This window comes from Gossypium raimondii, chromosome 6, assembly GCF_025698545.1.
Source record: "Gossypium raimondii isolate GPD5lz chromosome 6, ASM2569854v1, whole genome shotgun sequence".
NCBI classification, from domain to species: Eukaryota; Viridiplantae; Streptophyta; class Magnoliopsida; order Malvales; family Malvaceae; genus Gossypium; species Gossypium raimondii.
The window spans coordinates 20,992,211-21,136,389 of NC_068570.1; the positions used below are offsets into that span (position 1 = coordinate 20,992,211).

The 144,179-nt window shown below is 33.7% G+C and overlaps 3 protein-coding genes, 1 long non-coding RNA gene and 1 pseudogene across 6 annotated transcripts; 2 read left to right on the plus strand and 3 right to left on the minus strand.

Moving 5' to 3' along the window:
* The first annotated feature begins 8,022 nt into the window (after window positions 1–8,022).
* On the plus strand, window positions 8,023–11,315 carry LOC105773240 (uncharacterized). 3 transcript variants are annotated; one of them, XR_008196608.1, is made up of 4 exons: window positions 8,023–8,543; window positions 9,018–9,103; window positions 9,573–9,722; window positions 10,853–11,315. XR_008196608.1 is itself a non-coding variant. In XM_012594966.2 (4 exons), exons 2-4 carry the CDS (start codon window positions 9,076–9,078, stop codon window positions 10,970–10,972), a joined length of 252 nt encoding a protein of 83 aa, XP_012450420.1. In that variant the 5' UTR covers window positions 8,036–8,543; window positions 9,018–9,075; the 3' UTR covers window positions 10,973–11,315. The 3 variants fall into 3 exon arrangements, 2 of the variants coding, with proteins under 2 accessions (XP_012450420.1, XP_012450419.1); XM_012594966.2 differs by having other exon boundaries at window positions 8,036–8,543; window positions 9,619–9,722; XM_012594965.2 differs by lacking the exon at window positions 9,573–9,722 and having other exon boundaries at window positions 8,048–8,543.
* A 39,610-nt stretch (window positions 11,316–50,925) lies between these two features.
* LOC105774611 (uncharacterized) lies at window positions 50,926–52,962 on the minus strand (annotated as a pseudogene).
* A 7,193-nt stretch (window positions 52,963–60,155) lies between these two features.
* Window positions 60,156–61,328, plus strand: LOC105774868 (uncharacterized). Its single transcript, XR_001127584.2, has 2 exons — window positions 60,156–60,846; window positions 60,916–61,328. It is a non-coding gene; the product is annotated as an uncharacterized LOC105774868 (long non-coding RNA).
* A 9,027-nt stretch (window positions 61,329–70,355) lies between these two features.
* Window positions 70,356–70,751, minus strand: LOC105771818 (uncharacterized). The gene has a single exon (XM_012593210.1). It carries the CDS (start codon window positions 70,749–70,751, stop codon window positions 70,356–70,358), a length of 396 nt encoding a protein of 131 aa, XP_012448664.1.
* Window positions 70,752–91,367: 20,616 nt separating this feature from the next.
* LOC105773701 (uncharacterized) lies at window positions 91,368–95,186 on the minus strand. Its single transcript, XM_012595785.2, has 5 exons — window positions 94,986–95,186; window positions 94,171–94,894; window positions 93,660–94,066; window positions 92,124–92,222; window positions 91,368–92,018 (listed from the first exon to the last, which is right to left on the minus strand). The coding sequence occupies exons 1-5, from the start codon at window positions 95,117–95,119 to the stop codon at window positions 91,805–91,807; spliced, it is 1,578 nt and encodes a 525-aa protein (XP_012451239.2). The 5' UTR covers window positions 95,120–95,186; the 3' UTR covers window positions 91,368–91,804.
* Between the last annotated feature and the right edge of the window lie 48,993 nt (window positions 95,187–144,179).

Consider the following 144,179-nt stretch of genomic DNA (forward strand, 5'->3'; position numbering starts at 1 on the left):
ATAGCTTTACACCTTTTACAATTTAATCTCTAATTCCACAATTCATCAAAAATCACTTAACAAAACTTGTTTATTTTTCAACAAGGAATTATAATATATCAACTAGCATCAAAACTTACTAAAAAGAAATTCATGGAAAGTCCCTCAACTTTTAACACTTTTGCAAATTAACCCTCAGGCTAGCTAGACTAAGCTAAAACGATCTCAAAAATATAAAAATCATTAAAAAACGAAACAATTATACATACCATGCACAAGGACAAGGCTAGTCAATTGCTCCAAGCTCCTTTAATGGTGTTTTTAAGTTTTTGAATGGAAGAATGAGAAAGATGATACTTGTTTCATCTTTTCTTTATTAAATTTTCATTTAATTATTAAATTACCATATTAACCTTTAAAAACTAACAAAATTTCATTAAAACCTTGCCCATGCACATCCACTAACACGTTAAATAGTATATTTACCACTCAAGTCCTTTAGATTAAGGTTTCATAGCCATTTAACCCATTTAGCTAATAGAACTCAACTTTTACACTTTTTACGATTTAGTCCTTTTTACTTGATTAATTAGACAAACATCAAAATTTCTTAATGAAATTTTAATACGACCCTAATATAATCCCGTAGACGCTAAATAAATAATGAAATAATAAATCACTTGTCAGAATTGTGGTCTCAAAACCACTGTTTCTGACACCACTAAAAAACAGACTACTACAATATACATATCATATACTAAAATTAACCTAACTCACCTAACAACTAATTACATGAAATTACATTCATATCAGATTTTTTTCTAAATATTTCTTTTACAAAGTTAAAAATCATATTAGCCCTTAAATGTCTCCAAATTTCGAATTCGCCCCCTCTTTTATTGCTTGTGCTCCAATTTAGTCCTTTTCTGCTTGTTTTTGAATTAAAGCATACGAATTTTGTTCCTGACAGAATTTAAATATGAAATCACCAATTTAGCAGGAATTAATTTAAGAATTAATTGATTTGAACACATCAAATATGCAAAATAAGCATGCTACCATGTACACTCCATGTTTTTATTCTTTTAATGAACTTTTCTTTTAAATTGACAGACACGTTCTTCTTTCTTCTTCTACCATCGTTGGTAAACCAAGATATTTCTCTAGATTATTAGAGATTCAAACTCCCAATTCACTTCCTATTCGCGCTTTGTCTTCCTCCATTGTATTTTTGCTAAAATAAATAAGAGATTTCTTGAAATTCACCATTTGTCCAGACATGTTTTCGTCGTCCTTAACCACTTCTTTCATTGCCAAAGCCCCTTCTATTGTTGCCTTCCCAAAAAGGATGCTTTCATCTACAAAAAATAATGGTGTTAGCGATAACCCTCCTCTCCCTACCTTTAGTCCTTCAATCTTTCTGTTGGAAAAACCGGTTTTGGAAAACGAATCAGAAAATAAATTTAGGGAAAACAGAGTTAAAATTTTTTTCAAAACAAGATCTTAGTTGTGATATCTAAAGTAATAAACACTTAATCAAAATTGTACCTTTTTGATTTGTCTAGGATAAACGCTTCGACCGAGTAGTCCTTTCCATTATCCTCAAGCTCACGTTTGTCAAGTGCGGGCTAGCTTCGAATAAGAAAATTTTTCACAAATATTACTAGTGGGGTAATTTGCAATTTCTCTAAACTTTTAAGTCAAATTGTAAATCAGAAAAATATCTCTTGGATTCAAGTGTGTATAAAATAATGACCCAAAGCTCTTTTTATATAAGGAGAGTTTAAAGAGTTCAACTATGATTAATATTAGATTAAATTTAATATTAAATCTTATTAAAATAATAGAATGTTTATCTTGTATACATTAATATTATTAAGATAAGTATTAAATTAAATTTATTATTAAACTATTAAAATAATATTATTTTTGGAATAGTTAATTTGAAATCAAATTCTCTGGTAGAGTCCCCGTAGGAGTGTAACTCTTCTACTGCACAACCACCGAAGACCAACCATTGCCGGCCACCGAAACATCGCCGTTGTAGTCACCGACATCGTTGTGTCTGGTGATGTAGGTGCGACACCTTTATGACACCTCGAGCCGGTTCAGTTACTACTAGTTCGGTCAAAGTCAGTGACGACCTAACCAATCCGGTCTTGCCACCGGTTAGACCATCGGCCCAGTTTCATGTATCGGTCCCAGTTCGACCAAATTTTGGGTCTTGGTCTCGATTTTGGGCTCCTGGGCCTAATTTTCAATCGCAAGTCCAATTTTCAAATTCAATTACCTATTGGGTCAATTGTTTGACTTGAAAATTAATTTCCAAAAATATGATATTAATTTTAATTAATTTGATTAATTTAATTTTACTTAATCAAAATTAATTTTTCCAAAAATCACTTAGATTTTCTAAATTAAATTTTCAAGAAAATTCTTTAACCAAATTATCTAATTGAACAATTCTCACGACCACCTAATTTAATTCCACATTGAAAAAATCGACTCAATTAAATTATTTCCAAAGTAATTGCAATTACTAGAGCCTAATTGTATATGTCTAGAAACAGCGTTCTGAAAAATCGCAATTACTTAATTATGAAGTCAGTCCACAAGAAGTACCATGATTAAAAACTCCTTACTGTATACTCTTTACGAAAGCAATTCATCCAATTACTTTGTTCAATGGCTCGTTATGTACGTGTTACCCTCATATGATATCTTTGATTCCTTTGAGTTAAATCCGTTCACTCAAAATAATCTTGTTTTATCTCATTGTCACCATTGTGTCTTCTTAATGATTAATATGATCCCTGTCAACAAATGATTATGATAAATCGCTTGTTCGAGAACAAGCAACCCGTGGGCACGTTTCGTATTTATCAATGCATACAATGCCAATGTGAGGATATCATTAACTCTTTAATTGAGCTATGAATAACTCTTTAATTGAGCTATGAATTCCACTATTTCTAGTAAAGCCATGCCATACACAAGTTATGTACCCAACATACCGACTATGGGCTTGATCATCTTTAGAGCATAAGCCTCCACTTATATCAAAGCGCATGAGTTGCAAACGTATGATTAGTGACTAACTCAGGATTTAGGTAAATCACACTATGAACGTTACAAGTGAATTAATTCACAAACGAATTCAAAATTAATTCATTTTGGGTCCAGTTTAATGTATCATTCTACCAATGAATATATCTATGTCTCTACCTGTGGAGTCAACTTCTTCGATAACTAAGGCTAGCCATCTCCCTAATTGGAATTGTAGACGACATAATAATTTTTTCTCAGTATTTGAATCAAATATTCACTTTGATTCTTTTACGGGATTATAGACCTATTTAGATTATCTACTGAAGTAAGTTGTCTTTCTCGCAATGTAAACGTACTTATAATGCCACATATCTTCAGTTTGAACTTAGACAATCAATGAGCTAATATTTGCTTGTCACAATTTAGCTATGCATGCAAAATATAAAAGAAAAAAAATACAAAAGACATAGTAGTGAAATGTGAAATTAACTTTATTAATTTATTTATCATTCAAATAAATAGAAAATAGTTACACGAATACTACAATATGGGCACATTTCCCAACAATCTCCCACTTGCCCTAGTGAAGTAAATGTTTCATGTTTTGTATTCCAATATCCTCGATGTGTTTGTCAAAACTCCTAGTTACAAGAGCCTTAGTAAATAGATCCGCAAGGTTATCTTCAGAAGCTACTTTCATCACATCTACAATTCCTTCAGCTACTGCTTCTTGTATCAAGTGATACTTCAGATCAATGTGTTTCGTCCTCTTGTGACTTCACATTTTCTTAGTATTAGCTATTGCAGCACTTTTATCACACTACAATGTTATAGCTTTTTCTATATCAGGAATGACTTCAAGATCGGTTAAGAACATTCGAAGCCATATTGCTTCTTTCGTTGCCTTATAAGCAGCCACATGCTCGACCTTCATAGTAGAGTCAACAGTTCAAATTTATTTTACACTTCTCCATACCATGGCTCCATAACCTAGAACAAATACATTTCCCGATGTTGATTTCCTTAGATCTTTACAAGTTTGGAAGTCTGAGTCTGTGTATCCAACAAGAGTAAGGTTCTCCCTAAAATACGCAAGTATATAATCCCTGGTTCTTTTAAGATACCTTAATATATGCTTTACAGCTTGCCAATGCCTGAGACCTGGATTCGCCTGATATCGACTAACCATTCCTACTGCAAAATAGATATCTGGACGTGTGCAAAGCATCGCATACATAAGGCTTCCAACTGTCGAAGCATATGGAACCTTACTCATATGCTCTTTTTCTTTCGCTATTTTAGGATAGTCATCTAAAGAATGATGAAAACCTGATGCAGTTGGTTAAACGACTGGCTTCATATCGGTCATTACAAAACGTTCTAGTACCTTATCGATGTACGAAGCTTGAGATAAAGATATCGTTTTATTCTTTTGATCCATAAAGATTCGAATTCCAAGAATATAATAGATTCACCCAAGTCCTTCATGCTAAACTATTAAGCTAACCACAGTTTAACCGATGACAATTCTCTTACATCGTTTACGATAAGTAGAATATCATCGACATAGAAAACAAGAAATACCACTTTTTATCCTTTATACGCTTATAAACACAAGGTTCATTAGTGTTTTGCTCAAATCTAAAAGTCCTGATCGTTTGATCAAATCTTATATTCCATGAGTGGGACGACTGCTTAAGTCCATAAATGGATTGTAACAGTTTGCAAACTTTCTGCTCATTTCCTTTGATAACATAGCCAGTGGGTTGAGCCATGTAAATCGTTTCATCAAGACAGTCATTCAAGAATTTTGTCTTGGCATCCATTTGCTAGTTCTCGTAATCGAGAGTAGCGACAATGGTTACAAGTATGCAGATAGACTTGAGCATGGCTACTGGAGAGAAGGTCTCATCGTAATCAATGCCTTCTTTCTGTTTATAGTCTTTCCCTACAAGTCTAGCTTTGTGTATTTCCACTTTCCCTTCCGCATTTCTCTTCTTGTAGTTCCACATGACAAAGTTTACCCTGAGGTGTAGCCAAGGTAGGAACTGGCTCAAAACTTTATCATGCTATCACTTAGAGACCATCAATAGAGGCCATAGATCTTGTTCAAAGACCTTTCCCCACTCAATATTTTAAAAACATGCGAGGGTTTTTTTATCCCAAATTTCAAGAATGATCATACAATATTTCTAGTGGCATCTTTACCTAATCTAAATGGCATGCTTCCAATATATGCATGGCATGCTATGACAATTTTATAATCTTCACATTCATTCATAAGAATTAACCAATCATAAAAATAAACAATTTTGATTCTACACGGTTTTTATTCGTAAGGGAAAAATTGAAGAAGTGAATGTGAAGCATGCACCAGGTTGGGTCCCAGGAAAGGTAGGTGAGTCAAATTTGACCACTTAAAAACCAAGCCTTTCCTAGCCAGAGCCAATCCTAGACATGCACCTTCTCATTAGCACACTTCTTATTTTTTAATCAATCAACTGTAGATCATCTCATATATATATCACAATTATAATATTACATAATATAAATATTATAAATAATTATAAAATAAATATAATGAGATAGGTAATTAAAATAAAATTGCCAGCCAAGGTTTTTATGGTTCTATTTCTAAAAAATAAAATTACATAATTTTTCACTACAAGGCATTCCTTGGGTCTTCAACCGCTATCGCATCTTTTTCTTGCCTTGGACTTCTTTTGGAAAAAATAGCCTTATGTGGATATGATAGTCCATGGTCTATTTCCTAAGAACCACAACCTTGACAATAAAAAACAAATATATAACAATTATATAATATCGCATCCATTCCCATATATAACTCAAAACATGCATAAAATCTAAAGAATACCACTTTCTATGTAATCAAATCATTTAAGAATAAGAGAAATTTATTTTGATTATCTGTTTATACTTATAGATAGAAAAAAACCTGTCTTATGATAGTAATTGTTGGAAAAAGCTGGTTTGGAAAACTTAGTAGAAAATAAATTTAGGGAAAATAATGTTTTAAAAGTATACATCAAATCATTTAAGAGCTTGGTTGTGATATCTAAAGTAATAAACACTTTATCAAAATTATACATTTTTTATTCATCTAGGATGAGTGCTTCGACCGAGCAGTCTTCTCCGCTATATTTAAGCTCACATCTACCAAGTGTGGACTGGCTTCAAATAAGAAAATTTTTCACAAAAATTGTCACTGGGGTAATTTTGCAATTTCTCTAAACTTTTAGGTCAAGTTGTAAATCAAAAAATATCTTTTAAATTTTTTTTGAAATAATCTCTTTAGAGAATTTTCTCTCTGCAACATTCTTTTGAATTCAAGTGTGTGTAAAATAATGAACCAAGGCTCTCTTTATATAGGGAGAGTTTAGAGAGTTGAACCATAATTAAACTTAATCACTTTAATATTAAATTAATATAATATTTATCAAGATAAATATTAGATTAAATTTAATATTAAATATTATTAAATAATACAATGTTTATCTACAAGATAACCATTAAATTAAATGAAATATTAAGATAATCACTTTAATATTAAATTAACAAAATACTATTAAGATAAGTGATAACTCTTGAAAAGAGTTATAATTCATGCCTTTAGACTGGGTCAATTGTCTATACTTAAGTAAATTTAGTTATTTTAGCATTTTTAGAACGTTGCATAAGGAGCTTGGACGGTGCTTAAATATTATTTTTTGTTACTTTTAATTGCATGTGGAAGAGTTATGTTTGGTGGTTTGGCAAGTGCAGGATGTAGAGAAAGAAATAAACAAGTGAAGGTTTACAGGGGCAAAAGGTTGGACAGTTTGCCAACTTGTATGCCGTGGCAATTCTAGGAAGATAACCGAGTCAACACTCAATGCATACCAGTTTCATCCCAACTCTGCTTGTACCAGAAAAATTAGCCTAAAAAAGAGGAAAAAATATCATGAGATCATGGGCTGATAACCACCTGCCCTAAAGGAAGGGATTTTAAACCAAAAAGAAAATCTAAAAAAGAGGAGAAGATATATTAGGTTGCTGGATTTACCTTAGTGAAAAAGCCTATAAAAAGCCAAATGAGGAAACCCAAAAAGACGGACAAATGTGGATATCCATAGGCGAACTAGAGGGTAGTGGCTGAGTAGAGAAGGAAAGAGGACGACGAGGCAGTCCATCTCAGCCATCACAGGATATTGTGCCGCTGGAGTGTGAATTGGACATTCAAAAGCTGTCTTCTCGAAATTCTTCTGTTATTTCTTATTCTATTCCTTTTTACTAAGAGAGCTTCACTTTTGCATCTTTTACGATTTAGTCCTTTTCACTTAATTAAGCATGCAAACATCAAAATTTCTTAACGAAATTTTTATACTACCTTACTACATTCCATAGACATTAAAATAATAATAAAATAATAATTTAATCGTTATATGGTCTCGAAACTACTATTTCGATTTCACTAAAAACGAAATGTTACAATCGATACTCATACCTGGTATCAATACCAATTTCAGCTTTGAAGTTCAAAAATATTTAGCAAAAATCAAAAGTATTGATACCTTCCTTATTTTATCAATTCCCCTGCTTAGTATCGATACTAATTTAAGCTTCGATGTTTAAGAAAATTACGCAAAAATAAAAACTATTGATACCCTAAAGAGAGTATCAATACCTTCCAAAATTTATCGATAGCCTGCCTGGTATCAATACTATTTTGAGGTTAAATATTTTTAAAATTTAAGAAAATTTTCCCGAGTATCGATATCCTCTCCAAGGTATCAATACCTCATAGAAAGTATCGATAAAATTAATTTTGTATCAATACTAAAGGCATTAACGATCACTAATTTGAGGCATTAAATGCCCAAAGTATTGATACCCCTCTAAAGGTATCGATACCTTTTGTTACAGAAGACATTAACAACATGTTTGGTTGGGGGGAATAGGAATGCATTCCCCCCCAAATCGATGGGCCCACCACCAAACATTAGTTTGGTTGGCTGTAATGGTAATACAGTTCGAATCCATTCAGGTTCTATTACGGGAAAACGCTGAATAGGCATTCCCTTCCTTCATCGCTGAATAGCCATTCCATTCCACGGGAGTATTTTTTTCCCTTTTCATTTTTTGCCCTCAGCTTCATCTTCTTCTTTCCTTTCCATCTCCGCGCTTCCCTTTTTTCCTTCTTATTTCCCTTTATCTTATTTCCCTTTTTTCCTTCATTACTGATGTTGAAATTCCGCTGAAAGAACCATAAAAAAGACATCAATATCAGCTTCAAGAATCAGAGGAGAGAAATTCAAGATTGCTCCTTTTTCTCTCTATAAATTAATTATTATTATCGAAAATGGCTATTTCCTCTGTTTATTTGTTAATCAACAATGAGCGATCAATCGGAGGAATTGCCTCTCATGGCTCCCCCACCGACACCAACCCCAACGAGATCGACCTCGAGGTCGGTCCAGCCGATCAAATTCAGTGTCGAATTTGCCTCGAAACCGACGGTATGTTCTACTTTTAAACCCTATTTCCTCAAATTTAACTTCCTTTTTTAAAGAAATTTTAAAAAATTGGTTTCATCGATTGTGCTATGAATCACGATCACTTTGCATATTTTAAGCCTTCCTCTCAAAAAAAATCTGGTCTGTTTTTTCCTTCAAAATCCAACTATGTACATCACTCTAGTATAACGGGTTCAATTTTTTCGTTTGGTGACTGAACTGATTGGATTATTAAACAAAATTAGAGAAGATAAAAATAGCAATTTAATTATTTTCAATTCCCCTTTTTTATTTTTAATAATTCCTTCGCAGTAAATTTTTTTGGTCATCCTACACAATAATGTTTAATAATTATGAGAAAAAGAAAACTTAATTTTTGTTGCTAAGGGTGTTGTTAAACTTAATTTTTGTTGCTAAGGGTGTTGTTTGAAGGAACTTGTGCTAATAACTAGTTCAATGTGCAATTGTTTTCCTCAGGTAGAGATTTTATTGCTCCTGGCAAGTGCAAAGGAACATCAAAATATGTACATCGGGAATGTTTAGATCATTGGCGAGCTGTAAAGGTATAAACATTGATACCCTTTTTCTTCATTTTTGAACAGTGAACTTGGAATTCTTTATACTTCACTTGTACTATGGTTTCACTGGCGTCTGTAGGAGTGTTTTTCTTTACAGCTGTTATTTCATTGCTTGAACTAAATTTCAATGGTAGTGTTGCTGTGTTACATTCTTGAAGGCTACCTATACTAAGTTTATAGGTAAATTGTTTGCACGTTTATACAACATTTACAACAATCAATAAAACTTAAACAAGAATTAACCTATGTTACCTTCTTGAAGGCTACCTTTACCTAACAGTAGATAGGACAAAGTTGATTAAGTGCTTTGGATATTTTTGGACAAGGTGCATTTGATTAGGCGCTTGCTTGGTGTACCTAGGCACACTTTTTGTTAAGGTGTTAGGCATTAAAAGAAGCAGTTTGGTTGAAGCTCTCTTTAATTTAATTTGTTTTGAACTTTTCTTTTCACTAGATGTGAGAAAGGGATAACATCTAACTTATTAGATGTACCTTATTAGATGTTGAGAATGCGCTTACGAAGTTCACATGGGCTAAAGAAGTTCATAAGAAGATGGTTAAGCTGAAAGAGGAAGGCAAACCGATGCCAAAGAACTTTGCTGAGGTAGGTTCACCATAGAGGTGCTCATGGGCCGGGCCCATAAAAAAATTTTGGCCCAGCCTGAAATATGGGCCTGAAATTTTGTCCAAGCCCGGCCCGGGAAAAAAATCATAAGCCCAGGCCCGGCCCGGCCCATTTTTTTAATAAATATCAAAAATTTATTTTAAAAATTAAAAAAAGTATTTTTAAAATATTTTAAAATTAAAAAAAAATAAAAAGTATTTTAAAAATATTTTAAAAATTAAAAAATTTAAAAAATAAATATATTTATTATATCGGGTCGGGCCCGGGCCAAAAAAGTGGTGCCCGAGGCCCGGCCCGTTTTCTAAACGGGCCTCATTTTTTTGCCCAAGCCCATATTTCGGGCCTATATTTTTACCCAAACCCTCCCATATTTCGGGCGGGCTGTCTGGCCGGGCTGGGTCACCCGGCCCATGAGCACCTCTAGTTCACCATTGGTTTTTTTCAGTTATGTTTTTGCTAATCATATGTTGAATGATTAAAATGTATGAGCTAGTGTATTTATGCTTATTGCTCAATTTGTCTGATCTTAAATTCTCTAAGTTAATGTATTTTTGTCTTTTGGCTGCTGCTCGGTGAATATGATGTTGAATGTAGGATGAGCTATTTGAAAGATAAGTAAGATATTTGTCTAAGAAGGTAGGGGAGTTAGTTATGCATATTATCTGAGTCAAAATGATGATTGTATATCTTGTTGTTCAGACTATAGTTTGAGTGTCTGATATATATGTTTGACACGGGTGTGTTATGTTCATTTTTTGTCCAATTTTTTTAATGTATTTGGAGGATTTTTAGAGGATTATCTCCCTATATTCGTTCTGGTCCCATGCTTGCATCAAACATGGATGCATAAAGGAAAAGAAAGAGTCGAACTAACATAGAGTTACAGATGTTTGGTCTGCTGATCTACGTTATGCTTTTTTGGTTCAATGCCAGATTGCTTAAAAGACTGAGATGTCTGCCTTCATTCATCTTCAGTTGCTGAAATTCGCATTTGAGTTCGGATGAATGTTTCTCCCACAGTTTAAAACATCAATGACAAGTATTAGTTTATGCATCTTTCTCTTTCTCCATTGGAAATGTCATTCGTTTTATTTTTTTATCTTTTACAGGTGCAAAAGCTAATGGGTTCAACACCATTGGATCTTGCCAAGTTTAATATGGTAAAGAGTGGAGAAATGAGTCGTAATGCTCCTTGTCCATGTGGTTCCAAGAAGAGATACAAAAGGTAATTTGGCACATTATTTCCCAGCGATCTGTGTTGCTGTAAGTAGCTCATAACCTGGACGCAGTGCTTAAGAGATTTTATGTCCTCAACCATAGAATGTTTTTCCAGTGCCAGTGTTGTTCCCTTCAAGTAGCACAATTTGTTTATCTTCTTTCATAAGAAGTTTCGCTTTGTGAGCTAGTTCCGTTTTGATACTTATATGTTGTTGGGGTCTACTTTAATATCTAACTTTACAAGTAGGTCTAGTTTGACTATGAATTTATATTCCGTCCAAATTTAATGATGTGAGACAATCTTAAAGTGTTATGTCAATAAAATTTTATATATTTCAAGTTCAAAGATTAAAATATATCTAATTGTCAAGTTCAGTTATTAAAGTGTTATGTCAATAAAATTTTATATATTTCAAGTTCAAAGATTAAAATATATCTAATTGTCAAGTTCAATTATTAAAGTGGACAAAAAGATACAAGTACTAAAATAAACTTAATTCTCAAGTTCAGGTCAAGAAGTACACTAAATCTTTGGGGTAAATTTTAAAATTATACATGAAATTTAATTTAGGGTATGTTTGTTAATATTTAAATATTATATTTATGCAAAATATAATTTTCAAGTTATTTATTACTTCTAATTTTTTTGTAGAATAATTAAATTATTTGATTCACTAATGATGTTTTAGCACATTAAATTTGTATTGCGGTTTAAAAATAATAAATGAGATTAAATATTTTTTAATATTATTATATATTATGATTTTAGTAAATTAATATAAGAATAATTATATTAAGAATTTTATTAAATTAGATATTTTTATTAAATTATATTTAATAATAATTATTTTAAATTATTATTAAATTATTTATTATTTATATTAATAATTTTATTAAAATTTAATAACAATAACAATAAATCATCTACCTAAAAAAATTATGTTAAGGGTATTCTAGTCATTTTAGTTTTTTTCCTTATGCTATTAAGCCTCTATTCCATTCAACCAAACACAGGAATACTATTACACCTCTATTCCATTACATTCAACCAAACAATTGAATTGCTATTACGCCTCTATTCCATTACGCCTCTATTCCATTACATCTCTATTCCATTACGCCTCTATTCTATTACAGCAAACCAAACGTGTCGTAATGCTTTGGTTTTTAGACTTCTAATGGTTCTATTCAATTCTTCAACAATCAGAACGGTTGAAAATCAATTAGGGGCTATAAATATCAGCTTCTAAAGCTTCTACAACAATAAGAGAGATTACAAAAGATCAAAAGTTATCAAAAAAGATCAACAACTCTTTTATCAACCTTTTGTGCTTCAATTCTCCATCTTTTTCTTGCAAACACTTGTGAGCATTCATTGTATTCCATTAGCTTAAGTGTTTTTATCGTATGTGCTTAATTGGTAAATATTCTAATCTTGTAAGGATTGTTTCTTTGTTTGCTCATTTGTTTACTCATTTGAGAGGCTTTAAGTCTTAAGATTTGGGTAGAAATCTTAAGGGAGTTATAAGGTTAAACATTGTCTTCAAAGTTTGATCAAATTAGTGAATTTGGGAAAATCTTTAGGGGTGGAAAGATATGGTAGTGGAGTAGGCAATTGGGGTTGAACCACTCTTTCTTTGTGTTTATTGTTTCATTTTCTTATCTTTTCTACCACAATTTTAAAGGCCAATTAACCCCCTATTTGCTATTACAGTTGATTGATTAAGCTAACAATTGGTATCAGAGTTAGTCTTTAAAGACGATTTAACAACCACAAGAAGAATCATGGAGAGATCAAGTTGACATCAATATATTCCTCAAAGAATGACATCCATTTCTAGGTTAGTTTTTTTTTTTTGGAGAATCTCAGTCTATCTCAAAGCTTTCATACTTCAACGGAACAAACTACTCTTATTGGAAGACAAGGATGATACTCTTTATTCAAGCCAATGATCTTGCGGCTTGAGATACCATCATGGATGGTCCCTCCATTCCTTAAAAGTAAGAAGGATAGTTATTGATTCCAAAGAGCAAGAAAGAGTGGAATGAAGAAGATAGAAGGAGTATTCAACTCAATGTCAATGCCATGTACACCCCTATTTTGTGCACTTGGTCTGGATGAGTAGAGTAAGGTGTCATCTTGTTCTAATTCCAAGAATACATAAGACAAGTTAGAGGTCACTCATGATAGATCAAGTCAAGTAAAAAAGTCCAAAGTTGGGAATTCTCACCCTCAACTATGAAACCTTTAAGATGAAGCCTAAGGAGTATATCAAAGTGATGTTTGATCAATTCAAAATTATCATAAATAGTCTCAAGTCATATGGGAAGACATATCCTAATGAAGAGGTTGTGATAAAGATGCTTAGAAGCTTGCCAAAGTCTTAGGAAGCTAAAGTGACCACTATTAAAGAAGCAAAGAATTTAGAGACACTTACGTTAGATGAACTTATTGGTTATTTGCTTACATATGAAATGAGGCTTAAAGAAGGGTTATAAGAAGAAAAAGTTTAAAAGAATAAGATTTATGTTGCTATCAAATCCACTACAAATGAAGAAAGCAAATCAAGTGACGAAGTGGATGAAGATAAAGAAATGACCATGTTTGCTCAGAGATTCATGAAGTTGAACAATGGAAGAAGATTTCAAAGAAAAGAATGATTGAAGCTTGAATCCAACAAGGAGAAAGATCCCATAATTTTTTATGAAAGAAAAAAGTCGGGACATATCAAGGTTGTCCCCAATGGAAGAAAAATGGGTAAAACAAACAAAAACATAATGCCAATGTTGCTACTTGGACCGATGAGGATTCTTCTAATGATGAAGAACAATAAGTAGCCAACATTTTCCTTATGACCATTGAAGACTCTAAGGTAACTTCTAACTCATCTAGTTTAATTCCTTATTCATTTGATGAGTTACAAGATGCCTATGATGAGATAGGTTTGGAATTCAAAGTCATGGTTTCAAAACACAAAAAAAATTCAAAATTGAAAGTTGAAAATGACTTACTTTCCAAAATCAATCATGAACTTGAGGAGAAAATAAACAGATTGCAAGCAATTATTGATGATTTTGAGAAAAAGAATTCCAACTTGCATAAATTACTTTTAAAATTTCATTAAGATCATCAAAAGCAACTTGATTTGCTTAAGAAAGAAAAAACTTTATCTAACAAAGTTTCTCCAAAAAGATTTGAAAAAGGAGGAAATTCAGAAACAAACTTTATTAAATCAAGCTTTAATCACTATAGACATAGAAGTCCCTCAGGAACTTATAAGGGAAAACTTGTTAAGAGTGCATGGGTCCATAAAGGACTTAGCACTACCCAAGACAAGGATATCCTTTCTAAGTGGATACCTAAAGGGACTAGAACTTAAAAACAAATGCTTATGGACCCAAAATAATTCGGGTACCAAAAAATCAAAACTTAAATCTATGTTTGTAAGGGAAAGATCATTGCTTCAACGTGACCAATTCAAGTAGAAACTCATGGTACCTTGATATTTGGTGCTCAATACATATGGTCAGTAACAAGAGTCATTTCATTGAACTAAAACCAAAAAGTGGAGGAGAAGATACATTTAGTGACAACTCCAAAGGACTCATTGAAGGAATTGACTATATTGGTAAAAATTCTCCAATTTTTATTGAGAATGTTTTATAAGGCAACGATCTTAAGCATAATCTTTTAAGTATAAGCCAAATGTGTGATAAAAGTATGAATGTCATATTTGATTGAAATAGATGTAAAGTTATTGACGTTATTTCTAATAAGATCGTGCTTGTTGGTCATAGAATAGGAAACATCTATATGGTACATTTAGATGATTTACATTATTCAAACATTTGTTTTATGGCTAAAAATAAAAATATTTCTTGGTTATGACATAAAAAACTAGGACATGCTAGTATGAGTATATGGCATAAATTGGCTAAAAATTATTTTTCGTGCACAGGTAACATTTAGGTCTCGAGAATTTGAGAAGTTCAGCAACATCTAAGACTCACTTCTCAACTCAACCAAGTTTGTCTAGTCTTTTGTATGTTTGGTTTAAGTTTCCATGTACCTAGTGTCAAAACTTAGCTTTAGAGTCCCTTTTGATGTTTTGGTATTTATAAGGTTATGAAGTTTAATCTAAGCATGATCATATAAGTATAAAGATCTGTAAGGACTTAGTTATATATATGATTGAATGCATGACCTGAATTGTATGTGTACATCATTAACCAAGTGTTGCTTACATGTCATGTTAGTCGACTGGATATTTGAAACCGATAATGTTGTGATCATGTTAATAGTTAAGTGTTTGGATGTGTTTAAATATGCTTGAATGATGTTTAGAACATGTTCTTAATGTCCCATGATGTTTAGAAATGGAAGGCTAATGTTTTGGGGTCACTTTGGGCAATTATAGTTTGAAATTTGATGTTGGACAATACACATGTTAGCAAAACAAAATAGGTAAATATAAATAAATAAATAAATATTTATATAAATAAAATTTAAATGGAACAATTTATAATTAAATTGTGAAATATGAAAATAAAACAAAACCATAATACAAAGTTGAAATAAAGAAGAAAGAATAGGGATTTTACGAAACGTTGAGGCCTATGAAACATAGTTTTCTTAAGACAGATTCGGCCGCTCCTATGGTACTTGAAGTAATGTTCGTTGAATGTCTCCCATGATACAACAACAACAGTGATCTAAGTAGAAACACCTCTACAATGATTAACAAACGAACAAAGCCTTCTTCTATCACCGGAATGTTTGAAAGTACGAAGAGGAAAGGAAGAGTTTTGAGAGCAACAAAGTTTCAGTAAGAGAAAAATATCAAAGAGTATTTTTGTGTGTATAACCCTCCATAAATCATGGCCTTTTATAGGCATGGAGAATGTTGAAATTTTGGAAAAAAATATGCACAAAATCTGCCATAAATTAATTTTATTAAAAAATTTAATCAAATTTATTGGAATAAAATCAATAAAATAAGTATCCTTCTATAAGTAGATTATGTCTGCTGAGGAAAATAAAGTCGTGTTGGGCTAAAATATCCACAGGCCCATTTGGGCCCAACGATCCAGACATTTCACGTCACCCACGTTGTGTAGGTGCGCCCTAACCCGATTGGGTTTGCACCTGCACCCCCTCTACGCGTGAGGCAGGGTTACAAGCTTAGTCATTCAATTACCCTTTAAGAGGGTTCACATATATAAACACATATCACACTTTGGTATTTAACCAATGTGGGATCTAAGCCTTTACTTTTCCTCGACAATATTTCCAAGTCTTACTTTGAGCATCAATTTCTCATTCATCACTCAACCATTTTGAGCATATGATATACCATTGTAAAGGTCAACTCTCCACCTTTACCTATTGAGAATTTGCCTCAAAGTTCTCATGAAAGTAATTTTCCAACATTTGACTCAATGGGGTCAATGTTGCAACAAGCACTTGTTATGGTCATGACACAGACCAACAATAAGGTCAATGTCACAACAAGCACTTATTGTGGTCGCAACACGGATCAACAGTAAGGTCAGTGTCGTGACATACACTTGTTGTGGTTGTGACATTGACCTTTATTTTTTTTGTTCCTTTTCAAATTACTTCAAATTTTTACTCGTTTGACTTCCTATATGCCACCAAGGGTCTTGGCAGCTTTCATAAGCACAATTAGAACTTGAATATGTTTTGTAAACGCCTTTAAAAAAATTCAAAACTCATTTTAATGTTGTTGAAATCTAAACCGCATTTTAACATCTTAATTGTATTGTATTGAATTGAATGATTGTAATTGATGTTGCTCAAGCAACGAATGTGGTGTCTTATGGTCAGACCTGACGACCAAGTTGGGTGTGGGTGTTGGATCCAGTCCCCTAAGTTTAGTATATTAGTTTTGGGTGTTTTACACTTGTATACTTTTATTTATTAATTTTTCGAACAAAAGTGTAGTAAATTAGAAATTTTGAAATTAATAAGACTAAAAGGTCAAAAAAGCCTTAGTAACAAGTTAAAAAATTAATTAAATTCTTTTAAAATTTAAAAATTATTAAAAAATTATATTAAAAATTGAGCAAATAGAGGGCATAGTTGGATAAAAGAAAAATATATATTTGATAAAAGAATAATATATGCAGATGGGTGCTCTCATACTGATATGCTATAAATTAAGGTTGGACAAGATCCAACCAGTAGCAATGCTTGAATGAAATTTGTAAAATCAAAATTGATGAGGGCTTTCAAAGAAACTGAAAAAAAGCTAAGATTTCTTATACTGAGAATCTTGATATTAGAAATTTATAACTTTTTACTCGTGTAGCAGCAATTAGGGTTTTCCTTTTAGTTGTCGTGTTCGTTTGTAAATTTTCGCATGTTGGCGGTGATTTCGCCATCTTCTTAAGCTTTTGAGTTTCTTAGCTTATTGGAAGGAAATAAAAGGCAACGGATACTTCACACACAAGACAAAATCTCTAACCTGATGGATATAGATTCAAACAACATTATATCGATGGCCGCTAATGAGCAGGCCAACCGATTACAATGAAAACTCTAAGTTGGAATGCCTATGGGCTGAGGCTATCACGGACGATAAGGCGTCTCAAAAATTGTTTCGCAAGACAGGGCATAGTTGGAAACAAAAGTCAGTTCAAGAAAAATAGAAAAGATAATAAGGTCATGTGGTTTTGCAAACAGGATAAAAATCAGTGTAGATGGTTCAAATGGGGGATCTATAGCTAGGATGGAAAGAAAACCTATCAATAAGTCTCATGAGTTTCTCAAGTTCTCATATAGACATCAAAATTCAAGAAGAAAATGGTGAAGCATGTTAGAGGTTCACCGAGTTTTATGGATCTACAGTTGAGCGTTTGAGGAAAGATTTATGAAATTTAATAAGGCAGTTACAGGCAGATAATCGTTTACCATGGCTTGTCATCGATGATTTTAATGAAGTGGTCTCTTTTGAAAAGAGAGGAGGGTGTTTAGGAGAAGAACGTCAAATGGCAGCCTTTAGAGATGTTTTAGAGGAATGCGACTTAAGTGATTTGGAGTTCCAAGGACAATGGTGTACTTGGGAAAGAGGGAGGCTAGCAGTCAACAATATAAGAGAAAGACTTGATAGAGGGGTGGGAAATTCAAAATGGTGGGTATGTTTCCAAAAATATGTAGTATCTCACTTAAATCATAGTATATCAGACCATTGCCCAATGTTAATGGACACTATAGGGAGAAGGAAGGGGAGTTCAACAAAGGGACGGTTTCCATTTTGATTTAAAGCTGATTGGATCCTTGATAAGGATTTTGAGGATAGGATAAAACAAGGATGGTCTTTGGATGAAAAAAGCTACCAGAAAAACTCAAGGACTTGAGAACGTTTTTAATAGAATGGGATAAAATTAATAAAGGAATACGTAAGCAAAAAAGGGAGGAGCTGAATTCAAGATAAAAAAATTACAGATGTTAAATTGATGCTAAATATGGAAGCTGACAAGGAAGAAATTTTTTGGGAGTAACAAGCAAGAGTAAATTGGCTTCTTATGGGGGTTGTAATACTTCTTTTTTCCAAAGTTTGTGTCATATCGCAAAAAAAGAAAAAAGAAAAAGAAATACAGTTAAAGGACTCAAAGACACGATTGGAAAATGGATTGAGGGAGACACGAAATTAATCAAGTTGGCTACAAACTATTTCAAAGATATTTTTTTGTCAAAACCCGTACATAGTTGTGAGATGCTTATGAACGACATTCAAGCTTGTGTAACCAACAATATCATCGATGAATTATTAAACAGTTTCAAAGAAGAACAAGTAACTAAAGCAATGAAATCAATGGCGCCACTAAAAGCCGTAGGTAAGGATGGATTTCCTGCTTTCTTTTATTAGAATTTTTTGCACATTGTAGGGAAAGACGTTATTAAATTTTGCTTAGAAGTGTTAAACAATCATAAAGAAATAAGAGAAACAAACAAAACCAACATTGTCTTGATCCCTAAAGTTCAACTACCAGAATAAATGGGGCAATTTAGACCAATCAATATGTGTAATGTAGTTTACAAGATTATTTCAAAGGCAATTTTCAACAAATTTAGAAAGGCTCTTAATGACTGTATCGAGGAGACACAAGGAGCATTCGTGCTGGGGAGACAAATTACTGACAACATCTTGGTGGCTTATGAGTTATTACATTTGTTCCAGAAGAGAAGACACGGGCAAACGAATTTTGCGTTGAAATTGAACATGAGTAAAGTCTATGATAGAGTAGAATGAGATTTATGGAGAAAATAATGAAAAGTCTTGGCTTTTTTGAAGGATGGGTATCATTGATAATGAGATATAAAAAGCATCTCCTACTCATTAGTGCTTAATGGGGGACAAGGGGTAAGTTTTAAACCCACAAGATGATTGAGGCAAGGAGACCCACTAAGTTCATACTTGTTCATTATCTGCGCAGATGGCTTCTCAAGATTACTAAACGCTATAAAAAGGGAAGGAAAATGTTGGGAAATGTGCCCATATCGTAGTAAAGATGTAACTGTTTTCTATTTATTTGAACGATGAATAAATAAATAATTTTAATTTCACATTTCACTATTATGTTTTTTTTGTATTTTTGTCTTTTATATTTTGCATGCATAGCAAAATTGTGATAAGAAAATATTAGCTCATTGGATGTTTAAGTTCAAACTAAAGATGAGTGGCATTGTAAGAAAGTTTACATTACGAGAAAGATAACTTACTTCAGTAGATAATCTAAATGAGTCCATGATCCTGTAAAAGAATCAAAGTGAACATTTGATTCAAATACTGAGAAAGATTATTATGTCGCCTACAATTCCAATTGAGGAGATGGCTAGTCTTGGCTATCGAAGTAGTTAATTCCACGAGTAGAGACATAGATGTATTCATTGGTAGAATGATACATTGGACTGGACCCAAGATGAATTAATTTTGAATCCGTTTGTGAATTAATTCACTTGTGACGTTCATGGTGTGATTTATCTAAATCCTGAGTTATTCACTGACCATGCGTATGCAACTTAAGTGCTTTGATATAAGTGGAGACTTCTATTATAAAGATGATCGAGCCCATAGCCAGTATGTTGGGTACATGACTTGTGTATGGCATGGCTTTACTAGCAATAGTGGAATTAATAGCTCAATTAAAGAGTTAATGATATCCTCTCATAGGCATTGTGTGGATTGATAAATATGAAATGTGGTAACGGGTTGCTTGTTCTCAAACAAGCAATTTATCACAATAATCTGTTGACAGCGATCATATTAATCATTAAGAAGACTCAATGGTGACAATGAGATAAATTAGGATTGTATTGAGTGAATGGATTTAAGTCAAAGGAATCAAGGATATCATATGACGGTATTACACACATGACAATGTCATTGGTCAAAGCACTTGGATGAATTATTTTCGTAAAGAGTATACAATAAGAAATCTTTTTTATCATGATACTTCTTGTGGACTGACTCCATGATTAAGTAATTGCGATTTATCAGAACGATGCTTCTAAACATAATTGCAATTACTAGAGCCAAATTGTATATGTCTGATTGGCCCCTCCGCTAGCTCAACAAAAGTTCAATCGGACTGTACTTGAATCAAAAGAAAATTCTACGACTTTGGAAATAATTTAATTGAGTTGATTTATTCAGTTTGGAATTAAATTAGGTGGTCGTGAGAATTGTTCAGCTAGAGAATTTGATTAAAAAATTTTCTTAAAAAATTAATTTGGAAAATCTAAGTGATTTTTGGGAAAATTAATTTTGATCAAGTAAAATTAATTAATCAAATTAATATGATATTTTTGGAAAGTAATTTTCAAGTTAGACAATTGACCCAATGGGTAATTGAATTTAAAAATTAGACTGAGAACGTAAATTGGGCTAAGGAACCCAAAACCGGGACTAAAACCCAAAAATTGGTCGAATCGAGTCCAACATGTGAAACTGGGCCGATTAATGAATAATGTGTTTTATTAAGTTTTGAAACTTAATTATTTGTATAACTTCTCTTTTCGATATTGAAATGAAATCATAGTTGCTTCAGTAACGAATGTGGCATCTCACATCTCAGATCCGACAATTGAGTCGACTATGGGGTGTTACATTTACATATTAATTAAACATGAAATGCAATTTATTCACTTTTAGTCCCTTAGAGCCCTAATGTCCTAAATGTTTGTATCTTTCGATATTCCCTATCGAATCAAAATCCGACTTTGTACTCATTCACTAGGGACCTCAAACTTCCAATCAATAGCATAAAATTTCAACAACTTTAATTCTATTCAAATTTGTCCCTAATATCATAAAGGTAATTATATAGCCTACTTAATTTCTAACTTAGTACAACACCTTCCACTATGTTCTAACATGGCCATAACATAATCTAAACATAGCTCTCATTATTCACGACATTTAAGCTTCAATCTCATTAAGAATTCAACCATGGCAACTTGAATTAAACTTATCAATTGAATAATCTAATATTTGGGTTACCTTAATCGAGTTTAAACGATCAAGAATCTATAAAAATTATGAAGAAAAAGTTCCCTTGATGAATTTAAGACCGAATGTGAAAGAAACTTAAAACCCTTTTCTCCTTTCTTTTTCTATGGCATGGATGGCATTAAAGGAAGAAGAAGTTTTTGTCTTTCACACTCACTGTAAAAAGGGTCCTTAATCAAGCTTAATGAAACTAAATCGATGGCCATGATCTTAATTTAACTGCATTAGTTGCAATGAATAGATGGGATCATTTCATCCCACTAACCATGAGATAATGATGGTTAAATAACCATTAGGTCTTTGGTACAATTGTCAAATGAGGCCTCCCACATTTCTTTAATCAAATCTCATTTGTAAAGACACTTTTGCAATTTAGTCGTTGTACTAATTAACAACATTCTTGATTCAAATATTCGATAATTCAATATTATAATCTCGCACTAGATACGTCAACTCTTTGGTTAACAATCTCACTAATTCAATTTATGAAATTTAACTTTGAAATCGCATTTTTCAACATTGACTAAAACCGGTCGTTACAATATCCTAATTGAAAATTAAAACATATAATGAATTTGATATCCAAATTCACATTCATTATTTTTAAAAAAAAGTAAAAACAAATTTAAATAAAATAATTATATCAACATTTGCTTTGAATCTATTACGGGTAAAAATAAAAATACTCAAACTCACAATATTTGTAGAGTTAATTTCACTAAACATCCTCACACTATGACCCTCATTTTAAATTGGTCCTCAAATTTTGAAAATTTTAATTACATCCTCAAACTATCAATATTATATCTATAAGTTCCTCTCATTACTAAAATTGATAATTTAACCGTTAAATGAGATGCCAAATATTATATAACATAATTTAAAATGAAAATTTTAAAGAAAATGAATATTGTAAAAATAGATGTAAAAATCTTAGTTTTGAAGTTTTTGAAGCTTTTACAAAACAATTGTTCACTCATTTTTTTAAAATTTATTTTTAACATTAAATTTTAAAAGTTATGTGACAACATTTTTTAATTTTCATTTTAAATTATGTCACATAAGATTTTATGTGTCATTTAATGATTAAATTAACAATTTCATAGTAAAAAACTGATTGATATAAAACATTAATAGTTTAGAGGTGTAATTACAATGTTTTGAAGTTTGAAGACCAATTAATAATGAAAGTCATAATTTGAGGGTGAAGAGAGTAATTAACTCATATTTGAATCCTAATAAAACTGAGTCCATACTATTCATTAACTTTAAGAGCTTGTTTGGTTTGGTGTATTGGCTATGCCAATACACCCCTAATCGGTGGGCCCCACCTAATACCTCTCTAATCCGCCGTTTGGTTCAGCGTATTGCTAATACGCGTGTATTCCGTTACTTTCCTAATCGGTGAAAAGCACCGATTTCTATTCCCCTTCTCGCTTGATTACGTGACGCTTGAAAAACCCTCCTCTTTACCCTTCCCGATCCCTTTGTTTCTCTTCATTTTACCACCTTCATCCGATTTGCTTCCTTGTTTCATTACTTTTCTTTTCTGCCGATTTGGTCCCAGTTTATTTTCTTGCCTTTTCTGCCGATTTGCTCCCCCGATTCTTTTCTTTTCTATTTCGGCCGATTTGCGTTATCGGTTAGTCTATGTTTCCCGATAGAATAATATCCTTTTCTATTGTAGATGAAAACAAAAACTTTCGAGGTCAACCTTTTCTATTGTTTTTATCTAATCGGTTTCCCCTTTTACTTTTTTCAGGTTCTTCTTCATTGTGCCCCGATTTGCTAATAGGTTAGTTTTCCATAGTTATTTTGTTTGTATTGCATGTGCGATTGAAATGTGTTTTCTGTTGTTGGTTAGGCTTAAGAAATGCATGCTATTGATTTGCTATTATTGTTATTATGGATATTGTAGGGAAAATTATACATGTATGTCTTTTCATCAGCATAGGACCGACAATCCTTTGAAAACAATAGTCGAATTAGGCTTAACAGATGATCCTTTGAAATTGTTCTCTCTTCTCTGCTAACCTTCGCTTTTGAATTTTTTTTTTTTGATGATGGATGGTTGTTTTATAGCCAAATTATGAAGTTTTTTTTATCGAATTTCGATAACTTTGAAGTGGTTCCCAGCGTTCGAAGTTGTTCTCTCTTCTCTGCTAATCTTCGATTTTTGTTTGTTCTGTTGTAATTTTCGAGTCCTTTTTTGATCTCCAAAACCGAATGAGATTTCTTCTTTTGTTTGTTTGTTTAAGTGCCTGAATTGAGTCGTTTTTTAATTTGGTCCTCTGAAAGTAGCAAAAATAGGTAAGATGAAAATGTTAGATGATAACGAATGTTCAAAAGAATTTATAATGTTAAGAATATTGAATTTCATGCTGAGTGCAGATCATAGAAACTAGAAGCTGTTAGATGCAATTTGTGTAGTCTGGCTTTGGATATATGTGTGAAGATACTGATACTGGTACTTCAATGTCTTTCATGTATTCCATTTTTTCTAAAATAATTATACATACACATGGTCAGTTACATAGATATCAAAGACCTTATGATTTCAATCTTGTAGGTAAGTTAAAGTACTTGTACATTACAAATTCATGTTTGAAGAGTTTATAGGCGATAAAGATTTTGTTGGTTTGTTCTGGACATTGTTTTGATAGTCTGCTGGAAAATGTTATTTTAGTTTGTTAGTGAGTAGAAGATGAAACTGTTGTGGCAGTTGTTTTGATTGTCTGCTGGAACTTGTTCTTGATTTGTTAGTCTGTAGAATATGAAACTGGAACTTTATTTGTTCTTGATTTGTTAGTCAATAGAATATGAAAATGGAAATCAAATGCTGTTTGGGAGTTACTTGCAGGACCACTCTTTATAATAATTTAATTTTATTAAATGTCAACCAAGTTGTGATTGAGTGATAATGTATAAAATGAGAAATTTAAAACCTTCTTTATAAATCATATAGATTGGGACGAGCATAGGATTTGAAGAGCATGTGTTTTGAACATAGGCCATGATAATACAAAGGAAAAAGTCAGCCATTAAAATAAGCAAGTAATTAATTTCAGGTTCAATTAGCATTCAAAATAAGCTTTCAAATAGGCTTTCAAAAAAATTGTAAAAGCATTGCTAAAACTTGTAAAAGCAAGTAATTAATTTCATTAAAATACCTTTCCTTTAATTAATTTTCATGCCCTTCATGATGTTTTAGGGTGAAAGTTTGTAATCTATTTACCAAAGCTAAATTATCATTATATTTTTCTTTATATGACATTTCACCGACCAAAGTAAGCTAATTGAATGTGATTAATTGCTCTCTTTTTATTATGGTTTACGTCACTATCTCTCAAACCATATTCATTTCTTTTACTTTTGTCTCTAATTTTTTTACATTGGTATTTAAATTATTTTTCGATTATTATTTTTAGTCAAAGAATTTAACGAGTTTAAAAATAAATACTCCATTCGATCGGTCGAGAATGCACCACGTGTCTATTCTTTTCTTCTTTCATGTCATCTATAAATCATATATAATAAAACTAAATTAAAATAAGACCTAAATGAATGAAAGTCAAAAATAATAATGTTGCTTAGAAAATATTTTCACATTTGAACCTACCATGTGAAGAAAATCTAATTAAACTTGGGTCTCCAAATTCATATTTATTGAACCCATTTTACTATTTCTAAGGAAAATTATATATAAATTTGTTTTCAAAGTGGTCAATAATGTGAAATCATAAAATATCAATTCCTTCAATAATTAAAACCTTAATTATTTTAATCAACTTAAAATAAGGACTTTAATATTTTATTATTAAATCAAATCCTCATTCTTTATTTTATTTGTTTTAAAATTATAAAACCTTAATTAAACTAATCATAAATAAATAAACTAATCAATGTTCAAACTTTGAACATGCTTTATTAAACTAATCAATGTGAGGACTTTGAACATGCTTTAATGAACTAATCAATATATTTATACGAAATTAAATGTTATTCAAGTTTTAAAACTTGAAGTACACATATACCAACAATTAATTTTAGGTCAATTATACATACACCAACAATTAATTTTAGGGTAAATAAAATAAACCAACAATTAATTTTAGGTCAATTATACATACACCAACAATTAATTTTAGGTCAATTATACATGCTTTATAATTTCTTTATTGTTTGGGTGATTCATAAAGAAATGAAATTAAAGTTGCAACGATATCATTTAGTAGATACTACTTTGCTTCGTGTGTTCTAAATTTGTATTGTTTATTTTTATTTGATAATGTGTAATTGCAACTTCAATTCATTGATAGTGTGTTCTAATTTTAATATGTTGCAGTAATGGCTCGTCTGCCTTTAATTGCACAAAATGTGAGGCGTAAAAGAATTGGTCTTGCATTGACAATATGGTTAGAAATCTGTAGAATTGCGATATGGTTCTTGTTTAGAATGGGTGCCAGCCTTAGCCTACAGACTTATAGACCAAGGATTAGGTCCTATACCTTAGATTTTTATGCAAAACGGGATTATGTGAAGAGGCTTGTATATGCTAGTGACGAGACTTGTATTGAATAAGTTAGGATGAATAGAACTGCCTTTTTTAAACTATGTGAGATGTTAGAATCGATAGGGGGATTGAAGTCGTCAAGGTTCATGCTTGTTGATGAGCAAGTAGCAATGTTTTTACATATCATCTCCCATCACCTGAAAAATCGAGTTATCAAGCATCACTTTAGAAGGTCCGGGGAAACTGTAAGCAGAGCATTTCATAGTGTTTTAAATGCTGTCATACGCTTATAAGATGTCTTATTTAAAAAGCCGGAGCCAATTACAGCCGATTCTTCTGACACAAGGTGGAAATGGTTTAAGGTATTAGATTGAGTTTTATATATAGCTTGTACAACATTTAGTTGACTTAGATTTAAATTAGTATTCTAACTCAAGGTTTTATATCATGTGATATAGAATTGCTTAGGTGCTCTTGATGGAACCCACATCAAGATTAGGGTGCCAACAGTTGATAAATCGAGATATCGAACCCGAAAAGGTGACATAGCAACAAATATGCTAGGTGTTTGTACACCCGATATGCAATTTGTTTATGTTCAAACTTTTTGATCGCTGTAAAACTATATAACATATGGATTATGATGTACAATTTCATTTTCATCTAACATTTTCTTAATATAAGTTAATTATGTTTATGCGAATATAATTCTCAAGTTATATATTGATTGTAGTAAATTGATATAAGAACATTTTATTAGTAAGAATTTTATGAAATTATATTTAATATTAATTATTTTAAATTGTATAAATTCATATAAGAAAATTTATTATCAAGAATTTTATGAAATTTAATATTAATTATTAAATTATATGTAATAATTATTATTTTAAATTATACAAATTCATAAAATATAATTTATTAGTTATAATTATTTTAAATTTTATTAAATCATATATTTTAATTAAAATATATTTAATATTAATTATTTCAAATTTTCATTTATAGTATCATATATTATGATTTGAGTAAATTCATATAAGAATATTAATTATTAAGAATTTTATTAAATTATATATTTTAATTATAATATATTTAATAATAATTATGTTAATTTATATTTTACAAGATCATATATTATGATTTGAGTAAATTCATATAAGAATATTAATTATTAAGAATTTTATTAAATTATATATTTTAATTATAATATATTTAACAATAATTATGTTTAAATATGATTAAATTATTTATTATTGATATTAATAATCTTATTAAAATTTAAATAACAATAACAATATTTAATATAAATTTCTGCTAATAACAATACTTATATATTAATTATTAACAATATTTATTATATATTAAATAATAATAACAATATTTAACAATAACAATATTTAATAATTTACCAAAATAAATTTCGCTAATTATTAAGAATTTTATTAAATTATATATTTTAATTAAAATATATTTAATAATAATTATGTTTAAATATGATCAAAATATTTATTATTGATAATAATAATTTTATTAAAATTTAAATAACAATAACAATAATCATTTACCAAAACAAATTTATGCTAAGGGTATTCTAGTCATTTTAGTTTTTTCCATTATGCTATTATACCTCTATTCCATTTAACCAAACACAAGATTACTATTACGCCTCTATTCCATTACATTCAACCAAACAGTTAATTTGCTATTACACCTCTAATTCAATACAGCGAACCAAACGCACTCTAATTGTTAATGGCATACGGAAGCAATGGTTATACTCCACCTCAAAGAGTAACACTATTTGGGTAAATCTCAGATGGGTTATGCGACAGATTTGGGCAGTCTTGTAAGGAAGGTATTAAGGGCCAGGATTTGGGTAATGGCCCGAAAACTTTAGGTAATGGCTTGGTAGAGAATAGTCTCACAGCTGGGCATCAAATTCTTTCGTCAGGAGTGGACGTTGGATTCTCCAACGTGGATTCTGGGCCCACCGCTTCCACTGTGTGTCCTGGAAATTTAATTTCTAATGTGGATGTTTCTAAGCCCAACAACCCAGTCCTAGATTCGACTTTAGTGCCCAATTATGCCCCTGTTTCGCCGAATATGGTTTTACCCAGCAAGACTTCTATCCCGTCAAAACAAGGAATTTCCAATGGCTTAGTTGAAGAACCAGTAGCAACGACCTTAAATCCGGACTGCCACTCGGTAATAAAATTCATTGAGAATAGGACCCACAATTCCAAGGGTAATCAAATTTCTAATATTTCTTCACAAACACAAAATGTAAGTGTTACATCTAAAATCTAGGTTAATAGAAATTGAGTTAATGAATTGAGAGTGGTCACGCCAAAAAATTTTTATATGATTTTTTACTCATTTTATAATAAATAAGTATCAAGTGTAGTAGTTGAGCAGTAGTGGTGTTGTCATTGATGATGTAAGTGTTACATCTAAAATCTAAGTTAATAAAAATTGGGTTAATGAATTGAGAGTGGTCACGCTCAAAATTTTTTAGATGATTTTTTACTCATTTTATAATAAATAAATATCAAGTGTAGTAGTTGAGCAGTAGTGGTGTTGTCATTGATGATCTGTGCTCAAATCTATTCCCTCACATTATTTTTTATTTGGTGCAATTTTGCTTAAAACCTTAACAAATGTCATGCCATGTTTTTAAAATAAATATTCTAAGAATTATAATAAGTTAGTGAATAGTTAAGTGGTTAAAGGTTTTATGTTCAATTCCCTACATTCTTATGTTTTTATTTAATTTTTGGTTCATAAAACTTTGGTCAAAGCTTCCATAGCAATCCACTCCTAGGTACCATGCAAAGATTCTTTCCTCCTTTACCTAGTCAACTTTCCCCAATAAACCCCCTCTTCATTCCACATTTTCCCCATTGATCAACTTTTCATGCCATTGTCCCCCAAAGCTTTCATTTTCTCACATTAACCAAGCTTGAACCATCCATCCCACCTAAGTTAGCCACCATTCACTTTTTTCTCTCATTTTGGTGTCTCCTTCTCTTCTCTTGACCGATTCCTCCATTGCATCTCTCATGCTCCTCTTTTTTCTGCCATTTTCTTCTTCTTTGAGCCACCATTGCACCTCTTTTTCTCCACTTCTATTCCACCTTCCACCATCATTAGTTAACCACACCATCGCCACAACACCACCTCACCACTGCCGCACCACCATTGAACCACCGCTGGACCACCGCCGTGACCATCATTTTTCTTATTTTTTCTTTTCTCTTCTTAAAAGCTCACCACTTCCACCTTAATATCTATCTTTTTATTTTTTTGATAAATCCTTACTGGGATTTTATTGCTTTTATCCTAAAAATTGTAATACCCCCTACCTGTATTCGTTGCCGAATTAGAGTATGAGGCATTACCAGATTTTACTGAATAATTTTTTTATTTTTTTATTTTTTAAAAAAAATTTAATATAACCCCTTTATAAATATCTAATCTTCCCTGCAAATTTTAAACCGAGACCAATCCGACACAACCAATCCATTTCAATATATTTTCAAGATAGATTTATCGTATTCATAAGATAATCTCATCACATACCAAAACCAAAATTTGTTAGCCATACCAATGGCTAACTATACATTCATTTCACATTAACATCTACTTTACTAGCTTATACATGCCATTGATTTCCAAAATAAAGTTTCTTTATATACCGAGATTTTCAGGTTGATAGTGTGATGCGTCTCCGACCAAATCTGACCTCTGAGCTCTTAACACTACAAAACAGGAGAAAAGGAACTCGGGTAAGCACTTTGTGCTTAGTAAGTTCATGTAACAAGAATTATACTTACCTAATATTTTCAATACAATGCAATAAACATTCATACATCCGTTCAATACATTATTCCCCTATCATGCACAGACTCAACATTCAAATTAGTCCAATAATTTTCATGTATCAATAATTTATACCATGATTGATGAGCTCATCAATTCCATGATTTCCATTTCCTTGTTATTTTTCCATATTTATCCCGTTGAACTACTTGGAATTTCGATGGATTTTCAGGGGTACACCTAAGTGTACAAATCCGGGCCCGTCAATTCATATTCATGTGCGCACATTTCCATTTCAGAGAGCACACTCCCGCGAACCTCATCCTTACAGCAGGATTACCAGTCCAGGCTAAATCCCCTGTAATATAAACTCATAGAGTATTGTCGGGATTACCAGTCCAGGCTAAATCCCCTGCAACGACAATTACTCTAATGAGCTTGGATCTAAATTACCAGTCCAGGCTAAATTCAGACCCTAATTCGGATTACCCGTCCGAGCTAAATCCATTTTCCACATATTCTTCGGGAGGGCTATATCAGAATAGGATCACCCATCCGGGATAGATCCTTTTTACCGTCAATTCCTTTTCAGAGATCCATCGAATTTTCCTTTTATTCAATCGGGATTTATTTTCTCTTTTCATCAAGAATATTAATACTTCATCAATTATCACACAATAAACATCCAACTCATATTCACATCAATAACAAACATTTTAAGCATTTAAGAATATAATTCAAGTTACACGAACTTACCTCGACACTTGTTCGTAACCAAAAATCTACTAATCCCGAACTTTTTCTTTTCCTCGATCTTGCTTCGTATTTGAATTTTCCGGATCTAAATAAATAAATTTAATCATTAATCTAATATTTTTCATGTTCATATGTAACATTCTCTATAATTCCATTATTATTTATAGTGCATTCAAAGTTGTCTCACTGAGTCACAGTCGCTAAATTATTTATATCTTGAGCTACAGAACTCCAAATTAAGATACGCTAATTTTCCCCGAAACTAGACTCACATATATTCTTACCATAAAATTTTCATAATTTTTGGTTTAGCCAATAAGTACAGTTTATTCTTTAAAGTTTCCCCTGTTTCACTGTTCGACAGTTCCGACCTCTCTTCACTAAAAATTAATTATCTCATTGTACATAATTCGGATGATGTTTCCATTTGTTTCTTCTGAAAATATACTCATTAAGGATTCTAACCATATAAATTATAACTCATAATCATTTTTTTACAATTTTTAATGATTTTCCAAAGTCAGAACAGGGGAACCCGAATTCATTCTGACCTTGTCTCACAAAATCTATTATATCTCATGATTTACAATTCCATTGCTTACACCGTTTCTTTTATAAGAAACTAGACTCAATAATATTTAATTTCATATTTTATTCATCCTCTAATTCGATATCTAAAATTTTTGGTGATTTTTCAAAGTTAGAGTACTGCTGCTGTCCAAAACTGTTTTAGTGTATGATGTTAATTACCATTTTTCCCTAAACTTTCAATAAATGATAATTTCATCCCTGCTCAATTAACCTCTCAATTGAGCTGATTTTTCTCAATTAACACTTTATCCCATCACTTTAAACTACTTTATAAGCTTTGGAAATCAGAATTTTAGCACTAGACTTTAATTCCAAACTTTTTCACAATTAAGTCCTACAAATCAATTTCTATTGAAATTACCTAATAAAATCATCTCATAAACAAATTAAAGCTTCAATTTCATCCTATTTCATCATAAAATTCCAGCACATATTCATAGCAACTTTCAAATTCATTCATAAAATCAAAAACTAATGAATTTAGTAATAGGACCTAGTTGTAAAAGTCTTAGAAACACAAAAAAATTACAAGAAAAAAGTAAGGATTAACTCACTTGGTGCAAAAATTATGAAAAACCAGCTTGAAGAAACCCTTAGGACGTTTTTGGCTGATGGGACTGCAGAAAAATAAAGAGGAATCTAGATAATTCCACTTTAGTCCTAACTTTTAAAGCAAATTTTGCAATATTCCAATTTTACCCTTAATTCTTCAATTCTCCTGATTTTTCTCAGCGTATGCCACCCAAAATATCTCCTTTTGGGGTTATTTTCAATTTATGTCCCTCTTCATTTAACAATTGAGCTATTTAACCCTTCTAGTAACTTTTACACCTTTTTCAATTTAGTTCTTTTCACTTAATTGACTACCCAAACATTAAAATTTTCTAACGAAATTTTAATACCATATTACTAACACTTCATAAATATTTATAAAAATATTTTTGACTCAGTTTTACGAGATTGAGGTCTCGATACCTTATTTTTACTCAATTTCTTCAATAATTTCTTTTTCTAACTAACCACTAAATCGGTAAAATTTTTCTATCGATATTTTCATACGATTTTCCTATCATATCAATATTCATGCAAAAATATTAAAATAAATTTCTCTTTAAGTCGAATTTGTGGTTACGAAACCACTATTCTGATAACCTTGAATTTGGGCCATTACAACTCTCCCCCCTAAAGGATTTTCGTCCTCGAAAATCTTACCAGTAAAGAGGTTCTGGTATTGTTTCCTCATTGCCTCCTCCGGTTCCCATGTCGCTTCCTCTATCCCATGCTTTTGCCATAATACTTTCACCAAATTTATCTTTTTATTTCTAAGCTCATTTGTTTCCCGTGCCAATATCTTGACCGGTTCTTCATTGTAAGTCATATCCGGCTGAATCTCCACTTCTGTCGGAGAAATAACATGTGAAGGATCTGATCGATACCGTCGTAGCATAGATACATGAAAAACATTATGAATTCTATAGAGTTCCGGTGGTAAAGCTAATCGATAAGCGACCGGTCCAATTCTTTCTACGATTTCATATGGCCCAATAAATCTTGGACTCAATTTGCCCTTTCGACCGATCGGAGAACTTTCTTCCAAGGAGACACTTTTAAGAATACCTTATCACCCACCTGAAATTCAATCTCTTTTCGTTTAAGATCAGCATATGACTTCTGACGATCGGAAGCTTGTTTTAGACTATCTCGAATCACTTTGACTTTTTCTTCCGTTTCTCAGATCAAATCAACCCCATGTATCTTCTTTTCACTAAGCTCTGTCCAATATAACGGTGTTCTACATTTTCTACCATATAAAGCTTCATACGGAGCCATTTTAATAGTGGACTGATAACTGTTATTATAAGCAAATTCAATCAAAGGTAGATACTTCTCCCAATTACCTTCAAACACTAATATACAACATCGGAACATATCTTCCAGTACCTGAATTACACGCTCAGATTGGCCATCTGTCTGAGGATGAAATGCAGTGCTGAAATGCAATTGAGTACCCAAGGCTTCTTGCAAGTTGTCCCAGAAACGAGATGTAAATCGGGGATCTCTATCTGATATAATGGAGATTGATACTCCATGTAGCCTGACAATGTCAGATATATACAGTTCAGCCAATTTATCTAGAGAATAATCCATACGTACCGGAATAAAATGTGCTGATTTTGTTAATTGATCAACGATCACCCAAATGACATCTTTCTTCTTCGGAGAATGGTAATCCCGACACAAAATCCATAGTAATTCTTTCCCATTTCCATTCCGGTATAGTAATTGGCTGGAGCACTCCCGAAGGTACCTGATGTTCAGCTTTGACCTGTTGACATATCAAACACCTTGATACAAACTCAAAAATATCACGTTTCATACCTGGCCACCAGTACATCTTCTTCAAATCATTATACATTTTATTACCTCCTAGATGTACGGACATAATACCACTGTATGCCTCGTGTAAAATCTTCTGTACAAGCTCTGAATTCTTTGGTACACATACTCTGTCTCTGAATAATAAACAATCATCAGTTCCAATCTGAAATTCTGAATCATTACCTGACTCACATTGTACCCGTTTAGCCTGCAGCTTCTCATCATTTTTCTGAGCTTCATATATTTGTTGTAGAAATGTCGGTTTAACTCTCAACTCAGCTACGACTGAACCATCATCAACCAAAGACAATTGGGCATTCATAGCTCGCAAAGCAAATAGATATTTTCGACTTAAAGCATCAGCAACAACATTAGCCTTACCCGGATGGTAATCAATAATCAAATCATAGTCTTTTATCAATTCAAGCCACCTACGCTGTCTCAAGTTTAGATCTTTCTGTGTCATCAGATATTTCAAACTTTTATGATCAATATAAATATGACATTTTTCACATACAAATAATGCTGCCATATTTTTAATGCAAATACAATAGCAGCTAATTCAAGATCATGCACCGGGTAATTTCTTTTATGTGGCTTAAGTTGTCTCGAAGCATAGGTTATAACTTTACCTTCTTGCATCAAAACACAACCTAAACCATTTAATGATGCATCACTATAAATAATAAATTCTTTACCCGATTCAGGTTGTACTAACATAGGTGCTTTCGTCAACAAATCTTTCCATTGGTCGAAACTCTGCTGGCGTTCATTAGTCCACTCGAATTTAACATCTTTCTGTAATAAACGGGTCATCAGAGAAGCTATCATAGAAAACCCCTGTACAAATCTTCGATAATAACCAGCTAAACCCATGAAACTTCTAACTTCAGATACATTTTTCGATGGACTCCAATTGACAATAGCTGAGATTTTACTAGGATCTACCTTGATGCCTTCTGCAGATACAATATGTCCGAGAAAACCCACTTCTCGAAGCCAAAATTCACATTTACTGAATTTAGCATATAGCTGCTTTTCTCACAGAATTTGCAACACAATTCTCAAATGTTCTGCATGCTCATTTTCGTTTCAGAAATAGACCAAGATATCATCAATAAAAACTACCACAAACCTATCTAAGTACGGTCTGAATATCCGATTCATCAGGTCCATATATACTGCAGGTGCATTAGTCAGCCCAAATGGCATAACCAAAAACTCGTAATGCCCATACCTGGTTCTGAAAGCTGTTTTCGGTACATCTGACTCCTTTACCTATAACTGATAGTAGCCCGATCGGAGATCAATCTTTGAAAATACAGTGGCACCCTTCATCTGGTCAAACAGATCGTCAATCTAGAATGTAAGCTAAAAAATGCATCGCAACCTTTCTTCTCTGGAACTCTAGAGTCAAAAATGTAAGCTAAAAAATGCATCGCAACCTTTCTGATTCTGTGCCTTCACTGTCGAGATCATACTCGAAATACCATCGATTTTATCAAATCTAATAGAAATTATCTCACCATCGGGACATCTCAAATCAACTTTTTTTCGTCAACAATTAATCACAGCATCATGTAGATTCAACCAATCCATTCCCAAAATGACGTCAAACTCATTGAAAGGTAATAGCATTAAATCGACAGGAAAGTTGTAACCTTCAATTTTCAATGGACATTGCTTGCATACTAAGTCAACTATAACACTATAACCTAAAGCATTTGTGACTTTGATGACACAATCAGTAGACTCGACAGGTAAATTCTTTTTTGTCACTAACGTTGTGCATATATATGAATGTGTTGAGCCCAATCAATTAATGTATACACACTAATATTAAAGAGAGAAAAGGTACCAGCAATGATGTCAGGAGCCGAAGCCTCCTCTTATCCACGAATAGCATAGTTCTGCCAGGAGCTCTAGCTTTAGGTCTAGTTGACATGTCTTTAACTCTGCTTCAGTTAACTTCTGCTAAAGTGTTATTTCCAGGACGTCGACCTCACGTAGGAGTAGCCGTAGATTTTTCATTTTCATTTTATTAAGCTCATTTCGATTTGCACAATCCTTTTTAAAGTGATCAAGGGATCCACATATAAAACATGTCCCGCATTAACCCTGCATGTTCCAAAATGATATTGACTGCATTGTTTGCACTCCACCCTATTAGTATTTCGCACATTGCTCGTACTATCTATTGAAGGAGTTGGGGCTTTCTTACCGTTCTGCCTCGAATGATCCTTACCCGAGAACTCTGATGGTGTGGAAAATTTACTATTGGATTCCCTCAACTTCTTTTTTGGAGAACCAGAGAAAGTTTTAGGCCCAATGCGTTTGCTGAAATCACGTGTTTTTGCCCCATTTCGTCTTTTGCTAAAATTTCTTCCATTTTTTGAGCCCGATCAAAAAAAATCACAAACTCACGAATCTCCATAGCTCCAACTAACATTTTGATTTCATCATTCAATCCATCTTCAAAATGCACACACATATCTTCCTTAGTAGGTACAATCTCACGAGCATATTTGCTAAGCTACACAAACTATCTATTCGTACTCAACCTCGGTTCTATTTCCCTACTTCAGCTCAAGAAATTCTTTCTTCTTTCGCTCCAGATGTCGCTTACTAATATACTTCTTACAAAACTCAGATTTAAAGAAATCCCAGGTGATTCTTTCTTTAGGTATCATTGACGTTAATGTGGACCACTACTGAAATGCCTCTCCTTTAGCAACGACCCTATACACCGCAAACAATCCTCTGGAGCACACAACATTTCGTCGAACACCCTCTGAGCATGTTCTAACCAATACTCGACCTTGGTTGGGTCATCAAGCACATTACCACAAAACTCAATGGCCCCACATTTTCTAAATTTATCGATAGTAATTCTCTGAACATGTTGAATCGAACTTTAAGGACGAAGGGAATGAGTTTGTTGAGCTATTGAATTTTCCTTTAAATATTTATCATACATGTCGTGCATCATACATAGAAAACCATTTGGTGCCATATCTTCGGCCCCTTGTAATCAAGGCTTATTCCGAGTACCTTCTACATTAGTCGTTGGAATAAAACTTTCTATCTCATTAGAATCTGCTCGATTGGATCCAGATGACATCTTTTATCTATATAAAAACATTTCAAAATGATCAAAAGCCATCACACTATCAAAGTTTATAAAGTGGCATGTATTTCTAAACTCGACACATACTATGTTTAGTCTGTGAATTGACTAAACCGTAGTTTTGATACCATTAAATGTAACACACCTAACCCATTTCTATCGTCGGATTTGGGTTACAGAGTATTACAATGAATTTTCAAACATTTATGCTTAATTACAAATCTATATTCCAATGTAAATATCAATAAACAAATCATATTCAATTTAAGCCAAACTTGCATCTACAGGCCTTAAACCGAACTTACAAGGCCCTAAAAATAATTTGGAAACATTTTAAGGTCAATTTGAAACAAACCAAAAAAGTTATGAAGAAATTGAAAATTTTGGAAACAAAGGTCACACGACTGTATGACCAAGCCGTGTGACTGTGACACAGGCCGTCCCGTGTGGCCAAAAATATGGTCGTTTGTCTAACACACACACCCATGTGGTTGATCCACATGCTTGTATTCTCAACTCGTGTAACTCACTGACTAGGGCCACATGGCCTGTCAAATCTCGTGTGTGTTTTTGAAATAGGCCTGCACCGCCGTGTTGAAGGTTGTGTCTCAAACTGTGTAACTCACTATTTTAGGACACACAGCTATGCTACAAGCCGTGTGCCAGACCGTGCGAAACCTGTACCTGAAACTTAAAAGATACACGGCTATGTGAACAAACTTTGTGTGACACACGACCGTGTGACAGCTCGTGTCCCAGGCCGTGTGTACCGAAATGTACCTTAAAATTCAAGTATGCCAAAAATGTTTTCTTGTGCCTCAAGCATACAATTAGCCAACCCTTAGACCTATTCCATACTTATTTAAACAAGACCTAACCATGCTAAAATAATACATACACAACCTATTTCCATCAACCAACCAATGTACCCTCATTGGTACCACATGTAATTATTCAATCAAACCCAAACACCAACAAATTCAATATATCAATTATTACTAATTATATATGTATAACACATCATATTTCCATATATGAACACCAAATTATCAAACACACCATACCAACATCAAAATGACCATTTCCAACTTACTAGTTCAACTACATATTATATCATAATACCACAAGACCTTTTAGTTACATGCCACTTTTAACCAACTCAAAATGCACAAAATAACTACCAAGGTATGGATGATAGTGAGTGAACTCTCAAATCGATCCAACCGATGACACGATTCCAAGAGACCTACAAAATGAAATCAACCAAGTAAGCTTAACATAAGTTACTAAGTTCAAGTAATTAATCTAATTACATCATAGCTGAATTCAAAATTTTATAAAAAGTTAGTAAACTAAACAACTTGATTCACCGGCACAAAGCATGCTAGGCGTTACGCCCGATAAGTTCACCGGCACAAAGCGTGCTAGGTAAAAAGCCCTATAATCACACTAGCATTTAGCCTACTAAGCACTAATTGATAAATTCACCAGCACAAAGCCCTGCTAGGCACAAAGCCCGATAACTACACCGGCACAAAGCCTGCTAAACACTAAGCTTGATAAATTCATCGGCACAAAGCCTGCTAGGCACAAAGCCTTATAACTACACCATCACAAAGCTTGCTAAACATTAAGCTTGATAAATTCACCAGCACGAAGCCTGGTGGGCACAGAGCTCGATAAATACAGCGACACAAAGCCTGTTAAGCACTAAGCTTGATAAATTCATCGGCACAAAACCTGTTAGGCACAAAGTCCGATAATTTCATAACATACCAAATACTCAATGAAATACCTCACAATCAATATACAATAGTACAACACCAAAATTAAAAGAATTAACCATAATTTACATAATAAGAACTTACCTCGATTCCTATGATTTCAAAAACAAAGTTGAAGATTAGTCCAAGATTTTAGCTTTTCCCCAATTTATGTCCAGTTGTTGTTTGTCTTGATCTAAATAATAAATTAACTTAATTAAATGTTTCCAACAACTTTAAATATTATATTCAAACCTATATTCCATATTTAATATAAATTTTCAACATTACCCCAAACATTTCAAACTTTTAAACAATTTAGTCTCAAATTTCAAAATTAACAAAATACCATTTTTACTCTCTGACATACTAACCGAACTTCCTAACCAGCCTATTTCAATAATCAATTCACAATGTTACCATGAAAATTTACTATTTCATAAATAAGTCCCTAAATCACATAATTACTAAAAATTACTTAACAAAACTTGTATATTTAACAACTCAACTTAATAATATATTATCTAAATTCAAAACACATTCAAACCCTAACATCGAAAGTCCCTAAAGTTTTAACATCTTAAGAAATTAATCTTTGGGCTATGTAAAGTAAGTTGAAATGAACTCAAAAGTGTAAAATTCATCCAAAATAAAGTTCAAACACATACCATGCACTTAATTTTTGCTTAATCGAAACTCCCCCTTCTTACAACAATGGCATTTCAGTTTGGCAAAGAAAAATAAGGAAGATGACACACTTTGTTTTTCTAATTGTTTTATTTAACTATTACTTTAATTATTAACTTACAAAAATAACATTTAAAAACAATTATAAATACATTAAAACCTATCCATAAACTTCCACTAGCACGTCACATAATATAATTACTACTAAAGTTCCTTACTTTACATTTTAAAAGTTATTTGGTCCATTTAACAAAGAGAAACCAACTTTTGCTCCTTTTTTCAATTTAATCCTTTTCAGTTAATTAACCATTTAAACTTCACAATTTCTAAATCAAAAGTTAATACGACTTTAATATAACCATATAGACATTAAATAAACATTAAAATATTGGCTCACTCATCGAAATCGTGGTCCTGAAACCCCTATTTTTGACACCACTGAGAGCAGGTTGTTACATTTGACATCAATGAAGGGTTAATAGAAATTGTCACATCCCAAAATCTGGGTTAGTAAAAATTGGGTTCATAAAAGTTAGGTTAATGAACCGAGAGTGGTCATGCCCGAAATTTTTTAAATGATCTTTTACTCATTTGATAATAAATAAGTATCAAGTGTACTGGTTGAGCAGTGGTGGAGCTGTCCTTGATGACCTGTGTTTGAATCCCTTCCCTCACATTATTTTCTATGTGGCACAATTTTGCGTCAAACCTTAGTAAATGTCACACCATGTTTTTAAAATAAATGTTGTAGGAATTATAACAAGCTAGTGAATAGTCAAGTAGTTAAATGCTTAGTTAATTTCCAAAAGGCGTATGTTCAATTCCGTACATTCTTATGTTTTTACTTAATTTTTGGTTCATAAAACTTTGTTCAAAGCTTCCATAGCAATCCACTCCTAGTTACCATGCAAAGAAAGATTCTTTCCTCCTTTACCTAGTCAACTTTCCCCAATAAACCCCCTATTCACTCCACATGTTCCCCATTGATCCACTTTTCATGCCATTGTCCCCCAAAGCTTTTATTTTCTCACATTTACCAAGTTTGAACCATCCATCCCACCTAAGTTAGCCGCCATTCACTTTTTTCTCTCATTTTGCTGCCTCCTCTTCTCTTGACCGATTCCTCCATTGCATCTCCCATGCTCCTCATTTTTCTGCCATTTTCTTCTTCTTTGAGCCACCATTGCACCACTTTTTCTCCACTTCTATTCCACCTTCCACCACCATTAGTTAACCACACCATCACCACAACACCACCTCACCACTGCCGTACCACCACTGAACCACTGTTGGACCACCACCGTGACCATCATTTTTCTTATTTTTGTTTTCTCTTCTTAAAAGCTCACCACTTCCACCTTAATATCTATCTTTTTATTTTTTTGATAAATCCTTACTGGAATTTTATTGCTTTTATCCTAAAAAGATCAATTGCTCTCAATTATTTCTTCAATTTTTCCTTTCTCTCCTCTTGATCGATTGATTCAACAAAGATTTGATTAATGAATAACGTAAGTATGTGATGATATTAGGTACTAAATCATCACTTCTTCCTCATCTTTTTATTAATATCCGAATGTAATATTAGTGTTAGACATTGTTTTTCTTCGATATTAACATCTCGTATATTGATCTTGTGTGAATGGTCGATTGCTAACAACTTGGAACACCTTTGACTTTTGGGAAGTGAATCACATCTCTGGTTCTAGTCGTATAAGCGCAAGTGTGGTATTGGAAATCAAGATTAAACCGTTTTTATTTAAAAGGATAATTTAAGTGACGAATTAATGATAGATTATTCATTTTATGTTTAGATCCAAGATAGATCTAATTAAATTTGGATGTAGGCATTAAAATGAGCTTTTTAACATCAAAGTTGCTTAGATCAGTTGTTGGTTAATTTATTAGAAATATATATAATATTTATTGATCGATAAAATATAATTATTTTATCATTGAAACCTTATTAAAAATCTTTATAACATGAAAATTTAAGAATACACTATGTATTCGAAAAGGGATGTTAAAACTCACAAAAAGGGTAATATTCAAGTAAGTACGTCGAACTATTTGTTTAATGATCTCATGTGTTATTTGATGTGATTTGATGAATGTTGTGACACTATGTACATATTCTCATTTCTCATGACCTGTGATATGATGAGATTATATGATAGGCATAATATTTAAATCATGTTGCTGATATTGAAATTAAGATTTAATTGCATGTTAAACATGGCCTTCATGATATTATCCAACTTGCATGTTCAACATGTCCATTGTGACTAATGAAATCTTGAAATGAGTAAAATTTTTATATATATTCATTATGACTATATCACATGCATGGGTGAGATTGTAAGGAGGAAAAATTGGTGGCTTCATCCACGACCTACGTGGTGGCTTCCTCCACAACCTACATGGCAGCTTATCTGTAAATATTGGTGGCTTCATCCACATTGGAGTATTTGGATGAACGAGTTGTGGGGAACTCTTTTTGGAGTGTAGCAGTGATGGGTAGAATGTTTTATAAAAACTTGCATAATTGTTTTACAAGAATTGCACTATAAAAATAAAAACTTTGTTCAAAGCTTGTATAACCGTCCACTCCTAGTTACCATGCAAATAAATATTCTTTCCTCCTTTAGCTAGTCAACTTTCCCCCCAAAACCCTCTTTTCACTCCACATGTTCCCCATTGATCCATTTTTCATGCCATTGTCCACCAAAGCTTCTATTTTCTCACATTTTTTAAGCTTGAACCGTCCATCCCACCTAATTAGCCAACATTCACTTTTTTTCTCTCATTTTGGTGTCTCCTCATCCTCTCTTAACCGATTCCTCCATTGCCTCTCCCATGCTCCTCCTTTTTCTGCCATTTTCTTCTTCTTTGAGCCACCATTGCACCTCTTTTTCTTCACTTCTATTCCACCTTCCACCACCATTATTTAACTATACCATCACCACATGACCACCTCACTACTGCCGCACCACCATCTTACCACCACTAGACCACCGTAGGACCACTACCGTGACCACCATTTTTTCTATTTTTTTATTTTCTCTTCTCAAAAACTCGCCACTACCACCTTAATATCTATCTTTTTATTTTTTGATAAATACTTACTGGAATTTTATTGCTTCTATCCTAAAAAGATGCTTTGTTATCAATTATTCCTTCGATTTATCCTTTCTCTCCTCTTGATCGATTGATTTCGGTTAATGAATAACATAAGTAAGGGATGATATTTGATACTAAATCATCACTTCTTCCTCATCTTTTTATTAATATACGAATGTATTATTAGTGTTAGACATTATTTTTCTTCGATATTAACATCTCGTATATTGATCTTATGTGAAGGATCGATTGCTAGCAACTTGGAACACCTTTGACTTTTGGGAAGTGAATCACATCTCTGATTCTAGTTGTATGAGCGTAAGTGCGGTATTGGAAATAAAGATTAAATCATTTTTATTTAAAAGCATAATTTAAATAATGAATTAATGATGGATTATTCGTTTTGTGTTTAGATCCGAGATAGATCTAATTAAATCTAGAAGTGAGCGTTAGAAAGAGTTTTTCGCATCAAAATTGCTTAAATCAGGTGTGGGTTAGTTTATTAGAAATATATATAATATTTGTTGACAGATAAAATGTAACTATTTTATCATTGAAACCTTGTTAAAATCTCTATAACATGAAAAGTTGAGATTACACTATATATTCGAAAAGGGATGTTAAAACTCATAAAAGGGTAATATTCAAGTAAGTACCTCGAACTATTTGTTTAATGATCTCATGTCTTATTTGATGTGATTTGATGAATGTTATGATACTATGTCCATATTCTCATTTCTCATGACATGTGATATGATGACATTATATAATAAACATAATATTTAAATCATGCCACCGATATTGAAATTGAGATTTAATTGCATGTTAAACATGGCCTACATGATATTATCTGATTTGCATGTTTAACATGCCCATTATGACAAATAAAATCTTGAAATGATTAAAATGTTTATATATATTCATAATGACCGTATCACATGCATGGGGTGGGATATTGTAAGGAAGAAGAATTGGTGGCTTTGTCCACAACCTACGTGGTGGCTTCCTCCACGACCTACATGGTGGCTTCGTTCACAACCTACATGGCAGCTTATTTGCAAATATTGGTGGCTTCATCCACATTGGAGTGTTTGGATGAACGAGTTGTGGGGAACTCTTTTTGGAGTGTAGCAGTGATGGGTAGAATGTTTTATAAAAACTTGCATAATTGTTTTACTAGAATTGCACTATCATGATCATGTGTATCAAATTCGAATATGTTATATGATGAATATGTGTTTACTTGTTATTTAACTTATTTTTATTTAACTTATTGTTATTTAACTTGTTATAAGACTCACACTGAACTTAAAAGCTCACCCCCTTTAGCTTTCTGATTTTACAAATAACCCTGAGGTTAGGATTCGATGACTGCATTTAGAGGAGTTTCTCATAATTCTTTTTAAATTAAAGTAATTAAACATTTATTTTGATATTTTGAGTTTGTAATAAGTTTGAGTATGGACTGTGGCATGAGACATTACTTTGGGGATTTTATTATGATTTACATGGCTTGATTGCATGACATTAAGTTTTAAAAAAGACATAAGTTAGTATGTGATGAGATTTCACATGAAACTTGATTTTAAAATAAAATCTATCAATAATACATTTGCCATTATATTTCGAAAATGAGTTTTCAATAAAATTAGACTTAATTTTCAAAATTATTAATATTTACAAATGAGTTTTCCAAAGATATTTGATTTATGAAGTTAATATGTTTTTATTTCAAATAATGACGAATAAACAAGTTCTCTAAATTTTAAATAAAAGACAAGTCATTTAGAAATATGATTGAAAACCCAAATAGTTTTGAATAAATGATTGAATATTTACAATTGAGATATTATCTATTTCGATTCTGAAATTTACACTGCTTTTACAAAATTAAAATAAACATTTTATTTCATTTGTTTTGAATTGATAAGCTAATAGCTTTAAAATATATATATTTTTAAATTTGAAAGTTTATTTCAGCCATTATCATGGACAAATGGTTTTGAAATGAGATTGAAAATAAAGTTGAACATTCGATTTTACTAGTTTTGAACAAACTGTGCAAATGGTTTAAAAATTACGAAAGTTTTTCTGCGCCATTCCAGTAGCCAATGTAGCTTTCCAAATTCAGTCATAACGATTGGGCCGGGTTTGCGTTGTTACAGTAAGTATTGTTGTTTCAGCTGCTTTCAAGATTAGAGATACTAAATTTCTAAATAAAGACTCTCATATTCTTCGAGGCAAAAGAAGTAAATTCAAGGTTAGGGCTACCTTTCATGACTCTGTTGCTGATGCGATGTCAAAAGTGGTTGAAAGAATCGTGTCTGACAGTATAATTACAGACTCAAATTTTGGATAAGAGACTTCGGCAGATCCAAGTATGGTGGCCACCCTGGATGTTTAATGTGTGTTTTTTTGACTCATTATTTATTTATTTAATGATATCAAGTCTTTTTGTTTGGAATTGTCAAGGGTGTGCGTCTCCCAAGTTTGCTTGTATTGCTAGGGAGTACTTTATGGAGTTTGAGATTAATGTTGCTGCTTTTCTTGAAATGAGAGTTAGTGGTTTGAAAGCTGATGAAATCATTTCCAAGATTGGTTTGGATTGTTCTCATAGAATTGAGGCTCAGGGTTTCACCAGGGGTTTGTAGATTTGTTGGAAGAATAGTATCCAGGTCCAAATTATTCATAATAATCCTCAGTTTGTTCATTGTCGTTTGGGGAAGACAGGATCTGTGAATATTCTAGTGACATTTATTTATGGATTTCCGGATAAATAGAAACGTAAGACCTTATGGGACTGATTGGATCGTATTGCCCGTTTCGTTAAAGAGCATTGGGTCTCAATGGGAGATTTCAACTCAGTGCTTTCTCCGAACGAAAAGAGAGGGGCTAAACCAATTGTTTCTGGTTATAGGTTATTCTAGAGTTTTATCCTTAATAATGGTTTAAGGGACCTTGGATTCAAAGGCCCACAAGTCACTTGGAGAAGAGGTGCAACTTTCAATAGACTTGACCGAGCAATCAGGAATAATGAATAGTGTCGTTCCTTTCCTGATACGAATGTATTTAATCTACCTCATCTCAAATCTAATCATAGGCCCATCCTATTATCACCTCGTTCTCATAATCATACCTCTCAAGCAAAACCTTTTTGATTTCTTGCCTCTTGGATTTTTTATCTAAATTTTGCTCAAGTCATCCGCGATAATTGGAGAAGTGGGTTAGAGTTATCTGGTAATCTCATTTCCCTCACTAATGGTCTAAAAAGATGGAATTCTAAAGTTTATGGTCATATATTTCAAAGGAAAAGGTCAATAGCTCATCGGTTAGGAAGGGCTCAGGCTGCCTTGGATTGGAGATAGTCTAGCTCTCTTCTGGATCTTGGAACTGACTTAAGGATGGAATATGAGAAAATTCTTGATGATGAATAATTATTTTAGAGGCAAAAGACGAGATTGGATTGGATTCAATTTGGGGATCGTAATACGAATTTATTCCATAACAAGGCTTTTATAAGGTGAAATTTCAATAAAATTTCTTTAAAAATTGGCGATAATTGGTGTTATGATAATGAGACTCTCTAGGCTGAGGCGGTTCATTTTTTCTCCTCTCTATTCGTTGGATGATTCTCGTTGTATCCTCTTCCCCTTACAAGGCTATTTTTTGAAACTTGACTCTAGAGTTTTAGATGGTTTATCTTTGAGCATTACTGATAAGGAAGTTCGAAATGCAGTATTTAGTATGGGACCTTTGAAAGCCTTGGGTCCAGATGGTCTTCATGCTTTTTTTTTCAAAATCAATGGGATACAATCGGTTTGGATGTGTGCTCATGTGTTCGTGGTATTTTCTCTAGGCAACCTCTTAATTGTTCTTTTAACAAGATGCTCTTGATCCTCATTCCCAAGATTACGAGCCCTGAATCTCCTTCATAATATCGTCCTATAAGCCTCTGTAATGTTTTTTACAAGATCGTTACTAAAATAATTGCGAACCATTTCAAGCCTATCTTACCTTCCCTTATTGCTCAAAATCAGGTTAGTTTTATAGCAGAGAGGCAAATCACGGATAATATTATAATTGCCCAGGAAATTGTGTACTCATTGTGTAGTAAAAAAGGGAAGAAGTCTTGGATAGCCATCAAAGTGGATCTAGAGAAAACATATGATCGTCTCTATTGGGACTTTATTCAGGATACCCTATTGGACGTTAGTTTCCCTTTAACTTTAATTAATGTCATAATGGAATGCATCATGTCGATCTCTATGCAAATTGTATGGAACAGAAGGCTTACTGATGAGTTTTTACCTAACAGAGGCATTAGGCAGGGTTGTCCACTATCTCCTTATATCTTTGTTCTTTGTATGGAGAGACTAGGTCAATTAATCCATAGAAATATTGGAGAGAAGATTTAGAAGCCTATTATTTTGGGAAAGGATGGACCACCAATCTCACACATTTTCTTTGTAGATGACCTCTTCTTGTTTGCCGAAGCTAATGCTGATCAAATGTATATGATTAAGGATGCCCTTATTACTTTTGGAGTTGCATCAGGTCATAGAGTCAATTACTTGAAGACTATGGTGTTCTTCTCAAAAAATTTGGAGGTTAGCAATGCTAATGTTATTTGTAGAGTTCTTGGATTTCGCCAATCTGATGATTTAGAAACTTATCTAGGAGTGACTTTGTTTCACAAGCGAGTCACGAAGAATACTTTTAACTTTATCATAAACAAGGTTAGACGGAAGTTGGATAGTTGGAATGCCAGTATGCTCTCAATGGTTGGACGGGTCACTTTAGCGTAGGCTATTCTGTTGTCGATTCCAAATTATTTTATGCAAACTGTGAAGATCACTCATGGTACTTGCGCAGATATTGAGAAGATAGCTAGGGGTTTTATATGGGGGAGGTCTGATTCTAGAAATAAGATGGCCTTGGTAAGTTAGGAAGACTATTGCCAACCATTGTCAAATGAGGGTTTTAGATTACGACGTCTTAGAGAACAAAACGATTCTTTTTTGCTTAAATTGGGATTCAACCTGCTTACAAATAAGAAAGCGCTATAGGTCAGAGTCCTTCGAGCAAAGTATAAGATTACTGAGGTAATCCCTGTTGATATCTGTTACAGTAATTGCTCGTTCGTATGGAAATTGCTTTAAAAAATTTGGCCTTTGCTACGCCAAAGTCTACTCTGATCTGTTGGGGATAGGAACTTTGTGAAATTTTAGACTGATAATTGGTTAGCGGATGTGGGTCCTCTTCTTAATTATTGTCCCTTTCCATCTCTTGTTTATGCTTCTATCACTCTAAATGAGGTCGCTTCTACAGATGGAATTGGAATTAGGATTACTTACGTTGTTTTTCGGACAGTGATATTATTTCTTATATTGTTGGAATCCCAGCCCCGAACTCTCTGGTTGGTCAAGATGCACTTATATCGAAATAGTCTCTAAATGATATTTATACAGCCAAATCTACTTACAGTGTGCTATTGGAAAACTCTCAACCCTTTGGACAACAAATGGAAGCTTATTTGGACCTTGGATGCTCCTCAGCGGGTTCTTCAGTTCCTTTGGTTAGTTCTCAAGGAACAATTATTGACTAAAATGGAATGCTGCAAACGAGGAGTTTCGACGAATCCTTCTTGTGTGATTTGTGGGGAAGTTGAGGAATCTTGTATTCACATCTTAAGAGACTACTGCATAGCATGGAAGGTTTGGAATAGTATTATCCCCCTATCTTCTCTTTTTAATTTTTTTCTTAGTCTTTGCAGGTTGGATGTTGGAAAATTTGAGGAATGATTTTGTCCTAGAATATGAGGATGTGATGTGGCAATCACTCTTTGGTATTATCTGCTGGAAGCTTTGAAAACAAAGGAATCTTAGGATTTTCTAAGGGACCCCTTCTGATGCTGCCAATGTTATACAATCTACATGGGGTTGGATGAACTATATTAAGACGAAGCCTAGCAGACCAAGTGGTTCTATGAGTAATCAAAGTGGAAATTATAGGTGGATCCCATCACCCACTAGATCTATCAAAATAAATATTGATGGTGCCGACAATCCGTCTTCAGGCTTTGCAACTTCGATAGCAGTGGCAAGAGATGAACATGGTAAGTGGCTTTGGGAAATTGGGACAAATATGATATGGATGCTTTTATTGTAATAGGAATTTTAGTTTTATTTATTATATCAAGTTTTATTAAGAGTTTTAGTTTTACTTATTTTCTCTATTATATTAGGTTTTTTTTCCTTCATAAAATCTAGGTTAGGAATTCTATTAGGACTCTTTTATTTGTTATTAACAGTCTATAAAAGGATTAAATCAAAAAAAAAAACAGTCTATAAAAGGCTGTCAATATGAAATAAAGAGATAAGCAATTATTCTATAAAAAAGAAACGTTATTTTGAGAGGGGGTTCAGTCAATGACGAATCTGCCTTTTGAGTAATCATAAGTCGAAGCAAGAATTCTTTCTCATCTAGACCTGTGACTAGATCCTACGCCAAGGCACATAACAACTTAGTATCTGAGCCAGCTGTCATGGGCGACGAAAAGACTTTGACAGCCAAGCTGGAGGCTTTCATGGAACAAATGGCTACAAGGCAACAAGCACTAGAGGAGTAGGTGGCGATATTATCTCTATCGGTCCAAAAGATAATGAAAGAGGATTCAGAGAAAAATAATGAAGAACAGGGCAGCAGCGGAGGCAGGAAAAGGAACTTAGTCTTGCAACACGATGGGTGCATGGTGCCACGATACTCTAAGATGGAATTTCCCACTTATGATGACATTGAAGATCCTTTAGGGTGGTTGAAAAGATACGAAATTTTTTTTGGCAATCAACGAAATAACAAAGAAAACAAATTAGTCTTAGATTCATTTCATCTCTTAAGATAGGCACAATTGTGGTTTGATCAAATGGAAGAAGAGGAGGAGACAAATCTTGATTGGAGGCACTTCAAAGAATATTGTCATGTCAGGTTTGGGCCACCAATAAGTAATAACCCCTTGGGGAAACTTGCCAACTTGAAATAAGCTAGGACTGTAGAGGAATATCAACACCAATTTCAATCACTATTGGCTAGGACTGTTGATCTTAAACCTTGACAACAAGTAAACCTCTTTAGTGTCGGGTTGGTAGAGGAACTTAGAATTGATATTGGGATGCAACAACCGAAAAACCTTGGAGTTGCAATGAATATGGCTCGAACATTGGAATGTAAACAAAATGTCTCTTCCAAATTATCATCTCGAGCCATCCTGAACTAGCTCTTCCAAATTATCATCTCGAGCCATCCTGAACTAGCCAACTTCCCAAAACATTAGTAGCAATTCAATCATTTCAACAACTAAGAGCATTGCAAAAGGAGGGGGACAAACAACAGAACCAACAGGGAACAGTGCCAAAATAGGTTCTTCTGCACCATTTATTAAGAGATTGACACAGACATAAATGGTGGAAGGAAGGGCTAAGGGGCTGTGTTATAATTGTGACGAGTCTTATTCCATGGAACACAAATGTAAAATGTTATTTTGGATAGAAGTACCAAATGTTGAAGGCAAGCAAGATGATGATGATGATGATGATGATGATGATGATGATGATGATGAGATAGATGATTTTGGGTAAGTTCTAAAGTTTATTCTGAATTTGAGCTTGAGGACAAGCTCAACTCCGAGAAGGGGAGTAATGATATGAATGCTTTTATTGCAATAGGAATTTTAGTTTTATTTATTTATTATATCAGGTTTTATTAAGAGTTTTAGTTTTACTTATTTTCTCTGTTATATTAGGTTTTTATTTCATTCATAAACTCTAGGTTAGGAATTCTATTAGGACTCTTTTCTTTGTTATTAATAGTCTATAAAGGGCTATCAATACGAAATAAAGAGATAAGCAATTATTCTATAAAAAAGAAATGTTATTTTGAGAGGAAGTTCAGTCAAGGACAAATCTGCCTTCTAAGTAACCATAGGTCGAAGCAAAAATTCTTTCTTATCTAGATCTGTGACTAGATCCTACGCCAAGGCGCATAACAAAATATTGGAAGATGCAGTGTTGAACAAGCTGAACTTTGAGCTATTTATGATGGTCTTCACCTTGCATAGGACTTTAACTGGAAGGAAATTATTCTTGAGACTAACTGGGCTCAGGCCATTGAAAGTATCCATAGGGATTTTAAAGAACATGCGAATAGAGATTTGGTATTACGTATCCAAGAATTATGCAAACATAATTGGCAAGTGGTCATTAAGCAAATTCCAAGAGAACCGAACTTTGCCCCCCATATCCTGACTAGTCAAATAAAAGAGTTTCCGTTTGGGCCCCGTGTGTCATATTGCTCTTACTAGAGTTGTTGATCAAATTCGATTAGATAATTCTCCTCTACTATCTATTTCTAATGTTGTTTCTGGTTAAGTGTAATTGACTCCATTTTCTTTCTACCAAAAAAAAAAAAGATTCAAAACTGGTTAAGTGTAATTGACTCCATTTTCTTTCTACCAAAAAGAAAAAGATTCAAATCTTGTTATTATCATCGAGTATATTTTTCATTCATGATAATGGCTGAAACTCCAATGTATTTCTAAACCCTATACTAATTAGGAATTAAGAAATACAACCCAAATCCTATGCTTAACTTTGCTTTTTGGTCCCCTTCACAAAATCTAGCATACTATTGTCAATAACAAAAAAGATACAAGAATCAGATATATTGCCAACAACATAAGAGTAGTTAAGTTCCTTGTTGGCATCCAAAAATCAGGGTTCAAGCCCCGCTGTTGCCATTCCCCTCCGCAAACCCAAAAGAAAATCAGATATATTATGATAAAGTCGGCTAACAAGTTGAGACAAAAACACTGGGTAGCAAGTGCAAAGCACAGATTTTTCTATCATGGTGTCCACAGGCAAACTCCACTCCCATTGGTGGCTGCTGCTAACATCCCAACTTCATATGGATGTGCATCAAATCTCCAGGGAATTGCAGGCAATTGTGGACTCTGTAATGTCATTACACTTGTTCTTTGAACTGGAGAGATTACATCAATACCTTTTCTCATGTTGCCAATGAATATGCATGAATCATCCCACCCCCATATACCTCTGCTTACTCCAAAATGAAAAACACTCAACCATACACAACAGAACATCAAGCAAGTAGATTACTTTGAGAAGAACACGAAAGACAGGCAAAAAGCCTACCTGAAACTAAGATTCAAAGTTCCTGTTGAATTATCATGGTATATCATAGAAGTGTCTTCATAATTGAATCCACTTATTATACCGACATTGTTGTCCAAACTATGTTAAATGAGAAAAAAGATTAGAACCAATTGAACAAATGTTAGAAAAACATCTATCTACATAAAAATGCCAAAAGGAGGATACAGTAAATAAACAAGGTAACATCTTAGGAACCACCTAATGCTAAAGACATCCTCAAAATAATAGAAGCTATGTATCTCAACATAAAGTACATCCATTCAAGTCAATCATAATATGACATACAATACAGTTTGTACTGCAACAACAACAAAAAAAATTAAAAAATTGGATTAAGAAAGAGAAGTTAATACCTTGTTGTTGCAAGAGAGGTTCCAGAGGGTGAGAAGTAAGCAGAGTTAACAGCCCTACCATGGCTCGCAGTCTTCATTGTTTTCAGTTTCCAAGACCTCGTGCTCCTTAAATCCCAAATGCAAGCAGTTCCATCTGTTGAACTGGTTGCCATAATGTTGGCGTTTTGTGGATTGAAGCTTATGGTGTTGATAGTATCTTCATGAAGCATCCAGTTTCCGCTGGATTTCCCAGTCCGAACATCCCATTCAATCAACACTCCACGACCCTCCGAGAAATATAAGCTCCACAAATCATTAGGCTGTTGAGAGAGGCAATGTATAGTTTTATCACAATAATGCACCACATCAAATACTTCCTTCTCAGCATCCATTAATCAAATAAAGCCATCATGGCCGCTGCTATAAATCTGCATCCCAATGCAACAAAGAAGAAAAACATCTTATATATGCATTCCCTTTAGCAATTTGTTAGCCTGAAATCACAAAATAAAAATAAAATCTTGGTTGAAACCCCAAAGTACCTTTGACATTGAATATCGCTGAATCGAAATCCCAGAAATAGCACCAGTATGCGGGCAATAAATATATATTCCATCATCAATTTCATCCTCAGAATCCACATTAAAAAATGCTATATTCCCAACTTTGTTCCCCACTGCAATCATACTAATACCAGTACAAGGGAAAAACTTAACCTCCATGATCCTTCCAGGCATTGGCCATGCTACATTCTCTGGTTTCAAATCCATTGATTTCAGCCAGGGATCACTCTTCTTTGTATCCAAATGCTCATCAAACTCTTCTTTAACTGGTGATTCAAAAGCCTCACTTTTGCAAGAATCCAAAGTACCTTTCTCACTAAAACCACTAAATTTCCCATCTTTAACGTCTTTAGCACCATTAAACTCTTCATTTTCTGGAAATCCAGCTTGAGTTTCCTCAGCGATACTCAAAATTGTATCAACCAGCAGTTTGTTAGATTCTTTTTCATACCCTATGAAAGCATCTATCATAATAATAGGTTTTAGGAACTTATCCGACAAACCCTTTGAATCCGGTGGCTTAACTCTTGTTCTCGGTGACCGTCGAGTTACGATCGGGTTCTCCATTTTGGGTTTCTTCACTTGTTTTGTTCTGCAAGCAATCATAAAAATTTAAAAATAAGACAATCTTTACGTTATTTTCTTTGTAACAAAAATGGGTGAAAAACTGTTGGAACAATGGCAGCAGCAAAAAGAAAACAAAGTTGCAAAACAGAATTTGCAAAACTGAAGCAAGAAGTATCGAAGCAAAAGAAATCAAAGCAAAGCAAAAACAAGTGAACAAAATTGAATACTCAAAGAAATTGTAATCGAACACTACTTTTTCATTCAAAATTTGAATATATAAAAGAGTTACAAATTTGATTCATTTGACAGCTTACCTAATGACATAACTGCTCCCACTTAAACTAAACTAATACAAGCTTAAGTCAATACAAAATAAGTGACATACCACTTTTACATCATCAATCCAATCACAAACTTAATCCAACTAACTTTGGTAACTAGTTAAAGTTGAACTAAACTAAATTACAAAAGAACAAAACATCCAAAGTTGATTGCTTCATCCGGTTCACTTTCAGCCTTGCACACAAAGCATTATCACCAAGCTCGACAATCAACCATGCTGCTGGCCACATGTTGCTTTACAGTCCAGCTTTCAACACTCCTCCTTGGACTGTAAGCAACACATACCAATTCCATTTCTCAATACTTCAAACTTAGCAGCTCCTAAGGGCTTAGTCAACATATCGCCTAATTGTGCCTCGAGCTACAATGAACAAGGTCGATCTCTTTTGTTTGTTCACCTCTCGAACAAAGTGTAACTTTATCTTAAAATGTTTAGTTTTCCCATGAAACACGGGTTCTTAGCTATAGCAATCTGCCGATTGATTGTCCACCCAAATTTCAGTTGCTTCAGCTTGTGTTTCATTAATGTCCTGAAGCAATTTCCTGAGCCAAATGGCTCGATTGATCTGCTTCTTTGCTGCAATGTACTCGCTTCACTGTGGATCGAAAGCAACAGCTTGTTGCTTCTTTGAACTCCAAAAAAACATGCCCGATCCAAGTGTGAAGAAGTATCCAGAGGTACTCTTCATGTCATCGAGGGATCCTGCCCAATCACTATCAGAGTAACCTTCTAATTTCAGTTCCTTCCCACTTTCAAACATTACACCAAAGTTAGCTGTGCCTTTGATGTATCTAAGAACCCTTTTGGCAGCCTTCAAATGCGCCTCATTACAAGAATGCATGAACCTTGATAGCGACTAACACCAAACATAATGTCCGCCTAGTTGTCATTAGATACAACAAGCAACCTACTAGGCTTCGATAATGCCTCTCATCAACCCTTTGCTGATCACCATTGCTGGTCAATTTTTCACCTTGAGCCACAGGTGTGCTGACTGCTTTACAGTTATGCATGCAAAATTTGTCTAGGATCTTCAAAGCAAATGAGTGTTGGCTGATGAAGATACCTCGATCAGACTGGTGAACTTCCATACCAAGGAAGTAAGTCATGATCCCCAAGTCTGTCATCTCAAACACTTGCTGCATTTGGACCTTGAACTCATCAATGAGCTCAACTTTGCTCCCTGTCACTAACAAGTCATCCACATACAAGGAGACAATCAGCAAGGTTTCAAATTCTGACCTCTTAACATACAGAGTAGGTTCACTAAGGCTCTTCACAAATCCAAGCTTGGTCAGATAAGCATCAACTCTGTCATACCAGGCCCTTGGTGCCTGTTTCAGGCCATAGAGGGCCTTTCTTAACTTGTACACTTTGTCTTCATGCCCAGCAACTTCAAAACCTTCAGGTTGCTCAATGAAGATCTCCTCCTTGAGAAAACCATTTAGGAATGCTGATTTGACATCCAATTGGTGAACTCTCCACTGTTTCTGAGCTGCTAAAGCAAACAGCAGCTTAATTGTATCCATCTTGCCACTGGAGCAAAAAGTCTCCAAGTAGTCCACACCATACTGCTGACTGTAGCCCTTCACCACAAGCCTGGCCTTGTGCTTGTTCAGTGAGCCATCAAGATTGTAATCGCCCTAGTACACCCATTTAACTCCAATGACCTTCTTGTGTTCAGTCCGCTCACCAACTCCCAAGTCGATTTTTGTTGATCATTTCTAACTCATCTTCCATAGCTTTCATCCACTTTCGTCCTGGCGCCTCTTCAAAGTCCGAGGGCTCAATCACAAGAACATTGCACCTCCGATAGACATCACCAAAGTCCCGTGCCCTCATCGGTATGTCATCTACAAGATCTTCACTTGGTCTCTCTTCTATAGGTTCATCAACCAAGTCCAACTGGTCCATTTCAGACATGTCAGCTTCAACACCATTCCAATTCCACACTTTTTCTTCATCAAACTTTACATCCCTGCTGACTAAGACCTTCTTTGCTGTAGGATCATACACTCTATAACCCTTCTTGTTGCTGCTGTAGCCAACAAAGATTCTTGGAGTAGCCCTGCTCTCGAGCTTGGTCCTCTTCTCTACTGGAATAAGAGCATAACATATACAGCCAAACACTTTTAAATGTGTTACCATAGGTTTGACTCCATGCCAAGCCTCAAAAGGTGTTTTATCCTTGACTGCTCGAGTTGGCGGTCTATTGAGCGAATACACCGAGGTGTTGATCGCCTCATTAAAACGGCTTGAAGCTTGCCTTGAAACAATAGACACCTAGCCATATTCAAGACAAATCCTATTTTTCCTCTCACAAACTCCATTCTGTTGAGGAGTATAGACTGTGTGAGTGATGGTGAATCCCAAAGACTATCACAAAGCTTTTGAAATCTCTCGACACATATTCGAGCCATTATCACCCTCAAGGCTCTAATTTTGCAAATGACCGATTTTCAAAGATATGCCTTGAATTTGCAGAAGGCCTCAAACACTTCTGACTTTTGCTTCAAGAAGTAGACCCAGCACAACCTTGTTAAGTCATCTATAAACAGGGCAAAGTACCTGTTCTCACTGATTGAAGGTGTTCTCATAGGGCCACAAACATCAGAGTGCACCAATTCGAGCTTATTCTGAGCTCTCCAAGCACTGTCAGCAGAAAAAGGCAGTCTAGCCTGCTTACCAAGCTGACAAACTTCACAAACATTCCCACTAACTTCAATTTTTGAAATGTCATCAACCAAATTCAGCCTATGTAGCAGATCGATGGATCTGAAATTTGCATGGCCTTGTCTCCTATGCCACAAGTCAGTGCTTTCAACAAGGCTAGTGTATGCCTTTCTTTTTATTTGGCTAACATCCAGCATGAAGCACCTATCAGTCATAGAGACAGTGACTAACTCCAGACCATTCATGTCTTGAACAATACAGCAACCATCCTTAAAAACTAATGTATAGCCCTTTTCAACTAATTGGCCAACACTAAGCAGATTCTGGTCTAAGTCAGGTACAAAAAACACATCTGAGATCAGCTTATTACCTGAACCAGTGCTTATCAACACATTGCCCTTGCCTTTAGCCTCAATCAGCCTGCCATCTCCAATTCTAATCCTCGAGTGGAAGCTTCTGTCTAGGCCCTTGAACAGCTTCTCATCTGCAGCCATATGGTGTGAGCAACCACTGTCTAGTAGCCAATCATTGCTGGCCTTGGTTGTGCCAACAAAACAAGTTGCTGTGAACACATGCTCCTCCTGAGCTTGAATGTCCTCAGCAGGTCTAGCTTGTTGCAGAGCAGCCTCCTTTGGTTTGCCCTTGCACACCTTCTCCACATGGCCAAACTGCTTACACTTTCTACACTGAATATCTGGCCTAAACCAGCAATACTTTTCTGAATGTGTTGTCTTCTTGCAATGAACACATGGTGGGAACACCCTTTTTGCTTCATCTCTTCCTGACTTGACCCTTTTGTTGTGCCAAGGCTTCTTGCCTTTTGCATTCACACTCGAGCCTTCACTGGCTTTAGCCTGGAAGGCAGCTTCAGGATTCTCCTCCTGCCTATTTGCCCTTCTTTGCTCAAGTGCATACAGGGAGTTTATCAGCTCAGACAATGAAATGGTGATAAATCCTCGAGTCCTCAAGTGAAGAGATTTTTACTCAAATTTCTCGGGGAGAGTTGTAATGACTTTTCAACAACTCGCTCTCGTGAAGTTCACTCCCGTGAGCCTAATGTTTGTTGACAATGGCCATTATCCCGTCTCGAGTCTCGCTTGATGGTCTCGCACTCCTCATCCTCAAATTTTCAAAGTCTCTCCGAGGTTGATCACCTGCTGTTGCCTTGTCTTGTCAGTCCCCATGAACTCCTCCTTCAGCTTGTCCCAAGCCTGCTTAGGTGTGTCACATGCCATGATGCGTGTGAATATCACATCAGACACTCCACTCTGCAGACAGGCCATAGCCTTGTGCTTCTTAGCTCGTTCCTCAGCATGTTGCCTCATCTGTGCAATAGTGGGATTGGCTCTCAATGGAAGTGGTTCAGTATCATTCTCGATCACACTCCAGAGATCATGTGCCTGGAGGTAAGTCTTCATTTTAACTATCCAAATGTGATAGTTTTCTCCAGTGAACACAGATGGAGGTGGTGGAGTGAAACTCATCCTGCTAGACTGAATCCAGATGCTTCGATCTTACCAAATTTTGAACTTGCTGTTGGTTTTGATTTAAACTCAACAGATTGCATACAAAGGCCCCTCAAAGACTCGGGCTCATGATACCATTTGTTGGAACAATGGCAGCAGCAAAAAGAAAACAAAGTTGCAAAACAGAATTTGCAAAACTGAAGCAAGAAGTATCGAAGCAAAAGAAATCAAAGCAAAGCAAAAACAAGTGAACAAAATTGAATACTCAAAGAAATTGTAATCGAACACTACTTTTTCATTCAAAATTTGAATATATAAAAGAGTTACAAATTTGATTCATTTGACAGTTACCTAATGACATAACTGCTCCCACTTAAACTAAACTAATACAAGCTTAAGTCAAATACAAAATAAGCTGACATACCAGATTTACATCGTCAATCCAATCACAAACTTAATCCAACTAACTTTGGAAACTAGTTAAAGTTGAACTAAACTAAATTACAAAAGAACAAAACATCCAAAGTTGATTGCTTCATCTGGTTCAGCTTCAGTCTTGCACACAAAGCATTATCACCAAGCTCGACAGTCAACCATGCTGCTGGCCACATGTTGCTTTGCAGTCCAGCTTTCAACAAAAACAAAGATGGATTTCGTTACTTTTGGCGTTTGTTAGCGGCAGAGAGTGTAGCTGCCTTTGAGTGGATATTGAGTGCGGCCACCATTTCAGCATTTCTCTTGATGTTTTCAAGCCTTTTACGTTCATACTCTGTTAGTTTCTGAGACGCCATGTAAGACAGAGAGATGATACGAAGGGGGGGGTTCATCTTTGTTTTGTGGGTATTTTCTAGTTTTATTGGGTGTGATTGGAGGGTTTGGGCGGGAAGATTTTAATCCTGTACGTTTCAACCAATAAACCTTTAATAATAGGTAATAAATTATATTGGGATGATTTTAAAAAGGATAATTTTTAAGTGTTAATAAAATTTTATCATGTCATTAAAATTAAAGGATAATTTAATATTATTATATATTTATCTATATTTATTATATTTTTAACTTAATTTAAATTTAATTAAATTATTTAAAATAATTAATTTTTAAATTATAAATAAATATTTTTTCTTTTATAATTTTTAATCATTTTATTTTTTTCTTGTTCGAAGTTAATATTTTTTTATTTTGTGTAATCAATTTTTTTAAAAAGTTAATTTGTACACCATGGATTTTTTTCTTTTTCCATTTTAAATTAATAAGAATTGTGTAAGTTTTAAAGTTTTTATGTTATTTAATTTTTTATTTTAATTATTTATGTTTTTAAAAATAGAGTTGGAGAATAAGTTGAATATGAATGAGTATATAATAATTTGATGTCTTCAAATTTTAATGATGTGGCTAAATTTTATTTATGCCTAAAAACTACGCTTTTTAGGATAATTCTTATATAACTTATTCCTTTAATAATAAAGGAGATTAAAATAAACTCTTTGATAATTTTTGATAATTATTCTAATTTAAAAAAAAATTAAGAATTGTCTCCACTGAAGTTTGGAAAGATCCTTTGATGGCATTGGAAAGTGGCAGGTGATTTGGATTCGGATCTAAAAATTTCTTGGAAGGAAAGATTGTTTGGTAACAAATGTAATTCGAGAAGCGTTCACTGAGAATAGATTTAGATCAAGAAGATAACTTTGTTTTTTCTAAGGGGATATTACCAAGTCTTTTGTTAATGGCATTCCTTCTATTGAAATCTCTGATTGAATGAATCAGTTATTAATCGCCTAATACGGTGGTGATTAAGATGCTAGGCTGAAACATTGAGTATACCACACTCCAAAGTAAAGAGTATTCTCTTTGTAACCCATCTAAATCGTTTCATCTAATGGACATAGAGAATGGGTATTTTTTGGCTAAGTTCCAGAATTTCGACGATTTTGAGAAAGTTCTTTCTCAAGACCCTAGATCATTTTTGGACAATACTAAATGATTCAGCCATGGTCCATTGATTTTGATCATGTAAAGCCTTTCCCTTGTGTTGTAATGTCGTGGATCCATCTTCCAAGGCTTCCAGGTCACATGTACAAGGGGAAATTTTTGTGGGAGATTGGAGGGATGGTTGGTAAGGTTGCAAAACTAGATTTCAACAATAGTAACAAAGCAAGGGGCATATTTGCGCGTATGGCGATCTATGTCAATCTGGACAAGCCTTTGGTTTCATAGATATTGATCAATAGAACTATTCAGAGAATTGAATATGAATATCCGCCTACGGTTTGTTTCTCGTGTAGATGTTACGGACATGTCAAAGAATTTTGCAAAACAAAGAAAATTGTTCCGAGTATAGATGATGGCGCAACTGCAGTTGGTGGTTGAACCCATACAACGGATACCTTGATGGTGGAAGACGGTATTGCTAGTGAGACAAACCCCTATGGCCGTGGTTGCTTGTTGAGCGGAGGAAGAGGTTAAATTTTAGTGGTTTTCGAGGGACTGAAGCCACCAATCAGGGGAATATGGTAGTCAAATCCGGTTTAACGGTTTGGTCAACATTAATGGAAAAGAGGGAATCCAGGTAAAGCGCAGTAATGGGAATTCTGCCAATTTTTGCGGGGAAGATAGGGTTGCTCGTCCATTGTCGGGAAAGAAGGATGGAGTGGGCCAGTCTAGTATTAGAGCGGAAGGGGGGGCTCGAAGGGGGTTCCAAGGAAATGGATTTACGTGTGGGCCCAACTTAGAGTGGGGTCGGTTCAAAATCTCAAGGAAAAAGGCCTATCCAAGGAACTGAATTGGGATCCACTATTTTTATACAGGCGGGTGAAACGCTGAAAGGCCCTAATGAGACCCATGAGCAGTATGGCCCAACCGTGTTGACTCAGGCCGCTATAGCCCAATCGAACCCAGTCCTGGGGGGTCTGCTTCTTCCCATTCTCACGCGAAAAACCCTTCGAATTTAGGACTGTGACAGTGGCAGTTACGCCCCAAACTGCTGCTTTTAAGTCCAATTCTTCTTCCCATTTTAATACAATGTATGAAGGGTTGTTAGAAGTGTCAGTCAAATTGAAAGAAGGTGTTTTGAATCACTCAAACCATTCAGCTGTTACTTTTAAGGAGAACATGCATCCGAATCCAGGTTCTGTTATGGGTGTTGCTCAGCAGAATTTTTTGGGTAGAGAAGGAGTGGCTGCTGATTTGCGAATCGATGGAGAAAAAGTAGGTGGAGGTCATAGAGGTAGAAAGCTCAGCAAAACCATTAGAGACAGAGGGAACCTTTTTAAATCTTCGACTTCACGAATCCCCTTGCCTGATTCGGTTAACAATTTGGTTGAGTTTATTACCTCACAAATCGAGAAGGAGACAGCTCAAGAAGGACCAAAAAAGGCCGGAAAATAGATGGGTCTTAAGGATGCCTCTCGACAATGAGGTTCGTTTCATTTAATCTGGATTTTTTTTTTATGGATTTAAATTTGTCGGATTTTTTTGGAATTGTCAGGGGTGCTCGAATGCAAAGTTGCCTCGTATTTATAGGGAATATAAGTTAGCATAAGTCAGATATTATTAGCTTATTGCAGCCGAGGGTGAGTGGTGGGAAAGCAGATGAAATTATTGCAAGGTTGGGATTTCAGCATTCTCATCGGGTTGAAGCTATTGGGTTTTCTGGTGGCATTTAGCTTGGGTGGAAAATTTTGGTTAGGCTGGAAGTGGTACTAAATCATCCTCAGTTTATTGTGGCACGAGTCTTTAGCATTATCCCGTCATAATTTATTTTAATTGCTTTGTATATGGGAGTCATGTAAGAAGAAAAGGAGAATGCTTTGGGAGGATTCCAGACCCTATGTTCCTTCTGAGCCGATTCCTTTGATGGCTATTGGCGACTTTAATGCAATTCTCTCTTCAAATGACAAATCTGAGGTAAATCTTGTGGGAAAAGGTGTCATTCTTTTGGTAAGTTTGTGGAGTCTAATGAGTTGCATGATTTGGGGTTCAGTGGTCATTCGTTTACTTAGCAAAAAGGGAGAACTTTTGAAAGACTTGATCAAGCCTTAGGTAATGCCGCTTCGGTTCAAAAATTTTCAAACTGCATGGTTTATCATTTAACAAGGATTAGATCAGATCATAGACCCCTTTGTCTTATTTGTAGGCCAGAGTTTAATACCCTTGTGGGGAGACCCTTTCAATTTTTGGCTGGGTAGACTGAACATCCGAAGTTTTCTGACTATAATACCTCTAACCCGTCTCCGTCGCTGGATTAGGGTTTCAGAGCATTACCGTACAATTAGAAACATTTAAACATCATATCATTCATCATGTTAATAATATCATAAACCATTCGTTCACATACATATTGTCCCTAAATCGAGCCCTCGAGGCCCTAAAAATAGCTTAAGAGCAATTTGGGACTAATTTGAAACAAAACAAAAAGCTTAGGAAAAAGATACGAAAATTGCAAAATAGGGGTCACACGGCCGTGTAGCCGGGCCGTGTGACATTGCCCTAAGTCGTGTAACTTTCAAAATAGGGACACACGGTCGTGTCCCAGCTTGTGTCCTCACCCGTGTAACTCACTGAGTAGGGTCACACGGCCGTTTCACACGCCCGTGTGCCAGGCCATGTAACTCTCTGAGTTTCCCCACACGTCCGTGTGCCAAGCGTGTGTTAGGCTGTGTAACTCATTGACTTGTACCTTTTAAAACCCTCAGATGACACACGACTGTGTCGCCAGGCCGTGTGCATCACACAGCTGAGTCACTCGACCATGTCACCAGGCTGTGTGCATCACACGGCTAAGTCACACGCCCGTGTCTCAGACCGTGTGAACTCAAAATTGACCTAAAAACAAGCCATTTCACAACCTAACTATACCTAAACATTCAATCCATTTAAACACATATTCAATATACCTAAACATCATTAAAACATGCATAAATATGCCATTTCAAACCACCTAATTCACCTAACCAATATGCCACTCAAAGGCACCTCAAATATACCAAAACATAATATGTCAAATCAAATCAACATTACCTTATTTCAAGCATCATAACCTAATTCAATTACTTACCAAAACATACCACAAATTTGACCATTATCATACCATTCTAAACATACCATAAAGAGCCATACCAACTTGCATAGTAAGGTAACCAAATTGACACAATTTTACAAGGCATCAAATGGTACCAAACCAAAACAACTTCCACAAGTTTATACATGCCAAAGTACCAACAACACATTCATCAACATATCATTACAAATCACCATATATATACATGCCATTATAAACCTTGGCCAAAATGCTCAAAAACTACCAAATTGCTTGCTGAATAGTGTGATAGATCTCCGACGAGCTTCCAACCAAATCAAACTTCCGATAATCTATAAAATAATAGAAAGAAACTACGTAAGCAATAGGTGTTTAGTAAGCCTGTATAAACATAAACATAACTTACCATTTCCATTATATAATTCATATAACAAGTACAACCCAATACCAATGTCATAAGCTTAGTATAAGCCTATACAACATCACCAACTCACAAGTTAGTATGTCCATCCATAACATAAATGAAATCATTCATGAGATATGAAATTTTATTTTTACATACATCATCATTTAGTTCATCAATCCTTTCATTAAATCATGATTCAATCCATTAACATACTTTTCTTACCCGTTGAACCATTTAGAATTACTTCGGATACTCGAAAAGCTCACACAAAGTGTGTCTTTACATATAACCGCAATATTTCCTTTACATCAATGCTCACATGAGCTGTGAAATGGGCTTGCTCACATGAGCTGTGGATCAGAATGTAAGCTACAAGATGCTGTTCACACGAGCTGTGGAAAATCCGCAACAAATGTAGGACCTCAGTCATCGGTAGAACATTCAAGACCAGCATCCGAAACATGAAATCCCTAATGACATGTCATTTGTATCCTGTGAATTCCTAAGGTTCAACCGTGACTCGATATCCGTCAATTCATCATAGCATTGATATGTTTAAATATATATCGATCCATTTACATTATAAAAAACATATTAACAGTCAATTTAAATAACATAAACACGATAATCGTTCATGCGAACTTACCTTGACAGTTAGGGCGTAGAAATATGATTGAACAAATTTGTAACTTTAGCTTTTCCTTGATCTAAGTCCAAACGTAGTTTATCTTGATCTAAATAAGTAATTTTAATCAATTAACCACTTTTAGTGTTCAATTTAATCCACATTTCATATTTATGTAAAATTATCAATTTACCCCTAACATTTTTAATCAATTAACCACTTCTAGTATTCAATTTAATCAACATTTCATATTTATGTAAAATTACCAATTTACCCCAAATATTTTAACTTTTCACAATTTAGTCTTTAAGCTTATAACTTAAAACCTAACCATTTTAATCTAAATCCATATTAACCATAGATGAAAGGGACCTTGAAACAACTCATATTTACCATCATTTCACAATAAAACCCTAGAATTTACACATTTAACAAATTAGTCCCAAATTCCAAAATTCATCAAAAATCACTTAACAAAACTTGTTTATTTTTCAACAAAGATTCATAATCTATCATTTAACATCAAAACATTCTCAAAAAAATCTATGGTATAACCCTCAACCTTTAACATTTTTACAAATTAACCCCCGAGATAGCTAGATTAAGCTAAAACGATCTCAAAAACATAAAAATATTAAAAACGGGCCTTGAAATCACTTCCATGCACCAAAAGAAACTTGGCCGAACCAACCCTATCCTTCAATGGTTAATTTCAGTGGAGTAATGTGAAAATGAAGAAGATAAACACATTTTCTTAAGGTATTTTAGCTTTATTTACCCATCTACCATTTTAACATTTAAAATTTATCATAATTTCATCAAAACAATATCCATAGCTATCCACTAATTCATCAAATGGTCTAATTATCATTTAAGTCCATTTAATTTCATTTCCATAGTTATTTAGCTCTTTTAACTAATAGAACTTCACTTTTACACTTTTTACAATTTAATCCTTTTTACTTAATTAATCATTCAAACATCAAAATTTCTTAACGAAATTTTAAAACCTACTATAATCTCTTAGACCACAAAATAATAATAAAATAAATGCTCACTCATTAGAATTGTGGTCTCGAAACCATTTTTTTCGATATCACTGAAAACGGGTTGTTACACTAACTTTGTCAAGGAAAAGTGGAGTTTTGATGGTAACATGTTTGATTCTCTTTCTAAGTTCACGTCTAACATCAGGAATTGGAATCAGGCAGTTTATGGGCATATTGGAACTCGTAAAAAGAAGATTGTCAATACCTTAACTAGTTTACAAAGAGAGATGGAACGGTCTACCTTAGTACACTTGGCTCAGAGGGAAGAGAAGGTTAGGGATGAGCTTGAATCGGTCCTATATCATGAAGATTTATTATGGAAGTAAAAGCTCCAGTGTGATTGGCATAATTTGGGGGACCAAAATACTTGTTGGAGAAATGGGTTTGGAAAAAGCAACGAAAAATTAATTTAGGGAAAAACTAGAGTTTTAAAATTTTTTCCAAAAGAAGATATTGGTTGTGATATCAAAAGTAATAAACACTTAGTCAAAATTGTACCCTTTCGATTCGTCTAAGATGAGCGCTTCGATCGAGTAGTCTTCTCCGCTATCCTCAAGCTCACGTCTGCCGAGTGTAGGCTTGTTTAGAATCAGAAAATTTTTCACAAAAATTACAAGTGGGTAATTTTGCAATTTCTCTAAACTTCTAGGTTAAGTTGTAAATCATAAAAATATCTCTAGAAATTTTCTGGAATAATCTCTTCAGAGAATTTTCTCTCTATAACTATCTCTTAAATTCAAGTGTGTATAAATAATGACCAAGGCTCTATTTATATAAGGAGAGTTTAAAGAGTTCAACTATAATTAAACTTAATCACTTTAATATTAAATTAATATAATATTTATCAACATAAATATTAGATTAAGTTTAATATTAAATCTTATTAAAATAATAGAATGTTTATGTACAAGATAAATATTAAATTTAATTTAATATTAAGATAATTAGTTTAATATTAAATTAATAAAATACTATTAAAATAAGTATTAAATTAAATTTAATATTAAACTATTAAAATAATATAATATTATAATCTGAAATCAAATTCTCTGGTACAGTCCCAATAGGAGTGTAACTCTTCCACTACTCAACCACCAATGAACAACTTTCACCGACCATCAGAATGCCGCTGTCATAGCCACCGGTATTGCCATGTCTGGTGATGCAGGTGGGACAGCCTTATGGCACCCCGAGCCGGTTCGACTGCTGTCGGTTCGGTTTGAGTCAATGACGACCCGACTAATCCGGTCTAGCCACAGGTTGGACCGTCGGTCTAATTTCACATACTAGGCCCGATTCAACCAATTTTTAGGTCTTGGTCTTATTTTTGGGCTCCCAAGTCCAATTTAAGATCTCAGGTTCAATTTTCAAGTTCAATTACCCATAGGGCCAATTTTCTAACTTGAAAATTAACTTCCAAAAATATCATATTAATTTTAATTGATTTGATTAATTTAATTTTACTTGATCAAAATTATTTTTTTCCAAAAATCACTTGGATTTCCAAATTAATTTTTTAAGAAAATTCTTTAATCAAATTCTCTAGTTGAAAACAATTTTCACGACCACCTAATTTACTTCCACATCAAATAAATCGACTCAATTAAATTATTCTCAAAGTCATAGAATTTTCTTCTGATTCAAATCTAGTTCGATCGAGATTTTGTTGAACTAGCGGAGGGACCAATCATACATATATAATTAAGCTCTAGTGATTGCAATTTTGTCCAGAAGCATAGTTCCGATAATTTGCAATTACTTAATCATGTAGTCAGTCCGCAAGAAGTACCATGATTGAAAACTTTTTATTGTATACTCTTTACAAAATCAATTTATCCAACTGTTTTTCCAATGACCTCGTCATCTGTATGTTACCCTTATATGATATCATTGATTCCTTTGATTTAAATTCGTTCACTCAATACAATCATATTTTATCTCATTGTCATTATTGTGTCTTTTTAATGATTAATATGATCACTGTCAACAAATGGTTGTGATAAATTGCTCGTTCGAGAACAAGCAACCGGTGACCACGTTCCATATTTATCAATCCACACAATGCCAATGAGAGGATATCATTAACTCTTTAATTGAGCTATGAATTCCACAATAGCTAGTAAAGTCATGCCATACACAAGTCATGTACCCAACATACCGGCTATGGGCTCAATCATCTTTAGAGCATTAACCTCCACTTATATCAAAACATATGAGTTGTATACGCATGGTTAGTGACTAACTCAGGTTTTAGGTAAATCACATCATGAATTTCACAAGTGAATTAATTCACAAACGGATTCAGAATTAATTCATCTTAAGTCCAGTCTGATGTATCATTCTACCAATGAATACATCTGTGTCTTTACTCGTACAGTCAACTGCTCTGAAAGCTAAGACTACACATCTTCCCAATTGGAATTGTAGATGAAATAGTAATCTTTCTTAGTATTTGAATCAAATGCTCACTTTGATTCTTTTACGGGATTATGGACTAATTTAGATTATCCACTGAAGTAAGTTGTCTTTGTCGCAATGTAAGCATTCTTTACAATGCCACTTATCTTCAATTTGAACTTTAGACAATCAATGAGCTAATCTTTACAATGTAAATATTCTCTACAATTCCTTCGGCTACTGCCTCTCGTATCAAGTGATACTTCCGATCAATGTGTTTTGTCCTCTTGTGACTTCTCATTTTCTTGGTATTTGCTATTGTAGCATTGTTATCACAATACAATGTTATAGCTTTTTCCATACCAGGAATAACTTCAAGTTCGGTTAAGAACTTCGAAGCCATATTGCTTCTTTTGAAACAACCTCATCCTCGACCTCCATAGTAAAGTCAGCAGTGAAAGTTTGTTTTACACTTCTCCATACTATGGCTCCACAGCCTAGAACAAATACATTTCCCAACGTCGATTTCCTCGAATCTTTACAGGTTTGGAAGTCTGATTCTGTGTATCCAACAGGAGTAAGGTCCTCCCCAGAATACACAAGCATATAATCCCTAGTTCTTTTAAGATACCTTAATATATGTTTTACAGCTTGCCAATACCCGGGACTTGGATTTGCCTGATATCGACTAACCATTCCTACTACGAAACAAATATCTATATGTGTATAAAGCATCACATACATAAAGCTTCCAACTAATGAAGCATATAGAACCTTACTCATATGATCTCTTTCTTCCACTGTCTTAGGACAGTCATCTAAAAAAATTAAAACCTGATGCAGTCGGCTGAACGTCTGGCTTTGCATCGATTATTGCAAAATATTCCAGTACCTTATCGATGTATGAAGCTTGAGGTAGTGCTATCATTTTATTCTTTCAATCTCTAAGGATTCGAATTCCAATAATGTAACTACCTTCACCCAAGTCCTTCATGCTAAACTGTCGAGCTAACCGTAATTTAACCGATGACAATTCTCCTACATCGTTTTCAATAAGTAGAATATCATCGACATAAAAAACGAGGAAGACCATCTTTTTGTCCTTTATACGCTTATAAACATAAGGTTCATCAGCATTTTGCTCAAATCTAAAAGTCTTGATCGTTTGATCAAATATTTTATTCCATGGGTGAGACGCCTGCTTAAATCTATAAATGGATCTTAGCAGTTTGTAAACTTTCTACTCCTTTCCTTTGACAACATAACTAGTGGGTTAAGCCATGTAAATGGTTTCATCAAGATAGCCATTCAAAAATGTTATCTTGACATCCATTTGTCAGATCTCGTAATCGAGAGTAGCTGCAATGGATATAAGCATGTGGATAGACTTGAGCATGGCTACTAAAGAAAAGGTCTCATCGTAATCGATATCTTTTTTCTATGTGTAGTCTTTCCCTACAAGTCTAGCTTTGTGGGTTTCCACTTTCCTTCGCATTTATCTTCTTCTTGTAGACCCTCTTACACCCTATGGGTTTAATCCCAATCGGTAAGTCTACAAGTTCCCACACCGTATTGGATTTCATAGAATCCATCTTGGCATCTATGGCCTATTTCTAGAGCTTGGAATCAACATTCTGCATAGCCTCCTTGTAAGCGAGTGGATCATCATCCTCATAATTGGCTTCCGTATTATAAATACTATCATCATAGATGAAGAAGTCTAGTTTCTTAGAAACTCTCCCACTACGACGGATTCCCCTGTTCTGTTGATCATTTGTAGGTCTTTCTACAACTTTCTCGAGAATTAAACTCGGTGATTGTTTTACCACTCCTGAAAGTTCCTAGAGTACCACTTTAATTCGAGGCTTAAAGTTATCCATGTAGCTTTCCTTGAGAAAAGTTTCATGAGTAGGAACTTTAATCGTATTATCTTTTAGATTGTAGAATAATTCTCCTTTTGTTCTTTTTAGATATCCTACAAACACACACAATTTTGTCCGTGCATCCAACTTATTTGCATCCTTATCTAGAACATATGCTGGACAACCCCATATTTTAAAGTGATTTAGAGCGGGTTTCTTTCCATGCCATAATTCATAAGGTGTCTTATAAGAAGACTTAGTTGGCACATCATTTAAAATATAGTAAGCCGTTTGTATCACATATCCCTAGAAGAAAGTAGGAAGTTGTGAATAGCTTAACATTGAACTGACCATGTCAAGCAAGGTTTTATTCCCTCTTTCAGCTACTCTATTCTACTATGGAGTGCCCGGCATAGTCAATTGGGATAAAATCTCATTCTCTATGAGGTTTCCTAAGAACTCATCGAAAAAATATTCTCCACCCCGGTCAAACCGAGGATTCTTTATGGATAAACCTAATTGTTTTTCAACTTCTACACGAAACTCTTAAAATTTATAAAGGGTTTCAGTTTTTGTAGTGCATTAGATACACATCCATATCGAGAATAATTGTCAATAAAACTCATGTAATAATCGTAGCTTCCTCGGGGATTAATGCTCATGGGACCACATACATCAGTGTGCACAAGTTCTAAAGGTTGGTTGGCCCTTGTACCTTTCACATTAAAAGACCTCTTAGTCATTTTACCATCCAAGAAAGATTCATATTGTGGAAGACTAACTTCCTTAAGCATACTTAAGGGATCATCTTTCACGAGTCTAGTGATTCTTTCTTGGTTAATATGACCATGTCTTAAGTGCCATAGGTACCCCTCATTAGAGTGAGAAGTTTTAAGCTTTTTATTTTTTATTTCAGTTTGAAGCATTGAGTAGTTATTTGGTTTGATAAAGTAGAAATTGTTTTTCATCCATCCATTACAGATTAAAAACAATTTCTGTGAATAACAATCCATTTATTGAATGTCACGGTATAACCGTCATAAAATAAACATGCTACAGAAATTAAATTCCTCTTAAAATGAGGTACATAAAAAAGGTTCTTTAAAACAATCTTCCTTAAATTATCAAAGTGTAAAATAACTTCTCCCATTACTTCAGTTGAAACATAGCTCCCATCTCTAATCTGTAACGAGAGGCTCCTATCATGCAGACTTCTCATTTCGTTGAACCCTTGTAAAGAAACACACACATGGTTAGTGGCTCCAGAATCATTTATCCAGTTGTCAATTGATTCTTCCATTAAGCAAGTTTCAACTACAAAGAGTTCCATACATTTGCCCTTTTCGGCTAGGTAATCCAAATACTCCTTATAGTTTAATTTGTAATACCCTTTCCTATTGCAAAAGAAGCATTTGATCTTTTTAGGATCTTTTGACTTCCTAGCCTTCTTCCTATCCACATGAGGTGGAACTAAAGACTTCATCGGTTTCTTTTTTCCCTTTGCTTTCTGTTTTCCCTTAGAGGACGAGGGGCCCACAGTTAAGTTTGCCTCAGGTTTTTCCTAAACCGGCATTTAGCATCAACTCATAAGATTGTAATTCCTTCATGAGCTGAGTCAAGGTAAGCGCTTTGTTCCCCAAGCTGTAAGCGGCCCTAAAACCAGCAAACTCCTTGGTTAAAGATTTGAACACTATTTCAATTTGCGTGTTCACGTCTAGTTCAACCTTATTGTCCTTCGCTTCCGCAAAGAATCCCATAAACTTAAGCATATGTTCTTTGACCGGAGTGCCAATTTTCTGTTGAGAACTTATCAAATTTGTAATAGCAGATTGTTGAGCCAATGCGACTTGGACTCCGAAGAAATCCTTTAAATTTGTCATGATCTCTTTGGCAGTATGGAAATTCTCGTGTTGCTTTTGCAACACAATACTATTGCTCGCTAACATGTAACATCGAACAATTGATTCAGAATCTCTCTAGCAAATTCTCGTTTTGGACTAGCTTCAGGAGGGCACGTTTCGTCAAGAACGAATTTGTGTTTCTCACAGTTGAGAACTATCAACAAGTTCCGTTTCCATTCTCGAAAATTATCCCCACTTAATTTATTCTCAGTAAGAATGTTAATAAGAGGAGTAGGAAACATATTTGAAATGAAAAAAAATAAAGATTCACTAATTACTATCTTTGTATTAAGCAAATATTTTTCATTTCAACAACATATCAAGAATGAAGTATGATGCATGCGTCTTGTATTAAAACCTTGAAAAAATATATTTTTTCGTTGCTATGATCATTCTCACACCCATCATCCATATCGCCTTGGGGTCCCATGATTAACTAGCAAAAACATGATTACATTCAATCAGTTCGTGAATCTTAATTCTCAAGACTCCACACGAACTAACAATCGTTTAACGTTTGGCCATCATCTCTAGCTTAAATATTGTTTCTTGGGAAACTATTTAATAAGAGATGATGTTGAGTGTGTAACCATTGACTTAACATCCATCATGAACATGCTTTTATTTGTGAGTCATCTTGAAACAATCTCTCTGAAAGTCATGCACGACTAGTTGTCCTTAAAAGGAAATCCCATCTAGTGAACCCACATGACAAAGTTTACCTTGGGGTGCAGCCAAGGTAGAAACCGACTCGAAACTTTATCATGCTATCTCTTAGGGATCATCAATGGAGGCTGTAGGTCTTGTTCAAGGACCTTCTCCCACTCAATATTTTAAAAACATACAAGGTTTTTTTTATCCCAAATTTCAAGAATGATCATACAATAGTCCTAATGGTATTCTTACCTAATCTAAAGGACATGCTTCCAATATATGCATGGCATGCTATGAAAATTTTATAATATCCATTCAGAAGAATCAATCAATCTTAAAACAAATAATTTTGATTCTCTATAGTTTTTCGTTTAAGGGAAAAATTGAAGAAGTGAATAAGAAACGTGCACCACGTAGGGTCCTAGGAAAAGGAGGTGAGTCAAATTTGATCGCTTAAAAACCAAGTCTTTCCTAGGTAGAGTCAATCCTAGACATGCACTTTCTCATTACAACACTTCTCACAGTTATCGAATAACCTAAAGAAGTGAATAGAATAATACAACACATGTATTTTCTCATAACCACATTTCTTATTTTTAATCGATCAACTGTGGATCATCTCATCTATATATCACAATTATAACATTACATAATATTATAAACAATTATAAAATAGATATATAATGAGATGGGTAATTAAAATAAAATTGTCAGCCAAGGTGTCCATGGTTCTATTTCTAGAAAATAAATGGAAAAATAAAATTACATAATTTTTCACCACAAGACATTCCTTAGGTCTTCAACCGCCATCATATCTTTTACTCGTCATGGACTCCTTTTGGAAAAATTACATTTAATTCTTGTGTCCATTTCTGGCTCACGAGAATTTTATGAATTTTATTTTTTTTAAAAAGCCTACGTGGAAATGATAGTCCACTATCTATTTCCTAAGAGCCACAACCTCGGCAAAAAACAATTATATAACAAATACATAATATCGCATCCATTCCCATATATAATTCAAAACATGCATAAGATCTAAACAATGTCACTTTCTTTATAATCAAGTCATTCAAGAAGAAGAGAAATTTATTTTGGTTATCTATTTATACTTCTAGATAGAACACAACCTAGCTCATGATACCAATTGTTGGAGAAACGAGTTTGGAAAACGCAGCGAAAAATAAATTTAAGGAAAAACCAGAGTTTTAAAAATTTTTCCAAAAGAAGATCTTGGTTGTGATATCAAAAGTAATAAACACTTAGTCAAAATTGTACCTTTTCGATTCGTCTAGGATGAGCGCTTCGACCGAGTAGTCTTCTCTGCTATTCTCAAGCTCACGTCTGACGAGTGTAGGCTCGCTTCGAATTAGAAAATTTTTCACAAAAATTACAAGTGGGTACTTTTTCAATTTCTCTAAACTTCTGGGTTAAGTTGTAAATCATAACAATATCTCTAGAATTTTTTTGGAATAATCTCTTCAGAGAATTTTCTCTCTACAACTTTCTCTTGAATTCAAGTGTGTGTATATTATAACCAATGCTCTATTTATATAAGAAGAGTTTAAAGAGTTTAACTATAATTAAACTTAATCACTTTAGTATTAAATTAATATAATATTTATCAAGATAAATATTAGATTAAGTTTAATATTAAATCTTATTAAAATGATATAATGTTTATCTACAAGATAAACATTAAATTAAATTTAATATTAAGATAATCAGTTTAATAAAATACTATTAAAATAAGTATTAAATTAAATTTAATATTAAACTATTAAAATAATATTATTTTTGGAATAATTAATTTGAAATTAAATTCTTTGGTACAGTCCCAGTAGGAGTGTAACTCTTCCACTGCTCAACTACTGATGACCAACCACCGTCGACAACCGGGATGTCGCCGTCACAGCTACCGACATCGTCGTGACCAATGATGCAGGTGCGACATCTTTACGACACCCTAAGTTGATTCTAATTGCATCGCTACGCTATTGTCGATTGATGCAGGTTAATGATGACCCGACCGGTCTGATCTAGCCATCGATTGCACCGTTGGCCTGATTTCATATATCGAGCCCAGTTCGACCAGTTTTTGGGTCTTGGTCTTAGTTTTGGGCTCCTAGGCCCAATTTACGATCTCAGGTCCAATTTTCAAGTTCAATTACCCATTGGGCCAATTGTCTAACTTGAAAATTAACTTCCAAAAATATCATATTAATTTTAATTGATTTGATTTATTGATTAATTTAATTTTACTTAATCAAATTTAATTTTTCCAAATATTATTTAGATTTTCCAAATTAATTTTTCAAGAAAATTCTTTAATCAAATTTTCTAGTTGAAAACAATTGTCACGGCCACCTAATTTACTTCTATATCAAATAAATCGACTCAATTAAATTATTCCCAAAGTCGTAGAATTTTCTTCTGATTCAAATGTAGTCCGATCAAGCTTTGTTAAACTAGCGGAGTGACCAAACAGACATATACAATTAGGCTCTAGTGATTGCAATTATGTCCAGAAGTATCATTCCGATAATTCACAATTACTTAATCATGTAGTCAGCCCACAAGAAATACCATGATTGAAAAGTCCTTATTGTATACTCTTTACGAAAACAATTCATCCAACTGTTTTGTCCAATGACCTTGTCATATGTATGTTACGCTCATATGATATCCTTTGAGTTAAATCCGTTCACTCAATACAATCCTATTTTATTTCATTGTCACCATTGTGTCTTTTTAATGATTAATATGATCAGTGTCAATAAATGGCTGTGATAAATTGCTCGTTCGAGAACAAGCAACCCGTGGCCACGTTCCATACTTATCAATCCACACAATGCCAATGAAAGGATATCATTAACTCTTTAATTGAGCTATGAATTCCACTGTTTCTAGTAAAGCCATGCCATAAACAAGTCAAATGCCCAATATACCGGCTATGGGCTCAATCATCTTTAGAGCATAAGCTTCCACTTATATCAAAGCACATGAGTTGCATACGCATAGTTAGTGACTAACTCAGAATTTAGATAAATCACACCATGAACGTCAAAAGTGAATTAATTCACAAACGGATTCAAAATTAATTCGTCTTGGGTCCAGTGTAATGTATCATTCTACCAATGAATACATCTATACCTTTACTCGTGGAGTCAACTGCTCTGATAGCCAAGACTAGCCATCTCCCCAATTGGAATTGTAGACGACATAATAATCCTTCTCAGTATTTGAATCAAATGCTCACTTTGATTCTTTTATGGGATTACAGACTCATTTAGATTATCTACTAAAGTAAGTTGTCTTTCTCGCAATGTAAACATTTTTTTACAATGCTACTTATCTTCAGTTTGAACTTTAGATAATCAATGAGCTAATATTTGCTTGTCACAATTTTGCTATGCATGCAAAATAAAAAAGATATATATATAAAAGACATAATATTGAAATGTGAAATTAACTTTAATTATTTATTCATCGTTCAAGTAAATAGAAAACAATTACATGTTTAGTACAATATGAGCATATTTCCCAACAATACTAGATTCTTTCATAGTCGTACACTTCGAAGAAGGAAGTTTAATCACATCAACGCTTTGAGAAATCAGGCTAGGGATTGGATTTTTGACTTGGATGAACTCCAACTTGAGGTGGTCAATTTTTTTCAGAAATTTTATGGAGAGTTGTCGACTCAATGTGGAGATCTACCTTCTAATCCCTTTCCGCATCTTGATCATTGTGATAAGGGTTTTTTGGAGAAGGGGATTTCGAATGAGGAAATCAAGTGTGCTCTTTTTGACATGGCACCTCTAAGGGCTCTGTGTCAAATTCCAAAAATCGGGTTAGTAGAAATTGGGTTAATGAACTGAGAGTGACCATGTCCAATTTTTTTATGATCTTTTACTCATTTGATAATAAATAAGTATCAAGTATAGTGGTTGAGTAATGGTAGAGCTATCCTTGATGACCTTTGTTCGAATCCCTTCTCTCACATTACTTTTTATGTGGTACAATTTTACCTTAAACCTTAGCAAAGGTCACACCATGTTTTTAAGATAAATGTTGTAGGATTTTTATCAAGCTAATGAATAGTTAAGTGGTTAAGTGCTTAGTTAATTTCCTAAAGGTCTTATATTTAATTCCCCACATTCTCATGTTTTTTTATTTAATTTTTGGCTCATAAAACTTTGGTCGAAGCTTCCATAACCGTCCACTCCTAGTTACCATGCAAAGAAAGATTCTTTCCTCCTTTAACTAGTCAACCTACCATTTTTTGCCCCCTTTTTTCACTCCATTTGTTCCCCTCTTTCCTTTTCTTCTCCATATTTTCCTCACTTGCTTTTGAACTAATGTATGCTACCCCTAGCACATGAAATCATCCATATTTTTTTTCTTTTTTTTCTTTCATCTTTTCCATTCCCCTTTCTACTCTTTTTGTCTCCTTCTCTTTCTAAAAAGTAGAGTGTTGACTAGGTAGTTGTCTAAGCTTTGAAGGCTTTGCACACATTTTTGTTTTTCATTTTTGCAAAAATCCTCTCTTTCTCCTCCATTGAACCACCTTATGCCACCCCTTATTTGGTTGTTCTCCTCTATCTTTCACTTCACTTTTCATTCATTTTTTTTAAACCACCACTGGACCACCACTGAACCACTGCCGGACCACCACCGTGACCACCACTCTCTTTCTTTTTCTTTATTCTTTATTTTTATCTCCTCACTTTCTCTAGTATCAAAATTCCCCTTCTCTTTTCCTCCTCCCCTAGCGGGTTCTCATCAGACGACTACCGCCGCCATCGTCGCGTCGTTGCACCTCCACTAGTTTTGGTGATTCTTTCTCTTTTCTTCACCATTTTTCGATCTCTATCATTCTCTTTAGTAACTGAAAATCCTATATCATCTATTTCAATTAGTTTTTAATTGATTCCCAAACTTTGTATTTAGTGACTCACTTTTCAAATGATCCTTTTTCTAGTTTCACATCCCTCTCCGATACAAGATCACGGGGATCCTTTAACCCTCTCGCTTCAATCAATAAAGAGTAAGCATAGTGGTTGAATGAAAAACCATTATTTCCTCTCTTATTTTTCTTTAGGCAGAATGTATAATAGTGTGTTTTTCCTTCAAATATTAACATATCGTATTCTACTTTATGTTTAAGGGTCGATCAATACCAACCCTGAAAGTCACTAACATTGGAAACGAGATCATATTTCGATTGGTTTTTATAAGAGTAAGTGATGATGGGAGTTTTATTAAATTAACTTATTTCATAAAGCGTTAAAAACAACCTCTCTAATGAGAAATCACATTTGTGGATAAGTAGGTGACCTATTGATTAGATCCAATTGTGGGCATTCTTTAGAGTGGTGATTCGCTTTGGATCTACTATCATGTGTGAGTCTAATCTAAAATAAAATTTGATATACGTTAATTCTAGTATTTAAATAAATATTATTATTTATATTGTGTTTTATGCGAATACATAAAGTATTCCAAAAAGGGAGATTAAACCCATCGATGTGTAGTATACCAAGTAAGTGACCCAAACCAACTAGCTTATGAAAAGTATGTTGTGTGGTTATGATTTTCACAGTTAGAAAAGTATGCTATTTGCATTCTCATGTTATGTGATATTATGGCATAATTGATTTTACATGAAAAATAAATTGTAATATTCGATATCTTAAAATAATAAGTGAAACGCATGTTAAAAATGCCCTACATGATATTATATATTGAGATATTTGGCTTGCATGTTTCAACATGCCCAATGTGACAAGTGATATCTTGAAAAGAAAAATATGTATATATATTTATTGTAGTCATATCACATGCATGGGATGGGACACCATAAGGAGGAAGAATTGGTGGCTTTGTCCACAACCTACATGGTTAGCTTGTCTAGAAATTTGGAGTGTTTAGATGGACGAGTTTTAGGGAACTTGATTTTGGAGTGTAGCCGTGATGGGTAGGATGTTTTAAAAAGATTTACATAATTGTTTTACAAAAACTGCATTGTTATGATCATGTGCATAAATATTGGATATTTTGAATAATTAGTATGTTCTTATTGTTATTTGTTTTGTATATTGAATTCCTGCTTAATACTTGAGTTAAGACTTACCCTGAACTTTATAGCTCACCCCCTTTAGTTTTCTGATTTTATAGATAACCCTGAGGTTAGGATTCGATGACGACATTTGAAGGAGTTTCTCGAAATTCTTTTACATTAAAGTAATTAAAGTTTATCTTAATATTTTGTTATTTTTGGATTGTAATAAGTTTAAGTATGGACTGTGGCATGGGACTTTACTTTAGGGATTTCATTCTGATATGCATGAGTTGATTGCATGACATTAAGTTTTAAAAACTACATAAATTAGTATTTGATAAGAATACACTTGGTTTCTATTAAAACTTGACAAAATCGCTATCTTCTGCTTCGACAACGAAAATGAGTTTTAGACAAAAACATGACTTGATTTTTAAGGTTTTAAATTGTTTATTGATATTTCATCGAATTTACATGAAATATTATTTTTAACAAAATATGCTTTTAGTAAACTTTTTGTTTCGCTTCTTATAAAAATATTTCAATATTACATTTTTCCGTTGCAATTAGAGAAATGAGTTTTAATAAAATTATACTTAGTTTTCAAAATTACTAATGTTTACAAATGAGATTTCTTAAGATATTTAATTTCTAAAGTTAACATGTCTTTCCTAAATAGTGACAAATAACCAAGTTATTTAGTTTTGAATAAATAAACGAATGGTTTTGAAATATGATTCAAATTATGAAAGTTTTGATTAGCGATCAAACCTTTACAAGTATCGAAATCATTAATTTTTATAATTATCATATTTTTGTGAGATTAAGTTAAATATTTGATTTCACTAGTTTTGAATGATTTACACAAATTATTTAAAATGTATGTTTGAAAACCAAGAAAGTTTTTCTGGGCCATTCCGGTGGCCAATGTAGCTTTCTAAATTCGACCATAACGATTGAGTCGGGTTTTGGGTGTTACACACTGGGCAGCGATGGCATTCATGCGCTCTTTTTTCAAAACCAATGGTAGACCATCGGTGGTGATATTTGTAAGTGGGTTAAGTGGGTGTTCGATGGTGAATTGATTGATCGGAAGCTGAATAACACCCTTATTATTCTCATTCATAAGGTTTCCAACCCGAAGAGCTTCTCTGAGTTTTGGCCTATCAGTCTATGCTCGGTCATTTATAAGTTTAAAGTAGTTTTCCCTAAAATCATTGCACCTGAGCAGGCTGGCTTTATTGTGAGAAGAAGCATTTCTGATAATATCCTTATCGCACAAGAGGTCATTCATTCTATGAGGAGTAAAAATAATGGGTAGATGATAGTCAAGATTGATTTAGAGAAAGCTTGCGACAGGGTCCATTAGGATTTTGTTGATGGTTATTTGCAAGTTGCGAGAATTCCTGATTTTTTTCTAAGGAAAGTTATCATGTCTGCTATTTCAAATTCCACTATGCAAATTTTATGGAACGGAGTGCCAACTCAAAAGTTTAAGCCAGTGATAGGGGTCCGTCAGGGATGTCTGCTGTCTTCATATTTGTTCGTTTTGTGTATGGAATGGTTAGGACATGATATTCATTCGGTTATCTCATGCGGTAAGTAGAGCCCTATTAAATTGTCTCATTTGGGCCCTGAATCATCACTCTTTTCTTTTCTTTTCTTTTTTTTGCTGATGATCTCATTATTTTCTCCAAAGACGATTTAGGTCATGTTATGATTCTTAAGGAAACTTTAGACCGATTTTGTTCTTTCTCTAGTTACTTGGTTAATACTTCTAAGACTAACATTTTTTTCTTTAGAGGAGTGGATGGGGATCTCAGTGGTAGAATAAGCACTCTTCTTGGCTTTCAAAGGGTTCAAAACCTTAGAACATATCTGAAGGTTCCTCTATTTCATGATAGAGTAACTTGTGGCACTATGGGGTTTGTTGTTGAAAAAGTGCGAAGCAAGCTAAATATTTGGGATGCTAGGTAGCTCTCTTTTGCAGGTATAGCTACTTTTGCTCAACCGGTCCTTCTTTCCATCCCAAATTATTTTATGCAATCTTTGAGGATTTCAAAAGGAGTCTATGAAAAGATTGAATGAATTGTCAAACAATTTTTATGGGGAGTCGTCAATGGTAGGAAGAAGATATCATTGGTGGATTGGGATTCAGTTTGTCAACCGTGTGGCTGTGGTAGTTTAGGATTCAAACATTTGGGGGACCAAAATACTTCTTTTATTTTAAATTTGGGGTTTAACCTTGCTTCAAAGGTGGATGCTTTTTAGGTTCGTGTTCTCCTGTCAAAGTATGGGATGAAGGAGAGGCTTCTTGTGAGCATAGCACGTGGAAACTATTCTTTTGTTTGGAAAGCCCTTACCAAGATTTGGCCTCTATTGCGTGGGAATTTATTTTGTTCAGTGGGAAATGGGGATTCTATTTCATGTTGGAGGGATCATTGGATTCTATATATAGGGTCGTTGTATAATCATATGCCTATTTAGAATAATTTTGTTTCTGATTGTACTCTCAATGATATGGTAACAGAGGAAGGTATGTGGAATCTTGATCTATTCAGAATTTGGCTGTCGAAAAATATTGTTAAAAAATTTTGGGCATTCCCCCTCCCCATCCCTCAGCAGGAGCAGATAGACTTAATTGGCTTTGTACCTCTATTAGATCCTTCTCAATTAAAAGTGCATATTGGTCTCTTAAGGAGAACACGTGGAATCCAATGGATAAGTGGTAGAAAATTGTCTGGAAATTTAAAGGTCATCATCGTGTTCGATTTTTCTTATAGCTTGTGTTTGAACGTCTTTTGACTAACATGGAGAGGATAAGGAGGGGCATTGGCAATAATGGTGCTTGTTCTCTGTGTAATCAAGAATCTGAGGACATATTGTATGTACTCAAGGATTGCTTTGCTGCCAAGGAAGTTCGGTCACATATTGTGCCAACAAATAATCAACTCCATTTTTTCTCCTCTAACCTTCTTGATTGGATGGAGTCCAATTTAAGTAATTCTTTAAAGATGTTGAGCATGGGGATTACTTGGTCTAGCCTTTTTTGGCTTAGTTGTCTAGCGCATATGGAAGAACAAAAACCTTTTTGTGTTTCAAGGATTATCTTGGAGTTCCTTTAAAACTATTAGGACATTTGTGAGTTGGGCCAAGCAGTTTGATTTAGCTTACAACAAAGAACCACCAAGACAATTGGTTAATGCGTCTAACCTTCCTCTATCAAGTGACTAGATTTTTTTAGTTAATGCGTTTAACCTTCCCCTATCAAGTGACTGGATTTTTTTACACACTAATGGATCCGTTAAACTTGTTGTAGGTTTTGCTACTGCTAGTGGTGTAGTGCGAAATCAATTTGGAGATTGGATCTTCGGGTTCAACCATTATTTAGGGGATTGTTCAGCTTTTGATACAGAGCTTTGGGGTATTCTCGATGGACAATCTTAAGGTGGCATGCGGACAACCTTAAGGTGGCTAACGCTTTCCAGGATAGGCATTTGGTAGATTTTACATCAACTTTAATGAGAAGGTGTTATCAGGTATTACAGACTTTTGATCGATGGAATATCAAACACATCCCAAGAAAGGAAAATCAAGTGGCTGAATACATTACAAAGATAGCTTTCAAAATGAAAACTAAAGTGCAAATCTTTGAAGACACCCCTAAACAACTTGGAATTGTTTTATGTGTTGATAGAGTTAAATGGTTTTCTAGCTTTTGATGATCTAAGTTAGTTTTCTTTTGCATTGTATTTCTCACCAAAATAAAATAAAATAAAATCAACTCTTTGATTTACACCAAAAAAGAAATCAACTTTTTGATATGGTACAGACTTGTAATAAATTTTAATCAAAATTTAATCCAATTAAACTTTTCATATTTGTATAAAACAATAATAAGATTCAAATTGCATTTTGCATTCTTTAGAAACATTAATAAATTAGTCCCTAAAATATAAATTAATCTTTTCTATTAAAGCTTTTATCTATTTGTACTAGTAAAATTAACGTGATAGACAAAAAATTCAAAAACTACCACATAAGGTGCCATATTTACCTTATGTTGAGGTACAAATATCAATTTTTAACAAAAAAGAAAAAAAACTAATTTACTCTTTGACCTAACTATAATCCATACTGTCAAAACCATTTTTTAAAAACAAAAAATTTAGGTTGTCGACTTTAAAAAATAAAAATTGGGAGTCGCCACCAATCTTTTATTAAGGTGTGATTGGATCACCTAAAAAACGGCTTTGGTCTACGAGTTTTAGAAAAACGGATCCGGGAGTCAGTTACGTAAGACGAAGGATTAGCACCCTCGTAACGCCCAAAATTGGTACCTAGTTAATTAATTAGTGTCTTAATATCGAAAATTTGAAAAATATAATCCTTAGCCAAAACTTAAAAATGTTACTTATTAAGACCCTTATCATTTCGAAGAAAGAAAATGTCACACCCAATGCGTTAGGGCACAACATTCTAATTTCCTCAAAAATGAATTAGTCTAAAACTCGTGTAATAAAAATTTAAAAGAATATTCATTTGTTTAAGATTTAAGAAATCGCGGCCCAATACGTTAGGGCACAATTCCTTAAAATCTCAAACTTGAAATATTTCCTTTATTATTATTTTTTCAAAAAAGCTTTGTCTCGAGAAATCAATACGTCACATCCAATACGTTAGGATACAACATATTTAACTCCCCAACAACATATTATTATATATTTTTTATTAATGAGCAACCCTCGATCGTTGGATTTAACGAAGAAAATCAGAACCCAATACGTTAGGGCTCAATTTCCTTGAAAATCCTATATACGAGTGTTATCTCAATTTTGAAAATTTTAAAATCGAAAAAAAAATGATGTGATGCTACATTAAATATAAAATGTAATTATAAATACAACAATGGCATAGAAATAAACGAAATTAATGTACATAAACAACGACATGTAAAATATCAAATTAATATAAATGAAAACATAAATCAATAAGCAAATGAAGGAAATAAACAAAAAAAATATAAAGAGAAAAGGTACAAAATATATATACATTTGAAATTATGAAGAATAAAAGACATAAAGATAATTTACTCATAAAATTTTGGGTTATAAAACTTATATATATATAAAATACATAATGCATTTATGAAAACAAGGAAAGTATAAATATATACATATAAAATATATTCATGCATTTACAAAAAATGAAATATATAAGTATAATATAAAACGTGGAAAATATTTATAATAAGCTTTGAATGGAGTATAAATATATGTGTATATATTACAAAAATGTATAAACATATAAAAATCATAGAATATGGGCAAACGTATAAATATTATGAAATATAAATGTATATATATATATGTATAAAAACTATGAAAATAAAATAATAATAAAGTAGGTATATAATATGTATATATATTAAAACATTTAAAATATATATGTATATATATTAACATGCATATGTGCACATATATGTAGGTATAATAATATATAATATAATAATAATAATAATAACAAAATTAATAAAATAGACTAAAAACCTAAAATGAAATATTAAGGATTAAATTGAAAATCAACATAATTAAAAAAAATGAAGGGCCCAATTAAAAGGCGCGAATAACTCATAGGGCCCGAATGGGAAAATATCTTCATCCTTTGAAACGCGTCATTTTATTAGGGCTAAATAAAATAAATAAATAAAATTCGCAGTGGTATCACCTTCTTCATTTTTTATTTTTGATTCCCCCTTTTTTTCTTTTCAATGAAGGGGAGGCCTCTATTTATAGCTGAGCCTCCCCAAATCCAACGGTACAGATCAATTACATCAACGGCTAAGATTAAAGGGTATCTACAAATTAAATCTCTAAGATTACAAAATCATATCTTCTAAGATTGTATATATCATATCTAAGATTGCATATATCATATCTAAGATTGCATATATCATATCTAAGATTGTATATCCTCGAAAATTATGTTTCCATATGTGAGCCCGGGTTAAAATTGGGTATTACAGCTGCCCCTCTTTGCTCGTTGTCGTGTAATAGGAATGGAGCAAAGACTTTAGAAATGACCAATTTTTGCCCGGTCACGCTGGATCTTGGTGCTCTTCTTTTTCAAGCAGCCACATCCATCCTACTGCATCTTCAGAGGTATAGGAATTGGTGTCTCGATCCACTCCACCGCAACATCGAAAAGATAGGATTGGTTCATTCAGTCTGCCTCACTGCAACTTCAGGAGGATAAGACTTGTTTACTTAGTCTGCTCCACTGCAACTTCAGGGAAATAAGACTAGACACGATCTGCTCTCCGCAACTTTAGAGAGATAAGATCCAAGGTTTTCATCCGCTCCACTGCAACTTCAGGGAGATAGGATTATCGGCTCTAATCTGCTCCACTGCAACTTCGGAGAGATAAGATTTGCCATCTTCAATATACCTTACTCCAACTTCAGGAGGATAAGACTTGCTTGCTGAGTTTGCTCCACTGCAACTTCAACCTACTCCGCTGCTGCTCAGTGAGATAAGACTTGGTGGCTTAAATCTGCTTCCCACTATCTTGGAAAGATAAGATTTGTCGACTTTGATCTGCTCCACTACTGCTTAGGGAAATAAGATCTACAATCTTCAACCTTCTCTGCTGCTGCTCAGAGAGACAAGGCTTTGTGGCTTAAATCTGCTTCCCACTATCTTGGAAAGATAAGATTTGCCATCTTTGATCTCGCTCCACTCTCGCTTAGGAGATAAGATCTACAATCTTCAACCTACTCCGCCGCTCGGGGAGACAAGGCTTGGTGGCTTAAATCGCTTCCCACTATCTTGGAAAGATAAGATTTGCCGTCTTTGATCTCGCTCCACTATCGCTTAGGGAGATAAGATCTACAATCTTCAACCTACTCCGGCCGCTCAGGAGACAAGGCTTGGTGGCTTAAATCTGCTTCCCACTATCTTGGAAAGATAAGATTTGTCGTCTTCGATCTGCTCCACTACTGCTTAGGGAAATAAGATCTACAATATTCAACCTTCTCCGCTGCTGCTCAGAGAGACAAGGCTTTGTGGCTTAAATCTGCTTCCCACTATCTTGGAAAGATAATATTTACCGTCTTTGATCTGCTCCACTACTGCTTAGGGAGATAAAATCTACAATCTTCAACCTACTCCGCTGCTGCTCAGGGAGACAAGGCTTGGTGGCTTAAATCTGCTTCCCACTATCTTGGAAAGATAAGATTTGCCGTCTTCGATCTGCTCCACTACTGCTTAGGGAGATAAGATCTACAATCTTCAACCTTCTCCGCTGTTGCTCAGAGAGACAAGGATTTGTGGCTCAAATCTGCTTCCCACTATCTTGGAAAGATAAGATTTTTCATCTTTGATCTGCTCTACTACTGCTTAGGGAGATAAGATCTGCAATCTTCAACGTTCTCCGCTGCTGCTCAGGGAGACAAGGCTTGGTGTTTCACCGGTTTGTTCTCTGGGGAACATGACCTGTATAATTAATTTTATGAACCTAATCATGCCTAGTGATTAGGATGTCATGATCAGAATGAGTCAAATGCTCCTAACTAGGTATGTATGAATGATGTTTCCATGAATGCGGAATGTCATTTTTTTTACAGCGATCCTTCTTTATCATTGCTCGACATTTATTATGGTTTTATCACTGACGCGCCGTAACGCCTTCGCTCAGCTGGCATTTCCATTTAGTCAGATTGCCCTTACTGTAAACTTCAAAGTTCAATCCACTAGGACGTAAAATTTGTACCATTATTCTCCCACTGCAACCCGAGGGTAGACATATACAGCTTCTTCTCAATTCACTCCTATCACAATTCAAGGCTACAAAATGTGAAGTTCTTTGGTCCTTTACACTATGCCTATGGTGTTGTACCAAAGGCTTATGCTCAAATGAAGGATTTTTCTCCGAGGGAACCTCTTCCTATTGCTTGGTGATCATTGTTTATTTAAGTCTTATCACCGGCACGACATCTCATTATTTTGCTCAATCGATGCTTTTTGACAACAAAATCCGAAGAGAAAGTCCTTATTTAAACTCTTCCTTCTCAAATTTCCAACCTTTAAACTTGGTGCATTCTAAACAATAGTCCTATTTCAGGTTCCTGTATTATTTAGAAACTTCTAAAGTAATATGCAAAACTTTCCTTGTGAAAGTTTTATTAGTCCATTAATCATTATTCCAATGCAACATGCTTGCAAAAAGGTCATAACAATGGATAAGAATAAAGTTAATTTTGAGCATAGCTCGAAAGGAATAGATTATCCAAAATAGTAAACAAAGAAATTGATTGGGAATATGTATCTTTGGAAAAGAATGAAGTATTCCAAGAACAACAAATAGTATAAAAATTTGGTGCCCCAGATATCGCAACTTGAGCTTCTCTGTACAAACTTTATGAAGACCATTCTGAGTTTGACATGTGTTTAGGAGATCTACAGTGCTTTGTCGATGCCCCAATATGTCGCCTACCCTTTCCTGTTAATTCAGGTATAGCAAGATCGTCATATGCCCCAATCAAAATCTGAACTGCTCTGATTACCTCATGCCCCATTCTGATTAAATATTTGAGCCGCCCTTTTCGGGTTTTCAACTCAAATCCTCTTTGGTCTCAAGGCGTCCTTTGCTGATTTTCACCTTGGCCTCTCCTTTTGTTTTTCTTTTCCTTTTTCTTTCTTTTTCTTTTCTTTCTTTCTTTTTTTTTTTTGAAAAATTTGAATCTGAACTCATAGGATTAGGCATGTCCCTGTTATCCCTTCTGATCAAAATCGACGCTTTTCAGATAAGGCCTTCCACATAAGATCTTTTCCAGTTTGGGATGAAGTTCTTCTTTGTATGGGAAGGATCTTCTTCAGTACCAGGTCCCTGTCAAAGAATTCTATAGGGCGGACCTTTTTGTGAGCTCGTATCATTTGCTTTTGGCACATTTGACCATGATGAATAACTTTAAACATTCCTCTTCAATCGGAATTAATCCAAAAACTCAGAGAGAAAGAATCCTATCTTCAATAGGCAATACCGCAATGGACCCAAGAGAAAGGCATTGCCCCAGTGAAGTTTTTTTTTTGCGATATGGCATTAATCGCGAATAGACTGCAAACCTTTGATATTGTGCTATTGTTCAAATTTAGTACATAGTCAGATATGATCTTTTTGGGGTTCCATACTGACATAGGATTCTTTAAGAATTTGCTGATGTCGACTTTATGACATTGGCATACGATGCAGCTTCCACCCATTTAGTAAAGTAATTGACGACTACAAAGACGAATCGATGACCGTCAGACTCTTTTGGCGAGATCGACCAAATGACCTTCATGCCCCACATAAAGGAGAAGTCATGTATCCCAATGATTCTTTGTAGGGTAAGATCCGTCTCTCGACTTGTTCTATCATCCTTAACAAGTCCGGAAATAGGCTACAATCTATGTCATCTTCAAAGTCCTAAGATCCCTCTAAACACATATCTCACTCAAAAGAAGGTTCGAAATCTGTAGTAATGTCACTCATGTCATTGATATCCGGGGACCCATAGTAAATACCAAAGACTTTACAAAGGAATATATGAATTTATGAATAATTATTTATACAATATGATCATGAATGAATGAATGAATAATTGTGGAAGAATATCCAAAAGAATAAAAGAATAATTATTTAAAAAGAATGAAAAATATTGGCTCAAAAATAAATGCAAAGATATATTTTATTAGAATAATGACGTTCGGACAAGATCCTTTTTCACAAAGGAATTTCTATCATTTTAGGCTAAAACAACAAAAATGTTCTGAACATTACTCTAAATAAGCTCTAAAAACTATAGGAATTTCTTTCGCAGTCCAATTGCTTAGAACACTCCAGATTTATAAGGGCAGATATCTAACAAGGTCCCTTTTCATTTGTGTCCTCATATATGCCATTGATGTGAACACTTCCCATCATTATGTGCATATTTTTCTCCTCTTTAATTTCCTCACAAAGCTTCATCTCCTTGTCGTCCATCATGCCCTGAATCAAGACCTTGAATTTCACACTCTCTTAGGTCTCGTGTCCCTTTTTGTGATGGAACTCACAATGGTTCCTTGTCTTTCCATGGTTTCCTCCTAAATCAGAAATAACTAATCCCATTCCTGCCCTCACATCTACCCCCTTATCAATATGATTGGGTAGTGGATTTTCTGCGCTAAACGAGTCAACAAATCTGACAACACCCATGTTAATGAGTCTTTCAACCAGTTTCTTGAAGGCGGTGCAATTCTCTATTGAGTGCCCCGTAATTCCTGCGTGGTATTCACACTGAGCATTTGCGTTATACCATTTAGGAAATGGAGGCAACATTGGTTTCTAGTAGAAAGGGGACACCACATGCGCATTAAATAGGCTTTGATATAGCTCGCTATATGACATCGGTATAGGTGTGAACTGAGGCTTTTCTGTATTTGCCTTCGTGTAAGATTCTCGCTTTAAAGGACTCTGATGGCTGGTGGTTTCTGTCTTTGGCCGGTCCACAGCGAGTGGCCCTTGTTATATCGGCCTGCATTATCCCCCTTATTCCCCTTTCTCTTTAGGGCCATTATAGTATCTGAGTATTCTACCCTTGCCTGTTTTATTTCTGCTGGATTATCAAGAGCAATAGGATTGACTAAATTGTTCCTAAGATTGGATCTTAAACCTGTCGAGCGATTCATTGGTGTTAAGGTATTGGTCTGATATCGCTGGGATTTGATAGTAAGGGGTGCCCCTTGTTGGTGCATATCTGGCTGGACACTTATTAGGATAAAATTTGAGGGATAATTAGGGTCTTCATTATCCTCCCCAAAGTGGACCATTAGGCTTTCCTCTATTTCTAACCCTCTAGCCAATAACTGGGTTAATTGGTTTATCACGTTGCTTTGGAATTCTAGCATCTGATCCTTCATATTTTGTTGAAATTTGGTCAATTGCTCTAGCATATGTACTTGTATCTGCTCTATTCTCTCCAATCTTTGATCCATGCCTCCTGACTTTGCTTGGGTACTGTAACAGTGTTTCGTTGGTTAGTTAGTTTCTAGATTAACTTGAATGATTTTAATTGATTAGGCTCTTTTAGTGGACTTTAATGTTTATGATGTCATGCAATGCGAATGCATGCAATGAATGCATAAAAAGATGTTGATTCTGATTCAATTCCCTTTAGAAAACTTTACAAGAAAACAAATCTCTTTACATAAAATAGATATTTATACGGCCTTGCCCTCATAGGCGGAGATATTCGATCATCTTCTTCATTCGAGCGTTAAGATAAATCTCACGAACTCTTCAAAAAACGTCTCTTCTATATCCTTTTTGCTCAATCCAGGCTATAACTTTTTGCTCACTCATCCTCGTTATGCTTGTTGGCTTCTCGTTAAGAAGGTTCAGCAGCTCTCGAATAATCTTTGCCATCTTGAATCCTTGGGCAATGAAGCCATAGTCGTGTAGTCCTCCATTAAGTTATCATCCTTCTCTTATCATGTGCTCTTGAACCATATTCGGACAACCATATTGTCATCCACTTTATCAAGAAACCCATCTTCTTATGACAAGCTCTCTATTTAGCAACTGAACGTGAATCAACACCTCTTTTTAAGATGCAAATGCAATGCAATCATAATAAAAACAACATAAAAAACAAGTTAGTACAAAGTAAAAGCAAATGAATAAAGTACCTATTCGGGAAACCACTAGGGTTTGGTGTAATTATTCCTAAGGTAAGGGTACCTGAACTAGCAAATTCCTCGATCCTCACCCATTATAGGCTCATACGGACCAAGTTCAGTTCAGGGGAATATATTTCCCTATGGTTGCACGAAGATGAAAATCTCACGAAGACATAGGTACGAATGTATCCCAAAAGCAATCCGCTATCCTGCACGGAGGTGAAGACCTCACGAAGGAAATAGCTTCTCACTCCCACTTAAAAGGATATAATCATTCAACTCATGTAATGAATAATGCAAAGATCAATTAAGCAAGAAAATGAATGGATGCACAATGATCTCATGATTTTTTTAAAAAAAAATTATTTTCTCGACAATAAGATAGAAATTAATCAACTTTGTGGCTCGACTCTCGTATGTGTCCCCAGTGGAGTCGCCAAGCTGTCGAAACCATTTTTTAAAAATAAAAAATTTAGGTTGTCGACTTTAAAAAATAAAAATTGGGAGTCGCCACCAATCTTTTATTAAGGTGTGATTGGATCACCTAAGAAAACGGTTTTGGTCTACGAGTTTTAGAAAAACGGATCCTGGAGTCAGTTACGTAAGAGGAAGGATTAGCACTCTCGTAACGCCCAAAATTGGTACCTAGTTAATTAATTAGTGTCTTAATATCGAAAATTTGAAAAATATAATCCTTAGCCAAAACTTAAAAACGTTACTTATTAAGACCATTATCATTTCGAAGAAAGAAAATGTCACACCCAGTACGTTAGGGCACAACATTCTAATTTCCTCAAAAATGAATTAGTCTAAAACTCGTGTAATAAAAATTTAAAAGAATATTCATTTGTTTAAGATTTAAGAAATCGCGGCCCAATACGTTAGGGCACAATTCCTCAAAATCCCAAACTTGAAATATTTCCTTTATTATTATTTTTTCAAAAAATCTTTGTCTCGAGAAATCAATACGTCACATCCAATACGTTAGGATACAACATATTTAACTCCCCAACAACAAGCTTTTTATTTTATATATTTTTATTAATGAGCAACCTCGATCGTTGGATTTAACGAAGAAAATCGGAACCCAATATGTTAGGGCTCAATTTCCTTGAAAATCCTAAATACGAGTGTTATCTCAATTTTGAAAATTTTAAAATCGAAAAAAAATGATGTGATGCTACATTAAATATAAAATGTAATAATAAATACAACAATGTCATAGAAATAAACGAAATTAATGTACATAAACAACGACATGTAAAATATCAAATTAATATAAATGAAAACATAAATCAATAAGCAAATGAAGGAAAAAACAAAAAATATAAAGAGAAAAGGTACAAAATATATATACATTTGAAATTATGAAGAATAAAAGACATAAAGATAATTTACTCATAAAATTTTGGGTTATAAAACTTATATATATATAAAATACATAATGCATTTATGAAAACAAGGAAAATATAAATATATACATATAAAATATATTCATGCATTTACAAAAAATGAAATATATAAGTGTAATATAAAACGTGAAAAATATTTATAATAAGCTTTGAATGGAGTATAAATATGTGTATATATTACAAAATGTATAAACATATAAAAATCATAGAATATGGGCAAACGATAAATATTATGAAATATAAATGTGTATATATATATGTATAAAAACTATGAAAATAAAATAATAATAAAGTAGGTATATAATATGTATATATATTAAAACATTTAAAATATATATGTATATATATTAACATGCATATGCATATATATGTAGGTATAATAATAATATATAATATAATAATAAAATAATAATAACAAAATTAATAAAATAGACTAAAAAACTAAAATGAAAGATTAATGATTAAATTGAAAATCAACATAATTTAAAAAAAATGAAGGGCCCAATTAAAAAGCGCGAATAACTCATAAGGCTCGAATGAGAAAATATTTCCATCCTTTGAAACGCGTCACTTTATTAGGGCTAAATAAAATAAATAAATAAAATTCGCAGTGGTATCGCCTTCTCTTTTTTTATTATTGATTCCCTTTTTTCTTTTCAATGAAGAAAGATGCCTCTATTTATAGCTGAGCCTCTATAAATTCAACGATACAGATCAATTACATCAACGGCTAAGACTAAAGAGTATCTACAAATTAAATCTCTAAGATTATAAAATCATATCTTCTAAAATTGTATATATCATATCTAAAATTGCATATCATATCTAAAATTGTATATCCTCGAAAATGATGTTTCCATATATAAACCCGGGCTAAAATTGAGTATTACGCATACATAATCCTTTTACCATAGTTTACATTGTACAACTGATAATGTGAGGACAATGACGACTCTCACTCGTTAGCTTTAAAATTGAAAAAGAAGAAACCACAGCCCCATGCATTGAAATTTAAGCATAAAGCCAACATTGAATACGGTATGACCGTCTGACTATAAGTCAAGCCAAATCAGTTGTGCTTCTGTTGTTTCTAACAATTTTTTACGTGATAATGATATCATAAAATGTAAGCATTGGTTACTAGAATTGTCAAGAACAAATGAGATTCAAAGATCGGATATGTGATGCACATTGGCTACTAAGTCTAACCAAAAAAAAACCTTGCTTGCAAGTACAAAGCACAAATTCCTTGAAAGATTCAGATTTTTTTAACATGGTGTCCATAGATAAACTTGACCCCCACTGGTGGCTCCTGCTAACATCCCAATTTTATATGGGTGCGCATCAAATCTGCATGGAATTGCAGACATTTCTGGACTCTGCAAAGTCATAACACTTCTCTTTTGTGATGGAGAGATTACATCAACACCTCTTTTCATGTTGCCAATGAAGATGTATGAATCATCCCACCCCCATATACCTCTGCTTACAAATATATATATACATGATAAAAAAATTTAAACCATCAAGCAGATCACTTGAGAAGAACAAAGAGTGGGACATGAAAGACATGCAAAAAAAGCCAACCTGAAACTGGAAAGCCACCTCCCAGTCCAATTATCATGGTATATCATACAAGCGTCCTCAAAATTAACTCCACTTATTATACCCACCTTGTTGTCCAAGCTATACAAAAACAAAACAATGTTAGTTTAATAGGGGGGAAATCAAGTAAAATACAGATTACATTAAGTTAAATTGTAGAAGATTCTATGCAACCAGAAGAATATGTGTTTCTGGTTTGTCCATATCTTCATTTTAAGCTACAATACATTAGCTGGTTTGAACCATTTATCTGGGCCTATGAAAGCTTAAATCCTGTCCCGCAATATCTCTGTGATTGCTTTTGTTTAGCTTAGGTCTTGAATATCCCAGGTCAAATCACCATCAAAACACACGAAGGAAGAAACAAAAAAAAATGGAAGAAAAAGAAATGGGCAAAGTCATGAAAATGAGCCAACGTCATTTCTTTTATTTTTTAAGAGAGCATTTTAGCTTCTGTTTTCAATTATTCTTATCAGCAGGTGAAGAATCAATAATGCATGAACTAAGAACTAATTTTGTATTGGGACAAAATAACTGCAAAAGCAGTGAAAACTATATAAAGAAATATAAAAATTGAGTTTTAATTATTACATAAATCAACCAATAATTTAAAACTCTGAAACTAGCCTTGCTTTCCTATCCTATGCCAAATAATTCAATTGTTTGCAATCAAATTGAAGTTCTATTGGGAGGAGGCTCATTACTTCAATTGAGATAATTCAAAACCATTACAGTTTTTTTAGTTGTAACTTTAGAAGGTTCTCAAAAAAAGAACATATAAACCAATGACTGGCATCCAGCAGCACCGTGCCAGTAGGAAGAGTTAAGCTACTAAGCTAAGCTGCTTTCGGGGAACTTGGTTGTCAACCAATGCAACGTGCTAACCGAAACTGCCTACTCCTGCCTAATCTCCCAACACACTCAAGAACCAAAAGCCGGTTGGGTTGGTTCAACCAGGAAAGGAATGGGATTCTTTGGGCATTGCTTGGCCGACCCCTAGCTCTGGTTCATACATGTTTATATATATGATAGAAAATCTTTTATGTTTAGCGGTCATTCTTAGAAGTTCGTTTGAGAACGGTCGAGACCCTCTCACAGGCATCCTCTTATATTCATTGGTAGTTCTCCATTAACTTCTTTCTTTACCCCTTTGCATATGTTCCTAAATGGGTGTGCACCTCCAGATGGGCAGGGGCCGGCCTCCCACTCTCTTATGCAGCATTTATTTTAACACCACATGTAACGATTTTTTCCATTTATCCAGAAATCACCAATTAAAGCAATGTTTAGCATTGCCAAACGGACACAATTAATAAACAAGGTAACATCTTAGAACCACCTACTACCAAAGACATTCTCAAAACAATAGAAGCTACATATCTCAACATAGAGGGCATCCATTCAAGTCAATTATAACTTGATATATAATAAAGTATGTACTGCAAAGCAAGTTGCTTAACTGGTGTGGAAGATAACAAAAAGCATCAACGAATATAGGGTTAAGAAAAGACTTAATACCTTGTGGTCGCAAGAGAGCTTCCAGACGGAGAGAAGTAAGCAGAATGAACAGCCCTACTATGGCTCACAGTCTTTAAGGTTTTCAGTTTATGGGCACTCATACTCCTTAAATCCCAGATGCAAGCAGTTCCATCCGTTGAACTGGTTGCCATTATGTTGGGATTTTGTGAGTTGAAGTTTATGGTGTTGATCCTATCTTCATGAAGCATCCAGTTTTTACTGGACTTCCCAGTCCGAATATCCCAAACCTTCAATCCTCCACGACCCTCAGCGAAATATAAGGTCTCCGAATTATTAGGCTGCTGAGAGAGGGAAAATATGGTATCATCACAAGAATGCACCAGATCAAAAACTTCCTTCTCAGCATCCATTAATCGAATAAAGCCATCATAGCAGCTGCTATAAATCTGCATCCAAAAGCAATAAAGATAGAGAAAACATCATATATGCACACCCTTTAACAAATTGTAAAATCTCGGTGTAATAAATAGATTCTTGAAATCCAAAGTACCTTTGACATCGAATGTTGATGAATCAAAATCCCAGAAATGGGACCAGTATGCGGGCGATAAAGATATATGCCATCTTCCTTTTCATTATTAGAATCCACATTCCAAAATGCAATATTCCCAAATTTGTTCCCAGCTGCAATCATCCTCACACTACTGCAAGGGAAAAACTTAACCACCATAATCCTTCCAGGCAAAAGCCGTGCTACATTTTCCGGTTTCAAATCCAACGATTCCAGCCATTGATCACTCTTCTCAATCTTAACTAAACCATCCAAATACTCATTTTTAACCACACCCTTGACCAACTTCCTTTTCCCACTCAAACTCTCATCAACCTTTTCTGTACCTAGTGATTCAAAACCCTCACTTTTGCAAGAACCCAAGGCTCCTTTCTCACTAAAAATCTCATCTTTAACATCCTTAACCGAAACACCAACTTGGGTCTCCTTTGCAATACTCAAAATTGTCCCAACCAGCATTTTGTTAGACTCCGTTTCATCATCTCCACTAAAAGCATCTCCCATACTAATAGGACCCAAAACACGAGGCGATTGCGGCTTTATAACGCTAACGGATTTTGGGGTTTTATCGAAATTGTCAGAAAAGTCATCAGGCAAACCTTTTGAATCCGGCGGCATACCTCTCGTCCTCAACGACCGTCGAATTACGATAGGGGTTTCCGTCTTGGGTTTTTTCTCTGGACTCGCTTTAAACGTTTTCATCCTGCAATTCAAAATCTCTTTTACATCAAATATTGTAGCAAAAAATAGATGGGGAAAAGAAAAAAAAGAAAATGGGATTTATGTTGTTTTACCTGTGGCGTTTGGCGGTGGCGGCTGAAAGAGTGGCTGCTTTTGAGTGGAGCTTGAGTGCGGCCACCATTTCGGCGTTTCTCTTTATGTTTTCGAGCCTTTGACGTTCATAATCTGTTAGTTTCTGAGACGCCATGATAGACAAAAGAACTTTGCAGCAGGAATGAAGAGAGGAAGAAGGGTTTTTTTTTTGGGGGGGGAGTTGGGGGACTGTGTCCAATGGCTAATGCTCATGGTGGTTGTGGTTATATTGGGTTTACGATGATTGGAGGGTTTGGGCGGGAAATAATATTGGCGGCAAAAAGATTTGTACTGCTACGTGGAAGGTCACTGGCCGTTTATTTCTCATTTAATGAAATTAAAAAATCACGCATTATCCATGATCATCCCTAAACAAAAACATTACGTTGTACTGCTTTGGTTTAGTCCAATTTTTTAAATAGTTATATTTCAATATAGTTTTTTCAATATTAAATTTGAGATTTGATTTTTTTTTGTCTTGTTCTGCATATAAGATTCACTGAATTAGGCATATATGTAAGAAAGAAATTGGTAAAATAGGTTGTTTTTTTTAAATAAGAGAAATTAGTTGATTTTGAAGAGAATGTGTGAAAGCGCATCCAGTTGGACGTGTTTTTTCCACAGTTGGCAAGAAAGCGCGTCCAGTTGTAATAGTCATGTGTACAAAATTTCAAGATTTATTGGACATTAAAATGCCCCAATAAATCTCAGGATGAGTGCTCAGGCGTATCAGTCGCGTGCTCATCAAATTCATTGAAATTATCTTTCAACCATTTCATCTCTATCCGATCACCTTGAAACTTTTTCAGCACCTTTCTTAAAAATGTCTCGCAAAGGTCCTCCTTATAAAAAATGACCACTGCTCTTGTAACGACTAACTCATTTACCGGTAAATCGAGTTATAAAACTACGTCCTCGAGTGTGATTGTACATTCACCGCATGAAAGGCGAAATGTATGTATCTCAGATCTCCATCTTTCCACCAACGCGCTGATAAGTGTGGGATCCAATTTACAACTCTCGAGCATACAACACGCATGTAAAAATCCTGCATCTTACAAATGATGACGAATTGCATTGGGTGCACTCTTTCATAAATTGTGTATGAATCCATCCAAAATCTGATTTGCCTATTTATATCAACAAAGTAAATTTAAAAAATTAGAAACTTTAAAATTAATAAAGAAATTATTACCATTGTCAATTTCTCGATGGAATTGTGTTTGTCGTCGAAACGAATAAGAGAATTTTTCATTCGTAGAAAATTAATTAAAATGAATAATTTATGAAATAATAAAGTAAAACTAGAATATTTTTATACAAATTTATTGAAAATTTTGGAATTAATTTTGAGAGAATTGAGAGAATGGAGAGAATTGAATTTGAGTGAAAAGAGTGGAAAATGACTTGGGTATATATAGGAAAAAAAGTTACCGTTGGGCCATTTATAATTTTATCATTGGTCGGATTTTAAATTTAACCATTAGAGGAAAGCCCAACCAGCTGGACGTGCTTTCCTACCAACTATGTAGAAAGCGTGTTGGAAAATTTGAAATTTTTGGAAACTTTGAGGCATATTCTTGATTGGTAAATATGGAGAGTTGAATCATAAAATTATGGTTTTATATCTACTCCATGAGACCTTTACAACAGTATATTATATGCTCAAAATGATTGAGTGATGAATTAGAAATTGATTCTCAAAGTAAGCCACTTGTGAATATTTGTTGAGAAAAGAAAAACTTAGATCCTACATTGGTTAAATACCAAGTGTGACATATGTATATATGAGAGAACCTACTTGAGAGTTATTGAATGACTAAAGCTTAAAACCTTGCCTCGTGTGCCAAGGGGTGTAGATCCAAACCCATCGGGGTTACGGCTCACTTGCACAATGTGGGCGACATGAAATATTCGAACCAATCGGGCAGGCCAAAAAGGGCTTGCGGATATTTTAGCGCAATACAATTTTTTTTTCTCTCAACAAATATTATACAGAATCTATTTTAAAAGAACAAATATCTCTATTTGATTTTATTCCAATTAAATTGAAAATCAATTTGATTTGATTTTATTCAAATTTATTTTTATTTTATTCAAATTGATTTTGATTTTATTCAAACTGATTTAAAGGCTCCTTTAATGCAGATTTGAATCTTTATTCATGGAAATTTCCAAAATTCCTCCATATTGAAAGCCTATAAAAACCTAAAGAATACTGCGGAATTCTTTAGACACATACACACAACGGATTTTTCACTCTAAAAAATTATTTTATTTTTTTCTCCAAAATTTTCAAACATTTCGGTGATAGAAGAAGGTAAGGTCTATTCGTTGATCATTGCAAAGGTACAACTGTTGCGATCATTTTGTTGTTGTATCCTAGGAGACAAACGACCAACGTTTCTCAAAGTACCATAGGAGCTGTCGAAACTATCTAAAGGAAACTGTGAAAACAATTCTCAACATCTAGTAAAACTTGATTCCCTTATACCATTTCTCGTTTTTCAAAAATATTGTTTATTTAATTGTTTCAAATATGATATTTTAAATAAATACAAATATTTATTTGTTTTGTTTTGTTTTGTTTTAGATATGGTGTTTTACATAAATATAAATATGTGTTTATATTATTTATTTAAATATTTTATTTAATATAAATAATTATAATTATATATGTTTGCTAATGTATGTTGTCCTACAAAATGTGCCCAGCCATACTCTCTCTAAAATCGACCCATTTCCTTAGTTAAAAAAAACTTATTTTGCCAACTATTTTTGTCCGACATATAATTACCTTAATCTAAGGTATAAACTTTGTTTTATGCTTAGGTAAATTTTGATATTTTTATATAAATAAATTTAATAAAGTTTTTAAAAATAAATAATAATAATCAATAATTTCAAAAGATTTTTCTTAAAATGTTGTTATATAAAATTTGTTTTTACCTTATAAAAATTAAATTATTTACAAATTAAATAAAGAAATAAAATTTGATTGTGTTGGAGTAATCACAAATTTTTACACTTTATATTTTATAAATTGTTTAAACACTTGTATCGGAATAGATTTAAAATTCTCAACCAATGTTGCAATTCATTGATAATATTTAAGGTCGTTATTTATATTGATCTAGTTTTTGTTTTTTATGAAATCCAATACATTATTTAGTAGGAGTAAGATAGGAAATATGGAGAATAATGCAGCGAGAGACTATTATTTAGTGGCTCGAAAACATAGTTGCTCAAATGAAGATAAGGAGTCATTTTATTCTTAACAATCAGAATGCATTAGCGATTCAATCCAGTTTCATTAACATAAAAACAAATCATTCATACCTTCCATCAACAAACTCTCAAAATGTCTTAGAAATAAACCCACAATATACATTTATATTATTACAAGGTTTTAAAATTTCACGATGGAGGAGAAATTTGCAATGTTTTATGGTTTTCAAGTTATATTCTCGTAATAAATCATTTTAATTTATTTATATTTAACACTTAAATTTACAGTTTTACATAAGTTATCGGAAATTTTAAAAATTTTTATTAATTTTAAATTTATCACTATTTTTACAAATTAATTGCACTATCAAAATTGAAATAGTTATAGTGTTACAATAAATTAAGTTAGAAACTGTGCATAAAAATAGAATTTCACGCAATCTACTATGACATTTATATTTTAAAAAGGTATAAAATGTTATTTATTTAAATTCAATTTAATATCAGTTATCATATTTTTAAAACTAAACTTATTTATTATTATGTTTTAAGTTCATAACCATATTATTAATAAAACATTACAACATTTATTAATTTTTTAAATAATTAAATATAACTTAATTAATACATACAACTCAATCATGAATCGCATGAGTAAATAAAACTAATATATATAATGCATTAACTTGATGGAAATATGATATTTTTTTTCAGTGATAAAAAAGTTGGATATTAGGCAAGTTTAAGGGCAAGGTAGCAGCTCGATCCTCGATCCTCGATCCTCGATCCTCGATCCTCATGGATCACTTCCACTTTTCAAATTCTGATAACGTGGTATTCTAATATCTTATCATATTATCATTTTAATTTTTTTAAATGACATGAAAACTATCTTTTTGAAAATTATCTTTTTCTATCTGTAATTCGATTTCAAATAAAAATATTTGATTTACAAAATCATAAAAAATTTTAGGATATAATTTTGTTAAACAATAATGACATTTGTTAAATAGAGAAGGTTAGATTTGTTGAAATTTGGCCTTACTTGATTCCTTTTAATTTTATAGGGACTAAATTGATTTGTAAAAGGACTAATTTGACATGATCCCTATAATAGAGAGACTTGCCAAATACATTTAGAGATGGTAATGGAGTGAGACAATGATGGATGTTATCAAACCCATTACTGTTATAAAATAAAAGGTAGAGAATAAAGAACAAAGAGAATGGGGAGTAAAGAGAAAAGTATTTTATTAATCAATGAGAATATTTACAATGCTTCTCCAAAGTCTCTATTTATAGGTATAATCTATTTATAGGCATAAGAAGTATAAATGAAGTATAGATCTATTTCTAATCACTATTATAATTTAAAGTACATAAAAATTTATCTTGATCTTGATGGATATCTACTTAATAAGATATTCATAATACTCCCCTTTAGAAGTCCATTGGTAAATAACGTGTCTCGTTAAAACCTTACTAAGATAAAACCCCTGTGGGAAAAAAAGTTCCTAGTGAAGGAAAAAGAGTACTCATATCTATAATACGCATAATATGCTGCCTCATTAGAAACCTTACCAGGAAAACCTAATGGGACAAAAACTTGGTTAAGGAAAAAAAAGTATAGCGCGTATTTACTCCCCCTCATAAAAACATCACATAATATCTCATATTCTATGGATTCAATCTTGAATACTAGCTTTTCAAATGACCATTTGAACGTATTTGCTAAGCATTTATATCAACATCCTTTTGAAAGTCATGAGTGAGGGAAAATTTTGGGGGAAATATATTTTGATCTCTTCAGAAGTTTCAACAATAATCATAATAAACTTTAATCATGATCCCTCTATAAAAATATAAATAGGTATTTTGAATCATTCTATAATCCTCTTTCAACTACTATTGTAACACCCCATTTTTAATGAAATCAGAATAGTGGTTTTGGGACCATAAATTCGAGTTAGAAAGAAAATTTATTTTAATATTATTGCATGATTTTCATTATGATAGGAAAGACATATGAAAATTTTGATAAGAAAGTTTTACCGATTTTATGTTTAATTAGGAGGAAAGGACCAAATTGCATAAAGTGCAAAAGTTAAATTCAAAATTTGAGGTCCTTATATGGTAATTAGATCATTAAGAGAAGTTAGTAGATATTTATGGTGACTCATCCATGGAAATTCAAGAAAAAAGGACTAAATTGGAAAATGAATTAATTAAATATGAAAAACTAATATCATCTTATATCATCATCTTCCCCAAATTAAAAATACATGGAAAACCTAGATAAGAGAAAACATTCAAGCAAGCTATTTTGGCTTTATTGGGTAAGTAATCTTGTCCTGCTTTTAGTAATTTTATATTTTGAGATCGAAATAACCTAATTTAGCTATTTTGGGGATTAGTTTGTAAAGTTATCAAAGTATCAAAGTTTTTCCATGGATGAATATGCTGAAATTTTGAAATTTTGGTAGAAAATGAAAGATTGTTTATAGATAAACAACTTTTGTAAAGTGAATTTTGATGAAATTATGATTTAGGGACTAAATTGTAAAGATGTAAAATTCATAGAAAATTTTTTATTTTTGTGAAATAAATGGGCTGTAAATGTTATATGAAAATTTTGGTTAGGCTTGGAATAAGGATTAAATTGCATGAATTTCATTTTGCGAGACTAGGGACGAAATTGGAATTTAACAAAAGTATAGGGGCAAAATGGTACTATCCGGATAACTCAAATACGAAGTTAGATCGAGGAAAAGAAAAAGTGTCGAATTAGTAAATTTCCATATACGAACAAGTGACGAGGTAAGTTCGTGTAATTAAATTATATATGTTTAAATGTTTGATTTGAATGTTGAATATGTGAATTATGAATTTGTTATGTTACTGAAGACAATTATTGACTCCACAAAGTCCGATGCGTGATAAGTCCTGTATGAATAATGGAATTCGATGGATACTAGATTTCCCGAATTAGTTGTAGTCCTGCATATGTTGCAGACACACCATAGCTCTTACGAGCATCCTATTATTAGCCCTCTCAAGCTTCTTGTTATATAGTTCTGCGAGCATCTTGATCGGCAGTAATTCTGCATGTGTTGTGGACTACTGTAGCTCTTTGTGAGCGTCCTGTTTGTAATCGGTTGTGATCCTGTATATGTTACAGACACAAACGCAGCTCTTTGTGAGTGTCCTGATATAGCTCGCTTGAACTTCTTGATATATGGATATCCGGAGCTCCCATTACACAGCTCTTAGTGATCTTCCCGATAGGCTCTTTGTGAGCTTCCCGATTAAATGTTCTTTGTGAATTTCTTAATTATGGCTCTTATGAGCTTCTTGATATAGCCCGGATAAGCTTCCTGTTACATAGCTCACATGAGCTTTCCGTTATATGGCTCGAGAGAGTGCTTCCTGTTTAAGTGTTCTCATGAACACTCCAGAATATGAATTGACGAATTATAGATTAGTACACTTCATGTGTACTACCCAATGTCTATCAATATTTCATAAAGTTCAACGGGAAATACATGGAACGTTTATATGATGAGCTCATCTTTATTACTTGAAAAGTACTTAGAAATTCATAACTAACTTGTTTGATTGAGTGTATGTGATTAGGCATTTGGCCAAATTTCTTAGGCTGTATGTTATATATATGCTTACTTAAAATGAGCATGATTGGTAAGTTAAGTTACTGTTATACGAACTTACTAAGCATTATATGCTTACTTGGTTTTCTTTCCTCTGTTTTGTAGTGCTCAGAAGCTCATAAAGGTTGGAGTTCGGTCGGAGCATTATCACACTATCCTCCAGCTCGTATTGGTATAAATAGAAAACTTATTTTGGTATAATGGCATGTATAGGTTAATGTTGACAAATGAGGATATGTAAATATTTTGGTTGTATTTAGCCATTGGAATGGCTAGTGATGGTATGTTTAATGTATATATGCATGAGGTTATATTATGTTTGGTATGCTTGGATTAGTATTTTAGGTATAATCATGTTTGGGTAAGTATATGATTAAAAAGGTAAGATAAATACTTGAAGGTATGAACAAACATGTCATGCATAAAACTTAATTATTAGTTTGATTTATATGCCTTGAATTGGTTGGTGAATATGTTGAAATATTAATGTAGGTGGAAGACAAGTTGGGTGAGAAATAAGATTTAGAAAAGACCTTATTTTGTCTACACAGGTAGAGACACGGGCGTATGTCTCAACTGTGTGTGACACACTGCCATGCGCATGGGCGTGTGGTTTGGCCGTGTGTCTCCTGCACCTAATTTTTGAAAATTAAATTTACCACACGGCCTAGCACATGGGCATGTGGCTAGCCGTGTGACACAAGTTAGAGAGTTACACGGGTAAGGACACGAGTTGGGACACGGTTGTGTGCCTCACATCGAATGCCTACATGGCCTAGGACACGGGCATGGCTCACACGGCCTACCCGCACGGGCGTGTGTCCCCTGTGTCTAGGAAAATTTTTGAAATTTTGTGAAAATTTTTATAAGTTCTCGATTTAGTCCCGACTTGTTTCTAACTCATAAATCGGTCCTCGTGGGTCCATTTAAGGGACAATATGGTAGAAAATGTTTGATTTTGGATATGAATAGTAAATGATATGATTTAATTATATTTGATCTGTAAAATTTGGTAATACTCCGTAACCCTATTTCGGTGACGGATATGGGTTAGGTGTAACAACCCTACTCGTGTCCGTCGTCGGATTAGAGTTACGAGGCATTACCGATCAAAACCCAACTCTAAATTATTATTATTATTTCTTTATACTAACTCAACCACAAAATTTCCTCCCATTAATATATATAAATATATATAAGCACATAATCAATTAAAATCAAACATGCATCATTAATCAAATTACATATACCAACTATGTTTCAAAATTCAACCATATCGTTATCATTTACTAAATCAAAATTTTATATAATTCAAATTCTTAAAACATTTCCAAACCTATATGATTATATATCATAAATCAAGCATATATCCAAACATTTATTTGTATACATTTATTTCATTTCAATTTACTAACTATACTACATATTATAATATAGGTAATCTACCTTGTTTGGACACTCTTATACATCAAATGGGCAACATATACATACCAAATTTAACAGCACTTTTACACCAAAATTTAACAGCATATATACAACAAATAGGCAGCATATACATACCAAATTTAACAGCACTTATATATATATAACCAAAATTTGCATAAGCTTAAACATCATATTTATATAAATCAAATAGATCAAAAACATAAAACCAAGCTTGACCAACATGAGTAAGCCATTTTCGCATGGCTCATATCCACATATCCCAAAATTAAACATATTAACTAGACTATACATGCCATAGGTTCAAATTCCAATTTATAAAATACCAAAGATGGTCGATAGTGTGATAGACTATGCTGATGATCCCCGAGCTTGTAATGCGACTCCAAAATCTATAAAATAGAGGTAAACAAATACACACACAGAGTAAGCTATTAAAGCTTAGTAAGTCATAAGCAAAAATTCATATATATATTAATACTTATTCCATCATTAAGTTAAAATAAACCAAATATCCTAATATTTTGTACCATATAACACTTTAATAAAAATCACATTGTATTTTCATATAAACAAACCATATGGCCAAATACACATAAATATTTAGCAAAGCCGAATATTCAATAAATCATTATGCCAAAACATGCGTATACTCAAATGGTTAACTCATACTCTATATTTCATTTGAAACTATTATCAAATTAAAATAATCAACTTACCTTATCACCAATTAAGCAAATGGCTAACACATACCTAAATAATTTAGCTTTCTTAACACATTTATTTGCTTTTACTATTGCTCACATAAGATTTATAGAACATAGAGCCTTGTATAAAACACCGGCATAAAACCTGCTAGGCACAAAGCCCGATACATTTCACTGGCACAAAGCCTGCTAGACATAAAGTCTGAAGTAATTCACCGGCATCAAGCCTGCTAGACATAAAGTCTGAAGTAATTTCACTGGCATCAACCCTGCTAGGCATTAAACCTGAAAACCAATTATATTCCAATATTCATAACTAACATTCATTCGAATAACCTAACAATAGTTCATACCACTAAATTCAACTCATCAAACTCAATATATACATTCGGTCATTATCTATATATATATATATATATATATATCTTATACTATTAGCTTCAAATTATAAAACTCAAATCATACTTTGGCTAGCATACATATAATTTATATAATTAATTTTAGCCTTCAATTCAATACATACCTTCGAATAACGTATATGATATTCATAAAATTTCTTCCAACTTACAAAACACAACACATATATTCGGTTAAATATATATATTTATACAATTCATACATCTTACTTTAACTTAAAAATTCAAAACATATTGATATATATATATATATATATATTTACATTCGGCTAACACTTTTACACAATTTAAACTATTATAATTTTTACTTATAGAACATATAAATACTAATGCAATGATATTTAATTGCTATTAGACTTACCTCGGATATCGTCGACTGTTAAATTGGCTACTCGACCACTTTTGTCTTTTCCCGATCCAAATCCGATTTCTTTAATTCTTGATCTAAACATATTCAAATTAAGCTTATTTAAACACCATTCTATTCAATTTAGCCTAAAAATACATGAATGGGCAAATTACAATTTTGCCCCTAACATTTCACACTTTTTACAATTTAATCCTTTTTGCTCAAAACACAAAATACACAAAATTTAACTACACTCCTAATGGCCGAATATTCCTAGTGTCCATATAATTCCATATTTTCATTTATTTAGCATTTTAGTCCCTTGAAAAATTTATTTTCACAATTTAACCCTAATTACTCAATTTCATCAAAAATTCAAAACAATACATATTAATCTAACAAATATATTTCATATTTCACCTACTAGCATCATAAAGCTCAAGCATTCATCAATGGCAAATTTCAAAAGTATCCACAATTCATAAAATTAAGACATGGGTTTTGAAGAACACGAAGCAACGATCTCAAAAACATAAAAATTATCAAAAACCAAACAAAACATATCTTGAATTTGAGCTTCCAAGTGACCAAATGTTCCTAAGTTTTTTTTTTCCTATTTCTTTTCTTTGAATTTCGGCAATAACAAAGATGAACATGGCTTTCTTTTAGTTAAATTTTAACATATAATAATTTATTAACCTTTTACTAAAATAACCTTAAAAAAATAAACAAACAAAACAATATAAATAAAGGTCACTTTTAACCATTACCGTCCACTATCCTTTAAAATGAGCTAATTGCCCTTTAAGGACCTCATATTAAAAAGCCACTATCAAATAAACACTTTACACTTTAATATGCAAATTTCACATTTTATGCAATTAGATACTTTTGTCAAATTAAACACACAAACAACAAAATTAATTCACGAAATTTTCACAACATCAAATATATATATAATAAACACGAAAAATAATATTAAAATATTTTTTAGACTCGGATTTGTGGTCCCGAAACCACTATTCCGATTAGGGTCAAAACCGGGTTGTTACATTAGGGGTGTTACAACTATTGACTAAGTCAAATTTACCACATATGTTCAAATTATTTCAGTTCATATGAACAATTTCCCGAGAATTTCAATATGCTTCTAGCATCTTAAATCCTTCAAGGATTTTAATATAAACTTTACTATATAGTGGTTCATAAAAGGTTATAACAACAACCATTAGACACAAGTTAAATCTTTTATGAATTGTCAAAATAATATATCTAAAGGTTATTGCATCCACCACAAAATAATATTATATCTTTTCATAATCAATGTTAGGATTTCGCGAAAATCTTCATATTTTATTCCGTTTTGCAAAACTACTTCATTTGCACCCTCACTAGTTTTATACCTTTAGATATTTGGACTACTGGTCTAAAAACTCCACAAATTTAATTCTACTTAACTTGCGTCTTTATATTTTGATCAATTTATTCCATATCTATATTTCTCAATAGAGTTATTCAAGATTCTCCTTTTATTTCATTATTTCAATAATAATATTGCATGCAAAACCATTGTCGACCACTTTTATTATCGGTTCGACATTTTCTGAAATTGACATAACTTATCGAGATTTCTTATTTTCACTATTTTAATCTTCAGTTTCAGGTACTTGAATCTCTTATGGAGTTTTACTTATTAGTTATGTCTTGGGTGTCTTCTGAAACACCCGCCTCCACTATATGTCCATCTAGAAGAATTTTCATCTTTGGAACTGATCAATCTATTATTTATTCTAATCAATTGTCCTATTGGGACTTTGATTCAAATTAAAATATTAGATGGTGTATAACACTTGGTCATTCTCATTAAGTTTGTAAATACATTTGACAGTTAACTTGTAATGAGTTATCCTTGTTGAACTTCTGGTTCAAATTACTCACCCCTTAACTCATTACAAGTTATTATTTCTCTCCCCCTTAATATCGGGAAAACTATCAAATCAAAATAGTAATCACAAATCATTTCATAATTGATTCTCCAATACATTTAAAACATCTAATAATACAAGGGGCGTATTCCCAACTTTCTTTGAGTATTCACTCATCTTTGTGCATTGTGGTGGAGCAATTGGAACATATACGCACTTACAAAAATTCAAAGATGAGAAATATTTATCTCTTGACTAAAAACCAATTGTAATGGGGAGTATTTATAACTTATTGGTTTGATGAGTACAACACGTAAATTAACATAATCTCATGTTGAAATAGGAAGTTTAGTTCTCATAAGTAATGGTTTAGATATTAATCAAAAGTGTTCAATCAATTATTTCTCTAAACCATTTTATGCATAAATAATAAACTTTTACAAAGGTTTTCAAGCTCAATCAATAAAAGACAATCAATATTAGCAAGATGAATTGTCTTAATTCATTATATAAATTTAATTATTTAAACAAGTAATCTTGCAAACAAATAGATGCAAATTGGTAACACATATGTGACTATTTTGTAGACGCATCTACCAAAATCATATAATATCAAAATCATCAACATGGTGGATGAACAAGCCCATATTCATTTCTAAAATGCAAGACATTAAATCTCCACTTTAACTAGTGAGTTTCTAATAAGCAATTTTCATTGAGAACAAGTAACAAATGAGAATTCTTTAAATTAAAGAATATTCGGTTCTTTAATGAATGTCCATATGAATTCTCAATTAATTTTTGCATCATATATGATCCAAGATAGTCTAACTGGTCATGTCAAATAGTAAATGTATTTGTATCAAGAAACTTTTGGTTTACTTTAATATGTATTTAAATTGTACTAATAATGTCAATATGATATCCGTTATAATGAATATCTTTTAAAACTAATGCATTAACCATCACAAATTTTGTACTATCAAATATTGGAAAAATATTTATTTGTTTCAGTACCAAATAAGATAAATATTTTCTATTTGTAATGATAGAATTCATTACTACATTCTCATATCCTTTCTCAAAGAATATTAATGAAACAAAATATTTGGGCATACACCACATATGTGGACAATAATCTTTCACATCACATTGATAACATAGTTTATCTTTATCCTTTAAAGAGTTATCTTGAGAACTCTCATTGTTCTCTTATTTATTACTATGTTCCCACTTTTAGTGGTCCATGATTATATTTTTTATTTTCTTTATGTTTGCATTCACTTCAAGGAATGCAACAAATCTGGTAGGACAGACTTCTGAATGCCTCCATTGATTTTTTATTTCATAATCATCATCGCAAAATATGCGTGGATTTCAAATCAAAATCTATCTATTCATGTTGTCATGATTAGTCTCCAATTATAATAAATATGATATAATAAATAAATTATAATAAAATATACCTGAGATTCTTAACATCATCATTATCATCCTGGCTGAGTGGTTAAAGGCTCTACTAATTACCTATAGTGTTAAAGTAGCAATAACTCTAGGAGGCAACCGACAATAGCAAATTTTGGGATATTTTTGTGACTTATAGAGAAAAACAATTAAAAGAGAATCGTGCTAATAACATGTTATAAAATAAAAGGTAGAGAATAAAGAACAAAGAGAATGGGAGAGTAAAGAGAGAGCGTATTTTATTGATCAATGGGAATATTTACAATGCTTCTCTAAAGTCTCTATTTATAGGCATAAGAAGTATAAATGAAGTGGAGATCTTCTAATCACTATTAGAATTTAAAGTACATCAAAAATTATCTTGATCTTGATGGACATCCATTTATTAAGATATTCATAACACCACTTTATAGTTGGCATGCTCTGCCCATCATCCATCTTGTTCCACTACAAATATCCAATCTTGAAAATCATTGCCACCTTCGTAGATGTTGGACACATCCATCCTCACTCCAAACTAGAGGTGCTCATGGGTTGGGCGGCCCGGCCCGGCCCGAAAGCCCGCTCGAAATTTGGGAGGGTTCGGGTAAAAAATAAGCCCGAAATATGGGCTCGGGCAGAAAAAGAGGCCCGTTTAGAAAACAGGTCGGGCCTCGGGCAAAATTGTTTTGGCCCGGGCCCGGCCCGGCCCGGTTATAATTAATATATATATTTTTATTATTATTTATTACATTTACAATTTTACATTTTAGACTTTTAGTTACCTACAGTACTTACCTTTCCCATTTCCCCCACCCGTTCAAACTTCAGAATTCCTAACCCCTTCCCTTCCCTCTTCCTTTTTTTTCCCCCAAATCGAAAACCCCACCTCCACCTCCACCGATCCACCATCCCACCTCCGGTGTACGGTCCTCGACAACTCCACCTCCAGGCTCCAGTTCCACGACGCTAGCGTTGTTGTTCTCTACTTATCTTCACTTTGATTCTTCTGCAACTTCCGAAGGTATTCTTTTTTATGCTTTATGTTTTATGCTGTCCAAAGATTTGTTTTTGTTTTCTTTTTAAATGTTATGTAATGTTCGAAGGTATTATTTTTATGTTATGAACTGTTGAAAAATGTTATCTTTTTGTTATTATGAAGCCCCAAAGTTTCTTCACTTCGATTCTTTTTATGTTCACTGTTGAAAAATGTTATCTTTTAAGCCCTGCTTTCACTATGTTTGATGTCAGTATTATTTTTATGTTCTTTGGGAATTTTGTTTTATGTCTAATTTATTTGCTTTTATAAGAACCAAATGACTAATCTTCTCTGAGAGTACATGTATAGGCTTGAGGAGGGTCTTATTTTGTTTTATGGATATAATATCGGAGAGGGTTAGGGAAGACGTGGTTTGAAATGATGTCATTTAAGTGCTTTGTTTTCTCATCTGCTTGTATATTTTATATGGTTGACTAATTCACAATTTCACATTCAAAGTTAAAATTTCTCATCGACATATAAGAATGTTAAATTAGATAAAGCGAGTTTTGAGAAATTAATTACGATTGAATTCACGTTAGAGGTTAACTTTTTGGCCTCTTGAATTGCGAATTGGGTTTAGTTTATTCCTTTAAATTGGGTAGCATATGCAGATAACATGTGCCAATGCTCTGCATGTATTTTGTGTACAATATTCTGGTTGACATTAAAAATGGTTACATTCACAGATCATGCCCCAGCTTTTGGGTTTAGTTCCATTATGAAGATTTTTCCATTATGAGGGTCTTATTTTATGTCTGTTTGTTTCTGGTTAATCTAAGTTTATAAAAGTGTATAATAAAAGTGTTGTTGCAATATATATATTCCCTTCCATTTAAAGTGCTAAATGTTTGTTTATATGTTTATATATTTATATGTTTGTTTATATGTTTATATCTGGAAATAAAGCTCTCAGAATTTTGAAATTGCATGGGATTCGAGTTTAATGAATTTATTGTAATGTTTACTAAGATCACACGCTTAGTTTCTCCATTTAATCTCATCTTTTTTTCTTTGCTTTGTTATATTGCAGAAACAATTGACATTGAAATAGAATTTGGCTTACCTTAGCTTCCTTTCCTGTAAGCTTTCATTTACATTTTCTTTTTACAATTTGGTTTAATTTGATTTTCCTTTATTTTACTTTGTACAACATTTTGCAGATTAGCAGATTTCCCCGTAAACAAAACTTGCTTATCTAGTATCTACTAGTAGGAAAATAATGGGATTGAGAAATACAGATACTTCTATTTAAGATTTTGGATTGGATTTATGCAGTTTGAATTTCATTAATTTCTTTTTGGTACATATGTAATTTAGCTTATAGAATAAGTATGACTATCTCAATTGTTTAAACGCAAAGGATGTTTTCTAGGTTAGGTTTATATTATATATTTAATAATTTGCCTATTGTTTATATATAAATTTGAAATCTAGTAAATGTTTTTGTTCCATTCAATTCTTATTCCTTTTTATTTGCATTTTAATTTTGTTTATGCTTTTCCTCTACATAACGGTAACTTTCAAGGTTAAACTATTTTATCTAGTTTTCATTTGTAGACCATGATATTTTTAAAATTATTTCAAATTTTTTATACAAGATAATTTTAAAGATAACTGATTGTATCTTAAAATTGTTTCAAATGTTAGATGAATTTTATTAAAAAATATTTAATAACAAATTATATATTTATAATTTTAAAAGATTAAATTAATTTTTATTGTTTTAAAGAGTTCAAATAACAATTTTATTATTTATAACAAATTAAAGAGTTATTAATTTAAAATTTATATATTTATAACAAATTAATAACAAATTAATTTAAAATTCTATATATTTATAACAAATTAAAGAGTTATTAATTTAAAATATTTAATAACAAATTATATGGATGAGTAGTGTTTTTTTGTTAATATAACAACAAGTTAATTAGTATTTAGTAGTTTAAAGAGTTACTAAATTAAAATTCTATATATTATAAAAGTATGCATTTAATCTAAGTGGATGAGTAGTTTTTTTTTAGTTAATATAATGACAAGTTAATTAGTAGTTTAAAGAGTTATTAATTTAAAATTCTATTATAAAAGTAAGCATTTAAAGAGTTCAAACTTCAAAGTATGCATCTAAGCTACATCATCCTATTTGTTTTAACCTATTTGTATATTTAATAAAATATTTGTATATATATTCAGTAACCGATTTATAAATAAGATTATTTTTGGATTTCAGGACTTCAATTTTTATGACTATGGCTAGTTCGAACACTCCTATACCTGTGGACGATGGGTTTAATGAGTACGAAAGTGCTGTCAAACGTCAAAAGTCTACCACTTCAAAGGAGTGGGATGAAATGACAAAGCTTGACTGCGAGGCACAATGAAATCACTGTAAGACTATCTTCTCTGCTATGTCTTCTAGTGGAACCTCTCATTTAAGACGTCATCTAAATATCTATTTGAAAAAAGTTAATAAGGACATCACTCAATACATCATAGCCATTCAGCCATCACCCGAAGGTGTTCCATCTATAAAAAACTACAAGTTTGATGCTGATGAGTGTCGTAAAGCTATTTCTACTTTTCTTGTGTGTGGCAAGCATTCATTTAGGACAGTTGAAGAACCCGCATTTAGATACATGATGAGAATTGCTAGTCCTAATTTTAAGAATATAAGTAGACATACTGCTGCTAGGGATGTCCTAATGTATTATGCAAAAGAGAGAGATCGTGTTAAAGAAGAGTTGGCTAAAGCACCTGGTTTAATTTGTCTAACTTCTGATAATTGGAATTCGGAGCATACTAATGATGAATATATTTGCGTTACTGCTCATTGGGTTGACAAAGATTGGAAGCTACAAAAGAGAATCATAAGGTTTAGAGCTTTATTTCCTCCGTATGATGGTTTGAAAATAGCGGATGAACTTGTTTTATGTTTATCTCAATGGGGCATAGATAACAAAATTTTTAGCATCACTTTGGATAATGCTTCTTATAATGATGTTATGGTTTCTTGTCTTAAAAATTGTTTTCGTGCAAACCGAGCTATTTTGTGTGATGGTGCTTTTTTTCAAGTTAGATGTTGTGCACATATATTGAATCTTATAGTTAAAGCTGGTTTGGAACTTGCTGATGATGTTGTTGGTAAGATTCGAAATGGAATTAGGTACATAAAAAAGTCGGGAATTCGTAGGAAAAGATTTTATGATGTGGCCGACAAAAGTTTTCATTTTAATGTGACCAAAAAGTTGCGTCAAGATGTGTGTGTGAGATGGAATTCTACTTATTTGATGCTTGAATCTTCTCTTTACTATAAAGATGTGCTAGATTATTGGGGCCAACGGGATAAAGATTATCAAATATTTGCACTTTCTAACGAGGAGTGGAGAAATGTTGTTAATCTTTGCAAATTTTTGAAAGTCTTTTATGATGTGACTTGTATTTTTTCTGGTTCTAATTATCCGATGGCTATTCTTTATTTTAGAGGGGTTTGGAAGGTTCACAAGGTCTTGCTTGATACAGTTAAAGGTCCTTATTCATTTTTAACTCCAATGGTTAAGCAAATGCAAGAGAAATTTAATAAGTATTGGGCTGAGTATTCGTTGATATTGTCATGTGCTGCAATTTTAGATCCTCGTTACAAGTTGAATTATGTGCAATATTGCTTTAATACAATCTATGGTGTTCATGCTTCAGATTTTGTTGAGACCATTCTTAGCAATCTTAGACTCTTGTTTGATGAGTATGTCAAGAAATCTAAATCCACGTCTTCCTCTTTGGGTGGGAGTTGTAATGTTTTGGATAAAAATCCTGTTGATTCTGGTTTGGATGAACACAATGATAATAGTGCTGATTTGGGGGATATTTTGATGAGAGTGATGATTATAAACGGTATTTAAATGAATCTAGCACTAGGAGTGAGAAGTCACAGTTGGACATTTATTTGGAAGAACCAGAGCTTGAGTTGAATAGTCAAATAGATGTTTTAGATTATTGGAGCAAAAGTTCAGTTCGATACAATGAGCTTTCATTATTGGCTTGTGATCTTTTGGCAATTCCAATATCGACTGTAGCTTCCGAATCGGCTTTTAGCATGGGTAAGAAAGTTATCACACCTTTGAGGAGTTCACTTAAGCCAAAAACGGTTCAAGCCGTTGTTTGCTTGGATGATTGGATGTGAGCTAAGGGATTTTCAGCAAGTAATTATTATTCTCGTTTTATTGTTCAAATTTTATATTATTTTTTCATCAATTATCTAATTATTTATTCTTATTTCATGTTAGAAATTGGTTGCAAAAAGGACGATGAGGACGATGACGACGATGACGACGATGAGGATGATGATGTTTCTTCGGTAGCTTTTTAAGATGCTTTCCTTCTAAATATGTTGATGGACAATTTATATTTTGTTATGAAATTAAATATGTTGATGGACAATTTATATTTTGTTATGAAATTCAATATGTTGATGGATTAATGTATGAATATTATGGTTTGGTGCTTAATTTTCCAAAGTCATTATGTTATTATGCAATATGCATAGAATATTTGTGACATTTTTTGACAGTTTTGGTATTATTTGACGCTTTTTTGCACTTAAAAGTTAAAACTTAAAAGCAATAGCGAGTGCTTAATTGCTTATTGCCCATTGATAATATGTTGCTAGTTCTTATTACTTGTATAATCATTTTATTTTTGTTCTCTTTTTTAAGAATTGATTGTTACCTAAATGTCACAAATGTGTAATTATATACAATTAAATAACATCTAAATTCAATTAGTTGGTAATTTTTAAACTTAAGAGTGTATTACTGTAATACTATATCAATTCTAACATAAAGTTTATACTTTATAGATAACATGATGAAAGCTATTATTTTAAATTTATTTTCATTATATACAAAAAAAAGTATAATTTGATATTTGATATAACTTTAATAACAATTAGTTTAAACTTTTAAGCAAAAAAAAAAAGGGCCGGGCCCGGGCTTCATATTTTTTTCATGGGCCAGGCCTGGGCTACATCTCAGGCCCATATTTTGGGTTTGAAGCCTGCCTCAGCCTAGTAAGCGGGCGAAAATTTTTTGGACTGGCCGAACCCAGCCTACCGCCCATGAGCACCTCTACTCCAAACAACCCAACTTTAGTTTAATTTTTTCTTGTTATTTCTAGTAATTTTAATAATTTTAAAGAGAAATAAATATTTAAACATAATTCTTCAAAAAAAATAATATTTAAACATAAAACATATGAGTTTTTTATAACATATTTTTACTCTTTTAGTAAGTTATAAATATATAAGGATAAAATAAAAATTTCATATAGTAGAATTGGAAGTGGTAAACAATTACCATAAACGTAACCTACCCACTATAAAAAAAATCCACCAAACTCTACTTCACATCCACTTTTCAAAAAAATCCATTCCATTTAGAATAAATGGATTCAAAATCCATCCAAAAATTCCATTCTTACTATCATAAGTACCAAAAAAGGCTAGAAAGTGCAAACCACAAATACCTTAAAGAAACTAGAATTTTCTATCATAGTGTTGATGTGGATGCCTTAATTGGAAAATAATATCAGAGAAGGAAGGAATAGAAATGGAGACGACAACAAATTAAAATTTTATTTATTTCTTCTATTATATTAGATTTTTATTTTTGTTTCCTTTATAAACTTTAGTCTTGGTAGTAAATATTCTATAAGTTAGGGATCTTTATTTTATGTCAATCAGGACATTTTCCTTTATCATTAAAAATCTACAAAAGGCTGCCAGTATTGAGTAAAAAAGGAACAATCAATTATTTTATAAAGTTATTCTTGGAGGGGGTTCAGTCAAGGACAAATCTACCTCTTTGATTAACCATAAGTCGGGGCAAGAATTCTCTCACACCTAGACCTGTGACTAGATCCTAAGTTAAGGCTCATAACATCTTGGTATCAGAGCCTTCTGTCATGGGTAACGATTAGAAGCTAAGATGGGTGCTTTCATGGAACAAATGACTACAAGACAACGAGCATTAGAGGAGCAGATGGTTGAGTTATCTCTATCGATCCAAAAGATAACGAAAGGGTATACAAAGAAAGATAGAGAAGAACAGGGCAACAACAGAGGCAAAAGGGGGAATTCAAACTTACAACAAGATGGGTCCATGGTGCCACGGGACTCTAAGATGGAATTCCCACTTATGATAGGGTTAGAGATCTTTTAGGGTTGTTGAAAGGATGCGAGAAATTTTTTGACAATCAACGGGATAATGAAAAAGACAAAGTAGGCTTAGCTGCATTCCATCTATTAAGAGAGGCGCAACTTTGGTTTGATCAAATGGAAGAAGAGGAAGTAATCTTGATTGGGGGCATTTCAAAGAGTGTTGTCATGTGAAGTTTGGGTCACCTATGAGTAATAACCCCTTGGGGGAACTTGCTAACCTGAAACAGACTAGGACTGTAGAGGAATATTAATGCCAATTTCAATCATTATTGGTTAGAACTAATGATCTTAAATGTAACACCCATAACCCATTCCTGTCACTGGAATAAAGTTACGAATTATTACCTTACCGTACGAAACTTTTCAAAACAAATGGTTGCCAATCATTTAATTATATTAACAAAATTCATAAATAATTCAAAATGGAATAATCATACATTTACAGATCTTAAATTAGGCCTTCGAGGTTTTAAAAATAATTTAGAAACAATTAGGGACCAATTCGAGACAAAACAAAAAATTTGGGACAAAAATGAAAAATTTCAAAACATGGGTCACACAGCCGTGTGATAGAGCCCAGACCATATGGGTCTAGACATGGCCATGTGGCTATCCAATACGCTCATGTTCAACCTCACACACCCGTGTGTGTAGACTGTGTAACTTTCTGATTTGGATCACACGACCATGTGCCAGCCCGTGTACCATTCGAAGTATCCTCACACGGCCGTGTGTCAGCCCGTGAAAGGACTGTACCTATATTGTTTTTCAACATGCCTTGGGCACACGCCCGTGTGGCTTGCCCGTGTGCATCACACAGCCATCTGACAGCCTGTGTCCTAGGCCGTGTGTGCCCAAAAATGACCTATTTTAAGCTTATCTCTCAACCAATTTCACAAGCAATTGTACCATTTAATAACATGTATAAACAAGCTTCCAAAAAAACACCACAAACACCCTTTTCATGCCATTTCGTATTAGGTCATTTAAGCACCAACTTTGAATCAACCATACATACCACCTATAGTTTTTCAAACAAATTATATCAAAGCATAACAATAACACCCAAAAATAAATTATGAACCTCTACAAACATAACCAAATTATGTTATTACATGCCATATAAGCCAAGTTAAATTCAAGGGTTACCAAAAGAATCCCCAAATAGTGTGATTTCTTCGTACTAATCTGATCTCCCGATCCATAAAATGTTATCTATAAGAAACACAACAAAATATGAGTAAGCTTTTACAAAGCTTAATAAGTTCGTTGATTAAACGGTAAAGCTTACTAAATTACGCATAATAATTCGATTAACAAAATTTGTAAACAATGTTTCTTATAATAAAGTCCTAAACAGAGTTCCTTGCAATAAGATTCTTAATAGAGTTCCTGTGAACAAGGTTATTATCAGAATTCCTATCAATCACAACTCACAACAGGTGAGAAATGCTCAGTACAATAATACAAATTAGTTTCCACATTTCAATAATTTTTCAGAGATAAATAAAACATAGCCCGATGAATGATAAGTGGATACAAGTACACAGTTAACCATCCAGCACACCAGATGCTCAAATAATAATTTTCGGAAAACATACATGTCCATAACGGAGTCAATTCAATATATCAAGTACAAGTCATGCCATTCAAAGTCATTAAACAAGTTATTAATACAATAATTATGACCTGATGAACGACTTACAGATACAAGTACACAAGTAGTCCAACCGAAACATGCCAAACGCTCATAAGAGCCAATCCAACCAATAACACACCAAACGCTCATGAGAGCTAATCCAATTGATAACACGCCTCGACACTAAGTGCCTAGCCCGTATGCTATACATCCGCCCCTGTAACACATCAGTACAAGATAGTATAACACGAGAGTTCACAGAAAATGCTAAACCTCAGCATACTCGAGAAAAATATATATTAAGCACATCACACCAATCTCCACTCTTACACTGCATAACACGCCATATTCAGTTGTACTCTATCTCGCATTCATCCGACCCAAACATAGTAATTAGATAGACATTTTTTGAGTAATTTCATATAATTAATATAACAATTAATATCCATTATTCCATAGCATATCATTATACAATTCATATAGATATCAAATTACAAGCCGAACGAACTTATATGACTGATTTGTAGTAACAGTCCAGAATAGCTCAATCAATGGTCGACATTGTATTGATTCATTAAATTCATTTTCAATTACAAACCTCAATATAATTCAAGAATTATACAATTAAGGCGTATAAAAATATACTAAATTTAATCCGTACGAACTTACCAGACTAAATTGCAGCAACGACAAAGTACAAGAGTAATTTGATAAGTTTATCTTTTCCTCGGTTTTCCACTCATTTAAGATCTAAAATATAATTCCATTCAATTCACTAATTTTAACAGCACTATTAATTCATTTTATACAATTAAGTCCTTTTTGAAATTTTTATAAAATTGCTCCCAATATTTTACTTTTATACAATTTAGTCCCTAAGCCCAAAACATGCAATTTAACCATTTTATTCAATTTCAAGTATAGTTTGAAACCCTATTACAGCCCATACATGCTGTTATTTCACATCATGTCCTTATACTTTTTCTAATTTTACATTTTAGTCCTTAAACACTAAAATTACCTAAAATTACAAAAATTACTTTACAAAATAGTCCTATCTAGCAACTAAGCTAAATATTCTACCATAAAATTTCAAGAAAATCTCAAATTCATCAATGGCTTAATCCATAACATTTGACAATTTTACAAAATTATCTCGGATTAGCTAGATTAAGCTAATACGAGCTCAAAAACATAAAAATTACTAAAAACCGACAAGAATTACCTACCCAATCAAGGAGCCCTAGCTTGCCCAAGGTTTCCCCATGTCTCACATGGCCATTCGGCTTGTCCAACAAGAAGAAAGAAAATTGATAATACCATCTTTTAAATCTTTTAATTTAACTTATTCTTTAATTATTTACAAAATTAACCTTTAATTTATAACTTATAAATCACTAAAACATGTCCAAAAATGTCCAATATATATAAGCATGGTATAATTACCATTTAAGGAAGGTTTAATTGCACAATCGGTCCTTCAATTAAATTAAATTCCAACTAAATAAATTTAGTTACAATTTAATCCTAAACTAATTAGTGGATTTAATCATCCACCACCACTTGGACTTTTTACTATGTTTAATTACCATATTGGTCCCTTTACTATTTTAAATCTATAGCAAATAACTTTTACCTATTTTACAATTTAATCCTTTTACCTTAATTAAGCAATCAATCATCAAAATTACCGAATCCAACTTCAATTCACCTATAATACGACTCTGTGAATATTTAATAAAAATATTTAAGGCTTTAAAATACGAAAATGAGGTCCTATTACCTCGTTTTCAATAACCACTTGACTTTTGAACCGAACCGCTTATACTAACTTTTAATTCAATTAGTTCAATTCATCAAATAAAAATTCAATATAAAAAAATTATTATTGAATCATATAATTTAAATACTAATTATATGAACTTACTCGTCGAATTTGTTGTAACAGCCTGTTTTTAGTTAAATTGGAACAGTGGTTTTGGGACCACAAATCCAAAGTCTAAAAACTTGTTTTAATATTATTTTAATATCTACAACATGATAATATGATAATATAAAAATTTCGTTAAGAAATTTTATCGTTTGTATGCTCAATTTGTGAAAAATGACTAAATCGCGTAAAGTGCAAAAGTTGTGTTATATTAGCAAAAGGTGTTAAATAGCTAAACAAAATTAAAGTGGAGGTCCTTATATGGTAATTATACCATTAAAGGTGATAGTGGGTGTGCATGGCTTGACAATTGTGTAATTTTTAAAGTTAGGTAAGGTTAAAATGGTAAATAGTCAATTAAAGAATAAATTAAATAAACAAAATAGGCCATCATCCTTAGTTCATCACCACTGAAAATTTCAAAAAAATTAGACTTGGTAGAGCTTGAAATTTTCAGCCAAGAAAACTCTTGCATGTAAGTGAATTTGGTGTTTGTTCTTGTTGATTTTTATGTTTTTGGAATTGTTATAGCTTAACCTAGCTAATTAGGGGATTAATTTAGCAAATGGTTGAAAGACTAGGGCTTGCCATGAGAGCATTTTAGTTGTTCTTGAAGTTTAATGGAAGAAAATGAATCTTTGTTGTTAATTAAACAAATTTTGTTAAGTGAGTTTTGTTGAAATTGTCAAATTGAGATTAAATTGAGAAATATGAAAATTATGTGTTAAATGTGTGAATTTGTGGAATATATAGGCTGCTATAAGCACATATAAAGTTTGGATAGGCTTAGCTGTGGATGAAATTGCAAGAATTTCATTTTACGAGCCTAGAGACTAAATTGTAAAGAAGTTAAAAGTACAGGGGCAAAATGGTAATTTTTTCGTAGAATTTTGGATTGAATTGAATAGAATGATGATTAAATTTTTTAAATTTGATTATATAGAACAAGAAAAACAACGTACGAAATTAGAACGGGGGAAAGGTTAAGTCATGGATTAGACGATCGTATTTTTGTCGTACGAGTTAAGGTAAGTTCGTGTAATTATATTGTGTATTTATATGCTTTAATTGAAATATATGTATTTGAATGATTTAATTATTATGTATAATCATCGAGCACATAACCAACGATATACGAAGAATGCCAAGCCCCATTTGAACCTTAGAAATTTGTAGGATACAAATAATATGTCATTAGGGTTACCGTTTAGCTCTTATGAGCTTACCGATACTCAGCTCGTATGAGGTTGCTATTGTTCAGCTCGAAGGAGCTTACCATTTATCACTCGTATGAGCATACATGTATAAGAATTCACGGATTATAGTTCAGTACGCCTCGTGTGTTTTACCCGCGTATCTAAGGATATTCTTAGTGGTTCAATGGCATATTGTTATTACGAGATTATACAATTTCGATACAAACTAGTACAGGTATTTACATGGAAATGATTTATATATAATATACAGATACATGGTATAGATGTTACATGTACATGGAATTTAATAATTGTTGAATTTATATATGATTCTCAGTTTTCATATGAATACACGGCTAATTAGGTAAATAGTTATGTGATAGGCTTTGGCCAAATTGAGTTGTGTATTGCTTTGGGTTACTTACCTAAATTGGGTTTAAATGGTAAGTTTAATTCTGTGTTATACGAACTTACTAAACTCAATTGCTTACTCTGTGCATTTTTCCATGTTTTATAGTGTTTTGAAAGCTTGTTCAGATTAGAAGTCGTCGGAGATCGCATCACACCATCGAATGTTATTTTGGTACTTTTGACTTTATACTTTGGGTTACATGGCATTTATAGGTCTTTTGGCTATTGGAATCCCTTATGTTTTATTGTGTTTTAACCATTTAATTTGACTTGAATTTGGTTATGTAGATATGTAAATAGCCTTATAGTATATGATGTATGGTTGCTGTGTGAATGTTTTCGTTGTGAATTGGTATTTTGGGTCCCAAATGGTTGAGATTTATAATTGGCATATAAGTTAAGTTTTAGGCACAAAGATTGCATTTTAGGTGCTTATTTTTGTCCACACGGGCAGAGACACGGGCGTATGTCTCAGCCGTGTGTGACACACGACCAGGTGGCACGGCCTTGTGTGACACACGACCCTTGTAACTTTCTTAGAAATCAAGTTTGTATCTTCACACGGCTTAGCACAAGGGCGTGTGGCTTGGCCATGTGGTACAAGTCATTATACCCTCCATTTTTCACATGGCCTAGCACACAGCCTAACACACGGGCGTATGAGGCCATTTCGAAGGGTACACAGGCGTGTGGTTTGACCATGTGACCCAAGTCAGTATGCTCACTCGTTGGGACATAGGCTAGGGCACGGGCACATGGCCCCATTTTGAATGTCCACACGGCCTGGCCACACGGGCGTGTGTCCCCTGTACCTTTGAAAATTTTTAATGTTTTTCAAAAAATTCCTCGAGTACTCGATTTAGTCCCGAACCATTTTTACTGTTTATTTTGGGCCTCAAGCGCTCGTATTAAGGGCTATTTGAATGAATTTGAATGGTTTTTGTTTTGTATGAGAAATGAATATGAAATTGTTTGATTGATTAAGTTATAAGTCCGGTAATGCTCCGTAACCCTATTCTGGCTTTAGATACGGGTTAGGGGTGTTACATTTATTGGTATCAGAACTACGATTTAGTTAATTCTCAGACTAACATAGCGTATGTGGGTCTAGCTATCCATGCCATTTTATAACCTGTGATAGTGTGGCACCTCCTAATAGTTTAAAACATGTTTTCATATAGTAATGGATTCCAACCAAGCAGATTCCGATGATGTTGAAAGTAAGCACCGGCCTCTATTAGCGAAACGGCTTCTTCTAGATCGAGACCCGTATCTGAGGGTCGTGGAGGAGAGGCTAAGGAAGCCTTCTTCTATATGATGAACGAGTGGTTCACTAAGTTTGTCTGAACTAACTCGGCTGTTCAGCAACTTCCACCCCCGCCTTTTCCCTAATCCATCCTCGTAGCTCCTCAAGTTTTAGAACCTGTACGCTTGAGCAAACCGCCTGTTGATAAAATTTGAAAGGATGGGACCGAAGAGTTTAGAGCCACAGTTGATGATGACCCTGAGAGAGCCGAGTTTTGGCTTGAGAATACGATTCGGGTCCTTGATGAATTGTCTTGTACACCAACAGAATGTGTTAAATCTGTCGTATCTCTTCTGAAAGATGTATACCAGTGGTGTAGCACTTTAATTTCTGTGGTACTGAGGGAACGTGCTACACGGGAATTCTTTCAATCAAAGTTCAGAAAAAATATATAAGTCAATGATTCCTCGATCAAAAGCGTAAAGAATTTCTAGAGCTGAAACAGGGTCGTATGACCATATCTGAATATGAAAGAGAGTTTTTCAGATTAAACAAGTATGCCTGAGAGTTCAGTCCAACCGAGGTGGTTATGTGCAAACGTTTTGAAGACGGGTTGAATGAAGATATTAAGCTTTTAGTTGGAATACTTGAACTGAAAGAATTCTTGTGTTAGTTGATAGAGCACACAAAGCCGAAGAGCTTACCAAAGAAAAGAGAAAAGTTGAATTTGAAGCTAGAGATTCGAGAAAAAGATTTACAGGAAAGTCTCATCAGTCAGTATCAAAGAAATCTAAAGAACATCACTATCGTCCTACTGTTTCTGCAGGGCATTCTAATAGAGATAGAGATGCGAGCCACTCTAGTCCTAAACCCCAGGCTACATCTTTAGCGAGTGTGGGTAGTGTTAGAAATGCTAGACCTAAGTGCAAACACTGTAATAGGCCACATTATGGTGAGTGTCGGGTGAAAAGCGGAGCATGTTTCAGGTGTGGTTCCTTCGACCACTACCTTAGAGATTGCCCTGAGAAGTCTAAGAAAGAAAAAGCTCAAACTGCGAGGCCAAGCAATACAGCTGCTAGGGGGAGACCACCCCGAAATATTGGAAATATTAGTGGTAGTCGAGGTGCAACGAGAGATTCTACAGTGAGATCCGAGGCACGGGCGCCAGCAAGAGCTTATGTTGTTCATGCTCGCGAAGATGCGGCGGCGCCAAATATTATCACCAACACTTTTTCTCTTTATAACACTGATGTAACTACTTTGATTGATCCCGGATCAACCCATTCTTATGTATGTACGAATTTATTGTCTAGTAAGAGTTTACCTGTCAAGTCCACTGAATTCGTGGTTAAGGTATCGAACCCTTTAGGTCAGTATGTCTTAATTAATAAAGTTTGCAAGAATTGTACTTTAATGACTTGGGGTTACAGTTTTTTGGCCGATTTGATGCTTTTACCGTTAGATGAATTTGATGTGATTTTGGATATGGGTTGGTCGACTCAGATGATGCGGTTGTAAACTGCAGACGAAAGCTTATTGTATTGAAATGTCAGAACGGTGAGACTCTTCGTATTGAATCTGATGATTCGAGTGGGTTGCCTATTGTGATATCGGCTACGTTAGCACATAAATATGTGAAGAGGGGTTGTGAGGCTTACCTTGCATATATACTGGATATTAAAGTGTCTGAATTGAAGATTGAATCAGTACCAATGGTTAGTGAATATTTACATGTGTTTCCAAAAGAGTTACCCGGGTTGCCACCTATTAGAGAGGTTGAGGTTGAGTTTGTCTAGTAAGAGTTTACCTGTCAAGTCCACTGAATTCGTGGTTAAGGTATCGAACCCTTTAGGTCAGTATGTCTTAATTAATAAAGTTTGCAAGAATTGTACTTTAATGACTTGGGGTTACATTTTTTGGCCGATTTGATGCTTTTACCGTTAGATGAATTTGATGTGATTTTGGATATGGGTTGGCTGACTCTGTATGATGCGGTTGTAAACTGCAGACGAAAGCTTATTGTATTGAAATGTCAGAACGGTGAGACTCTTCGTATTGAATCTGATGATTCGAGTGGGTTGCCTATTGTGATATCGGCTACGTTAGCACATAAATATGTGAAGAGGGGTTGTGAGGCTTACCTTGCATATATACTGGATATTAAAGTGTCTGAATTGAAGATTGAATCAGTACCAATGGTTAGTGAATATTTACATGTGTTTCCAAAAGAGTTACCCGGGTTGCCACCTATTAGAGAGGTTGAGTTTGCTATTGAGTTAGTATCGGGAACATCACCAATATCGATAGCTCCATACAGAATGGCTCTTACAGAGTTGAAAGAGTTGAAAGCTCAGTTGCAAGAGTTAACAGATAGAGGTTTTGCACGACCGAGTTTCTTGCCCTGGGGTGCACCAGTTTATCGATTACCGGCAGCTTAACAAGGTTACAATTAAGAATAAGTACCCATGCCACGAATCAATGGTTTATTTGATCAGTTGAAAGGTGTAACGATATTATCAGAAATTGATTTACAGTCCGGTTATTATCAGTTGCGGGTTAAATATTCAGATGTACCGAAAATTGCGTTTAGGACTAGGTACGGACATTATGAATTTCTTGTTAGGCCATTTGGGTTAACTAATGCTCTTACAGCGTTCATGGATTTGATGAATCGAATCTCTAGACCGTATTTGGACAAAGTTGTTGTTGTGTTCATTGATAATATCTTGATTTAGTCCCGAGACAATTCTGAACATGCCGAGCATTTGAGAATTGTGTTACAGACTCTGTGAGAAAAATAACTATTTGCTAAATTTAGCAAGTGCGAGTTTTGAATTTGAGAAGTTGGGTTTTTGGGACACATTGTTTTGGTGGAAGGCATCAGAGTTGATCCAAGCAAGATTTCAGCAGTTGTTGACTGGAAACCACCAAGAAACATATCCGAGGTTAAAAGCTTTCTGAGATTAGCGGGCTATTATCAGAGATTTGTAAAAGGGTTCACAATGATAGCTACAACGATGACTTGGTTATTGCAGAAAAATGTAAAGTTTGAGTGGTCTGAGAAATGCCAATAGAGTTTTAATCAGTTGAAAGCACTATTAACTGAAGTACTAGTATTGGTTCAACTTGAGTCAAGTAAAGAGTTTGTGATTTTTAGTGATGCGTCATTGAACGATTTGAGATGTGTTCTAATGCAAAAAGGCAAAGTGATAGCGTATGCTTCCAGACAATTAAAGACGCACGAGAAGAATTATCCAACACATGATTTGGAGTTGGCCGCAATCATGTTTGCATTGAAAATTTAGTGACACCATTTGTTTGGTGAAAAATGCCACATATTTACCGATCACAAGAGCTTGAAGTGTTTGATGCCACAAAAAGATCTGAATTTGAGACAGCGAAGGTGGCTAGAACTGTTGAAAGATTATGAGCTAATTATTGATTACCATCCGGGAAAAGCGAATGTAGTCGTAGATGCTTTAAGTATAAAATCCTTGTTTGCCTTCAGAGCGATGAATACACGATTGACTTTGTCAGATGATTGATCGATATTAGCTGAGTTAAAAGCTAAACTGATGTTTCTGCACTGCGAGGCTCAGAAATGTGATAATGAATTACAAGCTAAAAGGGTACAGTGTAAGTCGACTACTGATTCAGAGTTTCAGATCGGATATGATGATTGTTTGTTGTTCCAAGGTAGACTTTGTTTGTCAAAAAATAAAGATTTTATACAGAAAATGCTACATGAAGCTCATAGTTGTAGCTTATTTGTTCATTCTGGGAGTAACAAAATGTACAGTAATTTGAGACAGATGTACTGGTGGTCGAGAATGAAACGCGACATTTCTGACTTTATGTCCTGATGTTTGATTTCTCAACAGGTCAAGGCCGAACATCAAGTGCCTTCAGGACTATTACAGCAAGTGATGTTATTGGTGTGGAAATAGGATAGAGTTAAGATGGATTTCGTATCGAGATTACCTCTATCTCTGAAAAAGAAAGATGCTATCTGGGTCATTGTTGATCGTTTGACGAATTCCGTGTATTTTATTTTGGTGCATACAGACTTCTCACTTGATATGTTGGCTGAGTTGTATATTTCTGAGATCGTCAAATTACACGGAGTGCCAGTCTCTATTATTTCGGATAGAGAACCACGATTTACATCTCAATTTTGGAAGAAGTTGCAAGAAGCTTTAGGTACGCGGTTGCATTTTAGCACTGCATTTCACCCTCAAATTGATGGTTAGTCTGAAAGAGTGATTCAGATTCTCGAAGATATGCTTGGTTGATGTGTATTAAAGTTTGAAGGTAATTGGGAACAATATTTACCGTTGGTTGAATTCACGTATCACAATAGTTTTCAGTCAAGTTTAAAGATGACACCGTATGAAGCTTTATATGGTTATAAATGCTGAACTCCATTGTACTCGACCAAGCTTAGTGAGAAATAGATACACGGGGTTGATTTGATTTGAGAAACCGAAGAGAAAGTCAAAGTGATTTGTGACAGTTTGAAAGCAGCTTCAGATTGACATAAATCTTATGCGGATTTGAAACGTAAAGATATTGAATTTTAGATTGGTGACAGAGTGTTTCTGAAATTATCGCCTTGGAAAAGAATTCTTTGATTTGGTCACAAAGTAAAGTTGAGTCCGTGATTTATCGGGCTGTACGAGATTATCGAGAGAATAGGGCTAGTGGCTTATCGACTTGTTTTAACGTTAGAACTTGAGAAGATTCATAATAAGTTTCATGTATCTATGTTACGACGATATTGATCGAACCCTTCGCATATAATTTCTTCGATAGAGATTGAGATTCAACCCGACATGTCGTATAACGAAGAATCGATCATAATTTTGACACGAGAGATTAAAGAATTAAGAAACAAAAGTATAGCCTTAGTAAAGGTTATTTGGCAACGTCACGGGGTTGAGGAGGCTACTTGGGAACCCGAGGAAGCTATGAAAAAACAATACCCTAACCTATTTTCTGGTAAGATTTTCGGGGACGAAATTTCCTAAGGGAGGGAGAGTTGTAATAACCCATTTTTAGTGAAATCGAAACAGTAGTTTAGGGACCACAAATAAAAAATTAAAAAACTTATTTGAATATTATTTTAATATCTACAGCATGATTATATGATAGTATAAAAATTTTGTTAAGAAATTTTACTGTTTGTATGCTCAATTTGGGAAAAAGGATTGAATCGCGTAAAGTGTGAAAGTTGTGTTCTATTAGCTAAAGGTGTTAAATAGCTATAGAACATTAAATTGGAGATCCTTATATGATAATTAGACCATTAAAGGTGATAGTGGGTGTGCATGGCTTGCAAATTATGTAATTTTTAAAGTTAGGTAAGGTTAAAATGGTAAATAGTCAATTAAAGAATAAATTAAATAAAAAATAGGCCATCATCCTTAGTTCATCACCATCGAAATTTTCAGAAAAATTAGGCTTGGGAGAGCTTGAAATTTTAAACCAAGAAAACTCTTGCATGTAAGTGAAATTGGTGTTTGTTTTTGTTGATTTTTATGTTTTTGGACTCGTTGTAGCTTAACCTAGCTAATTAGGGGATTAATTTGCAAAATGGTTGAAAGACTAGGGTTTTTCCATGAGAGCATTTTAGTTGTTCTTGAAGTTTAATGGAAGAAAATGAATCCTTGTTGTTAATTAAACAAGTTTTGTTAAGTGAGTTTTATTAAAATTGTCAAATAGGGATTAAATTAAAAAATAATAAAATTATGTGTTAAATGTGTGAATTTTTGGAATATATGGGCTACTATAAGCACATATAAAGTTCAGCTAGGCTTAGGTGTGGACGAAATTCCATGAATTTCATTTTACGAGCCTATGGACTAAATTGTAAAGAAGTCAAAAGTATAGGGGCAACATGGTAATTTCTCCATAGAATTTTGGATTGAATTGAATAGAATTATGATTAAATTGGTTAAATTTGATTATATGGATCAAGAAAAACAACGTACGGAATTAGATTGGGGGAAAGATTAAGCCGTGGATTAAACGATCGTATTTTAATCTGACGAGTTAAGATAAGTTCGTGTAATTATATTGCGTGTCGAAACCCCTTTTTGAAAAAAAAATTAGTAGTCGACTTAACAACAAAAATTAGAGTCGGCATCGATCTTTTATTGAGGTGTGATCAGATCACCTTGAAAACAATTTTAGGTCTACGAATTTTGAGAAAATAGGTTCAGGAGTCGGTTACGCACGAGGAAGGGTTAGGACCCTCGTAACGCCCAAAATTGGTACCGAATCGATTGTTTAATGTCTTTGTGTCGAAAATTTGAAAATATTTTAAAATACGATCCTTTTAACTTGATTAAATCGAATTGAATAATAAGAAACTTTTATTTCAAAGAAATAAGAGTGTCACACCCAGTGAGTTAGGGCGCAACATTTTTAATCTTCAAAATTAACTTTATCTTTTTAAAACTCATGCATTTTGAGAAGGATATTTGGTTATTTGGGTCGAACGAAAAAATCAGAACACAGTAAGTTAGGGTTCAATTTCTTGAAATTCCTAAACACCGAAATTGCCTTTATTTTTAAAAATCCTTAATTCTAGGTAGCAAAATGTCATATCCAGTGAGTTAGGATCCAACATTTTGAAATCTCAAAAAACTTTTATTTAGAATCTGTACGATTTTATTGAAAAAGGGATACTCGGATATCTAAATTTAATGAAAAGAATTGAAACCCAGTAAGTTAGGGTGCCATTCTTTCGAAAATGTAAACACCAAGTATTTTGAATATTTACGGAATTAAATGATTTTAATGCTTTAGTGAGGCATATTCTTTAAAACAAATGTAATGTGATTGAATAATAACGTACGACGCCAAAAAAGGACAATTTGTAAATAACATACACTAATGAATAACAAATAATCAATAGACAAATACAAACAAGCATAGCAACAAAATCATACATTATACAAATACCAATATCAATATTAAAAAAATAAATGGATTAATATTCAATTTTAAAAGATGATACGAGCCAAGGAGGTGACACTCAAGAGGTTGTTTTTCCTAGTGGTCCAATCACTCGAAGCAAGGCACGGCAATTAAAATCAAAGATGAATGCTTTTGTCCAAGACTTTGTTGCTACAAATTTAAGTCATCATGTTCGTGGCGTTGACAACACGGAATGCAATTCACTAGACCAATCTTGGAATAGTGAAAGCCCATGAATTGGTGGATTAATCTTTTATGTATCTTATTATTATTATTATTTACTTAATTCTCATTGGTTGGGACACATCACTTATGAGTTAAGTAATTTTATTGGTTAGGTTATTATTTATTTATTTTCTTAGATAATTTTAAAGAGTTTTATTAGGATTCAATTACTCTTGAAAGAGTTTTATTAGGATTCAATTACTCTTGAAAGAGTTTTATTAGGATTCAATTACTCTTGTAATTTGTCTATAAATAGGCTTGCTTTCTACACATCGGGGATAAAAAGAGAGTATTTGTTTTCTTCCAAATTTGTGTGAGACAAATTTTGAGAGTAGAGTGATTCTTCTCTTGCTATTTAGTTTGGAGTTTGTTACTTTGAGGGTATTTCAAATACAAATATTCAAATTTCTTTCCGCTCATCGGTGTTTCTAGAGGTTCTTCTTCTAGGGGTTTCGTAGGGAGCCGCTCAATCATTGGCGTTTTTAGTTACAAGTTAACCAAGGGTTCCATAGGGAAAATCTATCCTTTTATTATTATTATTATTATTATTATTATTTAACTAATTTTATTTATTCTCGTTTTATTTCTAATTTGTGTTTCTCTTGTGTCTAAATCCGGGATTTCGCATCGTTGGTATCGCTTTCAGCCATTCTTGTTATTTTTGAAGCTAAAATCATATCCGAAACGAGTCAAAATACCAAAAACACTTCTCATCGGTTTCGTCGATTCTTTTCTCCTCTTATTCTTTAAAAAAGAATAAGCAAAAAGCGCAAAAAAAAACCGCAAAAAAAAAGTTGCCTACCTTTCATACGTGGGTTTCTTCTTTTCCTATTATTGTTATTATTTTTATTTTATTTTTCCCAAAATTGAATTTTTTCCTTCTTCTTTTCTTGACTCAAGTATAATTAAAGCTTCAATTTTTGAAAATCTTAAGACACCAAATATTTCCGATTTTTGTTTTTTTTTTTAAAAATTGGGTAGAGTTTTCTTAAGTGTTCTTCTTATTAAAACTTTTCTTTGACTCTAGAGTTAGGGATCGTTGCAGGTCTACGTTTTTTTTGTTTCTCTTACGCTTTCTAACACTTTGTTTCTTCTTGTGTTAGCAGATATTAAAGGCACGCACAATTCCTTCATCCGTGTAGCCTCCACTACAAATTGCCTCGTCAAGTTTATTGGCCTCTTAGAGCAATTAGGGTCTTCATTGTTTCTTTGAAGTTTGCACCTCTGTTATTTGATCTTGATTAGTAACCATATCCAAACATATTTACAAGTTTTGAATCATTCAGAGAGTTATTCTTTTGAGAGCTAACGAGTGAGGTTATTATTATTTTTTCTTTCTTGTTCCTGTTTGTTTGATCTTTCACAGATACCATGCCGCTCACTAGATCCCAAACTAGTAAAAATGAAGAGGATGAGCAAAAAAGAGAGAACGATCCTTTGGTCGAGTTGTTACAAAAAGAGATGAAAAAGTTGCAAACTCAATTCGAACATCGCATGACCCAGATGTTACAAGAGCAAAGGGAGTATCTTGATACAAAACTTACAACTCAAGAGAGATACATTGCCGATAATTACAAGAAGTTGAAAGAAGCCTTTATAAGTTGATCAAATTCGCGAGATCGAACTTTTAAACGAAGGGAGGACCATGTTTTTGATGATGACTTTGAGTCCGAGTATGTACCTAGAGAAAGGTTGGAACGAAACAATGACACCCCCAAACCAAAATTTCCTTCTTTCTCAGGGAAGAATGATCCTGATGCTTACCTTGATTGGGAGGAAAAGATGGAAGCAATCTTTGCTTGTTACAATTACTCTGATGAGAAAAAGGTAACATACGCTGTCGCTGAGTTCATTAATTATGCACTAACATGGTGGAATCAATTATGTAAAAGCAGGATTCTTTATAGAGAGCAACCTGTTACTACTTGGGTTGAAATGAAGCGCATCTTACGGAAACGGTTTGTTCCACCAAACTATTATCGAGAACTCCATCAAAGACTCCAACATCTTGTTCAAGGAGATAGATCTGTGGATGACTACTACAAAGAGATGGAGACTATTCAGATTAGAGCCAATCTTGTTGAAGAGGCTGAGGTGACTATGGCTAGATTCCTTGCCGGCCTAAAGCCTGAGATTACAAATCGAGTTGAGTTACAACACTATATGGATGTTGAAGAGATGCTTCAAACCGCACTCACCATTGAAAAGCAATTACGAAAGAAAGGGACAACGAGAGGTGTTAGTTTAGTTTATAATCCTGCTTGGAGAGAAAATTGGCAAAAACAGGATGATAGATTGTGGAATGGGAGAGATGCACAGTTCAAGCCAAATGAGCCTAGAACTTACTCCAAAGATAGAGGTATGCCTAATTCACTTAAAGGTTCTACTTCTACTAATCGAGCTCCATCTTCTTCTTCTACTTCTCCTAGTGCCATTAAGCAGCCAAAAGATATTACCTGCTTCAAATGCCAAGGAAAGGGTCACTATGCTCGAGAATGCCCTAATAAAAAGTCATTGGTGATTCGAGAAGATGGAGAGGTTGATTTTGAGTCTGATAATAAGATGAGATGCCTCCTTTGGAAGATGCTGATGATGTGCATACTCATGATGAGTATGAAGAATACTTGGAGTATGGTGAGAAAGCACTTGTTGCTCGAAGGGCTTTAAATGTCCAGTTTAAAGAGGAAGGGTGCGAACAAAGAGATAACATTTTCCTCACGAGATGTTTGATTAGTGGACAACCTAGTTCATTGATCATCGATAGTAGAAGTTGCACCAATGTGGTAAGTTCTTCCCTTGTTGAGAAACTTGGCCTACCTTGTGTGAAGCATCCAAGGCCATACCGCTTGCAATGGCTGAATGATAGTGGGGAGGTAAAAGTATCTAAACAATGCTTAGTTTCATTTTCCATTGGTAGATACTCTGATAAAGTTTTGTATGATATTGTTCCAATGCAAGCTGGGCACATATTACTTGGGCGGCCATGGCAGTTTGATCGACGAGTAAATCATGATGGTTTCCTTAACCAATATAATTTTGTGTTCCTTGGAAAGAAGTTTACTTTAGCTCCACTTCCTCCTCAAGAAGTCTACAATGATCAACTCAAACTTGCTAGTGAGATGGGTAAGGGAAGTGAGGTAAAACCATTGAAAAAGGCTGAAAGTAAAGAGGCCCTTAGTGTTAAAAGCCAACTTAAAGGCCGAACATTGGTGAGTGATTGCACACACAAGTCACGAGATAAGAAAGTGAGTTTATTCGCTAGGTTTTGAGATATCAAATTTGCTCTTTGTACAAAACAAACATTTGTAATTATTAGGTTTAGGGAAAACTTTGTTTTGACTAACCCTAATACACATTTGCCTAGTTGTTTTGTTGATCTTTTGCAGGATTTTGAGGATGTATTTCCTTCTGAAATGCCTAAGGGATTACCTCCTTTACGAGGGATTGAACATCAAATTGACTTTGTACCTGGTTCGAGTATTCCGAATAGACCAGTCTATCTAAGCAATCCTGAAGAAACTAAGGAGTTGCAAAGGCAAGTTGAAGATCTCTTAGAGAAATGGTTGATTCGTGAGAGTCTAAGCCCTTGTGCGGTCCCTGTACTTCTCGTTCCAAAAAAAGATGGTTCTTGGAGAATGTATGTTGATTGCCGTGCTGTCAACAAGATTACGGTAAAGTATCGATATCCAATTCCTCGATTAGATGATATGTTGGATGAGCTTAATGGTGCATGCATTTTCTCTAAAATTGACTTAAAAAGTGGTTACCATCAAATAAGAATGAAACAAGGTGATGAATGGAAAACTGCTTTTAAAACTAAGTATGGCCTGTATGAGTGGTTAGTCATGCCATTTGGCTTAACTAATGCTCCTAACACATTCATGAGATTAATGAACCACATACTTAGACCTTTTTTAGGAAAATTTGTCGTTGTGTATTTTAATGACATAATGATTTATAGCAAAACTTTGAATGATCATGTTGGGCATGTTAAATTAGTATTGGATGTGTTAAGGCATGAACGACTCTTTGCTAATCTTGAAAAATGCACCTTTTGTATGGACAAGCTTGTTTTTTTGGGTTTTGTGATAAGTTCTACAGGAATCCATGTGGATGAGGAGAAGGTAAGGGCAATTAAAGAATGGCCTATCCCTAAAACTGTTTCTAAGGTAAGGTCTTTCCTTGGGTTAGCCGGTTTCTACCGCAGGTTTGTTCGTAACTTTTCCACAATTGCTTCGTCTTTGACTGCACTTATTAAAAATGATGTATCTTTTCATTGGACAGATAAGCAAGAATTAGCATTTAATGAACTTAAAGATAAATTGTGTAATGCTGCTATTCTTGTTTTACCTAATTTTGAAAAGACCTTTGAGATTGAATGTGATGCTTCTGGTGTAGGTATAGGTGCCGTCCTCATGCAAGATAGTAAACCACTAGCCTACTTTAGTGAGAAACTTGGTGAAACACATTTGAACTATTCGACCTATGATAAAGAGTTGTATGCCTTGGTAAGGGCATTAGAAGTTTGGCAACATTACCTTTTACCAAAGGAGTTTGTGATTCACACTGACCATGAATCACTTAAGCACTTAAAGGGACAAGGTAAGTTGAACAAGCGACATGCGAGGTGGGTTGAATTCATTGAATCTTTTCCTTATGTTATAAGGTATAAGAAAGGTAAAGATAATATTGTGGCTGATGCTCTATTAAGGAGATACACTTTACTTAGTACTTTGCATACTAAGTTATTAGGTTTTGAGTATCTCAAAGATTTATATGCCACTGATTCTGATTTTGCAAGCATTTATGACGCATGTGAACATGATGCATTTCACAAATTTTATAAGCATGATGGCTATCTTTTTCAAAATAATAGACTATGCTTACCAAAGTGTTCAATGCGAGAATTGTTGGTTCGAGAGGCTCATAGTGGTGGTCTTATGGGTCATTTTGGAGTCACTAAGACTTATGATGTTTTACATGAGCATTTTTATTGGCCTAACATGCGAAAACTTGTTGAGAAAATTTGCTCTACTTGCATTACTTGTAAACAAGCTAAATCCACTGTGATGGCTCATGGTCTATATACTCCTCTTCCTGTTCCTAGTTCACCTTGGACTGACATTTCAATGGATTTTGTAATAGGTTTACCAAGGACAAAGCGTGGACGAGATAGCATCTTTGTGGTTGTGGATCGATTTTCTAAAATGGCTCATTTTATTCCATGCCATAAGACTGATGATGCAACCCATCTTGCCGATCTATTTTTCCGTGAAGTTGTGAGATTACATGGAATCCCAAGGACTATCGTTTCCGATAAAGATGCAAAATTTCTTAGTCACTTTTGGAAGGTGTTATGGGGTAAGTTAGGTACTAAACTACTTTACTCTACTACATGCCACCCTCAAACTGATGGTCAAACCGATGTGGTAAATCAAGTTTTGGGATCTTTGGTTAGAGCCATACTAGGTAAGAATGTTAAATCTTGGGAAGAATGGATACCCTATGTTGAGTTTGCTTCTAATCGTTCTGTTCATTCTTCCACAGGTTTTACTCCTTTTGAGATTGTATATGGCTTTAATCCACTTACTGTTTTAGATTTGCTTCCTTTACCTTTGAATGAGATTGCTAATTTAGATGGTGAAAGGAAAGTTGATTTAGTGAAAGAGATCTATGAGAAGGCTCGTAAAGCCATTGAGAAAAAGAATGAGTCCAATGCACATCGAGCTAATAAAGGATGAAAGCAAGTCTTGTTTGAACCTGGAGATTGGGTATGTGTATATATGAGGAAGGAACGATTTCCTTCTAAAAGAAAGAATAAACTTGATGTACGAGGGGATGGACCATTCCAAGTACTCGAGAAAATATATGACAATGCTTATCGCATTGATCTTCCTGGTGAGTATAGTGTTAGTGCCACTTTCAATGTTTCTGATCTTTCTCCTTTTGAATTTGATGTAGGTTCAGATTCGAGGACGACTCTTCTTGAAGAGGGGGAGAATGATACGAGCCAAGGAGGTGACACTCAAGGGGTTGTTTTTCCTAGTGGTCCAACAAGGCACGACAATTAAAATCAAAGATAAATGCTTTTGTCCAAGACTTTGTGGCTACAAATTTAAGTCATCATGTTCGTGACATTGACAAATACGGGAATGCAATTCACTGGACCAATCTTGGAATAGTGAAAGCCCATGAATTGGTGGATTAATCTTTTATGTATCTTATTATTATTATTATTATTTACTTAATTCTAATTGGTTGGGACACATCACTTATGAGTCAAGTAATTGCAAAATTTTGAGAGTAGAGTGATTCTTCTCTTGCTATTTAGTTTAGAGTTTGTTACTTTCGAGGGTATTTCAGAGTTACAAATATTCAAATTTCTTTCCCGTTCATCGGTGTTTCTAGAGGTTCTTCTTCTAGGGGTTTCGTAGGGAGCCGCTCAATCATTGGCGTTTTTGGTTACAAGTTAACCAAGGGTTCCATAAGGCAAATCTATCCTTTTATTATTATTATTATTATTATTATTATTATTATTATTATTATTATTATTATTATTATTATTTAACTAATTTTATTTATTCTCGTTTTATTTCTAATTTGAGTTTCTCTAGTGTTTAGATCCGGGATTTTCGCATCAAAAGATATACTAAAAAAAATCAATAGCAAGAGGAGAAATTACAATCAATAAATTATGCATACAAAAGTTTTAAAATAAAAATATATATGGGTATGAAATGGATCCAAAATAGAGGTAAACAAAAACACTACAAAGAATAATAATATTTAGATGAATTTTGTAACAAATATTATACAAGAAGAAAATTAAACATATAAAATAATATACATGTGTTAATTTTAAAATAAGTAATACATAAAGAGTGAAAAACTTCATATAAATAATAATATATAATAATATATGTAAAAGTGAAATAAATAAAATATATTTAAATAGGTTTTAAAAAAATAAATCCTTTGTATATAGAAATAAGTAAAAGATATATAATAATATGAAATACATAACATATTCTATATGCATATGTGTATAAAAATAGTTTAATATAAATTGTATATATATGTATAATAAAAATAGTTTAATACAAATTATATATATGTATAAAAATATTATGTAAGAGTATTATTGTATTAATCTTCAAAGCAAATAATTATATAAGTGAAATTAAAATGTATTATAAAATAAAACCGTCAAAAAATGTATAAATTATATTGAAATTACAACATGAATGCATAAGATAATACATGATAAATTTAAATAAAAATACATGATACACCTAAAATAGTGTTAATAATATATTATAATATTGAAATAGTATTGATAATAAACTAAAAATATATTAAACTTAAACATAAAAAGAAAGTTAGATTTAAAAATAAATATATCTAAAAATAACAAAAAATGGATTTTAAATAGAATAAAAATCAAGTACATTATATTAAATAAGTATGGATTAAATTAAACTCAAAACAAAATTAAAGGGAAAAAATGAAAATAAAACAAAATGAAGGGCCCAATTGAAATACGCGAATAACTCAGAGAGACTGAATAGGGAAATATTTCCGCCCTCCAAAACGAGTCGTTTCATCAGGACCGAATCAGAAACTGAATAAAATTTACAGTATCAATTGAAAAAAATGAAAACAATTGAATAAAAATAAATAAAAATGCAGCGGGACCAGAGGTGCAAATTAGCTTTCAATAAAAAACACACGGATCCTTCCCTTGGGTCGGGCCACCGCGCGGGTCATGGCCTTATACGGCGCCGTTTTGAAGCCACTGAAACAAGCCTTAAACGACGCCGTTTCATACCTAATATAAAATCAACAAATTTTTAAAAAAAAGTACTTTCTGTCATTCTTTAAAAAAAAAACTATTATCCCTTTTTTCCTCTGCTAGGGTTTTTGAACCCATTCCCACGCCGCCGTTTGCCGCATCAAACTCGAACCCCATCTAAGGTCGATTTGGATGGAGTAAACAGGGTTTCGACGGCGCAGTTACAAAGGTAAGAATCTTCTCTTTTCCTTTTCGTTTGCAACCAAAACAAATCAAAGGAAAAAGAAAGAAAGAAATAAAATAAATAAATGAAATCAAAATAAAAAAATCGGAGAACCACCTTTAAAAATATACTGCTTTTCGATTTTTCACTTTTCTATTGATTCGTGCTCAAAGATCACTTTTACAGATTTGGAATCGGCCTTATATAGCCGAATAATGAAATTATAGAAATTTAAATTATATTCTTTCATATTTTTTTCTATTTTCTCTTATTTGCTGTATTACTTTTCTTCTTTGTTGTGTTTGTTGCATTACAGTGCAGGCGTGGAGGAGAAGCGACGCAGCACGAGGCGCAAAGACACGCGGGAGGCCCTGGCTCGATCATGGGCGTTGCTTTGAAGTCGTTCTTCGCTAGGGTTTTTGTCAAGGCTGGTTTAGGCTAGTTGGGCTAGGGTGTTGGGCTTAGGCTAATTGGGTTTAGTTTACTGGGCCTGCTAATTTTGCTGTAATCTGGACATGGACTTTAATTATGCAAATGGACTTCGAACTTGGTTTTATTTTTATTGGGTTTTAATCGGGCCCGGGCAAAATGGGCTATTACAGCTGCCCCTCTTTACTCGTTATCGTGTAACGGGAACGGAGCAAAGACTTTAAAAGGGCCAATTTTGCTTGATCGTGCTAGACCTTGGTGTTCTTCTTCTTCAAGTAGCCTCATTCCATCCTACTGCATCTTCAGAGGTATAGGAATTGCTTCGATCCACTCCACTGCAACGTTGGGGAGATAGGATTTGTAACTCGTAACTTTTCAAGAGAACAAAATTTGCTATTTTTAGTCTACTCCACTGCAACTTCAGGGAAATAAGACTTGATACGATCTGCTCTACTGCAACTTAGAGAGATAAGATCCACCATCTTTAGTCTGCCCCACTGCAACTTCAGGAGATAAGACTTGCTTTCTTCAATTTTAACACCAGGGAGATGAGATTCGCTACCTTCAGCTTTAATCTGCTCCGCTACAACGCCAGGGAAACCAGATTCGCCACATTTAGCTTTAATCTGTTCCACTGTAATGCCAAAGAGATAGGATTCACTGCCCACAGCTTCAGTCTGGTCTACTTCAGCTATTCCAAGTCTTAATGCTAGGGAGATAAGATTCGCTGCCCTCAGCTTTAATCTACTTTACTGCAATGCCAAGTAAGTAAGACTGATTACTTTCAGTCTTAACACTAGGGAGATAAGATTCGCTGCCCTCAGCTTTAATCTGCTCCGCTGCAACACCAGTGAAACAAGATTCGCTACCTTTAGCTTTAATCTGTTTCACTTAATGCCAAAGAGATAGGATTTGCTGCCCACAGCTTAATTTGTTCTACTTCAGCTATAATTTAATCCACTGCAACGTCAGGGAAACAAGATTCGCTACCTTTAGCTTTAATCTGTTCCACTGCAACACCAAGGAAGTAAGACTGGTGTCTTTAATCCACTCCACTGTAACTTCGGGGAGATAAGACTTGTGGTTTCACCGATCTGTTCTCTGGGGAACATGACCTGTATAATTAACCTAATTATGCCTAATGATTAGGATGCCATGATCAAAATGAATCAAATGCTCCTAACTAGACATGTGTGAATGATGTTTGCATGAATTTAGAATGTTATTTTCTTGAGAATGATCCTTCTTTATCATTTAGGTTGTCATTGCTCGAAGTTTATTAAGGTTTTATCACTAACGCACTACAACGCCTTCTTCCTCGGCTGGCATCTCCAAAGAAACACTTACTCAGATTGCCCCCACTGTGAACTTCAAAGTTCAATCCACTGGGACGCAAAATTTGACCATAATTCTCCCACTATAACCCAAGGGTAGAAAAATATGGTTTTTTCTCAATCCTCAACTATTTCAATTCAAGGATACAGAATGTGAAGCTCTTTGGTCTTTTACCTCATTCCCAGGGTGTCATACCAAATGCTATGCACCAATGAAGAATTTTTTTCTCCCAGGAAACCTCTTCTTATTACTTGGTGAACATCGCTTGTTTGTTCATTGAAGCTCTGACATCTTGTCATTTTGTTCAATCAATGTTTTGACGACAAAATCCAAAAGGATGGTCTTAATTTAGACTTTTCCTTCTTATATATTTCAATATTTAAACTTGGTATGTTCTAAACAATAGTCCTGTTTCAGGTTTCTGTATTATTTAGAAACTTCTAGAGTAATATGCGAAACTTCCATTGTGAAAGTTTTATTAGTCCATTAATCATTATTCTAATACAACATGCTTGTAAAAAGAACATAACGATGGATAAAAGAGAATTTATTTGAGAGCATAGCTCGAAATGAATAAATTATCAAAGATAGTAAGAATAAAAGAGGAATTGATACGTATCTCGACAAAGAATGAAGTATTCCAAGAACAATCAATTCAATATAAATAGTACGAAGACTAGGTGCCCTAGATATCGCAGCTTAAACTTCTTTGTACAAACTTTCTGAAGACCATTCTGAGTTTGATATGCATTTGGGAGATCTATAGTACTTTGTCGATGCCCCAAGATGTCGCGTACCCTTTCCTGCTGATTCAGGTATAGCAAGATCACTGTACACCCCATTTTAACCAACATTTGAGTAACTCTAATCACCTCATGCCCCATTTTGATCAACATTTGAGCTGCCCTTTTCGGGTTTTCAACTCAAATCCCCTTTGGTCTCAAGGCGCCATTTACGGGTTTTCACCTTAGCCTCTCAATTTTCTTTTCTTTTCTTATTTTTTATTTTTTTTGGACTCAAAGCGCCCTTTGAAGGTTTTCACCTTGGTCTTTTTTTTGTTTTTTCTCTCTTTTTTTTAGGAATCAAAGCGCCCTTTGCGGTTTTCACCTTGTTCCCTTCTCATTCTTCAGGTGAAGTATTTCTTGACCGAATCTGAGTTTACAGGATTTGGAAGTTTTTACCATCTATCTCACTCAAGATCAAAGCTCCTCCGGAAAATGCCTTCTTTACGACATAAGGACCTTCCCAATTTAACATCCATTTTCCTCTAGAATCCTTTTGTATAGGAATGATCTTTTTTCAACATTAGGTCCCCCATGGAATTCTCTGGGACGAACCTTTTGGTTGTAGGCTTGCATCATTCACCTTTGATACATCTGACCATGTTGAACAGCTTTTAGCCTTTTTCCCTCTATCATGTTCAACTGATCACATCGCGATTGGATCCATTCCGCTTGATCCAATTTCAATTCAGCCAATACCCAGAGAGGAACTACCTCTAAACCAAAGAGAAAGGTGTTGCCCAGGTGGAAGTCTTGATAGATGTTCGACAAGCAATGAGGGCAAATGGTAATTTCTCATGCCAGCCCTTGTAATTCTCAGTCATTTTTCTCGCAATTCATTTTTGGGTGATATAGTGACGAACTGTCGTGTCTAATTTGAAATTGATTACAAACCTTAGCTATGGTACTATCATTTAAGTTCATCGCATTTTCCAATACCATCTTATCTGGAATTCTATATTGACATCTGATGACATTGGCGTATAAAGCAGCCTCATTTAGTGAAGAAATTGATAACCTAAAAAATAAGGCGATGCCCATTAGAAGCCTTCGGTAGTATTGGCCCAATGATATCTGTGCCACACTTTGCTCAAAATTTGAGTCGCCTTTTTCGGGTTTTCAACTCAAATCCACTTTTAGTCACAAAGCGCCCTTTACGGGTTTTCGCCTTGGCCTCTCCTTTTTCTTTTTCTTTTTTCTTTTTTCTTTTTTCATCATTTTCAATTTTTTTATTTTCATTTTATTTTTGATTTTTTTTTATTTTTGATTTTTTTATTAAATCTTGAACTCATAGGATTAGGCAAGTCCTAGTTATCCCTTTCGATTAGAATCAATTTTTTTCCAGATAAAGTCTTCCAAATAAGATCTTCCACCTTCATTTTGTACGCGAAAGATTTTCTTTGGTACCAGGTTTCTCTTATAGAGCCTTCTAGGGCAAAACTTAACTATGACGAAAATCTTTAGATCTTCCTCTTCAATTAGATAAAATCTAACAAAAATGCGGAGAGATGGCAACTCGACTTCAATGGGCAAAGCTATGATAAGTCAAAGAGAAAAGCATTGCCCCACTGTATCATTTATGATGTTAATCTTGAACATACTGCAAATTTCTGACATAGTGCTATTGTTCAAATTGCAATGTCAATGCTTAACCCGAGCATATCCTAGTATGGCCATGTGAAGACATCTTTGAACTCTTGAGGTAATTTAACAAGGTCTTGCTTTGTTTTTCCGGTTATGCACATTTTGATTTTACTACTTTTCCCTCCTTCAAGGTCATAATCTCCCTTGTCTCCTCATGAGGTAAAATTTTCCTTCCTGCTCTACCATCGTCAACAAGTCCGGAGATAAGCTACAGTCTATGTCATTTTCAAAGTCATGAGATCCCTCTAAACACATATCTCACTTAAGAGGAGATTCTGAGTCTGTAGCAGCGTCACTCATGTCATTGATATCTAGGGACCTATAGTAGGTACCAAAGAATATACAAAGAATGTATGAATTTATGAATACTTATTTGTACAATATGATTATGAATGAATGAAAGAATGATGTGGAAGAAAATCTAAAAGAATGAAAGAATAAAAAAATAATTATTTGAGAAGAATGAAACAATATTGGCTCAAAAATGATTGCAATGATGTATTTCATTAAAATAATGACATTCAGGCATGAGCCTATTTCACAAAAGAATTCTTATTGCCTCTAGGCTAAAAGCAACAAGTGTGTTCTGAACATTACTCTAAGTAAGCTCTAGATACTATAGAGATTTCTTCTGCAATCTGATTATTTAGAACACTCTCGAGTTTATAAGGGTGGATATCTAACAAGGTCCCTTTTCAATTGTGTCTTCATATATGGGATTGATGTGAATGCTTCCCAACACTTCTTCATACATTGTATTCACCCAACTATTAATGTGATCGGGTAGCAGATTTTTTGCACTGGAGGCCTCATCGAATTTGACAATGCCTATATTAATGAGTCTTTCAACTATCTTTTTCAATGTGATGCAATTTTCTATCAGTGCCCCGCAATTCCTGCATGGTATTCACACTAGGCATTTGCATTATGCCTTTTAGGAAATGTGGGCAATGTTGGTTTCAAGTAGAAGGGGGACACCACATGTGCATTAAATAGGCTTTGATATAGCTCGCTATATGATATCAGTATAGGCGTGAACTGAGGCATTTTTGCATTTGTCTTCGTGTAAGATTCTCGCTTTAAAGGGCTCTGATGGCTAGTGGTTTCTGTCTTTGGCCTGCCCACAGTGAGTGGTTTTGAGTGGCCCTTATTATATCTGCCTGCATTATTCCCCTTATTCCCCTTCTTCCTTGGGGCCTTCATAGTATCTGGGTACTCTACCCTCACCTGTTTTATTTCTGCTAGATTATTAAGAGCAATAGGATTAGCTAAATTGTTCCTCAGATTGGATCCTGGGCCTGTCAGGCAACTCACTGGTGTCGATGTACCAGTCTAATATTGTTGGGATCTGATAGTAAAGAGTGCCCCTTGTGGACGCCCATCTAGCTGGACCTGGACACTTATCGGATTACAACCTAGGGAATAGGCAAGATCCTCATTATCAACCCCAAAGTGGACCACCGAGTCTTTCCCTTTTTCTAACTCTCCAGCGAGCAACTGGGTTAACTGGCTCATCATAGTTTTCTATAATTCTAGCATCTGATCTCTCATTTCCTGTTGAAATTTGGTCAATTGCTCTTGCATCTGTATTTGCATCTGCTCTAATCTCTCTAACCTTTGGTCCATTCCTTTAGTCTTTACTTGGGTACCGTAATGGTGTTGGTTTTCTAAATTAACTGAAATAATTTTACTCAATTAGGCTCTTTCAATGGATTTTAATGCATATGATGTCATGTAATGCAAATGCATGAAATGAATGCATAAAGAGACGTTGATTCTGATTCAATTCCATTTAGAAAACTTCATTAGAAAACAAACTTCTTTACATAAAACGGATGCATGTACAGCCTCGCCCTTATACTCCAAGAAACATGAATCTCTTTCTTCATTCGGATGTTAAGATAAATATCGTGAATTTCCAATGGATGCCACTACTAGCTTCTTTTTCTTGATCCTGGTCGTGATCCATCGTTTGCCCATCCTCATGATGCTCATCAGTTTCTTTAAGGAAGTTGGAATGTCGAAAACTCTTGAATAAGCAGCTCGAATCCTCGAGCCACGAAGTAAAGTTATGTATTCCTCCATCACCCTTCTTGTGTTTCTCGGAATATGTTCAGGCAATCGTATTCTCTTCCACTTTATCAAGAAATTCGTTTTCCATGACAAGCTCTCTAATTTAGTAATCAAACTTGAATCAACACCTCTTTTCTAAGATGCCAATGCAATGCAATCATAATAAAAACAAAACAAAAACAAGTTAGTACAAAGTAAAAGTAAACAAGAGAATAAATAGAGTACCTATTCGGGTGACCTCTAGGGGTTTAGCATAGTTCTATCTAGGGAAAGTTCCTATGGTTCACTATATGTGGTTTGGCTTCTAGGGGCAAAGGTACCCGAACTAGCAGATTCCTCGATCCCCACCCATTATAGGTTCATAGGGATTGAGTTCGGTTCAGGGGAATACATTTCCCTATGGTTGCACGGAGATGAAAATCTCACGAAGACATAGGTACGGATGTATCCCGAAAGCGATCCACTATCCTGCACGGAGATGAAAACCTCACGAATGAGTAGTTTCTCACTCCCACTTAAAAAGATAAGACCAAATGGTCTTTATGCAAGATGATACGAAAATATTCTACGAGACTCAACCCACAGAAATCATATAACACAGAAATGCAACAAAAGGATCGTAATTTTTCAAATCAAATTTTCAACTTTTGACAATAATACAGAAAACAATCAATTTTATGGTGTGACTCTCTAAGCGTCCCCAGCGGAGTCGCCAAGCTGTCGAAACCCCTTTTTGAAAACAAAAATTAGTAGTCGACTTAAAAACAAAAATTAGAGTCGCCACCGATCTTTTATTGAGGTGTGATCGGATCACCTTGAAAACAATTTTAGGTCTACGAATTT

Bases quoted from the DNA above. Each gene is read 5' to 3' on its own strand.
- LOC105771818 (XM_012593210.1), bottom strand. From the start codon at position 70,751: ATGTTAGCGAGCAATAGTATTGTGTTGCAAAAGCAACACGAGAATTTC.
- LOC105773240 (XM_012594965.2), top strand. From the start codon at position 8,387: ATGGCTATTTCCTCTGTTTATTTGTTAATCAACAATGAGCGATCAATC. The intron at 8,544-9,017 runs GTATGTTCTACT...TGTTTTCCTCAG, and splicing joins AATTTGCCTCGAAACCGACG to GTAGAGATTTTATTGCTCCT. The intron at 9,104-10,852 runs GTATAAACATTG...TATCTTTTACAG, and splicing joins ATCATTGGCGAGCTGTAAAG to GTGCAAAAGCTAATGGGTTC.
- LOC105773701 (XM_012595785.2), bottom strand. From the start codon at position 95,119: ATGGCGTCTCAGAAACTAACAGATTATGAACGTCAAAGGCTCGAAAAC. The intron at 94,895-94,985 runs GTAAAACAACAT...TTTGAATTGCAG, and splicing joins GCCACCGCCAAACGCCACAG to GATGAAAACGTTTAAAGCGA. The intron at 92,019-92,123 runs GTTGGCTTTTTT...ATTTGTAAGCAG, and splicing joins AGGTGGCTTTCCAGTTTCAG to AGGTATATGGGGGTGGGATG.